The 128,008-nt window shown below is 44.0% G+C and overlaps 8 protein-coding genes across 17 annotated transcripts in view; 5 read left to right on the top strand and 3 right to left on the bottom strand.

Moving 5' to 3' along the window:
* Nucleotides 1–6,936: 6,936 nt before the first annotated feature.
* On the bottom strand, nt 6,937–23,700 carry cdk16 (cyclin dependent kinase 16). 2 transcript variants are annotated; one of them, XM_085780740.1, is made up of 17 exons: nt 23,539–23,700; nt 19,342–19,536; nt 19,032–19,181; nt 18,824–18,942; nt 14,611–14,739; nt 14,121–14,177; nt 13,585–13,699; nt 12,658–12,752; nt 12,502–12,564; nt 12,200–12,323; nt 11,334–11,454; nt 11,085–11,182; nt 8,475–8,580; nt 8,320–8,362; nt 8,129–8,219; nt 7,972–8,046; nt 6,937–7,843 (listed from the first exon to the last, which is right to left on the bottom strand). In XM_085780740.1, exons 2-17 carry the CDS (start codon nt 19,463–19,465, stop codon nt 7,806–7,808), a joined length of 1,548 nt encoding a protein of 515 aa, XP_085636866.1. In that variant the 5' UTR covers nt 19,466–19,536; nt 23,539–23,700; the 3' UTR covers nt 6,937–7,805. The 2 variants fall into 2 exon arrangements, with proteins under 2 accessions (XP_085636866.1, XP_085636867.1); XM_085780741.1 differs by having other exon boundaries at nt 7,388–7,860; nt 23,539–23,562.
* Nucleotides 23,701–24,440: 740 nt separating this feature from the next.
* comta (catechol-O-methyltransferase a) lies at nt 24,441–28,192 on the top strand. Of its 4 annotated transcripts, none has more exons than XM_085783049.1 (6): nt 24,441–24,549; nt 25,697–25,858; nt 26,041–26,146; nt 26,226–26,419; nt 27,561–27,692; nt 27,774–28,192. In XM_085783049.1, the coding sequence occupies exons 2-6, from the start codon at nt 25,697–25,699 to the stop codon at nt 27,993–27,995; spliced, it is 816 nt and encodes a 271-aa protein (XP_085639175.1). In that variant the 5' UTR covers nt 24,441–24,549; the 3' UTR covers nt 27,996–28,192. The 4 variants fall into 4 exon arrangements, with proteins under 4 accessions (XP_085639175.1, XP_085639174.1, XP_085639176.1 ...); XM_085783048.1 differs by having other exon boundaries at nt 26,029–26,146; nt 27,774–28,175; XM_085783051.1 differs by having other exon boundaries at nt 24,458–24,549; nt 25,697–25,800; nt 26,029–26,146; nt 27,774–28,185.
* A 1,415-nt stretch (nt 28,193–29,607) lies between these two features.
* abt1 (activator of basal transcription 1) lies at nt 29,608–32,092 on the bottom strand. 2 transcript variants are annotated; one of them, XM_085780735.1, is made up of 5 exons: nt 31,996–32,092; nt 31,695–31,956; nt 30,744–30,919; nt 30,147–30,332; nt 29,608–30,014 (listed from the first exon to the last, which is right to left on the bottom strand). In XM_085780735.1, exons 1-5 carry the CDS (start codon nt 32,059–32,061, stop codon nt 29,835–29,837), a joined length of 870 nt encoding a protein of 289 aa, XP_085636861.1. In that variant the 5' UTR covers nt 32,062–32,092; the 3' UTR covers nt 29,608–29,834. The 2 variants fall into 2 exon arrangements, with proteins under 2 accessions (XP_085636861.1, XP_085636860.1); XM_085780734.1 differs by having other exon boundaries at nt 31,695–32,061.
* Nucleotides 32,093–33,624: 1,532 nt separating this feature from the next.
* On the top strand, nt 33,625–40,827 carry rad51c (RAD51 paralog C). Its single transcript, XM_085780733.1, has 4 exons — nt 33,625–33,826; nt 39,138–39,363; nt 39,892–40,108; nt 40,192–40,827. Exons 1-4 carry the CDS (start codon nt 33,709–33,711, stop codon nt 40,687–40,689), a joined length of 1,059 nt encoding a protein of 352 aa, XP_085636859.1. The 5' UTR covers nt 33,625–33,708; the 3' UTR covers nt 40,690–40,827.
* A 2,809-nt stretch (nt 40,828–43,636) lies between these two features.
* Nucleotides 43,637–69,704, top strand: grm6a (glutamate receptor, metabotropic 6a). The gene is made up of 16 exons (XM_085780732.1): nt 43,637–43,834; nt 45,451–46,080; nt 47,954–48,170; nt 49,611–49,746; nt 49,843–49,997; nt 50,192–50,332; nt 51,183–51,383; nt 55,744–55,883; nt 56,050–56,172; nt 56,469–56,733; nt 61,331–61,566; nt 61,656–61,817; nt 61,925–62,074; nt 65,526–65,666; nt 65,780–65,905; nt 69,594–69,704. Exons 2-15 carry the CDS (start codon nt 45,496–45,498, stop codon nt 65,867–65,869), a joined length of 2,742 nt encoding a protein of 913 aa, XP_085636858.1. The 5' UTR covers nt 43,637–43,834; nt 45,451–45,495; the 3' UTR covers nt 65,870–65,905; nt 69,594–69,704.
* Nucleotides 69,705–75,169: 5,465 nt separating this feature from the next.
* Nucleotides 75,170–81,850, top strand: tsr2 (TSR2 ribosome maturation factor). 2 transcript variants are annotated; one of them, XM_085780731.1, is made up of 5 exons: nt 75,170–75,322; nt 77,318–77,408; nt 77,871–77,962; nt 78,095–78,253; nt 81,498–81,850. In XM_085780731.1, exons 1-5 carry the CDS (start codon nt 75,245–75,247, stop codon nt 81,606–81,608), a joined length of 531 nt encoding a protein of 176 aa, XP_085636857.1. In that variant the 5' UTR covers nt 75,170–75,244; the 3' UTR covers nt 81,609–81,850. The 2 variants fall into 2 exon arrangements, with proteins under 2 accessions (XP_085636857.1, XP_085636856.1); XM_085780730.1 differs by having other exon boundaries at nt 81,495–81,850.
* A 4,369-nt stretch (nt 81,851–86,219) lies between these two features.
* myt1a (myelin transcription factor 1a) lies at nt 86,220–112,620 on the top strand. 3 transcript variants are annotated; one of them, XM_085780729.1, is made up of 24 exons: nt 86,220–86,447; nt 87,587–87,671; nt 88,246–88,300; nt 88,406–88,448; nt 88,545–88,610; nt 89,345–89,571; nt 92,130–92,311; nt 92,348–93,290; nt 96,338–96,457; nt 96,763–96,853; nt 97,573–97,686; nt 97,770–97,987; nt 98,291–98,493; nt 99,150–99,365; nt 99,443–99,591; nt 100,634–100,696; nt 101,224–101,292; nt 102,244–102,306; nt 102,432–102,515; nt 105,353–105,574; nt 108,078–108,169; nt 108,312–108,415; nt 108,512–108,655; nt 111,617–112,620. In XM_085780729.1, the coding sequence occupies exons 3-24, from the start codon at nt 88,246–88,248 to the stop codon at nt 111,758–111,760; spliced, it is 3,612 nt and encodes a 1,203-aa protein (XP_085636855.1). In that variant the 5' UTR covers nt 86,220–86,447; nt 87,587–87,671; the 3' UTR covers nt 111,761–112,620. The 3 variants fall into 3 exon arrangements, with proteins under 3 accessions (XP_085636855.1, XP_085636853.1, XP_085636854.1); XM_085780727.1 differs by having other exon boundaries at nt 92,130–93,290; XM_085780728.1 differs by lacking the exon at nt 86,220–86,447 and adding an exon at nt 86,905–86,924 and having other exon boundaries at nt 92,130–93,290.
* Nucleotides 112,621–113,805: 1,185 nt separating this feature from the next.
* The window catches only part of asxl1 (ASXL transcriptional regulator 1), a 19,622-nt gene continuing 5,419 nt past the window's right edge, over nt 113,806–128,008 (bottom strand). The window contains exons 2-10 of one of the 2 annotated variants that reach the window (XM_085780742.1): nt 122,502–122,703; nt 122,219–122,388; nt 122,043–122,127; nt 121,792–121,958; nt 121,036–121,132; nt 120,750–120,855; nt 119,247–119,681; nt 118,601–119,162; nt 113,806–116,827 (exon numbers count right to left, since the gene is read on the bottom strand). In XM_085780742.1, the coding sequence (XP_085636868.1) occupies nt 114,272–116,827; nt 118,601–119,162; nt 119,247–119,681; nt 120,750–120,855; nt 121,036–121,132; nt 121,792–121,958; nt 122,043–122,127; nt 122,219–122,388; nt 122,502–122,703 (4,380 nt within the window). In that variant the 3' untranslated portion in view covers nt 113,806–114,271. Of the gene's footprint in view, nt 116,828–118,600; nt 119,682–120,749; nt 120,856–121,035; nt 121,133–121,791; nt 121,959–122,042; nt 122,128–122,218; nt 122,389–122,501; nt 122,704–128,008 lie in introns of both variants that reach the window. The other variant, XM_085780743.1, reaches the window with a different exon arrangement.

The raw sequence follows: 128,008 nt of genomic DNA, 5'->3' as shown, positions 1-128,008 counted from the left end.
AGACACTTAGTGAGACGCAGGAGGACTCCAGTCAGGAAGCACCCCACAGTACTGGAGACCTCTCAGCATCTGTTCCACCCCAAAGTCAAAGGAGGGACTCTCCTAACACTACCCCAGGGACCCAACCTATGAGAGAGAGGGTGAAATGGCCCCCAGCAAATGACAACACAGCATGGAACAACCTAGACCAGGACCTCGATGGAGTTCTAGAGTCCACATTGGCAGGAACAGTGGAAAGGAAAATCGACAGTATGACAGCATTCATCCTCACCATGGCCAGAGAGCGCTTTGGCATAGAGGAGAAGAGACACCGCAGCGGAACTCCCGGTATACGACCTAACAGGAGAGCAAGAGAAATCATGCAGTTGAGAAGGGAAATCAAGACTCTCACCAAACGGTACAAGCAAGCTAGTTCAGAAGAAAAGGAGGGCATAAAAGAGCTGACCACGGAGCTGCGAGGACAGCTGCACAGACTGAGGAAAGCTGAAAGGTCTCGGAGGTTGAGAAAGGAGAAGGAGGCCAAGCGAGCTCAGTTCATCAAGGACCCATACAGGTTCACCAAAACCCTGTTGGGCGAAGCAAGATCTGGGAGACTCACTAGCCCCAAAGCAGCTGTGGAGGAGCACCTCAAAGAGAGCCACAGTGATACGCTTAGGGACCAAGCCTTGGTTGTACACCCAAGGATTGGAGGAAGCGTAGCTCCTGAGGACGAGCTTGACATCAGAGAGCCAACGTGGAGAGAAGTCCAGGACATTGTACAGAAAGCCCGGTCATCATCTGCCCCAGGACCAAGTTCTATACCCTATAAGGTATATAAAAGATGTCCGATGCTTCTCCGCAGGTTATGGAAACTGTTGCGGAAGATATGGGCGAAAGGCATAATTCCATCATCCTGGAAGAGAGCAGAAGGGTGCTTTGTACCTAAGGAAGTGGACTCGTCGGAAATCAGCCAGTTCCGGACCATTTCTCTCCTGAGCGTTGAATGCAAGATATTTTTCTCTGTCCTGGCAAGGAGGCTGGCCGCTTACATGGTGAAGAACAAGTACGTCGATACATCAGTCCAGAAAGGCGGTATCCCAGGCTTCTCGGGGTGTCTGGAACACACAGGCATCCTCAGTCAGCTGATCCGGGAGGCCAAGGAGACGAAGGACAACTTAACAGTTGTCTGGCTCGACTTGGCCAACGCATATGGATCAATCCCTCATGACCTTATCGACGTAGCTATGGAACACTACCATATCCCCCACCACATCAGGGGAATGATCACCAACTACTTTGGAGGATTCAAGCTACGGTTCCAAACCGCCCATTTCACAACCCAGTGGCAGGTTCTGGAAAAGGGGATCATCACGGGCTGTACAATCTCCCCCATCTTGTTCGTAATGGGAATGAACCTGCTCATAACAGCTGCAGGGAAGGAATCCAGAGGGCCAAAAATGGAGTCTGGCATCCGTCAACCTCCAATAAGAGGCTTTATGGATGACCTCACCATAACAACCTCAACCCATGTACAAGCAAGGTGGATTTTGAAAGCACTCGAGGATGTGGCAACATGGGCTCGAATGACGTTCAAACCGAAGAAGTCAAGAAGTATGGTGATCAGGAATGGTAAAGTAACAGGCAAGTTTCAGCTACAAGTCCAAGGGGAGGCTATACCATCGATTGAGGAAAATCCAATCAAGTGTCTTGGCAAATGGTACGATTCATCCCTCAATGACAGAAGCAGTGTCTCCATGACAGAGAAGCAGGCTGAGGATTGGCTAAGGAAGATCGAGAGCTCAGGCCTACCAGGAAAGTTCAAGGCCTGGCTCTTCCAGCATGGACTACTACCAAGACTTCTGTGGCTACTGACGATTTATGAAGTGGCGATGACAACAGTGGAAGGAATCGAGAGGAGAGTGAACAAACACCTCCGCAGATGGCTTGGTATTCCACCAAGCTTCACGTCAGTAGGGCTGTACATCAGGTCCGGTCATTTACAACTACCCCTATCATCAGTGGTCGAAGAGTTTAAGGTAGCAAAGTGCAGGGCTGTAATGATGTACAGAGTCTCCACCAATGAGAAAGTCCGGGGAGCAGGCGTCACCACAAGATCTGGACGAAAATGGGCAGCAGACACTTCAGTCGCACAGGCAGAAAGCCTGCTGAAGTTGAAGGATATCATCGGGAACCAGTGCTTGGGGCGGCAGGGACTTGGCTCCACCCACTTTCAACAGTGGGGGAAAGCAGATCCTAGGCAGAGGAGAGAGATGATCCAAGCCGAGGTCCGGCAGCGTGAGGAGGAAGGGAGAAGGGCCAGGGCTGTGGAGCTTGGATCACAAGGAGCCTGGACGAGGTGGGACCTACCAAAGCGGAAGATCACCTGGCCTGAACTCTGGAGACTGGAGCCTTTCCGCATCTCTTTCCTGCTCCGGTCAGTGTACGACACTCTTCCAACACCAACAAACCTGCACAGGTGGGGAATGAGGGAGGACCCACTGTGCAGGCTATGTGGAGAAAGAGGAACAATGGCGCACATCCTGGCTGGGTGCAAGACTGCTCTTAGCCAGGGGAGGTACCGCTGGCGCCACGACAAGGTCCTCAGAGCACTGGCCGACATCTTGGAGCAGGAGAGACGGAAAAAGCGCCAAGTCCATGTGAGACCGACACCATCTATCCAGTTCATCAGGGCGGGGGAAAGACCATCATCCTCCAAGAAGACCAAGAAGGGCCTCCTGCAGACGGCACCATCATGGGAGATGAGGGTGGACCTGGGAAAGAAATTACATTTTCCCCAGGTTGTCCAAACCTCCCTGAGGCCCGACATCGTCATCTGGTCTGAGGAGGCCAAGAAGATCATCCTGATTGAACTGACGGTCCCTTGGGAGGACGGATGTGTTGAGGCCTCAGAGAGAAAAGCCACAAAGTACCAGGACCTGGTTCAACAATGCAGGGACAAAGGATGGCAGGCCTGGCTATTCCCAGTCGAGGTTGGGTGCAGGGGCTTCCCTGCACAGTCCGTGTGGAAGACACTCACGGTTCTGGGGATAGCAGGAAGGGAGAGGAAGACAGCCGCCCGTAGGTTGGGGGAGGCAGCTGAGAGAGCCTCTTGCTGGGTTTGGAGTAGGAGGGAGGAGTTAAGCTGGGGGCCAGGAGAAGATGGGCAGTGACTGGCCATCACTGCCGACCCGCCAACTGGAGGGCGTTGTGGTTGAGGGTTGAAACGCCCAATGACAGTTGGACGCCACCTGATGACATCTTCTCCTGGCTGAAAGCTGCAGTCATGTTTCAAGTGACTGAAGGAGGTGGCAGTTGGTTGTATTGAATAGTTGTTGAAACATTTATTTTTCACCAAACAAGTCAGTGCAACAGCAGGTATACACTACTCACAAAGTTAGGGATATCTGGCTTTCAGGTGAAAAGCTAAAATGCATTCTAACCTTCACCTTAACAGGTAAACTTCATGTGACCTCCAACGTTTTGAATGCATATTCTGTTCAATGTTTTAGTAATTTTTGCACAAGTTGCTGTTCTCTGACAAGGAGCTTGACAGCAAAATTCACAACAGGTTTTTGATCCACGAATCAACCAATAAATGTCCTGGTAAAATGTGTTCTAGTGGGTGAGAATATGTTTATAAAATGTGTCTAATAGGTGAAAAGTGCTTAAGGTTCTGCACCCAAAGGGTTTAAATAAATGGGTTCAGGGCACTGAGGATTTGCTTCAGACAATAAGGTTTAGTGTTTTAGCAATTGAGAAAAACTGTAAGTCATTGATAAATCAATTACTGATACTGTATTGATCAGTTATATGACCTTCATTATAACATTGTGGCTTCTGTTTATCTTCCTGCATCTCACCAAAAACTATTTTACACATTTACAACATTTTTCTGTAGTAAAAATGTAAATAAACCAAGACAATAAATGAATTATTGCTTTAGATTTGTGCCAACTGTTGTCACATACCTGATCAACAATATATCAAGAACAGTATTTTTAATTCAAGGCTATACCCCACTTGCTCTTACACAAACAACTTATGTTTGAGTTTATTAAAGACACAACCAGCATGGAGAATAAATAAAGAATTTTAATGTACATTTATATACTGTAAATGTATCCAGAATACATGTAGTAAACATAATTGTACACAGTAACAGGATATACTTTAACGTCCATACTTTGACTGATATTTCAAGTGTGCAGATCAGTTATAGCATCAGATACGCTGCACTGCTTTGTGGAAGATGGAAGAATATTCAAAGAATAAACAGCATAGAAGTTATCTGGAAGAATCCCATCATGCAGTGCAGTATATTGCAGAGAACTTTGGTATGTTATTAACCAAAACAAAGCATGTTAGTTAATTTACAAAATCAGAGAAAACAGCATCTGGATCCATGTGGATGTCAAATACATTCCCTCACAGGTCATTAGTCTGATCCCAAACAAGTTTCTGCTTCTTTTTGGATGGTGTTATTTATTCTGACTGAAAGGAAAGCAGATTTAGGGTTTGACCCTTACACTCTAGACTGTATTTTTATAATAGATCTTTACATTCTGGAGTCTGTGTTGATACAAGTATTACATTGACACCAACATCCAAATATGCAGAATATGCACTGATATTGAAAAGCTTTAGTTTATGGACACTAAAGAGCATGTGTAACAGATGAGAAAGTCAGTTGCGTGACAGCTGCCTATTTAACCCGGAGACTCAGACTGAAGTTGTACTCGTTTCACAGTAACTGCTGGTTTTAACTCTTTAGTGTCCGTAGTGACAGTCACGGACCAGGAGTCAAGCCTGTTGACCTGTGAGGTGTTCACATGTTGAGTTTCCATCAGATATGACCAACCTGCACGTGAACCAGGTCTACTGACAGGTCTGGATCCTACAGGTGACCCCTCAGGAGAAGGCTGATCACTTTTAGATCTTAATGCTGTTTTCTCTGCAGTTCGAACAGCAGCTGAAGAACAACACGACACTGCAGCGTGCAGATTAAAAACTCTGATCATCTCTAATAATCAATAACTCTGTACACATTATTATTGTAAACTCAGTCAAGTTTAAACTACTGACCACATCAACAGTTTGTAGTTACATTCAACAGTCATTCATTGAACAAACACTCTGCATAAACATGTGTGAAGCTTCACTGTGGCTGTGGAGTGTCTGTTTGATTCACAGAAACACAGAAACACTCCAAACTCAGATTTACTGCCAGCTCTCCCATTTGGACTTGTTCCGTCACTTTGAATGTCAGTGGATTTTAATCGAAATGTTTTCATGATGAGCAACAGAAACATCATTTAAAACACAATCTTTAAATAACAGACTGAAATTACTACACAAACACTGCAACATTCTCTTCTTTCTGTAAGATATTCAACACTTTGGGTATTTAATTGTATTTTCATTCTGTTTATTTGTCATTTTAGATTTGTAGAGATTCTGCTGATCAGCATTAAGTTGATCCACTGAAATTCAGGAAGACAATAAAATATAAATGCGTTCTCTTCATATATTTTATATTTCTAACCCCTCACATACAAACATGTACATATTGTGACATTTGTACAGCAGATTCAAGTCCCAGATTCCTCTGAGCCAAACACATTGGTATTGGTAACTCTCTGATCTGATCACACATAATTGTCCTTTGATCAATACTTTTCTATTACTAATGTTTCCTCAAAAATCACAACAGCAACATTTTCTTAAAAAACAAAATCCTTTAAACTCTTAAAAAAATGTAGTCTGAAGAAAATCTACCTGAAGGTGATGTACTGCGGATAAGCCCCGCCCACTTATACCTGGACCTTAAGGCCCCCACATACTGGGGCATACTGTGCGCCAGAAATCGCTCTGCTGTGCGCGCCACGTACTGTGAGCAGCGTGGACTCCGCGTGCACTGTCCGCCGACGTTTGAGGTTTCATAGTCGAGCGTAAAAATTGAGCTTTGTGCGGACAGGTCCGGTAGACGTCCACTTGGGGTCCGCCTCAAGTACGCCCAAGTATGTGGGGGCCTTTTGAGAAGTGAGGTCAAAACTTCATGAGTCTCTCAAGTAGTTTAAAATGTTTGTGTTTGTCTCCATGGAGTCAAAACCTCTTCAGCTTTAAATAAAGTTGCAAAAAGCAGTTTGTTTGTTTGTTGTGTTAGAGTTTGGGTCTAAACTGAAAGGGTGAAGGAAATCTCTTCAAACATCTGTAATTTCCAATGAAATCATCACAGATGTGACAGAAAAAATGACTGTTGGCAGTTGTCAGCAAGCTGTTGGCTATATTATGGCTGTTGGCTAACTGTTGGCCAATTTTTGGCTGACAGTCGGCTTGTTGACGGCTGTCGTTCCCGGCTAACTGTCGGCTGAATGATGACCGACTGTCGTCTAAATAATGGCTGTCGGCTAACTGTCGGCTGACTGTCTTGGCTCATCTTTGAAGTAAAACCTGTGGCTATGAGGAAAGCTTTGTGAAGCTCTGACCCGAAGCGTTGAGTCGGACTGTGCAAGGACAAACAGAAAACTACTCATGTTCATTTCAATTATGCCAGCCAATCAGAGCCCTGCACTGTCCTTTGGCCCATCATGTTGTTTGCTGATGAGAGGGCAGTGATGTCACTGAGACCCTGCTGACATCTCATTGATCTCAGTGAGAAAAATAACTTATCAACCAACAATAGTAATAAAAACATTAAATTAATTTAAACTGCTGCCCTGACTCGCAGCAGTTTACTGAAGATGTATGGTATTACTGTGTAATATTTACAGTATTACTGTATTTTTACAGTATTTGTATTTATATTAACAGTATTGCAGTATACAGACTGAGTGTGTGACACATGCAGTAACCAGTTTCATACTTTCAGAATAAGAGTCTAACCTGTTTTCTGCAGATTTCAGTTTGAACAGTCTGTTTTTGACAACACTGTATGTAATGGTAGATACTGTATTGTTGTTGTTTTTTACTGTAATATGGCAGAAACACCAATTGTTAAGTTCCTCAAACTTTGCGAGCTACATCTTAAAAACGTTCTTCATCAGCATTTAATGTAAAACTAATTTATTTAAAATGGAACCTACTCTTTCCGTTACTGCAGATATTAACACTTCTGTCTGCAACACTTCCTGTCTGACCTGTAAATTTAATAATTCATTAGGGATTTCACTAGTTACAAACCTGTTTCTTTTTAACACAAAAGTGTATCACTTGTGACATCATCAGTCCCAATGATTGTGATGCCATTTTGCTGTAAATTGCTTTTTTAAATCAGCGATGTTTCTTTGTTAAAGTGAAACAGGGTTAACTGAGCTTCAGACACTGCAGGTGTTCAAACAGGTGACACACCTGACTGATTCAAGGTGTTTCTATGACAACAAATTCTCATCATATAATTCCGCTTTCCCAGGATCCTTTCAAAAGTCCCATCATCATTATCATCAACAACAACCTTTATTTATCCAGGCAAAAGTGCTAAGAAAACATTCTTATTGAAGCAACAGCCTGGTAGGAAGTCTTTAAAGTTGTAAATCTGTGCAGTGAAAATGGAAGACGCCTGTTCAATAAGCTTTAAATTATTCACTCTTGTCTTCATCTCTTCATGTACTGAGGTGAGGCTCTATACTGTTCTGTGATTGATTATTGTGTCTCTAGGTTTCTTCTTCTTCTCTTGTTAGTGTTTACCTCCTATTCCCCAGCAGCATTTCCATCTCCAGAAAAAAATCATAATTTCCTGTCCTTTCAGTTTCCCTTTGTCAGACTCCACCTGCAGATGCAAAGATCCCAGCCTCTGTGAGAACATCAGCACAGACTCGGCCCTGAGGCTGTCAGAAGAGCAGGCTCCTTCTCCTGGATGGACTGTTTGCTGAGAAGAAAGAAAAACTGGATTTTAATTAACAAGGTGAGAAACGTTTATTTAAATGTAACTTTTCCACGTGGAGCTGTTCTGTTACCTGTATTCTGTGTGTGTGTGTATGTGTGCGTGTGTGTTACCTGTGTCAGGTGTTGCTGTCGGTTTTGTTGCTTCTTTCTCCAGCTGGATCTCCGGCAGACTGAAGATGGACGTCGCTGAAACAACAATCACAAGATCATTGTGTGACGCTGTTGTACACAGTGACAGCACATAACTCAAAGGTTGTGTTAGACTTACTGTCGGGAAGTGACATCACTCTGTTCCCAAGGTTACTGAAGTAACGATGATTCAGCGACTCCATTGCAGAGATCCTCTTCTTCCCTTCAAACTACAGTTCAAAGTTTGAATTAAAACTTTATCATCAACTTCTTACAGTATTTTATTTTTTAGATACGATGTCACCTCCTGTTTGTGACACGTTTACTGACCTGGAGGAACTTTGACAACAGCTCCACTCCTTCAGTGCTGAGCCTGAACAACACACATGTCATGCACACATACACACACAGTTATTTGGTGCATTATTGGATGGACACATCAATAATGCATAGGCTACATTTTATATCTGTGTGTAGCACTGTACCTGGGGGTGTGGTTGCTCAGTCTCTCTGCTCTGTATTGAGGGTAATTGTATGTCACAAACTCCTCATTAGAACTGATCCCAGGCCAGCTCTGCTCTGTCGGAGTACCTGCACAAAAACACATCAAATACAAATAAAAATAACACATCAGTTATATAAATACATCACATCCACATCCTCTGCATATTCGACTTTGGTGTGAAATTTATGGAAAATGTAAAACGTTCATACTGCAGTGATATTATATGATGAAAGTAGGACATTTAAGTAAAAGTATGGAATGGTAATGTATTGAAACAAAAGTAAACAATGGTGGTGTGTTATAAACTGTTTTCTTGTCTGTAACAACATCTATGTCACGTCTGTCCGTCCTGGGTGAGGGATCCCTCCTCTGTTGCTCACCCTGAGGTTTCTCCATGGAGTTTTTCCTCAGTGGATGTGAGCATAGATATATATACGTAGATGCCGCATTCGGGCTTGTTTGGAATGTCTCACGGCCGCCATCTTGAGGAGTCAGAGGGTTTGACAGTCAGAGGGTTTGACAGTTGTGAATCTGGCAAAATGCCAAACTTTTGTGCCGCGTACGGATGTTCCCATGAAAGACAGTTGTGAATCTGGCAAAATGCCAAACTTTTGTGCCGCGTACGGATGTTCCCATGAAAGAAACGCCAAAAGGAAGAGACATGGAATAACTTTTCTCAAGTAATAAGTTGTTTTATATTATATAACTGTTATGAACTTGTTGAATTTGATGTAGGTAAGTTATCTGACATAAATGAAACTAACGTAACGTATCATAGGGTGGGATATGTGTTACATTTAGTGCATATACCGGTAGTTAATATATTAATAGTTTGTTATTTTGTTGCCTGTATGTGTAGGCTAATAGGCTTATCAGCTGTTTCCCCCGGCTGTGAGTTTGTGGTTGCCATGGTGGTGAGGCCGGCGAGTGAATGTAAACCACTGTAGGCTACCTATATAATTGTGCTAGGCCATATTAAATCAGTTTCATGGCACTGACATTAACCCTAACTGCTAACGTGAGTTATGTACCTGAATTGTAGTATTTATATTAAAACGGCTTGAAAATCGGTTGAAAATTCAGTAATAGACCTCTGCCTCTGTAGACTACAGTAAGTAAAAGTTAGACACCTCCTGCTCAAGATGGCCGCGGCGGCGACAATCCGTTCCAATGGGCAGCAGCGTCAGAGGCGGCATCTACGTATATATATCTATGGGATGTGAGGGTCTAAGGACAGAGGATGTTGTTATGATGCCATGTGAAGCCCTTTGAGACAAACCGGTGGTAAAAATGGGCTATACAAATAAAATGGCCTTGCCTTAAGTTGGTGGGTATACCACAACGAAAAATGTCAATGTGTCAATAAGTTGTCATGTGACCAAAGGATGACTGCTGATGACACTCTGAGAATATCCTGTTTGAAGCCTTGCAGTGGCCAGGTACTGTTGATGGACTGTTATACAGGTGTGGTCTTGGTTTCATTATGTCAGAATATGAACAGCCTGTTGAAGAGGACTGTTTCAATACAACCTGCCATTGAAGCAGAACATCTAGTGATGGATTCATGGATCAGACACTTGTTGGGATGTTTGTGGTTAAAGCAGAAGTAAGCGGAATGTTTGTGTTAATATAAGTCTTAAATAGTTCTATCTTCCGACGGAAATCACTTATATCCACAAGTTTCCGAACGTCATCTATGGTCAAAACTGGCTTCCGGTTTGCCGGTTTGGTGGAATTTTACGTTTACGTTTCCATGGTTTTCAGGCATTGTCATAGTTGCGGTAAACGCATGGATCTATTAACGCTGGCTTTTAACACAGATGTCAATTTGTGTGATATCCACTGTTAAAAGCTGCTGTGATGATCCATGCGTTTTACAGATTTTCATTGGGGGGGGGAAAAAAAAAATCCATGCATTTACCGCGGCTACTGAAACCATGGAAACGTAAACATAACATTCCAAAACCGGCAAAACAGGCTACGTTTTTGACGTTCGGAAAAAGGTGGATAGAGTGTTTGGTCTGAAACACGGGTCTGTCAGTCACTATGCTCTGCTGTAAGCAGAGGAGAAAACTTTCCTTGTATCCTACAACCTTTATCCGATGAGGAGAGAGAACGGCATAAAGGGGCGGTCCTCTCTGTGTGTGCAGCCAAGGGATGCGCGTGAATGTGGTGACGTAGGGACGAGGGCGGGGACTGCTAACTCCATCTGCTGACAGGAAGTTAGCCAAAACCACCGGATCACTTACTTCTGCTTTAATCACCTTGTTAGATATATAGGCAAGGCAAGGCAATTTTATTTGTATAGCCCGTTTTTACAAACAGTTTGTCTCAAAGGGCTTTACATGGCATCACAACAACATCCTCTGTTAGACCCTCACATCCACTGAGGAAAGACATAGAGAGATAACAGCAACAGTTGGACATGTGCATTCAAAAGTTTAGAGAAGGTCAAATGAATTAATTGATTTAATTTTTCATCTGAAAGCACGATATGCCTAACTTTCTGTGAGAAGTGTCAAACACTCATATACAAACACACTACACACTGCCTCCATGACCAAAAATGGAGAAGTTGACTGGTTCTCACCAAGCAGTTTGAAGATGAAGTGAAGTTCCTCCTCCACAGTGGAACCAGGAAACAGAGGCCGACCTGTCGCCATCTCATAAAAGATACAACCAACACCCCTACAGACAGACAGACAGACAGACAGACAGACAGACAGAGAGGCAGAAGAAACTCAATAGCTGATCATAGTATCTCAGTCACCCTTTGTAGTAGCAGTGCCCGTAGTACTAGAGTGTACTGCAGTGGTACTGCTGTAGTAACAGTACTGACCACATGTCGATGTGAGTGGAGTAGTCGGTGCTGCCCAGCAGGATGTCCGGTGGTCGGTACCACAGCGTCACCACCTCATTAGAGTACGTCTTAGTTGGGATGGACTTTGCTCGAGCCAAACCTGAAACACATTCAGTATGACTGAGTGACATCATCAGTACCTCAGTGACATCATTATGTAACATTCAAAAAATTATACAAACTGAAAAATGATTCCACAACAAACAGATATTATGGGTAAATGAAAGCCCACCGGTCCTGCTCTGCTCCCACCCTGGGGGTCTCGGCCCTCAACCGGCCGGAGGTTAGAGTTTTGGTTACAACACTACTACCCCCCCCCCCCCCCCCCTTATTTATTTATTTAGTCTTCTCTTTTTCTCTCATTCTCTCTTTCGTCAATACTGACTACTGTCTTCTCTCCTGGTCCAAATATCTCACACAGAAACCAATCACACACACACGCGCACACACACACAAAAGAAAAAATCTAAGATCACCTTTTTCTGTTTTCGTTTTGTTCTTCTTTTCTCTCTGTTCGTCTTGTTTGTTCTGTGCTGTTGTTGTTTGTTAATCTCCTTTGTTGCACCCCTGTATTATTTGATTATGTGTTCTCACTATATAAATAATATTTTTTTCCACTGACCCAAAAATCTTTTTCTAAAATTCCACCAGATAAAAACACTTGCAGCAAGAACATAAGATACAATGGAGCTTATTCACATCCAACTCAACTCCAAAGTCAGGCCTGCTCAGTCTCATCATTAGAACTGTGTGGTGTTTGTGTTGTTATGAGTTGCACTGACAGATCCTTCACATTTGCCTTCATGTGGAAATGACGAACCTGAACCTGAACAGGACGGACTCACCAAAGTCTGCCAGTTTGAGCTCCCCCCGCTCGTTGATCAGCAGGTTTTGCGGTTTCAGGTCTCGATGGAGAACTTTTCTGCGGTGACAGTATGATAAACCTCGCAGCAACTGGAAGAGAAAGAGCTGAGGAGAGAAAAAAAAACAGTCCAGTTCAGAGACGGGAAAATTGTAATCCTGACAAACAGAAAATAGGAGATGATCTGAGAGGAGAGATGATCTGTGGTGTGATGATGAGGTGATGCGGTGTGTTCATCAGCAACATCAGTAGATGATAGAGCGACTGAAAGCCAAGCTTCCTCACTTTGACGTTGTGAACATGGATCACGTTTCCGCAGTCATCCAGGTACTGTTTCAGATCTTTGTCCTGAAACACACAGAAGACACACACATTTACCCACCATTACACACTCCATACACAAAGTAGTGTGTGCGTGCGTCTGACGTGTGTGTATCTCACCAGATACTCAAACACCAACGTGAGAGACTTCTGCGTGTGGATGATGTCATGGAGTGTGACGATGTTGGCGTGTTTCAGATCCTTCAACAGAGACACTGAGAGAGAAAACACAGGTGAATTGAGTACTCAGTAGTACTGATACTGCAGTAATGATAGTTAGTTAGTTAGTTGCAACCTATAACTTCATGAAGGAGACTGAGGCTGTAAAGTTACATCACAAGATTTTGGTAATGAGGTACAATCTGAACCATGATGATGATCTGAACATAACCACATTTGCTTTTAACTTATGAGCCATCCAGAACTCCCAGGTCTTCAGACAGAGACCTTTTATTAAGTCAGACCTGAAACTCAAGGCGCAGCAGCTTTTTATTATTAGACCCACCACTGTGGAACAGCCTTCCTGAAGACCTGAGAGCAGCTGCCAATGTGGACATCTTTAAAAGCACATTAGATTTTACTTATAGGTTTCTCTATTTTTCCTATCCTTTTATTTCTCTGTTTTAATTGGTTTAGTTTTTAGTCTGCTTAGCCAATTTATTGTATAATTTTAGTTATTTTGATCATGTCCGTGCACTAATGCTAACTTTTTAGTTCCTTTTATTTATTTGGTTTTATCCAGTCTCTGGTGTTTCCTCACAGCAAATTGTTGAGAGTAAGATAGCGCTTCAGTTGCCTTTTTTCAAGTACTTATGCATGTGTAATATGTGAGAGAAAGTGTGTGTGTCTTTTGCTTTGTTTTGTTTGATTTTATGGTGTAAAGCACTTTGCACTGTGCAGCACTGTGTCACTTTTAATTTGTATGAAAAAAAAGCTCTACAAATAAAGTCTCATTGATTAAAAACCTGTTGCAGGTATTAGACCAACTGAGCCAGTAAAGGAAACTCTCAACTCAGAGTCCACCTCAATTCCACAGTGCTGTAGTACCTTCTCTGATTGCAGTACATGGAGCTCCTTCTTCATGTTCCAGTCGAATTTCCTTCAGAGCCACAAGGTTTTCAGTCAGTTTGCTGCGACCTTTATACACTGTAGCATAGGTCCCCTTCAGACAGATGAGGTAGGTGAGAAAGAAAGGTTAGAGATGCAGACATATGAGAGAGGGACAGGTGAGAAAACAAACAGTTGATGGGATCAGGAGAACCACTGGGCCACAAGTTACAAAACTCATCTCTCTCAACGAGAAACATAGGAGTTGGTTATTGATTCTGAGGAGCCACGCTGCTGCTGTGGAGTGGGTGAGCAGCACCACAGATCTGAGTGTCTACATCACACTCTGCTTCAGTGGTCAGGACAGCCCAGCAGGGTCTCTGCTCCATCCTCATGCTAAACCTCCTTTTACTGAGGCACCAATGAAGCATCCAGACCCCCATCCATTGTCAGAACAAACAATTAAAAACTTCACTGAACTTCTGGAGATGAAAACAAACAAATATCATCATGCTGACAAGCCGTTGGGTCCTCACCTCTCCCAGTTTGTCCAGTTTGATGTAGGTCTCCAGTTTACCGAAACCAATCTCTGACTGCAGAAACACAGAGAGAGAGAGACCGTCACATTTCCAACCACTGTACTTCTGCTACTTTTTAATTTTGCTTCAGATATCAACAATTTTCATACAATTATTGATCAGTTTGTTTCAATAATGATCCAGGAGACCAGGAAAGTTAAAATGGAAGAAAATGAAGGCCTTTCGTGTTCCAGAGGCTTTTTGTCAGCTGCATTTTGCTGCAGATGTGCCTCTCCAGATTGTAATGATGATGATTAAGCCACGCCCCCTTGTACCACTAAATATAGACTTATATGGAGTTCCTTGTACCCAGGTCAGCTTTAGCAAATCTGACCTCTTTGGTTTAGAATCAAAATACCTCAGGGTTAGAACTCTAACAATCAACATGTTGAGTATCAGAAACACAATAAAACATACTGTAGAATCGAGTAGAAGCAGGCAGACATACCAGAGATACCCTACGCAGCCTCCTGCTGATTGGCTGCTCAAACAGAGCCGGCCCAATCAGATTAAACTTCTCCAGGTAATCATCAGGAAGACGAATGTCAGCCGGCAGCGAGAGACGCTTATTTATGTCCTGAAACACGACAGGAGACAGTCAGACATACAGGACACAGACAGGAAACAACCAAACAGATAGTAAACAGTGAAATATGTAGAGGAACATATATAGAGGACGACAGGATGGCCAGATGGCGGCTTAACACAACCTTATTGAAGAACGAGTCTTTCAGGAGACAATCTGAGGAAAAATGTACAGAACTTATACAGCTCAATAGGGGATCAGTGAGTGATCCTAAGATTCTCTGGGATGCCACGAAGGGATTTGTCCAAACAATGTTATTTTATTTTTTTCCAATCAAAAAAGAGATAGTCTTCAGAAATTGCAGCAACTCAAATCTAAATATGCAGAATTGGATCACATATTGCAAAATAGTTATTCCAATAGCATAGCCATATAACGAGAGACAGTTAAAAACGAAATAAATTCCTTAGATAGAGCTCAGTCAGAATTTCTCATGCACAGAGTAAGACAGAAATATTACTTCCATGGATCTAGACCTAGTCATCTGTTAGCTATGAAAATTCGATCTAGCGATCTGTTTGCTGACATTCCAACCATTAAATCTAAAGATTGGATGTTGGTAACAGAACCCAAGCAAATAAACTTGGTATTTCAATAATTTTATGCTCAGCTCTATAAAGCTAAAGTAGTGTAATAAATCCACATGTGATACTTTCATCAATAATCTAGAATTACCCTGCTTGTCTGAAAAAGAAGCTAAGAGATTGGTGGAACCTATCCACCTTTTTCCGAACGTCAAAAACGTAAGCCAGTTTTGCTCTTCCGGTGGAATTTTATGTTTACGTGGTTTCGGTAGTTGCGGTAAATGCACAGATTTTTTTTTTCTCTCAATGAAAATCTGTAAAACACATGGATCATCACACTAGCTTTTAACAATGGATATCACACAAATTGACATCCATGTTAAAAGCCAGCGTTAATAGATCCATGCGTTTACCGCAACTATGACAACGACTGAAAACCATGGAAACATAACATACAATTCCACCAAAACCGGCTTCAAAACTTGTGGATATCATTAGAAGAATTAGAACAAGCTGTGAAAGAGATGCAGGTAGGAAAGTCACCTGGAAAAGACGGGATTCCTCCTGAATTTATCTTAACATTCTGGGATATTCTTGGTCCTTTTCTTTTAGATATGATACATTATTCTATAGTAAAGAGGTCATTTTCTAGGAATATTAATATTGCTTTAATATCCCTATTATTAAAAAAAGACAAGGACGCAACGGAATGTAGCAATTATAGACCTCTTTCATTACTGAAGTACTTGCCCGCAGACTACAGGTTTATATGACTACACTAGTTCACTGCGATCAAACAAGTTTTATTAAATCCCACCTGGCTAGTGACAATGTTAGACGACTGCTACATATTGTGGATTCAGTGGGCAATAGTAATTCAGCAGTGTTGTCTCTGGATGCAATGAAAGCATTTGACCGCTTAGAGTGGTCCTACCTATGGTCTGCACTAGAGAAAATGGGATAGGTGAGGGCTTTATATCAATGATTAAAGTCTTCTTATCTAATCCATCTGCAATGGTTCTGACAGGGAAAAAATGCTCGTCTTTATTTGATGTTTCCAGGTCATCAAGACAGGGCTGTCCACTGAGTCCACTTTTATTTGCTCTGTCACTTGAGCCACTGGCCCAAGCAGTGCGCCAAGCAGATAATATCCGTCCAATCTCAATTCATGATACCCAACATTCTATATATTTATATGCTGACGATATATTACTGTTTTTGGAGGATATAACTAATTCCATCCCTCCATTGATTTCTATCTTTGATTATTCTGGTAGTATATATCTGGTTTTAAGATCAACTGGCAGAAATCAGCGCTGCTACCACTATTACCAAATAATGCTGGTGTAGTGTAGCCTCGTAAACCAGCCGCTCCTGGAAATGCATTTCATTTCATTTCTGAGGGAGAGTCTGGCCTCATTCCCGTTGTAAGCGTTTGGGGTGGGCAGGAGTTGGGCGGGAGTAGTAGCGTTGACAGACAACCCCATTCAGCCAATCAGCAAGTTGGTGTAGTGACGGGGCTTTGCACCAGTCGGTTCCTGATTGGCCAACGTGCTGTGTCAATCACAGCGGCGACGCTGATTGGCTCGGCCTTCTGAGGGTTTCAGGCCAAACGCTTACAACGGGGATGAGGCCAGACTCTCCCTCAGAAATGAAATGAATTGCATTTCTGGGAGAGGCTGGTTTACGAGGCTAGGTGTAGTGACCAATATACTCATATTCCCATTACCGGTAGTCCAGCACTTCACATATCTTGGGATAGAGATATATGCTTCTCTTAAATCTATTGTAAAGAACAACTTTATGGGTGTCTTTAAGAAAATCACGTATGATTTTGGACAGATGGAAGACTACCAAATTCATTGCACGCTCGTAAAGCTATTATCAAGATGAATGTGCTATACCGAGAGTTAATTTTGTAAGTTCTATGATACCGCTTGCTCCCCCAGCGGGAAGCTGGGAAAAATTACACAAAGATATCAACAGATTTATCTGGAGGGGCAAGAGGCTTCGTCTGAAAACTCCAACAATCCAGTGAAATAGACGGGACGGAGGGTTGTCTTTGCCCAACTTTAAATTTTACTCTTGGGCTTTTACCCTTCGCTCACTTACTGTTTGGTTTAATCCCACAGCCAATATTTCGTGGCACCCATTAGAAGAAAATATAGTGCATCCTTGGTCTCTCAGAGAAGTTATTTTATCTAACTTACCAACCAAAAGTTAAAATTTGGCCCAATTATATTTCACTTGATCTCAATCTGGCGTTGTGTGGAAAAGCTATGTAACATTACAACGCAATGGCATTCAAACACCCCAATTTTTAATAATTTCAATCTACAAATTGGGGGTACACCCATCCAATTCCCACAATGGGGAGATTGGGACTCATTCATCTCCCTAGTGATATCTATGATGGAAATGGCCTGCGCACATTTCAACACATTAAATCTAGTTTTAATTTACAGAACACATCTTTCTTTTTTACTTACAGATTAGAGCCACACTTAAGGCACAAGGATTACCAAGTGATGCCAAGTTATTTGAACATCCCTTGACTGAGTAAATAGATAAATTAAAAACAAGGGGTGTGGTCTCTGCTATATATCAATATATTTTAAAGAAATCATATAAGCCTTTAAATTTAGATGCCGTATGGATAGGGACATATCAGATTGGGATCCAAACTTTGACTGGAATGATGTATGGACTAACGTTATCTCATCTTCCAGGAACCCAGATCACCAATTTATTCATGATCAATTTGTGCACAGAACTTATCTTCCACCCTGCAAACTCCTGGAAAATCCTGGATAGCTCATCATGTACTTCATGTTCACAGAATAAGCCAGGGACTTTCATGCATATGGTCTGGGAATGCAAACCTGCCACCGAATTTTAGCAGCAGGTTGCAACAAACACTTATATTAAATAATCTATCCGCAATCAATTTACCACAGTGTCAAAAACAAAATTTACTACTTGCTGGCCTAACAGCAACAAAAAAGATAATTGCAATAAGATGGAAACCACCACACACGCTTAACATCTCTCATTGGTATTTGACTTTTCTTGATATTATCTAAATGTTAACATTTCCATGTTTCCCACATTCTGTGTCATAAACTATAAACTGTCTTCTTGTGTAACAACATCTATTGCACGTCTGTCCGTCCTGGGTGAGGGATCCCTCCTCTGTTGCTCACCCTGAGGTTTCTCCAATTTTTCCCTGTTAAAAGGGTTTTCCATGGAGTTTTTCCTCAGTCGATGTGAGAGTCTAAGGACAGAGGATGTTGTTGCGATGCCATGTAAAGCCCTTTGAGACAAACTGTTTGTAAAAACGGGCTATACAAATAAAATTGCCTTGCCTTGCCTATTTGGAAATATCTACAGCCCGAATTCATAATGCAAAGCAACAAAATATCTTATCTTGGCACATGGCAGGATTGCTGGACTAGACAATTGGGAGGCAGAGAGACAGAGAACAGTCAGAGTGGTAGGTGTGTAGACAGGTGATCGTGTGTGTGTGTGTGTGTGTGTGTGTGTGTGTGTACCTCAGTAGAGATCTTCTTGTTCCTCAGTCTGACTCTAACTGGACTCTGGACGTCATCTGAGGAAGAAGCTGGATCACTTTCTCCATCTGAACTCATCTTCACATCTTCATGGACGATCTCTGAAAACACACACACAGTGATAAACAACAGGGAACTTCATCTTACTATTCTATTAGTATTTGTAGACAGGCATTTGTGGTCCTTGTACCCAGTCTGTTGGTGTGGTTCAGGTAGGAGCTCAGGCTGCGTCCCAGGCCTCGGGGTTTCCTCAGTGAGCTGCTGTACGACTGGAGGAGAGACTGAACAGAAGAAGAAGAACCTCGAACCTTCAAACCACCAGAGGAACGAAGAGACACCTCTGAGTGAAGAAGAAGAACAACAAGAAGAAGGTGAAGATCATCAAGTCATCAGTGCTGATCTTTCAGGCTTTAAACTCAACTTTACTGACAGTGCAGGAAAAAAAAAAGTCTCCTGTGATGTTCCTGCTGATCGCACCTGTGTGTGTGTGAGTGAGTTACCTGAGTCACTGTGTGATGTCACTTCCTGGTTGATGGTGTCACTCAGCGTCCTCTCCCCTCCCCCGGCCCCTCCCCTTCCCAGAGTAAGTGACAGCTGCCGTTTGATTTTCCTCATCCTCTCCATGAGTGGGGGCCGGGGGGGCAGAGGGGGGCGTGACGCTGAGGGAGGCGGGGCAGCCAGCCTGGATTCCACACCTAGATATAACAAAGGAAATAAAACGCCAAATGTCAAAGTGTCCACTATGTCAGGGCCTGTCCCAATATGCACACTCAATCACACTTACACACTTGGGCACTTGGCGTGTGCGTTCATGGGCTTAGTGTCAGTGCGCAAGTGTGTCCCGTTTCTCCAACGACCGGAAGTGCAGCGCACTTGATTTGCACTTTACCCACACTTAAAGTAAGACCGCATCCGAGCGGTATTTGGCCAAGTATAAATCCCACAATGCACCACGGTGAAGTCCGCCGTCACCGGGAGCCACAAGCCTCGTTTAGGAATACAACTGAATTAATTTCAATAAAATGAAATTAACTTTCTATCTCAGAATTATGACTGTCATATTTTGTATTCATCATGCTCTGTTCATGTTTTTATTTTTTTGTTTTTCTTGTTTGTTTTATTTACTTACATAGTTGGGCTTATACATTTATGATTTGAATCTTGCGCATAGACACTTTTGGAGTAGATGAGACTGTGATCCAGCAGCACTGTTTATTAAAACTGTTGCTGTGCTGTGTGTGTGTGTGTCGTAGTGGCACAGGCTGCACTTGTCAAGTTTGTCCTGATTGCTTTTAAATCTCCCCCCACACGCTTGGCCACTTAATCCATGCTTGCACACTATATGTAAATATACGTTCCGCCGGCAAAACGCCACCAAAGTGTGTGCGTAACCAAGCGCACTGAGCCAAGTGTGGAGAAATGGGACAGGCCCTCAGAGTCTGGGGGGCTTCTGTTGATGTGATTCATTATTTAAGGGATAGTTCAACATTTTGGCAAATTGGCCCATTGCCATAATCCCTATAGTTTTAGCACTAAGTTTGTTACCTTTAATTGTCGTTGCAAGCTATTTTTAGAACGGTGGAGCAGAGCCACGAGCTGCTCAGAGCTACGCTACGGAGCCTACGGAGGCTAGGTAGCCTGACGTGCACCTCCAAAAAAGGTCGCTTCGACGCGTCGCGACGCGAACCACAAGGACTGTGATTGGTCCGCTCAGAACGTCAGTGTGGTAATTCACCCGCTCAGCCTCGACTGGTCAGACAGACCACCTCCGCAAACGTCTTCTCCGTCACCTGCGCTTTAACATTTGCAATAAAAGCGTTTGTTTTTCAGTTGCCATTGTTTACTGTGACCGGAAGCAACGCGTTCCCTCGACGCAGAACTTCGAATGCTCAACGACGGCGTCGGGTCTACGCCATAGGTACGCCGTCACCGCGACGCAGAAGCATAAACCAGCCTTTAGGCTCTCTATACTGGTACCGGTAGGCAATATTTTTTTTCGTAGGATAGGTCTGGGAAAGTCCCGCCTTCCCCGCCTCTGATTGGCTGGATGAGCTCTCCTTCGATTGACGTCATCTCACAACAGTACTGTAGTAAATTAAAATACACACCAACTGAAGATCTAGGTGCAATCAGATGCCATGGCGTAGCGGTTTGCATTTTCGCCTGCGGTGTGGTGAATCCGAGTTCGATCCCCGCTGGTTTCACATTCCGAAAAATTTAGTTTTTAAATTTATATTCCAAGTTTACATTTTGAGTTTGAGAGAAGTGTAATTGTGTTTAGTAAAAAGACCAGGTAGAGTGTAGACAGGCCAGATAAGTAGAGAGAGTCCAGGTAGATCTAGGCACTTATCACACTTTGCCGACAGCCTGCGTTTCACAGCCGTTTAAAAGCCGTTTCACAGCCAAAACAAACAACCAATCAGGCGAAAGTCCATCTAGCCAATCAGAGTCAAAAATGGAGCCCATCTAGCCAATCAGAGGCGGGAACGGCGGGAAAGGCGGGACTTTCCCGGACCTATCCTACGAAAAAAAATGTCGCTACCGGTAGAGGGGGCGGGGCAAGCAGTGGTTCATTTGCATTTAAAGGGACAGGCACTGAAACCAGCCGTTCTGAACAGGGCTGTTTAGAGAGGATGAAAAGAGCTGTGATGTTTGATCCTTGGGGGATTTTGACCAAAGCATGTCACAGACATGTCTTTAAGACACCTGGGAACTATTTTAATCTGTGGAAAAGGGGCAGAATATGTCTCCTTTAATAAAGTTGCGTTAAGAGGCGACCAACACACACTGCAGCTGTTTGCTCTATCCACCTCTCCACAGTTAGCACTGACTCCCCACACACGAGGCCCATCACAGGGATCCATCATCACCACCCAGCTGCAACACAGACCCACTGTTTGATCATGTGACTTAAAATGCTGCGATCTGTTCCCCCTCTCTGTGAAATAACAAGTGGACAACAACAGTCTTCATTCCTCTGGTTTAGCCCCCAAACCATAAAACCAAGGTCAGCTGCTGGCTAAATACATACGAACATTTATTTGTGTTACCTAGTGTGTGTGTGCAGTTGTTTTATTTACTTTATCAACCACTGTGGTGCCTCTCTCTGCTGATTCATTTCACTGTGTCCCCTCACACGCACCCACAGAGCTCACAGTGGTGGTGATGACGATGATGATGATTATGATGATGGATGCTGAAAAACGGTAAATCTTAAGCTTGCCTGTCCTGAACTGAAAGCCTCAGGTAGAACTGTGCTCTCATCTCATCTCATCTCATCTGTTGGACTTTATCAATCCAATGACCACGGACAATAACCCATCTCAGTACCTGTCCCATCTCCAACACAAATAGTTGAAAGCTGGGAACATTTGTAGCAAAGAGACACTGCTGTTCCTGCCTGGGACTGATGAGGCTGTTTACCAAGAAGGCTGCTGCATCATCGGAGCATCTCTATGGATTAGAGGATTTATTTTAGCAAAAATGTATTTGTAATTAAAAAACGGATCGATGGGCCATCTGAAGTGATTAATGGGCCAGAGTTGGTCCATAGTACACAGTGTACTACATGTGAGTAATTGTACAGTGTATTGCAAGTGAATATAGATTGTACACAGTGTTTACATCTAGTATAAGGTATAATCAGTGTATTATGTGTGAGTATATTGATTGAACACAGTGTACTATATCTGAGTATAGTGTGTACATGGTGTATTACAGGGTGTAGGCAGTACACTACATGTGAGTAAAGTGAAGGAAGAAGAGAAGAGGTGAATGATGGATCCATTCATGGAAACATTCAAATCAAACAGAACACTTACTGAACACTAGCAGAGTGCATCTAATAATAATAATAATAAATTCTGACACATCTGACACAAGGCTGTCGAGCTGACATGTAACACCTGACAGATAAGCTATCATTACATCACATCACGGTTTACCTTTACATTAATTAGGAAGGCTAACGTTACATGACTGTGTCAGTATAAGCCCCAGATAACAGCAGCTAACAGTTAGCAACAGCTAACAACAGCTAACAGGATGTTTATGTTAACCTGACGGTTCTTTCTGGTACTGTGTGTGTGTGTTCTGCATTATCCGGTACTGTCTACGTTCTGCGTTCTCTAGTCCTCTAGGTTCTGTGTCCTCTCTCTCTCTCTCTCTCTGGTGCTGTCTATGTCCTGTGGTTTGTGTCCTCTCCCTGGTACTATGTTCTCTTTGTGGCACGGGCTATGTTCTGTGCTCTCTGGTACTGCCTGTGTTTCCTCTGTGCTACTGTAAATGTTCCGTGTCCTTTCTCTGGTGCTGTCTATGTTCTGTGTTGTCTGGTACTGCCTGTGTTCTGTGGTATCTCTGTGGTACCGTCTATGATCTGTGGCCTCTCTCTGGTTCCGTCTGTGTGTTGTCTTTCTGGTACTGTCTCTTCATGTTTTGTGTCTTCTCTCTGGCACTTTCTCTCTGGTACTGCCTAGGTTCTGCATTCTGTCTGTGGTACTGTCTACGTTCGGTGTGTATTTTCTCTACATGTTAATGTACTGGTGTGTGAGGAGGGACCCGTCTATTTGCTTCAGTGAATGTCCTCAGTCAGTGTGTTATAAATACCAGCGGAGGCAGTCGCCCCGTTAACGGCTCCGTCAGTCTTTAGTAAAAACGGTTTCCCGATCACGCGGGGCTCGGCAGTAAGGCTTACTCACCGGGAAGGTTTGTCCCGGTCGGTCCCGGGTTGTCTTTGGCTCGGTTCAGTCTGACAGGTTTCTGGGTTTTCCTGGCTCCCAGTAATCTGCAGCCATGTTGCTGCTCCGCTCAGATCCGCTAACTCCGGTGCGTCCTGAGGTAGACATCAACCGCACCGTCCTGACGTCACTGCACGGCACCCCCGGCACGTGCCCTCCATTGGTCCTCGATTTATTTTTAATTAAAAAATGTACACACCATGTAAAAGAGTTACTCAAAAAAAATCTCCATCGGAAACAACTAAATTCCAAAATGTCGTTAAAATTAAATCTTTACATTACAGAAATTTGAACAGTGGTTGAAAAAGAAAAGAAAAAACTTCACAGGAGGAGAACTGTATCCGGCCTAAATTTAGTGTAGGAACCCACACTTTATTCAAATTTCAACCCACAAACATTTCATTACAGAGACCCTGCAAAGAGACACTGTTGACCACTGAGAGACAGTGGTTCAGCTGCTCTGTCCCTCTTCCTCTCCTGTCTGCTCCAGAGCTGGGCCCAGATGCTAGAGCAGTCCTCTATGAGGTTTAGCTACAAGTGAAGTGCTGGACAGCTCCTGGGCCAGCATCAGCAGGGAGGGGCCTCCGGTGCAGGTACCAGGACCACAGGTCTTGTTGCCTCTCATTCTGAGTCAGGGTCAATAAACCACATGGACTTGTTGATTGCATGGTGTTTTTACTTTGGCTGATTGGGGTGAAGTGTTGTACACTCCATAGAGCCACCCAAGGGTGGAGAGAAACAGACAGACAGGTCCTTTAGAAAGAGAGACAGTCCAGCGGATTAAGAGGCTGATTGGCTGAAACAGGGATTAAAATGAGCTGCTGATCAGCACTTCACTGGACTTCAGATTTACAAGGATATCGGGTTAACTCAGTGGCAAAATACAACAGACAGACAGACAGACAGGACTGAAGAGGAAGGACAAGAGGAAGAGCACTACAGAGGAAACAAAGACCAACACATCAAGAGCTGGTACTGACACAGTCACACTACAGCTGGTACTGAATGCAACATGAACTAAGGATTATAGATGATAATTAGAAGCGGGCAAAATCCACATATTTATTAGTAGAGTTACAGCACAGATCCTTGAGGTCAAATAGTTCTCCAAGTGAAAGTTGTTTAGTTTCATTTTTACTTGACAGATGTAAAAAAAATAATAATAATAAATAAAAACTGCAGAATAAAAAAGTAGCCTACATTTTGATGTCAACGTATTGTTGTATTATTCCACAGTACGTAATGACTCTGTCAGCAATCTGACTGTATAATCTGTGGATAATATAACTGTAGAAAATGACACAAAGACATCAAACACCAAAGGAATCTTTCTTCATTTCTAAACCATTTGAAAGGAGCTTCAGATCAGACCAAGGTCTCTGGTGAAGAATCTTCTTGTTTTCCTCAATCCTGTGGTGAGCACAGTGTGGTCTATCACATTTTAAAATATCCTCTGATTGAAAGCCTTGCTTCCAAGTAAGAGTAAGTCACAGAAATATAGTGGAGGTAAAAACAAAACAAAAATCAACTGTTGGAGCCATAATGTAATTTTCATGTTTGACCACTAGGTGGGGCATGACTACAGGAAAAGCATTTTGGTAAGACACAGGTGATGAGCAGCAGCTGTCTTTGTCTTTGACTGTTGTCAGTGTGACAGTGTTTGAACCAACAGAAACATTTAAAAATATTTTTTAAAAACCTTGCCTGTGAAGACCTGTGGACTGGACTGTGTTTGACCTGTGCTCAGGTGAAACAGCATTCAAAGCAATCATCGTAGGCTACTGAACCCTGGACACTGGATACTGTCTTGCACCGAACACGTGTCCCAACAAGTTCTCCCTGTTAGCTCTCAGTGGAAAAACAAATGTATTAGTGCTTAAAGGAAAAGACTGCACATCTACATTTGTCTTCAATGTAGTGGAGTGAAACGTCAAGAACAGATGCTTGAAAGCTACAGTAACACAGGACTCAAGTAACTCTACAACTGTGTGGATACTAATTATTTATCCAGATAATAATTGTTACAGATCATTTACATCAACGTGTGTGTGCTTCTTCCTGAAGTCAGTCTCTGCTTCTGTTGACAGTTCTGATGTGAGTGTGTCTCTCTGTCTCTCAGATGTCTGTGCTCACAGTGTCGGTGGTCCTGGTTGGTCTGTACATTGTGTGTCGTTGTGTAATTCCCTGGTTGGTTCAGTCTAACTCCACTCTAGCTCTGCTGTGGTACGACTTCCTGTTGGAGATGACCCTTGACTTTCTGACACGAAAAACACGTCCTCAGGTGACCTCTGAATAGTGTTGACCTAATTTGTCCCTCTGTCCCTCTCTGGCTGTCTGATCTGTGTCTCTCTATGACCTGTCTGTCTCTCTGATGTGTCCCTCTGTCTGTGGGACCTGTCTCGCTGACACCTGTCCCTCTCCTCCTTGCTGTCTGACCTGTCTGTCTCTCAGCGCCTCCTGCAGGCCGTCATTATAAATGCAGTCAGAGGAGATCCAGACAGTGTCATTAGAGCCATTGACCACTTCTGTAAACACTCAGAGTGGGCGATGAACGTAGGAGACGAGAAAGGTACACACACACACACACACTAACAAATATGTATATGGATGTGTGTATTCTGTTAACCACATGTCATTCTGTCTCCCAGGAGCCATCTTGGATTCAATTGTCATGGAGACATCTCCATCCACTGTGCTGGAGTTGGGGACGTACTGTGGTTACTCTGCTGTCCGCATCGCCAGGCTGTTGTCCCCAGCAACAAGGCTGATCAGTGTGGAGATGAACCCCGAGTATGTCTGCGTGGCACGACAGGTCGTCCATCATGCAGGCATGCAGGACAAGGTCAGAGGTCAGGGGTCATCACTCTCTAAATAAACCTAACCCTAACAAACATGATCCAGGAATTAGCCAGAACCACAGCATCAAACGGGAAGCAATGAGGACACATGAAAAAGTTGTAGTCAATGAGGACATAGAGTCATGTCGGCTTGTAGGTCCAGTGTGTTGAATGGGGGTAAAACCGTGATATCTAGTGTTCAGATTCCAGTCATTCACTCGCTCACACTCACCCCTCCTGTTGGCAAAATGACGGTGGCCTTTCCACGACTGGGAGTATTTCAGGAGCATGGAGCGATGAAGTGAAGATCTAAACCATTTTACCATATGTCTGCTGTTTCCTCCTCCTTCTTTCCACGAAACACGCTCTCTGGCTGGCTGGATTTTCAGTTCAGGCTGCCGTACAAACATGGCGGAGCAAGATGGTGACACCATGTGTATATATAGAGAGCCTAAGCGGAAGCAGGAAGTAACGGTCACCATGGGACCTCAACTCTGAAAAACTATCCATGCAAGTGAACGGGACTGAAAGTTTTATTTCGTGATCCGTTTGAATGAGAAAAAAATATGACCTCTACTGTTTAAAACATCACGGTTCATGAAGAGAAATCAGCAGTTTATCGTAAAACTATTGTAGAATAAAATTCGGAAGAATCTGTAACCAAAAAGACTACAGGTCGCGTAGGTGACGTCACACACCAAATGCCGCCCTTTCCCGTGTCATTTTTTGTGGGACACCAGATCTGTAGTCCGTAGAGCGTTGTCACACAAAATACATTCTGCCGTTGCCGTTTTACGATAAACTGCTTTTTTCCCCGGATGAAACGTGATGTTTTAAACAGGCAGAGGTCATATTTTTTTCTCATGGCACAATTCAATCGGATCACGAAATAAAACTTTCAGTCCCGTTCACTTGCATGGATAGTTTTTCAGAGTTGAGGTCCCATGGCGACATTACTTCCTGCTTCCGCTTAGGCTCTCTATAAAAGAAGAATTATAAGGCTACAAAACCAAACAAATTTTATTTTATAGCGATTATACACAAATATATTCATGGTAGTATATTCAGATTTTGTTAATAACCAATTATTACACACTGCACCTTTAAAGGGACCCTCGTAGAACCTTACTGATGTCACTCTCACAGGTGTGTATTCTGGAAGGCCAGTCAGCTGACCTCATTCCCAAGATGGCCGAGACGTTTGGGATCCAGACGTTTGACTTTGTTTTCCTTGACCACTGGAAGGACAGCTATCTGCCGGACATCAGATTGCTGGAGGTAATGACCTCTAACCTCTGGCCCCTTGGCCCACTATATGTACTGACCTTTGACCTTTAACCCCTAACCCCACCTTTGCAGGACTGCAATCTTCTGGCCCGGGGGTCGGTGGTCCTGGCTGATAATGTGGTTTGTCCAGGAGCTCCAGACTATGTGAACTACATCAGATCCAACCAGAATTACAGGAGCAGGTTCTACCAAGCTCACCTTGAATACACCAGGGTCCTGGATGGACTAGAGAGGTCCGAGTACCTGGGGCACGGACATGGTGCCAAACAGGTAGATGAGGAGAGAGACAGATAGAGACAGACAAAAAATAAACTATTTATATCTTGAATTTATATAAGGATAAAGTCCAGCTGCAGTATGAACATACTGACTGTTGTCAGGAAGAGAAACAAAATAAACTCTGTGCTAAATGTTGAGTGAGTCTGTTTGAAGTATCACAGATGACCTGATTCTATTATCTCTCCATGTGTTAGTGACAGCTACTCTGTGCTCTGATTTGAATTGAACAAAAGTACATTTATCAGATTGTAATTGATATTTTGATATGTTTGATAGTTACTTATCATCAGTGAGTGTTAATAACACTGCACCTTACGATAAAGGTATCTGATCTGTCATGCCAATAAAGTTTATTTAAATCCGATAAACACTTCTTCAAAGGCTCATAGATTTTGGGAACAGTGCTTGTGATCTGACAGACCTGGGTCATGCTGCACATTTAAAAAAAGAAAGAAAAGAAAAAAGGGGGGGATGCTTTGGTGTGCTTAAATTATCAAGGTCTCACCAAAGCCTGTTTCCACAAGTGTCTACAAACTCTGCCTGCTGGGCTGCTTCCAGCCATGTTCTCATTCATTATCTTCTTCTGCCATGGGAGTCCAAGGCATTCTCCTGGAACTGCTTGGTACAAAGTTTTGAAAATTGTCGCAATGAGTGAGGACTCTCCCATGATCCTTTTCACCAAGCATCACGACTTTTCCCTAACACACAACATTTTAGGCAAATCCGCCTATCACCATAATCCCTGTAGTCATAGCAGTGGGTTCATTACTTTTAATCAGCGGTGCATGTTGTTTTGAGATCAGCGGGGCAGAGACGTGAGCTGCTCAAAGAACACAATGGAGCTGAATGGTACAGGTCCTCCTATTCCATTCTATTATATTCTAAATTCCCTCATCACTCAATACAAATACACAATCAAACAACTACAAAACGCTCTGGTGGACAAGTTGTGACCTGCACATTCACCACGCTATGAGATAATCATGTAACATTATGAGACAGAGTTGTTTTTCGAGGTAAACGGATAACCAGTACTACATTCCAGACAGTGCTTCTGGGCGGAGTGATTAAGTGCAAGTACTTCTTGCTTTATGTGTCATAATGTTACATAATTATTCATGATTATTTCATAGCGTGACGAATGTGCAGGTCACAACTTGTCCACCAGAGTGTTTTGTAGTTGTTGGATTGTGTATTTGATGAGTTCAATAAGGGACAGGGGACATGTACTGTTCACCTCTGTTGTGTTCACTGAGCAGCTCACGTCTCTGCCCCGCTGATCTCAAAACAACATGCACCGATAATTAAATGGTAAATGTACTTGCACCTATATAGCGCTTTTCTAGTTTCTTGGACCACTCAAAGTGCTTTACACTGTAGGTCACAATCACCCTTCACACACACATTCATACAGCGCTAGGCACAGCGCAGGAAACTAACCATTCACACACAAAGGTATTTAACCTACTGCTATGACTATAGGATTATGGCAAAAGGCAAATTTGCCAAAATGTTGAGCTATCCCTTTGGATAAAATACAGGTCATCAGCTGGTTTCACTCGAATATATTGATGATCATTGATGATAAAGATGATCACACACTGACCAGTGAGTTGGGAAAGGTCAGTAAAAAGTCAAGGGGTTTTATTACAGAAAACATACAAGTTCTAATGAGTTTGTTCACTACAGATTTTTCATATCAAATAAATTGAAGAAAATCTGCTCAAAGGCTCCTCCCCCCAGCTCAAAAGGCCTGTGAATGGCTGGTGAATCGGTTGTTTGAGCATAGTTCATCACAATATCTACTTTCTGTTTCTATAGTCCTGTCCAACAGTCAGTTGGCTGTCTCTGCTGTCACTCTGACTGTTTGGAGTTGAAAATCTTAGCCAGCAGGGAGACATTTGATTGGCTCTTTTGCTGTATGAGGCGGGCCTTGTCCTGGTGTTTCTTGGCAACCGTGTCTTTCTTCCTCTTCTTCATCTGGATCTCCTCTTCTGTCTGACGCTGAGTGAAATCCCACGTCTTCTCGTCCACCTGATGGAGACACGCATGTTTTACAACCAACATAAGCACATATGTTTCACAGGTGTGTTTTGATTCTGACTTTACACGTGCTGAAGCTGCAGACAGATTCAGGTGAGAGGATGTGGGAGGTTTAGAGTTTACCTGTTGTCCATCTCTCTGTCTCTTCTTCTTCAGTTTATCCATGTGAGCGCTCTTCTCCACATTGTTCAGGTAAAAGTTTGTTTCTCTCTTTGCTTGAGAAACTTCGGTCCTGAGCCTCTGCTGCAGAACCGTCTGCTCATAGGCCAGTCGCTCACTCAGGTGAGTCCACTGGAACCTGTGCAGGTACTACAGACGGACAGACAGGCAGATTTAGTGTGACAGTGATTTAAAGTGGTCTGTCTGTCTGTCCTTCTTCAAGGATGATGTCACATGTTGCCGGGTGGGGTAACACTTTACTTGAATAGGTATTCATAAAATTGACATAAAACTGTCATAACCATGACAAAACAGCTGTCATAAACATCAATGAATACTTATGACAGCTGTCGTTAAGTGTCATTTGGTAAGTTATGTCACTTTGATGCAAAGTTGACATTGTTTGAGATGTCCTTGTTATGAGAACTTGACATAATTTTTAAAGTTTGGCAATTAGGTCTGCTATGACAGTTTAAATTGTCTTTATGTCAAGTTATGACAGTGTTATGTCAATCTTATGAATACCTATTCAAGTAAAGTGTTACCCCGGGGGGACTGTACCTTGATGCTCCAGAGGTCCGAGAAGAAGCGTTGGCGTTTCTTGGTTCCCATCGGTGTGTTGTGGAGAGATGCCGCCACTCTCTTCGCCACTCGCTTATCTCTGAACTCCACCCATCCTTCAGTGAAGTCACACCTCCTCAGACCGGACTTCTTCTTCCTCAGCCTCACCTGCTGGTCTGAGGGAGGAGAGAGGAAACTGTGAAACTCCTTGGGGCAGATAAATATATCAGTGGCCCTGTCCCAATATGCACACTCGATCACACTTACACACTTGGGCGCTTGGCGTGTGCGTTCATGGGCTTAGTGTCAGTGCGCAAGTGTGTCCCGTTTCTCCAACGACTGAAAGTGCAGCGCGCTTGATTTGCACTTTACCCACACTTAAAGTAAGACCGCATCCGAGCGGTATTTGGCCAAGTATAAATCCCACAATGCACCACGGTGAAGTCCGCCGTCACCAGGAGCCACAAGCCACATTTAGGAAATGTGATTGAATTAATCTCAATAAAATGAAATTAACTTTCTATCTCAGAATTATGACTTTTTAATGTCATATTTTATATTCATCATGCTCTGTTCATGTTTTTATTTTTTTCGTTTTTCTTGTTTGTTTTATTTACTTACGGAATTGGGCTTACACATTTGGATACCTTTTGGAGTAGATGAGACTGTGATCCAGCAGCACTGTTTATTAAAGCTGTTGCTGTGCTATGTGTGTGTGTGTGTGTGTCGTAGTTGTGCTAGTGTGCGCAATGGCACAGGCTGCACTTGTCAAGTGTGTCCTTTTAAATCCCCCCCCACACGCTTGGCCACCATGCTTGCACACTATATGCAAATATACGTTCCGCCAGCAAAACGTCACCAAAGTGTGTGGTAACCAAGCGCACTGAGCCAAGTGTGGAGAAATGGGACAGAGTTAGTGTATCAGTGTGTGAATGTGTGTACACTTTTTACCTTCAGGTTGTAGAAATACTCGTCCAATCTCTCCGTACACCGACAGCATGTTCCTCAGGTGTTTGGGGCGGAGCCTCGGAGGAATGTGACCCAGGTAGATGATTCCTGGAACACATTTCCGGTCTGAACAGGAAGTCACCCCAACACCTTTCTGTTTGGTCGTCTTCTTCCTCCCATCAGCATCTTCATCATCACCACTGTCTGTAGCTGTTCCCTCCTCCTCTTCCTGCTCCTCATCCTCCTCTTCCTGCTCTTCATCCTCCTCTTCCTGCTCCTCCTCCTCCTCCTCCTGCTCCTCAACCTCCTCCTCCTCTGCCTCTCCTTGGGCTGCAGTCTTCATCTCCTCCTCGTCCTCTCTTTTCTCCATCTCCCTGCTCTTTGATCATTGAACAGAAACAGAGGAAACAAACTGAAGACATAGCAACAGAAGCATATGCCTGCCATATGAACCCGGACTAGATCTGAGTCTAGACCTGAATCCAGACAGAGTCTGACTTATGTCTTTCCTCCAGTTCAGTAAATAGATGTCAGATGAGTGTGTTTCTCTGAAGTGACTCAGATGATCAACACAGCACAGTCACAGGTATGGCTCTATCACTCTGCTTCTCTGTCTGTCCCAGTCACCTGTCTTTAGACTCAGTCCCAGTACCAGAGTCTCTGTCTTAGCCTTTATTCCAGACTCAATCCCTGTCCCCGAGTCAGTCCCAGGCCCAGATTCGGTCACAGTTCTACACGGTGTGCCTGTCCCAGTCTCAGTCCCAGTCTCTGTCTCAGTCCCAGAAGCTGAAGGTTTCATTGTGTTTTGAGGGCAGCGTCAGAGCTCACATGATGGATTTAGTAGATAAGTAGAAAGTGAAACTTAGCTGTGAAAGACTCAGACATCAGCTGCAGCAAGTTGTCTGTTGACTGACATTATTTGACGCTTAAAGTCTTTAGTTGGAATATAAAGGTGAGTAAAGAACATCAAAACAGCACTGACACTGACTCTGAATGAGTCCTTTCTTGTGTGCACTGTTAACGTCAACAAATGAAGCCTCACCAATACACAACCACAACTGACTAGTGTCTCACAATAACTTCAGATAAAGTATCCGTACTGACTTCTGATCTACTTCGTCATCATCGCTTCAGCAATTCCTTTTTTCCCGCCATATAAGGCCGTGACTAAAAGAATAGGAAATAAAAGCTCACCTCCAGTTTCACGTGGCGGCGTCGCGTCCAAATGACGACACGAAGCGACAAAACGAAAATCAGCTGATACACATCTTCAGCGCCTTCAAAATAAAACTTAGCTGAAATTAATTCATTCTTCTAGTGAAACGTTATCTCTCTATATACTGAGGCGCGTTTGCTTTTAGTTACTATTAAAATACAAAGTTATTGTATTCTATTGATTTGCAGGTTCTTTTCTATGATAACCCCAAATAAACATTTTCTTGTAGCCTAACTCTTTTCATTATATTACCATAGAGTAGGTAGGCTACGAACAAAGCAAAATTATCACTGCTGCTGCTTCTATCTAATACAACACAGAACAGGAAACTTTGTCATATTATTTCAACAGCAGGCAGGACTGAAATAGTGTCACAACACTAAGTTGAAGTTGTAAGCGACAATGTACTTATTCAACCAGAAAAATCTGACTTAATCATTTTTTAATCTTATATTTTAAAATTTCAGACTGCACAGCATTAAAAACGAGCATTAGAGTTATTGAGTGCTACAATTAAAGTTGAATGTCTTTAATTTTAGCACATTTTAAGCACATAATAGCACCGACTGAATGACTCATTACTAACATAACTTTATCAAAAGATAAATCATGAACTGAAATTACAAATCCATTGGATTGGATCTCGCGGCTATACAAAATTGAACAAAATTAAAGTCTTACTTTGAAAAGTAAAACCGGAAGTGCAGTCGGCTTGATTTGCTCTGTAGTGAAGGGCATTCTGGGATACCGGTCATGGCGCTATGTTTAGAAAGTGTTAGCGGATAGCAGGTAGGAGTGAAAATGCAGAGGGCGGTCTCCAGTTTGTCTCTCAGTTCCAGTGTCAGGTTCAAACTGGTCGGCGCTGGTTTCCAGTTCACCTCAGACCTGCTGCACCTTAAAGCGACACAACTCACCACAGGTAAAAGTCGTTTTTAGCCGCTGTTCCATCGAACTGCATGTCAAAATAAGTTCGGTTTTAATCTCCACAGGACTCCAGTCTAACTACTGCGTTTTAGTTTTCGGACACAAACAACTTTAAAGCAGAAGTAAGCGGAATGTTTGTGTTAATATAAGTCTTAAATAGTTATATCTTCCGACAGCAATATATAGAGTGTTTGGTCTGTCAGTCACTCTGCTCTGCTGTAAGCCGAGGAGAAAACTTTCCTTGTATCCTACAACCTTTATCCAATGAGGAGAGAGAACGGCATAAAGGGGCGGTCCTCTCTGTGTGTGTGCAGCCCAAGGGGGCAGTTGTCGGTCTGAGAAGTGAAGCTCACTTCCGCGTTCAAAAAACTGCAATCCCCCCGGCTTCCTCTGGGGGCTGGTGTCAGAAGGGAGCATTCTCCATAGCCCCCCATGTTAAAATTGCTGACTTTACATCCTCAATAAACATGTTAACTCTTTCGCGACCACACTAATTCCTCAGCACATCCGCTCAGGACCACATGTTTTTGGCTATTTGTTTACCTTTTATCTCACGTCGAACCGAACTCTGTACATCACCTAGAAACAAACGGTCTTCACGTGGTTGAAGAGTGACTTTCCAACGTCCACCTCGAAAAAACGGCGAGTTTTTCCGCCGTTTCGTTCGTGAGTACGAAGTAGAAGAAGAGAGCTGGGTTTCTCCAAAAACGGAGCTCCCGCTCTAGTTTCAGAGAAAAACGCACTTTTGTGTCAAGTGGCAATCGGCTCATTTCACCGGTACTCTGCAGTGTGGCATGTCTCCCAAATCATTTCTACGGCTAAATAAGTATTTTTGTAGGCAAATCTACATCCAGTGGGGGGCGCTAACGTTACACAAATGGGTCGAATGACACAATACTCAAATGACATTGCTGAAGTGCAAGATCGAGAAACACAACAATACCAACAGCCAACAAAACGGCAAGTTTATTTGGAGATCAAATACATGAATGAATGAATGAACAAACAAACAAATAAATAAATAAATAAAAATATATACTCTCTCTCTATCTATATAAATAAATAAATAAATAAATAAATAGCTACATAGCCTGTGCAAAAATAAAATAAATAGAGTACAAAACTGGGTGTAGCCTGTAACTATCATCTCATGTAGCTTTATGTAGCAACCATATAATTATGCAACACAACACCTCCTACACATAGTTTTCCCTGCTGTGATAGGCTGTATAGCATTCCACAGGATGGAGAGGAACATTGCAGGCCTTACAGTGGAACCTTGTTTCTTTTCGCTGCCCTCTCCTATCACAGACTCTGCATCTGCGGGTGGGATTTTTTCTTCTGGGTGTGGGTGGGAACTTCACCAGCTCGTGCCCAGCAATGCGTGCTTCCAGCCTGCTTGTAGGATCCCTACGAGCCATCTGCTCTGCCCTCTGCCTCGCAGGCTGCGCCACCTCATCCTCATCTGCCACACCACCCACCTGTTGTTACGATGCCATGTAAAGCCCTTTGAGACAAACTGTTTGTAAAAACGGGCTATACAAATAAAATTGCCTTGCCTTGCCTTGCCTCCTCCTGAGGGCTGGTCCAAGCCTCGATCACGCTTGTGATGAATGACATGAGTACCTTGTATTTCCCCCCAGGATGCTTTGATCTGTAAATGACAAAGGCGTTGAAAACACATATTTGAAATAAATAAAACACAAACTTCCTCGTCCATTTTGCACCCCTCCTAGTGAATGGGTAGTACCCAATGTTCTGGTCTAGGCGGTCTACACCGTTCATGTTGCAGTTATAATCAATAACACAGGAAGGCTTTTGAACCAGAAGCCGCTGCCCTCCCCTTTGCCAAATGTGAATGGACTCTTTTGTATCCCTGTGCATGGTGGAAATCATTTTAACTATTTTTTTTATCTCTCCAGGCTAGCACCATCACCCTGTCATTGCACCTTGCCACTGTCTCACCCAACTTCAGCTCAGAGTTAGTTATATTCTCAATAATGTCTGGTCCGCCTCTGCTTTTTCTCAATGTACCACAGGTGTGAGTTTTCAACCTCAACAGTTCCTCACTTAGACCTACTGAATTGTACAGATTATCCATGTATAATTTGTATCCATGGTCTGCCAGCTGATCTAATAGGGCTACAACTGTCTCACCCAGCGCTCCTGAAACCCCGCAGTATGGCCTCATGTTGTAGCAGTATCCCGTCTCAGAATCACACAAAATGTATGACTTGATTCCATACTTCACTGGCTTCATTGGGTTGTAGACCCGAAAGGCCAGGCGTCCCCTCCACAAAAGCATCCCTTCATCTATAGCAATGTTCTGAGCCGGCTGATACAATTCCTTAAATTTGGACAGAACCAAATCTAATACAGGGCGTACTTTGTGCAGCTTGTCTTGTGTGTTAGGGTTGCTGTTGTCACTGAAGTGCATGAAGCGCATGATAAGCTCAAACCTTCTTCTAGACATGCGTTTACTAAATATGGGGGTTGACAGCAGTTCATCAGTGGACCAATACATTCTTAGGTTAGGTTTACGGATGATACCGGTAAGAAAGTGGAGCCCAAGAAAAACCTTCATTTCATGCACCGTGACAGGTTTCCATGACTTGATGTGGCTGTGAGGCATGTGTTGGGTTACCGAAGATATTGTTTGTTGTGCATAAATGATGGTCTGCTCAACAATACTCTCGAGGAGCTCAGGTGTGAAGAACAGCTCTACAAAGTCCACCGGCTCTTCAGACTGTAGTGCTGCCGCTGCTCCTTTGGGTCCCGGGGTTGCTGTGAAGGTGAAGTCTTCAGGCTGCCAACCATCTTCGTGCCATTTAGTAGCCCGGGCTTTCACAGAATGACTGCCTTGTCGCTTGCCACGGCCTCTTTGCATGCCACGTCCTGTAAATTACAGAAGTATCTAATTACACATCTTGCGTCTATGTTCTTTTTTCATATGCAGAAAAATATTTTGTCCTCACCTCTCTCTGTGTCAGGAGAAGGAGAGTGTGACTCCCCTGGGATACCCAAAGCTTCACTGCCCCCCCCCTGTTGTTGGGAGTGGAGCTGGGCGTCTCCCGACACTGCCATCCCCTCTTTGCAGTTCCTGCAAATTGTCACCCCCGCCATCATCAGATTTGGCACTGTCTGTGGATTAATCAGTGACAGATAGATGGATGTACAGAGAGAGAGAGAGAGAGAGAGAGAGAGAGAGAGAGAGACACACAGACAGACAGACAGACAGACTTCAGACCATGACAACTAGATCAGTCTTCACCTCAGAGGAAAAAGGGTAAATGTAGCTACCTGTTGCTGAGTCCAGGTTCATGGACACTGCCTGTGGCAGATCACGAGAGGACCCCTGGCCTCCAACTGTGGGAGATACATTGACAGAGAGAGACAGACAAAGGTTTCCCATCAATACAGAATATAGACTATATAATGTCTCCTATGTGGTAGTGTACAAAAAGTGCTTTTGTGGGCATAACATCAAGTGTCAAAAGTAGCCTACATGTAGGATAGGTAAATTAGAATCAATCAACTTTTCAGAGTCAGAAAAACTTACATTTAGCTACTAGGCTGGATAAGAATAAAACCACAAAGAGGAAAATCATTCATGTGGTAAATAATGTATGCTTGAATTCTTACCACGAGCAGAAACAGGCTTTGGTGGCAAATCCTCCTCAGACTGGGTGTCAGACGTCCCTGAGTGTGAAATCACACGATAAAATCAATTTACTACTAACAGTTAGTAGGCTACTAGGTCTCTGCAACTACCTACTACTACTACTCCTACTACTACTACTACTACTACTACTACTACTACTACTACTACTACTACTACTACTACTACTACTACTACTACTACTACTACTAATAATAATAATAATAATAATAATAATAATAATAATAATAATAATAATAATAATAACAACAACAACTTGGTTGCAATGATTTTTCCGGTAATTTTGATGGATAGGCTTAGGTTTATCTATGGAAATGTTGCTAACATTACCTGGTTGCCACTCCGATTCAGATTCCACTGCCGAAGTTGACTGTGACGATGCGGGGCTGTCAGCCTTTGAAGCTCCCGACATGAAAGGCACCTCCGCCTGCTCTTCATCCCCATCACCGTCAATTTCGTCGTCAGTCTCATTCAATAATTTGTGTTTGACAAGAAATTTTAACGATTCCTCCAACGTTCTCTGGTGAAAACGAGATTCCACCTTCTTCTTTTCTATTTTTCTTTGTCTTTTCCTTTTCATCGTACTATCACCACCAGAGAAACAACAATCACAAAACTCCGGAAATGGGAAGGAGCTGTCAAATCTAAATCTCATCTGATTTGAGGTAACCTGACCCTTTCATCCAATCCCGTACGATCACGAGCGGCGTTGACCACCAATTGCTGAGGGGGAGTTGCTGTTGCTGTTTATAAAGGCGGAGCTGCTTGTGTTGTAGCCGTGACTGTTAGGTTGTAGCGGACAGCCGTACAGCGCGTCCCCAGAGCAGCATTGAAGGAGACCGATTACTCCGACAAAACCAAGATCACACAGTTTATAAAAAACATTATGTTTTGATTGTAGTTTAAAACAGTTTTACATATCAGAGGACTACCATATTCACACACAGGGTACCTGAGAGTGTCTATTATCGTAATCTGTAATAAAACCGTTTTGACGAGCTAACTCGTCAATGGTCGTGAACGTTCGGCAGGCTGTGACGAGTTTTTAATGGTCGCGAAAGAGTTAAAAGCCTGGTGTCAGAATGTTTTTTGGTCTCAATCGATAGTTTCTACCCCCGCACACACCCTGAGGGGGGTGGATTTTTTTTTTAACTCTCCCGTTTTACTATTTTTAGGTTAAAACTCTGGCCAATTAGGGCATGGAAACATTGAGTGACAGGTCCGGAGCGGCTGCTTCGAGGCCAGTGGGCGGGTTCTCGGCCGGCCAATCCAACATGGCGCTGTTCAGGCCGCCATATTTGAGTCACAAAAACGACTCCCCAAAACCAATGGGTGACGTCACGGATGCTACGTCCATTCTTTTTACAGTCTATGGTGCAGCCAAGGGATGCGCCTGAATGTGGTGACGTAGGGACGAGGGCGGGGACTGCTAACTCCATCGGCTGACAAGAAGTTAGCTAAAACGACCGGATCGCTTACTTCTGCAACAACAACATGTCTTCATCTCCTGCCCTGTCCTTTCATTTCCATGTCTTCCACTGAAAACACTGACCTGTTCCTGTGGAGTCTGTAGTCTCTATTATGTGAGTCAATTGTGTAACGTGTTTGGTGATGTTTTGTGTTGCAGATGCCGGTCTGTCCCAGCAGGAGGCAGAGGAGGTGCTGCAGGCTGTGAACGGTGGAGGTGGAGTGTCAGGCCCCATGACGGCTCTGGAGCTCCTGCAGAAAGAGGAGGAGATGAGGAGCATCGTGACTTTCTCCTCTCAGCTGGACCATGCTCTCGGAGGAGGATTTCCACTTGGGAAAATAACAGAAATCTGTGGAGCTCCAGGAGTTGGAAAAACACAGCTGTGGTCAGACACACACACACACACACACACACACACTAAAAGAGGTTTTACCTGAAAAAAAAAAACACAGTTCCATTGTTCGCTATAATATCATTTTTTCCAGCCCTTCATAGTGCAGGAAAACACAGTTTTTATTTGGACCTGACCAACTGCTGATCGGCGGGCGCTAACCCTGGACGGAGGAATACGTGAGTTGGTTAGGTCCAAATAAAAACTGCGTTTTTCCTGCACTTTGAAGGGCTGGAAAAAATTATATTATAGTGAACAATGGAACTGTGTATTTTTTTTCACGTAAAACCTCTTTTAGGCCGCGAAAATAGGCTGTTTCTTTGGGTCTGTTCACAACACTGTATGTTGTAAATCTCTGGGCAGGACTATGGGCTGGCGTTGCTAACGGGAGGAGTGCAGAGAGTCTTCTACTGCAATTAAAGTACTTAGGGGCTATTTGTAGATCATACAACCCCACTTTAAAAAAATGCTACTATCCCTTTAATCTGACATCTGTGACCATGTGACCTATGTGTTGCTCAGCCTGCAGCTGGCGGTGGACGTCCAGGTCCCTCAGTGCTTCGGGGGGGTGGAGGGTCAGGTGCTCTACATTGACACTGAAGGCACCTTCGTGCTGCAGAGAGTGGTGGACATGGCCACTGCTGCCGTCAGACACTGCTCCTTATTGGTTGAAGATGATGAGCAGCGCGATGCCATGACGACCTTCACCGTGGAGACCATCCTGTCCAACATCTTCATGGTAATGATAACAGGTTGTCATGGTAGCTGAAGTCACACCCAGGTGTTTCTGAGAGTGAGTCTGATTGCCCATCTGACCCTCAGGTGCGTTGCCATGACTATGTGGAGCTGCTAGCTGAGCTTCATCTGCTGAATGACTTCCTGTCAGAGCATCCACAGACCCGCCTCCTGGTGATTGACAGCGTGGCGTTTCCGTTCAGACTGTTTGACGATTTGTCACAGAGGACACGCCTCCTCCATAGCCTTGCCCAGCAACTCATTACCATGGCTACCAGACACAGTCTCGCCGTGGTCATCACCAACCACATGACCACACGGCTGCGGGGCGGCCAATCGCTGCTGGTTCCTGCCCTTGGGGAGAGCTGGGGCCACGCCCCCACAATCAGGCTCCACCTAGAGTGGGAGGACTCACGAAGACTTGCAACCATTTTTAAATCTCCAAGTCACATGGACACCTCCGTCCAATACCAGATTACCCCTGATGGATTCAGGGATGTCGACCAATCAGAGCAGCCACAGAGCAAACGGCCCCGGACAGATGCCAGCCAATCAGCTGTCAGCCAGCCAGATACCCGCTGCTGAATGGTCACAGTGTTTGTGTATTGATCTTCAGTGAAGAATGTGTAGGATGAATGAAAAGAATCTTCTTTACTTTCTCAGCTGCACATGTGAACATAAACATACTTGAATTATTATTATATAATATTATATAATTGTAAAAATGTATAGTTAATTTAGATGAATGTGCACTCGCAGTGGTGTTACAGGTGCAGGTTCTGTGCATGGAAGTCTGCCTTCACCATTTCCAAAGGATCCAAACCTCAGTCTGACCTGGGATCAGTGGGGTCCAGGTCCTGGACTGTGATGATGAAGCTTTTGTTTTAGATGGAAAAATAAAAAATCCTGCATGAAACATGGACAGTTGTAGTGCTGTTTTTACTGTGTTGCCACTACACTTCAGCCTCCAGTGGCTGAAATCAGTATTACAACAACAAACTCATGGACTATTCCCTTGTTTGAGAAGATAACTAACTTGGCGCTGATGTGTGTGGATGGGTGAAGGGTGAAGTGGTCAGTGAGACTAGAACAGATCCTGTTCTATCTGAATCAGGTTTTTATTCTCTAATTCATCAGTTAACAACATGTCAGACTGTTTGTAAAACCTTCACACGCTCGGACCAGACACAAGTTCACTTCAGTCTGTTCACACATGACGAGACATAGTGTTCAACATGGAGTATGATGGGTTCAGGTGACTGAGGACACTGCTCATGTGGTGGTTCCAAGACAGAGGAGGGAGACTGAGGGAGCCTTGATTTTAATGCCCTGTAAAATGATGACCTACAAAAGTTATTAGAATTTAATCGTACTTCTGTTATCCAGCTGGCTCACTACTTCGAGGCCACACCAGAGTCGTGTGCTGGTTCAAGAAGTGGAACTGGGGGCAGAGGCTAAGCTCCTGTGGATCAGTCAAGACAGCAGCTGTAGATCCATCATCCACCCAGTCGATCTCATCTCTATAACCAGTCCAGCGTCAAACAGAGGAGGGGCCATCCAATATGCTGGTCATACATAATATGTAAATAAATGTATTGATAAATACATTTAACAATCTATAACAATGTCTTTATTTATGCATTAATTAATTAATTAATCCTTACATGATTTTTTCATACACCTCATGTTATTCTGAGCAGTGATGACAAAGAGTAAAAGCATCAACACTGTCAGGAATCCTGCCGGATTAAAGAATATTTGTTCAATTAAAATGAAGCTTTTACTAGATTACTAGATAAAACCAGGTAAAGTCTTTTTTTCCAGTGATCTGATTGGTCAGTGTCGCCAGGTTTTGATCTGATCATCTGAAGTTAACCTGAGTCGGAGCAGGTTAGGTCAGCATTGGTTACCATGGTTAAAACAAGTGAACCAGGCTAACAAGCAAACTACCATCACTGGATTGACAAGCCAGAGTTACATCAAATACTCTGATGACACTGTGATCATAGACACCACCAACTCACCAGGACAACTACAGACTGAGATGGACACTTTTGCAGGGTGGTGTAGGCAGAACTGCCTTGACCTCAACACCTCCAAAACAAAAGAACTGGTAATCGACTTCCGTAAAGCCCCCTCCACCACCCCCCCTCTGTCAGTCAACAACCAGCCAATCGAAAGGATCAATTCATACAGATATCTTGGGACCATAATCGACCATAAATTCACCTTTCATACAAACAGCGAAGCCATCTTTTCCAAGTGTCAGCAGCGTCTATTTTTTCTCAGTAAACTTCATAGACTTCAGGTTCATCAGTTAGTTTTAGTTGCTTTTTACAAATGTTTCATTGAATCAGTCATCACCTTCAACATAACAGCCTGGTTTGGTTCATTGTCCAACATACATCGCAATCCACTTAACAAAATCATAACCATGAGCAGTAAAATAATCGGACTGGCACAGGAACCACTTCACAGCATCTACAGCAGACAAGTTTTGTACCATCACATCATCAATCAGACTACTGAACAGCTGACTGTGCTAACTAGGGTGTGTGTGTGTGTGTGTGTGTGTGTGTGTGTGTGTGTGTGTGTGTGTGTGTGTGTGTGTGTGTGTGTGTGTGTGTGTGTGTGTGTGTGTGTGTGTGTGTGTGCGTGCGTGTGCGTCCTTCTCTCTTTTTAACATTTGTTTTGTATTTTTTAAAATCTTTTTAACATTTGTATTTATCTTGTTTAACTTGCACTGACACTTTTCCACAAATGAAGTTCCTAACGGAAAAATAAAGTCCTTTGAATTGAATTGAATAGAATTGAGAGTTAAACCTGAACTAAACTTAGTAAGGAGCTCCAGTCTTAATTTATTGACTCAACCTGGAAACTTGTTTATTGTTTATGATTTAGTGAATATTTACAGACTTCTATTCCCACCACAACAGATGCTGTTATCAACTCACAGAGGCAATTCTCTCTCTCTCTCTCTCTCTCTCTCTCTGTGTGTGTGTGTGTGTGTGTGTGTGTGTGTGTGTGTGTGAGAGAGAGAGAGAGAGAGAGAGAGAGAGAGAGAGAGAAGATCAAAGTGAGTTTAAACATCAGGTGTAACTACAGAACACCTGTTTAACACTCAAGTAGAGAGGCAGACAGGTTCAGAGACAGACAGGTAGCCTACCAGCTCAGGACTGATGAGTGATGACACCTCATCAGAGATCCTCTTTAACAGAGATGATCACCTCTGAATAACTAACTATAGTAATAAACTAAGATATGAGTCCTCACAGGGCGCGCGCGCACACACACACACACACACACACACACACACACACACACACACACACACACACACACACACACTAAACGTGATTGTCGTTAAACTGAACCGTGGTCCTCACAAAGATATATAGGCCTATCCAAACACACTCGCTGCACAATGTTAATGTGCATGTTTTAATTAGAGACAGAGAGAGAGTGAGAATTTGTGTGTGTGTGTGTGTGTGAGAGAGAGAGAGAGAGAGAGAGAGAGAGAGAGAGAGAGAGAGAGAGAGACAGGCAGCTCTTCAGTCCTGCGCTGATTGGAGGAGCAGGACGTGAACCGGAGCCCCACATGTAACGGACTGACCGGGAGCAGCAGCGGATACTTTACGGTGGTTTGACCGGAGCAGAGCGGCGGAGCTCTGAGCGGAGCTGGGCAGACCGAGGACCGTGATCCGACCGGGAGGAAACGGGTCCCGCTCCGGTAAGTTCCGCTCTACTTGTCTGTAAATGAATGAAGCGGGTTAAACAGCGAATTGCCTGACTGAAGCTCAGCGGCTTCATGTGAACTGAAGAGACTGTGTCCACTAATGAAACTGGAAGTGATCATTGAATATTCAGATGAATGAGGTCCAACAAACACCTCATGTCAGACAGATGATGTCTGATAACCAATCAATTCATTAGTCAACCAACAGGAGGCTATCAGTAAAGGTCTGTATCATCTGAATCTCTGGCTTTTGGACCTAATAATTTAAGACTTAAGACCATTCAAGCTGTTGAAGATGTTTGATACAAAACAAAAAAACCACAGCAACATGATGGTCCCTTGTAGCCCCCTCCCTCCCTCTCCAAGAAGCTCTACCTAAATGCAATTAAGTCTCTAAACTTTGTGCTTTCTATGGAGAAGATCAACGATGTCCATGTTAAGTCCTCCAATCTGTCTTTGCGATTTATGGGATTCTTTCCAGGTGGAGGTTATCAGTCAGTGTCATTATCCAGGCTTTTAAACAATGGTGCATCCTTATTTTTCTACTACAGCAGAAGAATAGGTTTCTTTTTACAGAGGAGCTGGTTTGCAAGCTCTGCCATTTTTTGCAGTCAACACAATATTTCACAATGTATGGCACTTACAGGCACCTAAAGAAACCCATCTTTGGCTGCCTATATTTCTCCTGAAGCTCCTGTAATGACACACATGTGTACCCAACACTAGTACTCGTTCCTTCCAGTGATGGAAAGCTCTGTCCATAGTTGGGAATGTTAAAATTTGCTGCTATCCATGTCATGAAGAATCTAGTACTGTCAATAACAGACAGCACCAGCCAAACATGTTAGCTAGTTTGTCTTGTTAAGTAACGCAGAATATCGTCTGCATACAATAGAATTTTGTTTGATGAATATTTAGTGTTATAACCCCTGTATTTCTGTGTATGAATGATTTGCGAGATACTCCAGTGCAAGCCTGACTAGTAAGGGACTAGGTGTACAGCTCTGCCTAGTGCCCCATAAGCCTGCAACTGATGTTAAATCTACGTCCAGACAGTGCAGGTGTGCCAATGGCAGCATGGAACTGAATGAAGGGGAACGCCACAAATCAGAAGAGATATCACCACAAAGAATTGGTCATAAAAAACATTTGAATCCTGAACTTGACAGAACATTTGACTGCGTCAGACACAGAGACTGAAGTTGAAGATCTGATACCTTAGATAGGATGATCGTACAAGGATTCATTGACAATAAATTGTATCAAACACAATCAGATATTAATCGAGCTAATTTAAAACACAACTCTCACATAAACATGCAATCTGTATCGCCCACCAAAGAAATCTGGTTTGGATCAGACAAATCAAGTTTAGTTGAGGATAATCAATTATCACACAGACCAGACACTTACAGCTGTGAGATTATCAATAAAAAACACAGATAATTCTTTGAAATCTGTAGAATAGATTATTTCAGCTTGATGCACTGAAGATAAACTTGATTGATTGATTGATTGATTGATTGATTGATTGATTGATTGATTGATTGATTGATTGATTGATTGATTGATTGATTGATTGATTGATTGATTGATTGATATCTCCTCAGGTGTTCACAGCAGGATGAAAACTCTCAGCTGAAAGTTACCTCAGTATGGCACCATCAGGCCCTGCCCCCTCCCCCCTCCCGGACTCTCTTTATTGCCATCACCGCGTGTTGCTCTGGATCGGACGAACACCCCATCACTTGTCCCTGTGGCCTCGCCTCTTGCTGTCTCTTTGGTTCTTTATTGGTGGAGAGGTGATCCAGGTGAGCGCCTCCCACCAGCACTTTCATCCCCACTCCATAAAGATACCTGGTGACATCACTCTGGGAGGGCTGTTCCCAATCCACTCTCGCGGCCCCCATGGGTTACCCTGCGGGGAGCTGAAGAAGGAGAAGGGGATCCATCGTATGGAGGCCATGCTGTATGCTCTGGACCAGATCAACAGTGACCCTGAACTGCTGCCCAACATCACTCTCGGGGCCCGGATCCTGGATACCTGCTCCAGAGACACCTACGCCCTGGAACAGTCTCTCACCTTTGTCCAGGCGCTGATCCAGAAAGACACATCCGACATCCGCTGCTCCAACGGAGAGCTGCCAATCATTCGCAAACCAGAGAGGGTGGTGGGTGTAATCGGAGCATCTGCCAGCTCTGTGTCCATCATGGTGGCTAATATCCTGCGTCTTTTTGAGGTAAAACACACCTGTAACTATATGTAATATAAGTAAGACACATCACTAAACAGGTAACATCCATGTAACATGTAGGTAACATACAGATAGTACACCTGTAAATATGCAGGTAGCACACAGGTAATACACAGGTAACACACCTGTAAATATACAGGTAACATGTAGATAAACGTGTGAATAATCATGGTCATGTAAAGTACCTTGGGTATTTTGAAAGGCGCTATATAAATACAAGTTATTATTATTATTATCATTATTAGGTAACACACAGGTAATACACCTTTGTACCTGCAGATGAGATACAGAGAGGTACACTGTTGACTGGTTAATAGAGGTTAACAGTGAGATTGGTTAACAGACAAGTAGGTGAACAGACAGACAGTTAACAGACAGACAGGTGAACAGACAGACAGCGAGTAGATGGAACAGTCTGGTTGGTGGATTAATGTTTTAAACAGACAGTTTTTGTCTGGATGACTGACTGTCTCTAATGAAAGCCTCTAATGACTGTGTGTGTGTGTGTGTGTGTGTGTGTGTGTGTGTGTGTGTGTGTGTGTGTGTGTGTGTGTGTGTGTGTGTGTGTGTGTGTGTGTGTGTGTGTGTGTGTGTGTGTGTGTGTGTGTGTGCGTGCGTGTGTGTGCGTGTGCGTGTGCGTGTGTGTGCGTGTGTGTGTGTGTTTTCGGCAGGTTATTCGATTATTATAACAGATGCATCAAGGGAATAGTTTTAAAAGTAAAATCTGATGACCGGTCACTTCCATTAATACAGGGAAAATCAATACAGGGACAGATCAATACAGTGATCTGCCATGTGGGTAGACACACATCAAGAGTAGTTTAGGTGATCAGTGCATTTATGTCATCATTACATGATCAATGCAGACACAGCAGAAACACATGTTGATCAGATCATAGAGATGGTCGTAGAGATCATAGAGACGCATTAACCATCAACACACAACAGCCACACAAAATCCATACAACAGCAACGCAACAATACAATACACAACAACTCACTCACCCACACACAAATCACTCTACAACCACATACCACCAAGCAACACCGCAACAGCCCCACAACGTTATCAGAGTCTCCATCAGGGTGCTTGTGTGTATGTCTCAGGAGGCAGAACCTGGTTTAGGTTCTATGATGAAGGGAGCAGCTCCACGTGGGCCACATGCAGGTTAGGGCCATGTGACGGCAGCAGCTATATGTACAACTGTAGCAGTAGTAGATGTATACTCCACTTCCTCTCAAACCAATCAGCAGCAGCTCACTGATCATGTGACACCATCATCAGTGTGGTGGTGGAAAGATGGAGAGAACCTCTGCCCCTTTGGGACAGACCCCGCCCACTCTATCACCTGCACACAGCTGACCAATCACTTAGTGAGGAGGCTGTGATGTCACAGCATCAGATATTCGGGTTTGTTTCGCTCCAGTGAAGCATCTCTCTGACAATGATGATGATGATGATGAAGATGACTGTGATAACAAGGTCTGCTTTTAGGAGCTTGTTAATGTGGAGTCCTTTATTAAGCTGCAGGCACACACACACACACACACACACACAGGATTAGCGTTGTGTAACAGCATGAATTTGTGTCACAGCTTCAATAAACTGAATAACAATCACATTAGCACACAAGACTGCGTGTGTGTGTGTGTGTTACTGTATGTGTATTATTATCCTTCTATCTTTACGAGGACCGCTGAGCACACAGGGCTGTTTCATACTAAAGACCTGAGTGTCCTCACAAAGATAGTGAGGTGTGTGTGTGTTTGTGTGTTGATCTCTGTGTGTCTGTTTTCTTCTGGTCACAGTCTGTTAAACATATATTTTCTGATTATTGATTATTGTCCTGTCTCCCAGATCCCCCAGGTGAGCTATGCGTCCACAGCGCCAGAGCTTAGCGACAACAACAGATATGACTTCTTCTCTCGGGTGGTTCCTCCAGACTCGTACCAGGCTCAGACCATGCTGGACATCGTCAAAGCACTGGGCTGGAACTACGTCTCCACACTGGCCTCTGAAGGAAACTACGGAGAGAGCGGCGTTGACGCCTTCATGCAGATCTCCAGAGAGGCTGGTATGTTGGGGTTCTGGTCTTGTTTGGTCTGGTCTCCCTTGTAGTAGTTTAGTTTAGTTAGTTTAGTTTTTTATTTGCACATTATATAACCTGCATAAATAATGAAAATAGTAAAATTAAACATTGTACAGGAGAGGTAGAAGCCAAAAAAGGCTTATAAAAATACCTCCCCTATGTAAAAATCAACAACAACAACAGCGGTTGTCTTCATAGTAAGAAGATGATACAGAAATTCAAAACATAAGAAATAGAAAAGAAAGAAAGACAAATTAACATAGAAAAATGAAAGATACTGAATTAATAAAAAAAACTAGGGCCGGGACTTTAGCGCGTTAATTACGATTAATTAATTACACAAAAATTACCGCGTTAAAAAAATTACCGCATTTTAATCGCACTTATTTAAAAAAAAATATTTTTTTATTTTTTATTTTTTTTTCAAAATGTTTTTTTTTTTTTTTTTTCTCAAGTGTGTCTACGTGCGGTGCGCCCGCACGCGAGAGAGGCGGCAGTTTGAGAGGCTGACTGGCAGAGATGAGAGCTGGTGAAACGCTAGCATGGTTATTTAAAACACCATCTCTGATCTCTGCCTGCACATAGATACACAGAAACGGGCGCACGCTAAATGCGCTATATTGCGCTAATTTCTCAGCTGCAGCGCTATATCTATGACCTGTCACTGTCACAGGTGCATCTCATCTCATTATGATAGGGCTTCACCCTCAGAGCTGTCTGTCTTCAGACTGTCCTGAACATCACACAGGGACAACATGGAGCTGCCTGTGTGATTGGTTACTGAGTTTTATTAATGTTTACATCAGGCTGAGTTCAACAAATCAGTTTATGCTACTGTGATTTAAGTAGCCTAGTTAAATACTACAGTAATCATCATAGTGTATTGGAAGGAAAGACCATTTAATCTGTATGTATCAAATATCGATTAATGAATTAATCGATCATTTGCATCCCTAGTCTGTTGGTCTTGGTTAAGTACCACCTTGAATGCTTAAGCTTATGTATTCAGTCATTCAATGGTATACTAAAATCCATGTGGAAAAAAAATGCTTCTCACTGTTCTCAGGTCAAATATTTATATGCGATTAAAATGCGATTAATTGCGATTAATTAATTACAAAGACTCTGATTAATTTGATTAATTTTTTTAATCGAGTCCCAGCCCTAAAAAAAACAAAAACAAAACAGTTATAACAGTTGAAAAAAAAAATTAAATTAATTAAATTAAAGGTACAAATTGACAAATCCAGAAATGTTACAAATCTTAACTAAAAAATGATTTTTTTTCAGTTGTTTTTTGAACAGTAAAGAGAGTCTACTCTACACAGCTGCCAAGCCACAGTTGGAAAACACCCTCTCTCTCTCTCTCAGGTGGGCTGTTACCTGTCTCCGTCTCTCACATGAAATGTTACTTGTCCCTCTCAGGTGGGGTGTGTATCGCTCAGTCAGTGAAGATTCCTCGTGAGCCGACGGCCGGGTTGTTTGATAAGATCATCAGACGCCTGATGGAGACGAGTAACGCCAGAGGAGTGATCATCTTCGCCAACGAGGACGACATCAAGTACACATACAAACAAACTTACCTGAGATCAGAGATCATATCAAGCCAGGATTAATGATCTGACTGATCATGACTCCCCATCTGTTTTTCTGCTAGGCGCGTCCTTGAAGCAGCCCAGCGTGCTAACCTGACGGGTCACTTCCTGTTTGTGGGCTCAGACAGCTGGGGGGCAAAAAGTTCACCAATCTCAGAGTTGGAAGACGTGGCAGAGGGTGCAATCACCATCCTGCCAAAACGAGCATCGATAGATGGTGAAAACAACAACACACAAACATCATGATTGTGTACTGTGTGCGTTACTGTGTGTATCTGTATTTGTTACTGTGTATATATGTGTGTGTGTGCTGTTGTATGGAACTGAGTGTTTTTCTGTGTGTGCATTACTGAGGGTTCAGCGTGTATGTGTGTGTGTCACTGTGTGTCTTGTTGTGTGTGTGTTCTCCAGGTTTCGATCAGTACTTCATGTCTCGATCTCTGGAGAACAACCGCAGGAACATCTGGTTCAATGAGTTCTGGGAGGACGACTTCAGGTGTAAACTGACCCGACCTGGAATCAAGTTGGACCCTGACAAGAAGAAATGTACAGGTATCCTCCTGAGACCCCAGCTTCTTTCTGGTGTGCGTTTTTTTATTTCTCCTTGCTATCTGGGATAAGTAGGACCTAATAAGTACAATACCTAAAGTTTGTCTTTGTACAGGAAGTAGTTTTTGCAAAAAATGATGTCCTCATATGAGGACACTGGGATTATCACAACATTAAAATTTGCTGTTTGGGACCAGAAGGGCCCAATTTGTGTAAATTCAAAATTTCAGCTTTCTACAATAAGTAGTTCTCTCAAAAATCAGTGTCCTCATATGAGGACATTGGGTCAAAAAACAATTAATCCTACTGTACATAGAATACAGTGAATTATGGAAGTTCAAAGGGGTTTTATTCTGAAATGCCACATCAGATTGGCCTGATTTTTTCTGAGTGTCATCTTGAGGTTAAGTACTATCAGTCTGAAGTGGAACGGTCAAGTAATAACGAGTAGTTTTTAAGAAATATGAATCCTCCTGAGCCCCTGCGTCCTCATACGAGGACATTATTTTTGCCTCTTATGATAGTCCATTTTTAAAAACTTTGACCTATTAGCCACATTTAGGGACACTGCCATAGAATGCTCCGGCTGAAATTCCCGCCATTTTTCCCCCCCAAAGAAATTGGTGTAATTTGTGATATCACCACAAGATAGCACAGGCAGTCTCCCTAAATGTGGCTAATAGGTCAACGTTTTTAAAAATGGAGTATCATGGTGCCAAGAGGCAAAAATGTAATGTCCTCGTATGAGGACGCAGGGTCTCAGGAGCCACACTCTATGGGATGCGGTCTGCGTGTTGAGGGGGGGCAAGGTGATTAAATGGGATGTCATGTGACGTGGTGTGTGTCCCTGCAGGTGAAGAGAGAATTGGTCGGGACTCATCCTATGAGCAAGAGGGGAAGGTCCAGTTTGTGATTGATGCAGTGTATGCTGTTGCTCATGCTCTGCATAACATGCACCAGGATCTGTGCCCAGGAAACTCTGGAGTCTGCAGCGACATGGACCCTGTGGAGGGTCGCTCACTGCTCACCTACATCAGAGCAGTGAATTTTAATGGTGAGAAATCATTCCAAAAAATAAAAACATGCCTTAGAACAACTTCTGAGATGAAAACACCTCACCTGGAACAGGGAAACGTAGCCTCGTAAACCAGCCTCTCCGGGAAATGCATTTCATTTCATTTCTGAGGGAGAGTATGGCCTCATCCATGGCCTGAAACCCTCAGAAGGCCGAGCCAATCAGTGTCGCCGCTCAGATTTCTGTGATTGACACAGCACGTTGGCCAATCAGGGACCGACTGGTGCAAAGCCCCGTCACACTGACACTGACTGCAACTCTTACCACAACGAATATGGCGGAGCTATCTATCAGTAGCAGCCTAAAAACAGCAACAAGGGAAGTTCTTACTGAAATACCATCCGTTACAGCAATTAAACAAGAGCAAGAGTCGGTGCTTGTAGGTAAAGACGTTTTTGCTGTTCTTCCAACTGGATTCGGCAAAAGTTTGATATACCAACTTGTTGATTGGCCGAATGGGGTTGTCTGTCAACGCTACTACTCCCGCCCAGCTCCCGCCCAGCTCCCGCCCACCCCAAACGTTTACAGGGGGAATGAGGCCAGACTCTCCCTCAGAAATTAAATGAAATGCATTTCCGGGAGAGGCTGGTTTACGAGGCTAAGGGAAACGAGGGCCCCTCCCAAATATAGACCTGAGGGGAGAACCTCATCAGTTCTCCAGTTATAGTCGGATTAAGGCAATAATTCGGTTTTTTCAAGTGTCATGTAAACATACTGAGTGAGTATCTGGTGGTGAGGCTTTGATGAGTAGGACCTGGTGCTGTAGATCACTTTGATGCAGCTACCACGGTGTGGCTCCACCACCTGCTGAGTCAGGTCAGGGGTGTGGAGCTTGGTGTTCTCACCCTTTCAGTCGTAAGCTGGTTCCTGGGAAAGGGTGCAACAATGGGGAACAGATGTGGTTTAGGAGGTGGACCTACCAACTAGGTATAGTTGGATTTAGCTCAACTCACAGGACCAACTCTGGAAACTAATCACTGGACGGGTATGATGTTACTCTGGTGTTCTGATTGAGAGCATGTGGCCTCTTCCTAACACTGCCCCACTGATTCATAGTTTTACTGCTGGACTGGATTTCAACATGTGGATAGCAATGGACAAACCTGAAGGAGGAACAGTCTGATGTGAACCTGAGTGGTGTTTTGTCATACCTATTCCACATAAAACATGACATTGTAGCAAAAGGTGGGTCATAATGTACCTGGAACAAAAGAGCAAAAGATCATGGGATCAGTAGCTGCATGTCCTGGATAGCAGATGATCACCACTTTTTGCTGAGTTGGATCAGAGGGTGGAGACAGGACCGACCTGATCTGGATTAAGTCCCTGTCCACAAGATCCTCACCTGCCACCTTGGTAGATGCCAATAGTTAAAGGATAACTTTGTAGAAAAAAAAGGACCAAATCCAGACTTGCAGAGTTCCCCCTACAGTTTCAGAGTGCATGTTTTCACCCTAACCCTCCTCCCTCCCCCTATGGCCATGTGCATTTGTTTTCAATGAAGCCGGTGAGAAGGCAATCTGTGGAGTGATGTCTACCAAGGTGGGTAATATTAAAGCAGAAGTAAGTGATCCGGTGGTTTTGGCTAACTTCTTATCAGCCAATGGAGTTAGCAGTCCCTGCCCTCGTCCCTACGTCACCACATTCACGCGCATCCCTTGGCTGCACACACAGAGAGGACCGCCCCTTTATGCCGTTCTCTCTCCTCATTGGATAAAGGTTGTAGGATACAAGGAAAGTTTTCTCCTCGGCTTACAGCAGAGCAGAGTGACTGACAGACCCGTGTTTCGGACCAAACACTCTATATAAGTGATTGCTGTTGGAAGATATAACTATTTAAGACTTATATTAACAGAAATATTCCGCTTACTTCTGCTTTAACAAGAGATTACGGCTTACCGGGCGTGTTTGTGCCATTGTGCTGTAAAGCAGTCCATATTTCTCCCCAGACGAGATATGGGACGGAGGCGTTTATATTGCAAGGTTGGTTTTCGAAGGAAGTCAGAGAGCCTCCATTCTCACAACAAGTCATTTAGCCATCACAATTACTCCGAAGCTGTTTAATTACTGTAAGGTAACAAATCTTGCATAGTTCCTCTTTAATGAGTCCCAGGCACAGGAGACTCCTGAAGCAATTTGGTATTAGGAAGTCAGAAGAACTGCAGCCTCAGAGGTCATCAAAGCAAAACAACTCAACTAGTAATGGATCAGGGAGAAGGGCTTTCAATTATCCTCATGGCTTTGGTTCTGAACATTCATCAGTTGAGTCCAGAGGACTAAGGATATTTTTGGACAAGAAGCGCCTGACTGACACCTCTCCAACAGAAGGAAGTTATGGTAGCAGGTCATCAGGTTGGACAAAATTCTTTCTGATGACCCTAGACTTGCTGAACAGTCCTGGTTGACTCACAACTGTTTCCTGGAGGTCAGGAATTAGACTCCACTGGGCTGTTTTCTGTCACAGATTCAGTTTGTGGTCTTCATTAACAGGCTCTGTAGTGGTAGTCAAGGTGCAGAGAGTTCTGGTGTGGTTTCCTGTGGTTCTGTTGGTTTCAGTTTACAGTACAGTGAGAGGCAGCTGGACCAGAGTCTGGACCAGAGTCTGGACCACCCAGTCTGAGGTCCTGGGACACTGCTGGAAACTGGTGGAGGTTAAGGACTTCAGGTTTCTTAGGGTCTATTCACGATTGACAATTACATGGTGAGGACATCAAAAAGTAGATTGGTTCTGTGTTGGCAGTGATGTGGACCATTGGCTCAGAGATCCAGGACATAAAGCTGGAGGAGAACCACCATCAGGACAGACAAGAGCCATTCAGATTAGGATGAGGTTTTCAAAGACTTTCATAGCAGCAGAACAAGCTGTAGCAGCTTCATCTCATGAGACATCAAATCTATATTTTATAAAGATGAGAAGCTGCAGCAGCTGGGAGAGGGAGATGTTTTAATCTGTAAGTGCCGGGACTGCATGGTCTGTCCCTTTGCTTGTCTCTCTACATGAGACTTCGTCTTTGGCTGAATATTTAACCAGTACAGGAGACGTGTGTTTGTAGTTAGATGTTGCTGTAGTTAAGGAGTTTGACTAAAATGAGCACAAGGAGATCCGTTCTTTTCATTTCTGATTCAGTTCTGTTCTGGTCCAGTTCTACCCTGAATTTATTCTGGTTCACTTCTGTTTTGGTTCAGTCACATCCTGGTCTTCTTGTTTAGCTCTACACTGGTTTTATTTTGGGTTAGTCCAGTTGTGGTTCAGTTCTGTTCTGGCTCAGGTCTGAACAGAAGTGTTGGTCACAGCAGGTTTTTCTTTATTTAGACACAGAGATAATAAGTTAATGCACTTTACATGTTTCCTCTGAGGACTCAACGTGTTACTGTGTGTGTGTGTGTGTGTGTGTGTGTGTGTGTGTGTGTGTGTGTGTGTGTGTGTGTGTGTGTGTGTGTGTGTGTGTGTGTGTGTGTGTGTATGTATGTGAGAGAATGTTAATAATTAAAGTGAGTAGATGCTGAAGACTGAAAGAAGAAAACATCATCTAGAAGTTTTTATTCACATTAAAAAATTTGAGATAAAAAGTGTAGAAAAAGGTGTCACTGATGATCTTAAATTAGTCATGTTAAATAACATGAAGAAACAGATTATGTCTGTTCAGTTAATCATGACTCAAGCGTAACATGAAACTGATCATGAATGTAAAGCTCATGAAGCAGAAGCTTAATCCGTTTTGACTTTTATGTCACGTAGCTCAGATTGGATATGAAACAGCAGCAACTATTTTTTTCCTGTTTCCAGGTGTCAGTGGATGACAGGAAGGAAATGGGTGATTAAATCATCAGTATTTTCCCTTTATGTGAATGGAGGGGTGTCAAGATATGTGGGGATGGAGGAGCATGTGAGCTCATTTCCATGTGTTTCCATATTCTGACAAACTGTTTGTAAAAATGGGCTATACAAATAAAATTGCCTCGCCTTGCGATAGATAGATAGATAGATAGATAGATAGATAGATAGATAGATAGATAGATAGATAGATAGATAGATAGATAGATAGATAGATAGATAGATAGATAGATAGATAGATAGACTGATTGATTGATTGATTGATTGATTGATTGATTGATTGATTGATTGATTGATTGATTGATTGATTGATTGATTGATTGATTGATTGATGCCAAAGGAAATTCCACAGTGGCCAGCTGCTCTCCCACTCAATAAAAACATAAACACCATAGAATCACAAATAACAGTTGATAAATAATTTCCGTCTCCAGCTCCAAGGTGCTTCAGTGCACCATCAGGTGTCGTAGTGTATTTGTCAACCTGTCTGTCTGTCTCCAACAGGTAGTGCAGGTACCAGTGTTTTATTCAATGAGAATGGAGATGCTCCTGGTCGCTATGACATCTTCCAATTCCAGATGACCAATCACAGCCACCCTGGATACCATGTCATCGGTCAATGGACCAATAATCTGAGACTAAATGTATGAAGCTGATTGAAACATTACTTTTTTTGATTTTTAGACTGTGTCATTTTCTACCAGTCTCTCTCTCTCCCTCTCCCCCTCTCTCTCTCTCTCTCTCTCTCTCTCTCTCTCTGTCTGTACCTCTCTCTCCCTGAGCTTATCTCTGTACCTGTCTTTCCCACAGGTGGAGGATTTGCAGTGGTCTGGAGGAGACAGATCAGTTCCAGAGTCCATCTGTAGTTTTCCATGTGAACCAGGAGAAAGGAAGAAGATGGTGAAGGGTGTCCCCTGCTGCTGGCACTGTGAGGTAAGACATCACAATGGAAACACCTGACTTAAACCCAGAGACCAGCCGGAGTTTGGCTTTTTAAAGGGTCACTTGTTCTGGATTTGGATGGTGGTTTGGACAGTGGTTCAGATATTACTCTCTCACTCTCTGGGGCCCTGATGACAGGAGAGAGGGTAGGAGAGACCACTAAGATTCAGGTGTAAACCACATCATGGTCTGTGAGAGAGAGTGACATCATTACACCTGTCCTCATGATGTCATGGGACCATGTCATCTCTTATCTGTCTGTCTCTCCTGTCCTGACCTGTCTGCAGCTCTGTGATGGCTATCAGTATCAGCTGGATGAGTTCAACTGTGAGATGTGTCCGTCAGACATGCGCCCTACGCCCAACAGAACGGGCTGTCGTCCCACCCCCATCATCAAACTGGAGTGGAACTCCCCATGGGCCCTTGTTCCTGCCTCTCTCGCCATGCTTGGTATCCTAGCAACCAGTACTGTGGTGATCACCTTCATCCGCTTCAATGACACTCCCATTGTCAGGGCGTCAGGAAGGGAGCTCAGCTATGTACTACTGACAGGTGAGTTCCACAGACAGGTAAATAGGCTACTATTAATGGGGTGGGGGGTGCTCAGTCATGAGCAAGCACAAACTACACATAAACTTAAACCTGGATTAAACCAAGTTTAAACCTGATCTGAAAAAGATTTAGTCTGTCATCATGTTTGAACCAGGATTAAATTAGACTTAATACATACTCCAGATTTAAACCAACTTTTAATCAGACTTTATGAGACTTTAACCAGACTTACATCAAATTTGAGCCAAGATTAAACCAAAACCAAATTTAAACCAGGATGTTACAAGACTTAAAGGGATAGTTCAACATTTTGGTAAATTGGCCCATTGCCATAATCGCTATAGTCATAGCAGTAGGTTCGTTACCTTTAATTGTCGGTGTGAGCTATTTTTAGAACGGCGGAGCAGAGCCATGAGCTGCTCAGAGCTACGCTACGGAGGCTAATGGTATTTCTTGGTTTCCCTCATCAAACTCTTAAAATACACAATCCAACAACTCCACAACGCTCTGGTGGACAAGTTGTGAGCTGCACATTCACCACGCTATGAGATAATAACAGAACGTTACCAGACAGAGTTGTTTTAGAGGTAAATTCATGCAAAACCGCTGATGCACGTTGTGTTCAGGGACAGTTTTTCAGCAAGCAGTCTCTGTATTTACCTCGAAAACGGCTCAGTTTCGTAACGTTCTGTTATTATCTCATAGCGTGGTGAATGTGCAGGTCATAACTTGTCCACCAGAGCGTTGTGGAGTTGTTGGATTGTGTATTTGATGAGTTTGATGATTAAAGGTAATGAACCTATTTAGTGATTATGGCAATGGGCCAGTTTGCCAAAATGTTGAACTATCCCTTTAAAGGTAGGGTTGGAGATCCTATTTTGGAGCATTTTTTTTTACTAAACTGTTTGAAATCTTCTTCACAATCCGATTGCAGCCAATTAATTCAATGCTTTTTCACAAAAATGAAAAAAGTCACTCACCTGTGGGATGGACAATCCTGTAAAAACAGCATCCAATCATCTTTAACGTGATGTTGATGTCAATTGGATCATTATGTGTCAATCAAGCTGCCGTCTCTCCCCCCCTCGCTCCTCTGAGCGTACCGCTCTTCGTGCACTTCAACAAGTTACGACCACGGAAACGACAACGCCAGTGATACAATGTACCACACTGAAGTCTGGTAGGTGGTGATGTAGCTCTAAACTGGATGCTGGGTGGTTTATCATGACGTTCGGTGTTTTCTTTCACCTGAATGAGCCATGAGAAAAAGCTGGTGAAGAGTTAACGATGCTGCGCAGTGACACGTGACAGTATTGCGGAAAGCCACGTCGCTCACATTGGGTTTACATTGGGTGGCGCGGCGAGGGCGACACCTTCGCTGCTTCACCTTGATGTGAACCCAAGGGGGCAGTTGTCCATCTGAGAAGTGAAGCTCACTTCCGCGTTCAAAAAACTGCAATCCCCCCGGCTTCCTCTGGGGGCTGGTACCGGAAGGGAGCAACTCTCTATAGACCCCCATGTTAAAATAGCCGACTTTACGTCCTCAATAAACATGTTAAAAGCCTGGTACCATTCCGTTTTTTGGTCTCAACCGATAGTTTCTACCCCCGCACACACTCTGAGGGGGGTGAATTTTTTTTTTAACTCTACCGTTTTACTGTTATTAGGTTTATATTCTGGCCAATTAGGGCGCGGAAACGTTGAGTGACAGGTCCGGAGACCGCTGCTTCGAGGCCAGTGGGCGGGTTCTCGGCCGGTTGAAGTCAAATCCAACATGGCGCGGTTCAAACCCCCGTAGTAGCGGCACAAAACAGACTCACCAAAACCAATGGGTGACGTCACGGACGCTACGTCCATTCTTTTTACAGTCTATGTGTGAACCCAACACTGAACAAGCGCTGTGTGTTCCTGAGCTCTGGAGGCGTGGCTTCAGAGAGCAGTCTGAGGAAAGGGGGCTGGGACTTTTGACTTGTGTATTTTCAAAATGTGGCCTAATGGAACCATTTTTCCTGGATCTCCAACCCTACCTTTAAGTAAGACTAAGGGCGTTTTCACACCTGCAGTTGTTCCGATTCAGCAACTAAACCGATACAACTGTTGCGTTCTTTTTTCTGGGCCGTTTGTGTTCACATTGCATGATTCTAAAGCGGTACAGCGCTTTGCGCTGTGGAACAGCGCCATAGCAACGGCCCTAACAACACCCCATCAGCTGATCAGCAACAATGGCAACAATGAACCGCGGGCTGACCAAGGGGGCAGTTGTCGGTCTGAGAAGTGAAGCTCACTTCCGCGTTCAAAAAACTGCAATCCCCTCGGATTCCTCTGGGGGCTGGTGTCAGAAGGGAGCATTCCCCATAGACCCCCGTGTTAAAATCGCCGACTTTACATCCTCAGTAAACATGTTAAAAGCCTGGTGTCAGAACGTTTTTTCGTCTCAATCGATAGTTTCTACCCCCGCACACACTCTGAGGGGGGTGAATTTTTTTTTAACTCTACAGTTTTACTGTTATTAGGTTAAAATTCTGGCCAATCAGGGCGCGGAAACGTTGAGTGACAGGTCTGAGCAGCTCCGTGGACAGCTGCTTCGAGGCCAGTGGGCGGGAACTCGGCCGGCCAATCCAACATGGCGCTGTCCAGGCCGCCATATTTGAGTCACAAAAACGACTCCCCAAAACCAATGGGTGACGTCACGGACGCTACGTCCATTCTTTTTACAGTCTATGGGGCTGACTTGCAGTAGTGAGGAGGTTCAATTTCTTATTAATATTTGGGCAGACGAGTAGCCTATTTAGTTGAAGTTCAATTAAAAAAAATGCCCAAGCTGACTGGTTTATGGCTGGGGCGAGACCTTGAAGTATGCCTATAATGTGCTATAGCTACAAATGTAGTCTAATAGGCTACATTATTATTTATTATTATTATTATTATTATTATTATTAGCTAGTGACCAAGCGTGCTGTCCGCTGTCTCAGTGCTGACACGTGAATGAATGACAGAGCGTGTCACTGCCCGTGAGAGAGAGAGAGACAGAGAGAGAGAGAGAGACAGGGAGGGGGGTGGTCAGGTTGTGTTGGTCAAGCTGTGTTTTCAGTTTCAGGTGTCATAGTTATGTCAGATGAATTGTCCTCTAACACAGCCATTCTCAACCTTGGGGTCCCTCCCGACCCCAGTTGATGTGGCTGGAGGGGGCGAATGAACGACATGTTTCTTGGCATGCATTGCTGACCTGGGCATTGTTTCTTAATAAATTAGAAAAACTTTTCTTGTCATTCCCCTTTTCCGTGCATGGTTGAAGGAGATTGGCTTGCATCCACGCTCCACTCGCTCCTGCGCCGACAGGTCCTCGCATGTCATATAAACCAGCCCGGGTGTGTGGACACCGCATCAACTCGCCACCCGCATCTATTTAAACTCCGTCGCTTTGTTTTGTTCTTTTGCCCTGATGAAAACCTCCAGGTCGGAATATTGGCCATGGAGACAAAACTACAGCAGCCAATTATTTTCAGTGCAGGGATCAAGAACTAAAAAGGCAAAAAAAAAAACCCACCGCGGACAGCGCTGCGCTTTATCCATCATGCGTTCACACCGGCGTGTGTGTGTTTGTGTGTTGGGGCGGGGGGTCGCGGACAGCAGTGCATGTGAAATTGGGGGTCGCGACTCAAAAAGGTTGAGAACCACTGCTCTAACACACCCTACAGTTTGACTCTTTTTTTCTTCTAGTAAACGGGCACCGTAGCATGACTAGTTATAGGGGTTGTTTGCGGAGCTCTGCCCGGTGCTGATCGCCGCGGGTCAGCTTGGAAAGGCTGGTGGACTCATGGCTTGAGTTTGCGTCTTTCTTTTCTTTTGGCCACCGGCTTTCCTGTTTTAAGGCCAAGACGACACGCTGCTGATGCTCCATTATGTTTTTGGGGCAGTTGCCCGTGGTCCTCCTCCTCCGGTTGCCAGGTAACCAGTCAATTTGTTCCGATACATGTGTCGGTTGCGTTCTCACTACAAACGAACCGCTCCAGGGCTCGGATGGAAACGAGCCGAGACCGCCTCTCCCAAGCGATCTCGGCCCGCTTGTTTTGTTCCGCATCGAGCGCGATTGCTGTGTTCACATCTGACCAAACGAACCGATATATGACGTAAACGCTCCCTGTTTCGGAACAAATGGTCAGGTGTGAAAGCGCCCTTAAAGGTGATAGCTACAAGTTTAATTCCTCCTGGCCAGTAGGTGTAGAACTCACACTGCCTGCTCTCGCTCCAACCTTCTGTTTTACTAGTTGCCAGTCACAGCAGTAGACACGTGACATCAACATTCTAATGCTGTTGCCACAGAGATCATTCCATGCCGACGTTGCCAACGTAACCATATAATATTTATATATTTTATTTCGGACCCGCCAAAATTTATTAAACAATTATTTATATACTATTAAAAAAAAATTCAGTAAAATTAATACTTTTATTCTGCACCCCTCTAGACATTCTGTGGATGCATCATTTTTGAAAAATGTATCCTTTTGATGAAAAAGTTGTAACCTTTAAACCACAATCAAATCAGACATTAACCAGATGAACCATTATCACCTTCAATTCTCTCTGGCTACAGGTATCTTCCTGATCTACCTTATCACCTTTCTGATGATTGCGGAGCCAGGTGCGGTGGTTTGTGCATTCCGGCGCCTGCTTCTGGGCCTTGGCACGGCCATCTCCTACTCTGCCATGTTGACCAAAACCAATCGCATCTACCGCATCTTCGAACAGGGCAAGAAGTCAGTGACTCCACCCAAATTCATCAGCCCCACCTCCCAACTTCTCATCACCTTCACCCTCATCTCTGTCCAGGTGAGTAAACAGGTGTCACATGACCTCCTATTACTGACTGCAGCAACTCATCACATGACTCAGGTCCATCTCTCCATGTGTGGCATCAGGTCCTTGGTGTGTTTGTGTGGTTTGGCGTCATCCCCCCTCACACCACCATTGATTATGAGGAGCAACATCCCCCAAACCCCGACCTGGCCCGAGGGATCCTGAAGTGTGATATGTCTGACATGTCAATTATTTGCTGCCTCAGCTACAGCATTGTGCTCATGGTAATGTATTGATCCCATACTCCCATACTGGTGATGAAAAGTATGAAAAGTTGTAGAGGCTTGTACTGTCTGTGCTGCTTGGAAACCTATGCTGTTTCTGTTGCTAGGTGACATGTACGGTGTATGCGGTGAAGAGTCGTGGTGTCCCGGAGACCTTTAATGAGGCAAAGCCAATCGGTTTCACTATGTACACCACCTGTATTGTCTGGCTCGCCTTTGTACCAATCTTCTTCGGTACCGCCCAGTCCACTGAGAAGGTAAGAGCCAGTCCAAAACCTGGGGAGACAGAGACAGACTGGATCAAGTGTTGAGTCAAGGTTTTGCAGACTTGTGTTTTTTGGTCCTCAATGCATTGTTGACAGTCGAAACACAGGACACAACAAAATGTTTTTAATTTCACCTTTATTTATTCAGGGAAGGTCAATTGAGAGTGAGCTCTCTTTTTCAATGATGCCCTGATTACAAAAACACACAATCATACAATATACAAATACAATAAAAATCATAATCCACAATTACATTCAGGCTGTACAACATTTGATAGTAAGTTCTTAAAGCTATCTAAAGAAATAAGATGATCCAGTTTCAGACAGTTTTGTAGGTTATTGCACTTTTGAGGGGCATAGAACTGAAAGTCTTCCCTAATTCTGTCCTGATACTAGGGGTTTGTAAAACCAAGGTATCCTGCGAACGAGTGTGCAAGTTTTTGTTTTTTTTAACAAGTGTGTTTATTAATTTTTTTCAGAATAAATATTCACACTACAACAAGTAAAATACAGGTGCAGAACAAAACTGTCACAATAAGGCTCATCTTAAATGATACACACATCACAGGGCAGTAGCATGTGTTATTTACACAGTCCAAAATATAAATAATCCATCATCTCTCTTGGAGAAAAGCATTTCAAATAAAAAATAAAAGGAGCGGAAAACAAAGAAACAAACAGACGTATAATAAATACATGGTAATTTTGTTTGTTGATGGCTTACATACAGGGGGAACATGCCTCCAATGCTTTCCTCCCCTCCAAGAACACCAGAAAAGATATCCACATACTGTCAAAGATTAGATATTTAGCCTTTAACGTGAAGGTGAGTTTTTCCAGTGCCAGCGAGTCTGATAGTCCTGCAAGCCAGACACTAATATTTGGTTTAGTAGTGGATTTCCATGACTTTGCTAAAATGCAAAAAGTAATCATAGATTTATTTGCCTTGTTAAGGTTAAGGTTTATCGGAAAAATACCAAGAATACAAAGTTTGGGGTCTGATATTAGTTTTATACCTGTAACCTGCAAAATCATATCCATCACCTCACTCCAAAAGGCCTGAATTAGTGGGCAGTCCCATAGGCAATGGTATAGTGTGCCCTCTCTACCACACTTGTAGCACGTGTCAGGGTTATTGGGGTTGAATTTATTTAGTTGAGTTTGTGTTACATATATTCTCATTATCCACTTGTACTGAAGTAGTTTAAAATGGGTATTTATTGTTTGTATTTGAGATTTTAAGCAAATCTTTTGCCAGTCCTCGGTGGAAATTACTGAATTTAAATCCTCACACCATGCTAATCTTTTCCTATCTGAGGAAACTTTTGAACCTTCCATGATTGATGCATAGAAGCTTGAAGTCAATCCCTTCTTAGGGTGTTGATTTGTTGCTATTTCTTCTATAGGGCTAAGTGTAGGTAGAGATAAAGACTTCTGTAACTTAAATATATACAGTAGCTTCTTATTTGCAAGTGAGATTAAGCTGGTAATATAAACAAGTAAAATTTCAAGTAAGGCTTTGTAAATAAAAACCATGCAATGTTGTTCCCTCCTTACACTTAAGGATGGCCATCCAACCCTGTTATAAAGAACACAGTGATGGGTTGGGAACACATCTCCAGTAATAAAACGAAGAGCAGAATGATAACGTGCATCAAGGGGTTTCAATGTAGAGGGAGCGGCATGCATGTAAATGACATCACCGTAATCGAGTGCAAAAAAAATGTGCAACAAATATTCTGCCAGCCAGGTACTGAATGGGTGCCTCCATGTGGCAACCGTAAGACATCCCAACAGTCACAATTACATGCAGACTTTTTGCTACTTGACCACTAAACATTTTTGTAATTGCTGTGAAAGAATGTAAAGAGGGTGCTTTATTTCTATCTTTCAAGTTGAGTTGCAATTTTACAAACTCCAGTTTATAAGCAGAGCAGCTGACAATGTTACAGAGTCCCATTATCACACTGCAAAAGTGTTTTTTTTTTTTTTGCCAAATATCAACAAACTAATAAAAAATACCTTTATTTTGTTGTTGGGATGAAATTCAATATTTCATTTGAACTGAAAATGTGATGTGTGAAAACAGCTGTTGAGTCTTATGACATACGCGCCAAACAGAACACTATCTCCTGAGTGAATGAGCTGCATGTGAACACAGAACATGACAGTTGCAGTACGAACATGGTGAATCAGAGTTGTGAAAAGTTTAGTAGTCCTGTGAGGGAAAATAAATCAGCAGTTCTCAGTGGGTCGGTTCAGTGTGAGTTCAGGTACGAGAGAAACACAACAGCAGAATTAGACACAAAGTGCAGCCATTTCCAGGCAGAATGGAACAGATGGATTATACAGATTATAATCCAACACAGGATGTCATTATAGAATAATAACTTTGTTAAAACCATAGTTACAAAGAGCTTCAACAACCAAATACAAAGAGACAACAAAGCCAAAAATAACACAAAGAGTGAGACAGCAGCATCAAATTTAACCAAGGATGCAAAGAAAAGAAAAGAATGAGCAGATTCATCTTCACATGTCTGATTTACCTTTTTATATTAGTTTAATTAGTTTATAGTTCATTTACTATCAGTTTACAGATCATCTAATGTCAGTTTATAGATCAGATAAATAAATATCATAATTGAATATTAGTATTAGTTACTTCAATCAGCTGTTCATCTTATAGAATCTCTGGAGGTGGGTGAAGATGTTTCACCTCCCATGTGAAGGTTGCCTTGAAAGCAGAAGCTTGTTCACCCTGAGGACGAAACAACAGGAAATACAGAGGGAACAGCAGTTCAGTGTTCAGGACAAGGAATCCCAGAAAGAAGTAATAACTAAAATTAGAAGTAAAATCATGGGAAATCCTCCTCCTGCTTCTCTGTGATAACATTCAGTTTTCTTTCCTCATTTCTTCTGTTGAGGAGCAGAACACACAATAAAATATAAGCTGTTTTCTTTTCTATCTGAGGAAGACAGAACAAACACAGAGCTGCGGGAGGATTAACACTCCAAGTGTGTGTGAAGGTTTTTACAGCAATGTAAGAAATGTAGGAGTTCTGCTATTGTCAAATGGCTTAGCACACACAGAAACACACTTGAATCCTTATAATAAAGAAATACAATAGAACCAGGCAGCACTGTTTGTGTCTTTGTGTTTGTTGTGCAGACAGGTGACATATGGAAACTCATATTCCACAAATAATCACCACTTAATCATCTGAACAGCAAAGGCAGAACCTGAGACTCAATGTAAGAACCTAATCTCCACCAAGAGAACATGTTAAGATTCACATGTGCTCTTGGTGGAGATTAGGTTCTTGTTGTCCTGAGGAAATTCTCCTGCTGGTTTGAGTGCAGCACGAGGCTGTTCTGTAAATGTGAACAAGGTTCTATGTGCAGAGTGTTATTCCTCACTGTGTCTTCTCTGTCTCTACAGATGTTTATCCAGACAGCCACTCTGACCATCTCCATGTCTCTCAGTGCATCTGTCTCTCTTGGGATGCTCTATATGCCGAAGGTTTATGTCATCATTTTCCATCCTGAACAGAACGTCCAGAAGAGGAAGAGGAGCTTCAAGGTCTCAGCTTCATTGTGTTACCTGTTGGTTGCTGTGTTGTATACTGTATGTTGTGTTGCCCGGCCTGCATTACTGTGTTTATCTACAATGACTGTCTTCCCTGTGTGTTGCAGGCTGTTGCCCAGGCTGCCAGAGAGTCTCAGAAATCGGTGGGCGAGAAGCAAAACGGAGAGACCAAGATTGTACCTGACAGATCGCAGTAATGCTTCATAAATACTAAGAAATCCTACAAACTGAAGGTATTGAAATGCCACAGTAGCCTATGCACTGACAAATACAGATAAAAACACACAAAGTAAAACACAAAACGAAAAACATTTACTACATATACACAAATAACAAATCTATGTTTAATGTTTCACCACTTTGGCCCAGACTGAAACATTTCAACAACTGTTTAAAAAAAAAAAAAAAAAAAAACTATGGTGATCATCTGTGACTTCATTAGACTAACATCTCTTCATGACATACAATATATATGACCACATAACGGACATTTCCATCCGCCTCATCTGTATGCTGTTAACTCTCAACAACATCAATTAGAACCTTGTTGTATGTGCTTATCTGGTCAGTAGGCGAGGTTCTGTCTTTAGATGATCTGAAGGTGAGAGTGTCCTCATATGACTGGTAGACAAAGTTATGTCCTCAAATTATCAGTAGGTGTTCTTATGGTGTTATGGCTGGTATGGTGAGCTAATGTCCTCATATGGTCAGTAGGTGGGGTTATGTCCTCGTATATGTTCAGTAGGTGAGATGATGTCCTAAAAGGGCTGGTAGGTGTAGTCAAGTCCTGTTCAGTTGTTGAGCTAATGTCCTCATGTGGTCAGTAGGTGGGGTTAGGTCCTTGTATGTTTAGTAGGTGAGGTTCTCATCATAAATGCTTAATAAGCAGGGTTTTGTCCTTATATGGTAAGTAGGCAGGGTTACATCCTTATATGGTCAGTAGGTGAGGTTACATCCTTACATGGTCAGTAGGTGAGGTTACATCCTCATATGGTCAGTAGGTGAGGTTACATCCTCATATGGTCAGTAGGTGAGGTTACATCCTTACATGGTCAGTAGGTGAGGTTACATCCTTATATGGTCAGTAGGTGAGGTTACATCCTTATATGGTCAGTAGGTTCCATCCTTATATGGTCAGTAGGTGAGGTTACATCCTTATATGGTCAGTAGGTTACATCCTTATATGGTCAGTTGGTGAGGTTACATCCTTATATGGTCAGTAGGTGAGGTTACATCCTTAAATGGTCAGTAGGTTACATCCTTATATGGTCAGTAGGTTACATCCTTATATGGTCAGTAGGTGAGGTTATATCCTTATATGGTCAGTACTGTAGGTTACATCCTTATATGGTCAGTAGGTGAGGTTACATCCTATGGTCAGTAGGTGAGGTTACATCCTTATATGGTCAGTAGGCAGAGATCTTTACATGTTCTGTGGGTGGAGCTAAAATGAACAGGATGAAATGAATCCTGACTTGTGGAAGCTGTTGTAGATATTTATAGAGACTTTGATGAATATTTCAGCTGCTGTTTAATGATTCATGTTGATGTTCAGTGTAGTTGCTCTGTGTGCGCCGGAGCAAGGCATTATCGCTGCAGGTTGGTGGTTCAATTATTTGTAGAATAAAATAAACTGTGTCCCAGACACAAATGGAGTAAGGAACTTGCAATTTAGAATATCTTCTGCTCTACTTGCTTTCTTTTAACATTTTTTGTATTTCACCAAACACTTGGGGGTAAAGAAGCAACAGATAGTAGGATTCAAGGTGGAGGTGAACCATGGACAGCTTGTTTCTGTGCTGAGTTTGGACCTGTTGCAATATAATGTATGTATGTTGTAACAATGTATGTTGTTGACATACAGTCAAGTCAGACAAATATAGACAGGTATAGTTGGGAACAGTCAGGTGCAGTCTTGTACTTGGCCCCTCAGGGTTAAAACCAACATTGACACCATATTTCATTCCATTGCAAGGTAAGTCAATTGCAATCAAATATAGACGGATACAGTGCTGTCAGGTAAACTCTGTTGATACTGTCCAGAACCTTCAGTTACAGCTGTGTACTGCTGTATTGAAGTTACACTGTCTGAAGTTGTCTGTAGTTATTAGGGTCCGGGCAGCTAAGCTGCCGGGACACTATTGTATTCCTAGGAATTCTTCTTCTTCTTCTTCTTCTTCTTCTTCCTCCTCTTCTTCTTCTTTCTTCTTCCAAGGAAGTCATACTTCCCATGGGTGAAAACTCACCAAACTTCACAGAAACATCCAACCCCATGTCAGATTCACTCAACTCCAAGGACATGTGCCCCCCCCCTCCTAGGGGGGGCACAATAAGCGTTTAAATTTAAAAACTTAAAAAATTCCTACCAAACCAACGGTAGATGCTACAGTGTTGAAACTTCACCACAATGTAGCCTCAATACTGCTGAAACTTTTGTCCACTTAAACTCATTACAAATTATGAAGTCCATCACTCTGTTTTTTTCAATAACTGTAAAACTTTTAAAATGTATCTCCTCCTACAATTTTTGTTCAATTGTCACCAAACTTGCTACAGAGCATCTCCAGACTGTCCTCCACAAAACTTGTTTCTCGGATTTTTGATTAAGCAAAAATTGAGCCTACAGTGCATGAAAACGTTTGACTGTAAACAGTACTGTAAACGTATACCATCAAATTCTTGCTAAATACATTTTCAATCTTCCTGAAAAAAATGACAATATTCTGGAGTCATGGTTGATGAAGTTTAGCAAATATCAGAATTTTATCTCAAAAACTGAATTTTCTAGAACATTTTGAATTCTGCTCTCATGGGAACAACTGCAGTCAATGTGAGTGTGGAATTTATAAACATCATATTTTCTCTTATGAAGCAAAACACTTATCATTAAAAACAAATCACCAACATTTCCATGCTGTCAAGATGCAATTTATGTATTATCAGATTTTTGTTTAGATGACTGAATTATTGACATTTTGACCATTTCATCACAACAGCTGCCCGGGCACTGACTCCATGAGTGGATAAATGAAGCTACACAGCAGGTCTCACTAACAGCCAATTAGCTCAGCGAGTTAGGAGCTGGTTCTTGGTGTCAGAGATTGTGAGTTCGAGACCCAGCAAGGGTGATGATGATGATGATGACAGATCAAAATGTCACATGTCCTCAAGCTGTTTTGCTGTCTAGATGCAATTTATGTATTAACAGATTTTTGTTTAGATAATAGAATTTCTGACTTTTTGAAATCTGCCTTGACAACAGCTGCCCGGGCACTGACTCACCTGAGTGGATAAATGAAGCTACACAGCAGGTCTCACTAACAGCCAATTAGCTCAGCGAGTTAGGAGCTGGTTCTTGGTGTCAGAGATTGTGAGTTCGAGACCCAGCAAGGGAGATGATGATGATGATGATCCAAATAGCTTGGACTGGACCATGTGCGAAGGCTCCTAACATCTTAGAGTCACAGTAGATGTTTGACATATAGGCTACATATCATTATTTTACCTCAAAAACTGATTTTTCTTTTTACTGTGGTTTCAAATCTGCCTACACGACAGTGAATGGCTTACTCAATTTGTGAAGCCACTGTTGAACTGCCACTTGTCAAGTAGCTCAGTGCGATAGACAACGGTCTTTGGTTCCCGAGGTTGTGGGTTCAATCCTTAACTGATGCAAATTGAATAAGATCAACTGTCTTGTCTTCCTATTCTCCTGTTTGTTGCTCAGAATTGCCTAAATTTGCCCAAAAGTAGCCCGGAACCGACCCATTGCTGCGCAGCAGCTATAATCTAGTTAGTCTTGAATCTTAAATTACTGTATTACTATGTATTTTCTGCTAAATGTAAGTGAACCAGATCAAAGATTCTCTGAGCAAGGTACTGTGTGGAAGTACTACTGATGGTCTAATCCTCTGTTCTCAGGTTGCTGCTGACCAATCCCTGGACAGAGCCTGATGACATCATGATCAGGAAGATAAAATGGCAACATAAACACACACACACACACACACACACACACACACACACACACACACACACACACACACCTACACACCTACAACCAATTGTCCTTTCATCCTTTTCCATGATGTTTAACAGCTATTCATACTTGACCTCATGCAACTCCAAAAACTCTGAAAGACTTGATAGCTCGGTCATTTCACCTGTGAGTCAGAACTGAAGAAACCTCTTGGATGAGAGATGAAACATCTGTAAAGTATCTACAACCAGGTCCAGGTCTACAGATCCAGTTGCCCTCACTTAATCTCTTTTTGAATTCATCTAACTTCAACCAAACATCTCAAGACAAGCACATGATGAACCCTTACACATGTCTCATTAAAACACAGGAGAAAGTTATGAATGAAATAAACTTTGTATGTGCCGACACTTTAATACTGGTACTGGTAGTATTAACCAGCATGACAGTTTCATCAGATATAAATATAAAACCTTTTTTATGTTATTGGTTGAAATATACATTGGTATTGTTCTCTCTACTGACGTAAACCTGTGGACTTCCTGTCTGACATTCCAGTGCAAGAGTTTCATTAAGAAACATCATTAACACATTAAAAACTGAAGATGTGTGATTTTGGCCTGACATCTCCATCTTTAAAAAGGACCTATGCAAGGTTTTTTTTTACCTTAACTAAACAGGTTTGGAGTAATTGTGATGGTTAAATGACTTGCTATGGGGAGAATGGAGCTCTCTGCCTTCCACCTAGCGTCTCTTGGCCGAAAAACCAACCTTGCAAGAGCAGAGCCTCCGACCCGGTGTCCCAGCTCTCGTCTGAGTCTCGTTTGCGAGAAATATGGACTGCTTTATGGCATTGCGACGTAGTTAGGCCTGGTAATCTGTAATCTCTTGCTCAGGTTACCCACCTCAGTCACTCCATGGATTGTCTTCTGGCGGGCTTCATTAAAAACAAACGCACATGGCTGGGGGGAGGGAGGACGGTTAGCTGTGAGTTTTTACGACAGTGAAAATATGCACTCTGAAACTGTAGAGGGAGCTCCGTAGAGAAAAAAAGCAACCAGACTTTCACAGTTCCCCTTTAACTGGTGAAAGTTAACTGGATAAACTATAATTGATTAAACTGATCCACAGTCCAGTTTGTTTAGAGGAGATATCCTCCTGTGGACACCTGACTCACCCAGAGGGTTTGTTCATCCTGAGGTTCTCCATCTTCAAAAACTGTGAGACCAGAACTCTGGAACCTGACTGACTGGAACCTGTTCAGGAAAGTGTTCAGACTTGCATCTCTTTTAACAAACATTGGTCAGCAGGGAACAGCTGACTGTTAGGAGGAAATTGCTCTCCTGATCAGGTTGTTATGTTGATAGTTGTGTTGTGCCTCCCCAAAATGGCCCAGTGAGTGTGAGATCTACAGGTCTCCTTTAAGACACAGTACCAAGAGTTACCACTGACTGAGTGGAGGCACTGTATCACATCTGTTAATACATTGTTGGAGAAATACTAATTATTAGCTGTGTAGCATAGCCTAAATGCTAAAACAGGGCTAAGGTGTCCACTGTGTGCTGATGGTGAGTTGCCATTGGTTGGTTGCATTTACTCTTTGTTGCAACACAGTTGCTGGGGTTGTCAGGGAGGTTGAATTCATTCATTAGATGACAACTAAATGCAAGGGTTTGCAGGACAATATCCAAGACTGCACAACAGCCTTGCTGGTGAGCAACAGCAACAGCAGCAGTGACACTAGTAGGGGGCATCAGAGCCCCAAACAACACTTGCTCACTTGTTAAGTTAACTTTTCAAACTTTGGAGATGGTGGGAACCAGAACCTGAATCAGCTGGTGTGATCACATAGTCTGATCCAATCAGGAGTCTGACACAGCTTTCTGTGGGCAAGGTCTGACCACCCAATCACATCTCTTCAGGTGTGTTCAGATGTTCTTTTGTCAGAAGCAGGATATGCATTCCCCCTGTGCTGCAGCTGCATCACTAGCTACTTTTAAACCTGCTTATTTATTCATTCAATTATTCATTCATTCATGTTCAGTGTAGTTCAGACAGAATTTAATATTTCAGGCAGAGGAGCAGATGTGTGTCTGTATGGTCTTTGCAGCTGGATGCAGTTGGTCTAAACTGAAACTAAATATATATTCTGTGTCCAATCAGGCTACACTCTGTCAGTCATGTGACCCAAACCTTTCAATTCAGGATGAAGTGTCAAGTCAAATACAAACTGCAACTAGTGTGTGGTAGTTCAGTTGTTAGTAACAAATTGTTATTGTTATCATAATTATTTGCTTACACAACAAACAAATTGTCAGATCCTGATCCTGATCCTGATCCTGACCCCATCCCAATTTAGAAAGTTCAGTTTAAGTTTTTATTTATTTCTCTCTCTTTTTTTAAAAATCAGTTGAATTTTTTTTTTTTCCACTGGAAATCACCAACAAAACTCATGAAGTCATTTAGTGGTCAGCTGTTCTGAAGCTTTTGATCATTTGTAATAATCCTTGATTGATTTCTCTACGACTGGACAACTCCAACATGGGATACAACAGAAGGACAACAACAGAAGTGGTCTCTTTAAAGCATCCTCACAGAGACAGAAGAATCCCAGTCTGTGGTGTTTCTGCTGCTTTTCTCACAGGCAAATAGGCAGCTGCAATTCATCCTTTAATTTTCTGTCTGTGAGGAGACATCTCATGACTTAATACTTTGTGGACAAAGGTATGTGGACTGGACACCTCCTCTTTGGTGCAGTGCATCAGGTTTTACAGAGCTGACCTGGATATGTTGACTTTTTTCACCCTCTGCTCTCAGTGGCCCTCATTTATGAAACTTGCGTACACCAAAAAAATGGGTGTACACCAAATTCACCGCAAGGATCGGCATTTATTAATCTGAGCGTGAGCGTACGGTACGCACAAATCTCACGCCAGCTCTGACCAGGTGTACGCACATTTGGAACCAGCGTAGAACATGCAGGAAGGAGTGCTGCTGTGTCAGAACGATTATTAAACCATAGTCTAATAACGCAGCGATGTGGACCACATGTTGTTGTTGTTTATATTGATAAAAAGTTAAAAAGTAGCCAAAAAAGAGAAACGCTACAACCAAGTCCGTGTTGAAAATTTAACTCGACTTTTATTTTGAGCAACTGACATGAATTAAAAACCACGATGTGACAGATGCTCGTTAATCAGCTGTCTAAACAGAAACAGTCAATGACAGACAGACCTGTTATTGTTAGATCACACACACAAACTTCCAACATCTCCTGCACCAGAGCATGACCGGACGGCTCCTTAGTCTCTCTCTCTCTGCCGGACACCGGAGCCGGCGGGGGGGAGGGGGGGGGTGGGCTCCGCTACCTGTCCAGGTCCAGCTGATCTCCGCGGCGGAGTGTTGTTTTTTTTTTTCCCCAGTCACCGGGACCTGACAGCGGGAGATCGGGCCGGTGTTTCACATCCCTCCATCAGCCGAACCATGCCAGCGGTGCTGATGGTTATAAAGTCGCGTTCGCAGCAGTAATATGCCTATGATTTCTCCTCAGTCACTTGTGTTTAGTAAACTGCAGGAGCATTTCATGAGATCGCTGGGTTTCCTGACGTGGTCGGTGACACGTGCGTCTGCAGCCTCCATCCATCGGGATGACGCTTATCAATCACAAAAACTATTAATCTATCAATGTCCAGATATTTAATGTTGCCGCCCTCTCCCTGTTCAACGCGGTAACGCCAGTAAAGTCCCTCTTCTTGGCCGTCTTCCGTGTCTCCATGTCGTAAAAGGGGCAGGGCGACGCCTCTAAAGCAGGAATATATTGGGGCGTGACATTTAAATGACGCTCGTTTTCAGCCGCCGGATTCATCACCACCACGCCGGTTCTACGCCGAAATCAGCAGCGTACACACTTTTAGTAAATCACACGTGACACTTGCCGTACACTGATATTTACACCAGAATCTACACCAGATCCTGCGCAAGTTTGATAAATGAGGGCCAGTGTGAGGAGGATCGGTTTAACTGAGACTGATTGTGAGTCTTGGGTGATTCATTCCAATGACATTCTGAGAAGCTAGAAAATAACAATATATCATCCCCCTTTTTACATTTTTTTTCTTGTATAAGATTGATTACAGTTAGGCTAGTGTAACCATTGTCTGCATGGTCAAAGGGGGTTCAGTAACAATGCATCTCCATTGCAATAATAAATCATTTATGAATATTATGTTTTGTATTATCAATATCATTGCAGTTTTTAAAGCAGTACTTAAAGGAGCATTATCGCAAATACAGCAGTAATAGCATAAAATAAGCTGAAATATGCAAAAGATAGGTCAGGGGGAGCCATAACTAAATTTACAAAAAAAAATCGCCAACAGTATAGTGTCCGTGGGGCAAATGCAGAATTTGTCTTTGTTATGATCCAAGCCGGCCCGGCGCTTGCTGCGTTCGATTGCACTCGGAACTCGCAAATCCGACCTCTGAACCGGAAAAATGCAACAGTAAATTGTAATGTAGCAGTGTTAGGCTGCTTACAGTCACTGAATCGCTCGGTAGAACACTTTCTCTCCACATCCCTGTGTCTTTCTTCAGCTGTCCTCTCAGCGTTATTAAGCAGAAAGTTGCAGTTGCTGTTGTTGCCGTTGTTGTGGTTGTGCGCGACTTACTGTGCGTTCACACCAAAACGGAGGAAGGAGGGGGGGGGGGGACTAAACGAGGCTGCTCTCTCTCTCTGACAGCTGCCCACTTGTTTATATCTGATATGCTCCGCCTGGCTCCATCTAGTCGCCGAATTAAGAATTTGGATTTGCGATAATGCTCCTTTAAGAACTTTCAATTTTGGTTGAGTTTGGCGGCGCCAGTGGCCCAAAGCGGTAGTGTTTTGCCTGAAGGAAGACTCCATTTCCCATGGCACCAGCACGTAGCGCCGTAAACATCCTGATCTCCCAGTGCATGGAAATTAACAGACTACATCCAAACTAAGTTTCTGTTTCCAGCGGATCATTTCACAGTAAACACATACACAATCCGACGGAAAGGTGCCGCATTGCCTGCTCCCTCCTCGTCGTGACTCGTGAAAGTGAAACTTAAGTGAGAGCCGGGTTCCTGCCATGCTCCTCAAAGCTGCTTAGTGCCAGAGAAGGCGATACAGACCCTCAGGCCATGACAGAGGTGTCATTCAACCTGTTTTAAGTCGATGTACCATCACAAAAGTTGTGAAAATATTATATGAAGGTTGAAAAGTTCCTTAGTGTTGCTTTAATGGGTTGAGCTGTCAAATTAGAAACGCAAATATTTTTAAACTAGCTACTGAGCAAAAAACGATCTTGCACGATGTAGCCTATTCAGTTGAAATATGGTTCTACAACTCACCTAAAGATAACTAAAGAGTTTTGTCAAGTCCTCTTCCGCCTTATCATAAAATCAAGATTTTATGTTTATTTCGTGATAACAAAGACGATTATCACAATACAATAAAGGCAAGCTCAGGTTTTTTTCTGGCCTGACCATTGCGTTTAGATCAAGATTGTTTGTTTCTGTCTGATCCGGTTCCTGCTTCGTAAGTCGACTGCTTCCGTCTGTCACATCCAACATGGCGGCCTCCGCAGCTTCACGTGAGGTCTTCACGGAGGGAGTGAGAGCCGTTCTCCAGACCTGGCCCGTCTTACAGGTAACTGTCCGCATAGGTAACAGGCAGACAGACAGACAGACACTTGATATATCAGACAGGCAGGTGACAGACAGACGGTCAGTGCGGCGCCGACGGTCCGAAGCTAGCAGGGTAAAGCTAACAGGCTAACAGAAGCTTCACTAAACTCAGACCAATACATCCATGACTTAGACCCACTATAGATAGATAGATAGATAGATAGATAGATAGATAGATAGATAGATAGATAGATAAATAGATAGATAGGCTTAATTAAAGGCACACATCCCAAAGAGAGGGCCATGAAAATAAAACACATAGGCTACAAGATAGAAACATTAGTAATCTACAATCATAAACAAAACATGAGAACAAAAAGGAAACCTCAATACGAGACTAGACCATTAGGTAGGTATAGAGGCTTTTAAGCCATTGTATCCTAGGCTGGAGGAGTATCTGATACAGCTTCTCACCGGGTTATGTATACTGCTATGATGACATACGATTGGTTCCGTCTAGTGTCGCTTGGAGCAGTCTGTGAATGTCATCATTAACAGTGTTAGAGCGTCATCTACTGGAAACAAGGTGAAAGAATAGGCCACACTGAAAGTCAACATATAATGTTTATTGTCAAGTGCGTTTATGGTGTCTATCTGCTTGTCATGGACTCGGGAGTGAGGCAAGACACGAAAAAAATGTTGGCGTATCCCTTTAAACCTCATATTTTATATATGTTGTCTTGAGGCTTTGTTTACTTCTACATCTGATCAGTTTGACCTGTTATCACATAACTAGGCCTATGTATTTTCTCTATTAACTGAACTTATGTGAATATGTTCATCACACTCTGTTGAATCCTGTGTGTTTTTTGTTTTTTTTCACTTACCGAGTTGGGCTTACATATTTGTGACTTGAATCTTGCGCATAGAGACACGTTAGGAGTAGATGAGACTGTGATCCAGCAGCACTGTTTATTAAAACTGTTGAAAATATAAGCAGACACTCCTGATGGACTCTGTTCAAAGCTTGGACATCACATAATGAATTACAAACCTGGCTGGTTCAGGTTTGTACCAGTTGCTCATGCAGAGCGCTTCAGCTCTGTTGACAAGAAGATACCGACCTTCAAACAACTAATCCTCACTCTAACCTTCTAGATGTTCATGCAAAATATGTTTGGAGAAAAGGTGTCGGAGTTGTGTTAGTGTGCACATTGCACAATGGCTCAGATGACAGGCTGCACTTGTCAAGTAGGCTATGTCCTGATTGCTTCTGAATCGGCCACTTAATACATGCTGCACACTGTATGTAAATGTAGGTTCCACCAGCCAAACGTCACCAGAGTGTGTGTGTAACCAAGCGCACTCAGCCAAGTGTGTAAAGACATGGGCCTGTCCCATTTCTCCACACGTGCACACGCACTTTGGCTCTTGTCTGACCCTTACAGATTTGAATGTAACGTGCTGCAGCGCCAGACAAAGCCATCCAGAGTTATTTAACACTTAACCAGCGTGAACCACTTCAGATCACTGCTACACAGCACAAACATGAAGCCAAATGCACCTAGTTTGAATCCAGTTTAAATCCAGTTTGAATTCCGGTCAAATGCAGTTTGAATCCAGTTTAAAAACCAGTTTAACTCTAATACCTGCCTGTGTTCACATACACATCTGTCTGTCTGCTCACATTATCTGCTCACTTGAATGCCTGTTTGCCAAATAAGGGTCGGCAAGATGAGCAATTCAGAAATATCTCAAACAGATGTTTTAACAGCATGCATCAGATTGTCTGTCCATCTGTGTTTACATTAAAGGGATAGTTGAGGTTTTTTTTGAAGTGGGGTTGTATGAGATACAAATGGCCCCCAATAATGTCTAACGTGTGGCTAAGTGGGGGAGAGCAGAGAGGTGTGTACTCCAGATATTATACCTAGGAGCCATTTGTACCTCATACAACCCCACTTAAAAAAAAAACCCTCAACTATCCCTTTAACATCTGTCTGTCTGTCTCCCTCAGATTGCTGTGGATAACGGGTTTGGGGGAGTGTACGGGCAGCAGAAAGCTGAATGGATGGTGGATGTTGTTCAGCAGTATTTCCATGACAACGGTAGGTAACTATGTTAACATGTCAGTTGACAGTCTGTGTCTCTGGGAATTAGTCAGATGGACTGTGTTCGGCAGGTGTTTACTGTGTTTGTTTATTTATGGATCGATCAGCCGATCTCCAGAGCTGCAACTAACCATCGTTCTGATTAGACAGCAGTCTGCAGGTGATTAATTCATTATTGCTTTCTAAAACAGGTCAAAGCCCTAGGGGTATTTCTCTGTTAACTCAGAGCAGTAAAAAGTAAAAACACTTCAGCAGGTCATTCACGTGTGTGTGTGTGTGTGTGTGTGTGTGTGTGTGTGTGTGTGTGTGTGTGTGTGTGTGTGTGTGTGTGTGTGTGTGTGTGTGTGTGTGTGTGTGTGTGTGTGTGTGTGTGTGTGTGTGTGTGTGTGTGTGTGTGTGTGTGTGTGTGTGTGTGTGTGTGTGTGTGTGTGTGCGTGCGTGCGTGCGTGCGGTGATCAGCTGACCTGCAGCAGTATGAGGTTGAGGACTTCATCTCTGACCTGATGGATCAGGAGTTTGACACAGTGGTGGATGATGGGAGTTTACCTCAGGTACACACTAACAGTAACACACATACACATCGTTTCTCGAACCCTCGGGGAAACACATATTGACTTACTGCAGAACCAGATGCTCCACTTGTGTCCAGGTGTGACTGTTAACCCGACTCCACCTGTCTGCAGGTGTCCGGCAGGCTGCTGCAGATGTTCACTCAGTGGCGGCAGGGGGCGCTGCAGCCGCTCCAGCACACCATCGACAGTCTGACCCAGAAGAAGAGTCAGAGGGCAAAGGTCACAGCTCCACCCACAGAGTCTGATGAAGAAAGTGACAGTGAAACACAGGTGAGTGCCACCTGTAAGGTAAATAGCTCTGATTGGACAGTTAAAGGACAATTCCAGGCAAATTCAACTCGGGGGTGTATTTTCCTAACATTTTAGGTCTAGAAGAAGGAATCTGAAGATTTTCAGTTTAATCGCTCCTGTTTTGCGGTGGTTGTGTCTGTCCCCGCATCGCCACGGCAGCAATGAATGGGAGCAGATGCAAGTTCCGCTGTTTAGGCTGTTTACATCCCTCAAAGCCGCAATTTTTTTTCCACAGACAGCGTCAGATGGCTACTCAAACATGCACCGAGAAGTTTATTTACTTCAAGCAAGCCGACATGTTTGTAAAACTAGATCTCAGGCATGAAAATCACTTACCTTTCGGCAAAATTTGCCGTTTTGAAACCAAAATACACTGCTCAAAAAAATAAAGGGAACACTTAAACAACACATCTCCGATCTCAATTAATGAAATACTGCAGTTGAAAATCATTATTCAATATATTGTAGAGTGCGTTGAGAACAAAATAACATAAAAATTATCAATGTAAATCAAAATTATCATCCCATGGAGATCTGGATTTAGAACCATACTCAAAATTAAAGTGGAAAATCACATTGCAGGCTGCTCCAACATCAACGAAAATTCCTCCAGACAAGTCCAAATGAGGCTCAGTAGTGTGTGTGTGGCCTCCACGTGCCTGTATGACCTCCCTACAACACCTGGGCATGCTTCTGATGAGGCGGCGGATGTTCTCCTGACGGATCGCCTCCCAGACTTGGATTAAAGCATCAGCCAACTCCTGGACAGTCTGCGGAGCAACGTGGCGTTGGTGGATGGAACGAGACAAGATGTCCCAGATGTGCTCAATTGGATTCAGGTCTGGGGAACAGGCAGGCCAGTCCATAGCATCAATACCTTCATCATGGAGGAACTGGTGACACCCTTCAGCCACATGAGGCCTGGCATTGTCATGCATTAGAAGGAACCCAGGGCCCACTGCACCAGCATATGGTCTCACAATGGGTCTGAGGATCTCATCCCGGTACCTAGTGGCAGTCAGGGAACCTCTGGCTCGCACATGGAGGAAGAAATGCCTCCCCACACCATTACTGACCCACCACCACCAAACCGGTCATGCTGGAGGATGTTTCAGGCAGCATAACCTTCTCCACGGCGTCTCCAGACTCTGTCACGTCTGTCACATGTGCTCAGTGTGAACCTGCTCTCATCTGTGAAGAGCACAGGGAACCACTGGCCAATCTGCCAATATTGGTGTTTTCTGGCAAATGCCAATTGCCCTGCACGGTGTCGGGCTGGAAGAACAGGCCTCACTTGTGGACGTCGGGCCCTCATACCACCCTTGTGGAGTCTGTTTCGGACAGTTTGAGCAGAAACATGCACATTAGTGGCCCGCTGGAGGTGGTTTTGCAGAGCTCTGGCAGTGCTCCTCCTGTTCCTTCTTGCACAGAGGAGGAGGTAGTGGTCCTGCTGCTGGCTTGTTGCCCTCCTACGGCCCCCTCCACGTCCCCTGGTGTACTGGCCTGTCTCCTGGTATCTCCTCCATGCTCTGGACTCTGTGCTGACAGACACAGCAAACCTTCTTGCCACAGCTCGCATTGATGTGCCATCTTGGATGAGCTGCACAATCTGAGCAACTTCTGTTGGTTGTAGACACCGCCTCATGCTACTGTACCTCTAGGGAACACTAGAGAACACTAACAAAATTCGAAAGTGACCAAAACATCAGCCAGAATATTTTTTGGGGGGGGGGGTGTCAAGTGGCAAGTGATCGGGATTTGGAGGTATAGATTATGAGAGCCTTGAATTGAGAAGAGTGAGTGAGTGAACAGATAAAGAGCAAATTAACGGAACGATATTGCGTTGATGAAAAAAAAAAAAGCAGAGTCAATTTGTGGCTTGGTCTTGATTCTGTGGTGCTGCACCACCATAGACTGTATATAAAAGAGTGCACCACACGTTGGTATCGTGACAACACTAATAATGTTATATAGCATGTGACCATACTTTATTATAAACTCATACTGTCTTGTAGTTCTGCTTGAATTTCTTCTCAAAATGCATCAGATTAATGCTTTCAAATATGAAATATTCAAAATTTTCTTACGGGGGACCATGCCCCCGGACCCCTTTAGAGGGGTCAGATCCTTCTCACCTTTTTCACCCATGACCCGTTTTCATGTCTGAGATCTAATTCAAAGTCTCCTGGAGTCTCACGCGAGACCCAAGTTGCCGTGCTTGGTGTGTTGACGTGCAGTGGGAAAGCTACCGTTTGTGTCATAAACACAGGAATATCAACTCTTGACTTGCTTCAAGTAAGCATTTTTTAGTCGCCACCTGACGCTGTCTGTGGAAAAAAATGTACACTTGAAGGAAAAAAATGTACACTTGAAGCAAGTCAAGAGTTGATATTCCTGTGTTTATGACACAAACGGTAGCTCCGACTGCACCTGAACGCACCGAGCATGGCAACTTGGGTCTCACGCGAGACTCCGGGAGACTTTGAATTAGATCGAGTTTTACAAACATGTCGGCTTGCTTGAAGTAAATAAACTTCTCGGTGCATGTTTGAGTAGCAGAGTACTAGTGACTGTGGAAAAAAATTGTGGCTTTGAGGGATGTAAACAGCCTAAGCAGCAGAACTTGCATCCACATTCATTGCTGCCGTGGCGATGCGGGGACAGACCGGGACAGACACAACTACCGCAAAACAGGAGCAATTAAACTGAAAATCTTCAGATTCCTTCTTTTAGACCTAAAATGTTAGGAAAATACACCCCCGAGTTGAATTTGCCTGGAATTCTCCTTTAACACACTGCTGAGCCCAAGAAGAACGATCTAAACATTGGTTATAATATATTATCATTGATGAACTGGTCACCTGGTTGATAACAGGCTCCTATAACAGAAGCTGCTGTTTGTTGGGATATGTTGTTGTAAATCACTGCTTCCAACCTTTTCCAGGCCATGTTCCACATCTGATCCCAGAACCTTCTAGCTGCACATTGTAGAACCTTTAGGACTAAAAACTTCTTCATAGTGTATATCCCACCTACTGACAGGTGCTACTGTAACAAAATAATCAACGTTATTCACTTCACCAGTCAGTGGTGCTCACACGATGCCTGATCAGTGTGTATATCAAACACACACTGTATCTACTGTGTGTAACAGTGATGAGGTCCAGCAGACAGAACGTGACAGTGAGGATGAGCTGTGATCAAGTGTCTCTGTTCTCAGCAGATGGAGTGTGAGTCATCCAGTCCATCAGTCAGCAGGACACACCCCCATCCTCCTCCTCCTCCCTCTCAGGATGAAGAGGACGGCTGGACGGTGGTCAGGAAGAAGAAGTGAACAGGAGGATGAAGGGCAGTATGAACTGTTGAACTCAGAGACTGAAGCAGCTGACCTTTGACCTTCAGGATGAGAGTGTGTGACCCGCTGGAGCAGATCTACGTCAGTCTGAGATCCTGCCGGGTCCACCCGGTCTGCTTGGTCTCATCTGAACCTGATGTTTGGATCATGTGTGAACCTGAAGGACAGAGTCTTCAGACCAGAGCCACTCTGGTTTTTTATATTAAAACTCTTTAAGATACTGTGTCCTGTATGATGTCATCATACCCTACCTGAGCACACCTATTACACTGTTACATCATACTGTTCATATTTTTACTCTACACATCCCAGAAAACAACTGAAATTTTAAACTTACTATTCTCTGACATTGTTATGACACTGTAAATTGACATTTTTACAACTGAACATACTATTGACTGTAAAACTTAATAAAAATACGAAGGTTTTATGACATAGACTTACCATACATTACATTTTTAAAGTATATTTTTTTGGCTTTTTTGCCTTTATTTGATAGCACAGTGAGATAGACAGGAAAGGGGGAGGCAGAGAGAGGGGGAATGACATGCAGGAAAGGTCTGCCCGACACGGGACTCGAACCGGGGATGCCTGCGTTGAGGACTGTAGCCTCTACATGGGGCGCCACGCACCGCCCCGATACATTACATTTTTAATGACTATGTTATGACAGTTTTATGACTTAATAAACTGACATTTTGTGACACAATATTTTTACATTTTTTCCTATAATGTTTTTATTAGGCCTTCATGTTATAAAATGACATTTTATGATAATAATACAATTTATTGATATAGCACCTTTCAAAACAAATGTTACAAAGTGTTGTACAACAAAGCGTCAACCAATAAAATGACAACCAAAACAATTAAATAAAATCAGGAAAGGAGTGATTTAAAACATAACATTGATGAAGCTGACCTAGCAGCTTCATCAAAAGCCCTGGGGCCCGGGCTGAGAATGCTTTGACCTTTGTCGTCAGTTGGGACCCAGGGACAGCTAAAATCTCTTTATCTGAGGATCTCAGAGTACAAGCAGAAGTGTGAAAAGATACAAGGTCTGTGATAATACAGGATTAAGACTGTTGAGTGCTTTAAAAGGAATCAATAAGATCTTAAAATCAATTCTTAAACCTACTGGTAGCCAGTACAGGGAGGCTAAAACAGGCATGATGTGCTCATGTTTCTTAGTTCTAGTTACAGTTTTTCTCAATCGCTTTGGTGCTTTTCTCAGATCAGAATGAAAATTCTCAAACTATTAGTTCAACCTCCACAACATTTAGTCATTTGTTCACATCATAGTAGCAGTTTCTCGTTCCTCTGAACAATTTGCAAATGTTTTTGGACATGTATCAGTTGCTCCATCCTATCTGAAAGAACTCCTTATTCCTTACTGTCCTACCAGAGCACTCCGCTCCCAGAATGCAGGTCTGTTAGTGACTCCTAGTATCTCTAAAAACAGACTGGGAGGTAGAGCCTTCAGTTACCAGGCTCCTTTACTGTGGAACCAGCTCTCTCCATGGGTCAAAGAGGCAGACACTCTAACTACATTTAAGTCTAGACTTAAGACCTTCCTTTATGACAGGGCTTTTAGTTAGGGCTGGTTCAGGTAGCTCTGAACCATTTTATAACTACACTGCTATAGGCTTAGACTGCTAGGGACACATCTGGTTACACAGAGCCCTCTCCTCTCCTCTCCTCGCCTCTCCTCCCCAATTTTTCCCTGTTAAAAGGGTTTTCTATGGAGTTTTTCCTCAGTGGATGTGAGGGTCTAAGGGCAGAGGATGTTGTTATGATGCCATGTAAAGCCCTTTGAGACAAACTGTTTGTAAAAATGGGCTATACAAATAAAATTGCCTTGCCTTTCATACAATTCTCTGCTGTTTTATAACATTATCATTTGCTTATGTCATGTCAGTCAAAATTAACTATACTTATGAATGCTGAATAGTCGTTCCCTATAAAACTAATAGTCCTCATTTCATTGCTTGAGTCATTACATACAAAATTGTTGAACTAGTTGTCAAAATCTGTCAAACAAATTTTAAATGTTGGGAGAACCACTGTGAATTCAGTTATTCAAACATTTCAGGGAGAACAGGTAAGTATAGTATTAGACAGTAATTCAGCACTAAACAATCTGCACTGCACTGCTGTCATTGTGTCAGGCCTTACAGTGTGAGCTACAGTGGGACAAGAACTTTTTACTTTTTACATTTAAACTCACAGCTTTACAGTACAGATTTACTGTATTGTAGTGTGTTACAGCAACCTACTTACAGTAAAGATCTGCCATATTTACAGTATTGTGCTACAGTAATATGGGTTGATGCAGTACTGTACATTACTGTAATTTTACTCTGCACCACATGGGATTAAAGACAACCTCACGGAGCTGGGAGAGACTGAGCCCTTTACTCTGCAACAAGAGGAAGCCATTTGTGCAATGGTGATTGCAAACAATGACATAATATAATATAAGGTTGAGAGACAAAGCAACGATGACAATACCTTTGGGAATATTTTTCTTTTGCACAACGCTGTGAACAAAATAGAATTACAAAGAGCATATGCAGTAAAAATGTGAAACATACAGTACGTAGTCAGTATCAGTTACTTCACTAGAGTAATGTGTAACTTTTCTGTAATTTTCACATGGCCGTACAAGTAGTGTATACTGCTGCCTTGAGCATTTTCAGGTAGTGTCACCAAGACCTGATTTTTCTGCATTAGAAAACACTTAGAGAATAAACTGTCATAATGAAAACATGACAAAGCCATTTTGTGTCAGGACTTCTCATTTTGATGACACTGACAGTTTCACTGACATGAATACTTGCTTTTGAGGGATGAACTATCCATTTTGAGCAAGTGACACGCTTTTGCAGGTTATCCAGTAGGTTTGCAGTTTGTACTAATTGTTTTGAGAAATGCACTAACTGTTGTGCAAATGTTAATAGTGATGTGAGAAAAGCACCAAAGCGATTGAGAAAAACTGTAACCATGTGGGATTCCTAAATGTTAACATTTTATTTAGGCCACTTCTTTAGACAATAAATCATTTGCAAATGAAACAAAAGCCCTCTGCTTTGGAGAGGGATTTTTTTTTTTGGGGGGGGGGGGTGATTTTCACAGGCCCTCTACCAACTTTTACATTGATCACACAGAAGCAAAATTTCACATAATTTGAAACGGGTTAATCCAACTAAGTCCCTCTTGTCTTAAAAAGGCTGGTGTGATCTGCCAGTTTGGATTTAAAAAAAAAAGATATTCTTTCAAAACGTGTGTCCTTCACAATATTCCTACTGAAAATGACTTTGAGACTAAAACGAATAAAAGAGAGAAATAGGACAACCCTCGCTTTATCCCGTGTCTATTAAAAGCATTGAAATGAGTAACTGAACTATTTAGCCTATATCTCTGTAAAACATACAATGTTGACAAAAATCATTACCAAAACTAAAAGCCTTGAGGGACTGCAGATGGAATTTGTGCTCAATAGTGTCAATGACTTTCTAAGTCAAAGTCCAAAGAACAAAAGAAGTGCCTTTGATATAACTGCATAATCCAACAAAATGTAAATCGTATTATAACTGACATGTCGGTTGTTCATAAATCCTGTTTTGGGTCGGGTCCTTATGTGCTTGTGTTTCACCGCAGGACAGTGTGTGAGTTGTCCTCTTCCAGCTTCCTACTTACTATAGGGGAGACCGGGGTTGGTTGGCTACAGGAGTTGGTTGGCACACACAAACCAACCCCAACATGCAGTATACATATATTAAATGTGATTAAACATAATTTCATACGATTCAGTGCACCGAGTGCAAGAAATTGGCACATGACTTATGCAGTGAAATGGGCCACAAAGCCTACATATGCCAATACTGTAATTCCAGTGATTCTATATAGACCTTAATATAAATAATCTGCATCCACCCCACACAGCAAATCTAAAACACAGTGAGATGGAAATATATAAAAATACAAAGAGGTGATATGCTATAAGAATAAATTCTATGTTCATTGATTATTTTTGCTTAAAAAAAAAAAAAAGCTCAAATCATTTACTCTTTGATGTTCTGTGTACGTGTTATCTTGTTTGTGGCCTTAAATGCCCTGTTTTAGTGTTATACGTGCAAATATATGCATGTATATACATGCTATCTTCTTAAATTTGAATATATTAGAATTAAATTTCCAATTTATTATTATATTGGTTGCTTCATCCATTCATTTTTACATTGTGCCAACCAACCCCATGAAGTGTGCCAACCAACCCCGTGTCGGGCTGGTTGGCACAAGTGCGCAGTATGATTTTATTCATACATTGATTTTAGAATATAGCTGTGGACATTGAAATGTGTTTAGTTAAAGCTGAGACCTTAACCTTTCATTTAATGCTGGTTTGAATATTCTCGCATAAATGATGCCAGAGTGCTATGGCAAAGAGTGAAAAGTGTGCCAACCAACCCGGGTCTCCCCTACTTCCTACTGCCACCACCTCCAGCAGCCCCCCCCCCCCCCCCCCCCCCGGCCCGGGCCCCTCCTGCAGCTCTCCTGCGCTCCTGCAGGAGGCAGTGCAGCGGGGCTTCTGTCCATGGTGCTGAAGATCCGGCCGGACCTGTCCGAGGTGCTGAACAAGGCTGAGGGGTGCTGGGCTCAGTCTGCCGCCGCCGTGACACCGCCTCGGACCCTCTGTTGTCGTGTGGAGGTGGACTGTGGTCGTGGTCATCGTGCTGTGTAGCGTTGAACGTGTGTGTGTGGAGCCGGAGCCGGAGCCGGAGCCGTCTGAGCGGAGGGGGAGGGGAGGGCAGGAAGGTAAGGCTTTATGTCTGACAAAGAGCACGGAGCTCCGCTGCTGTCGGTGGAACGTTAACGTTAATGTTAGAGCTGGGCCGCTGCCTGCAGGCCTCACGGTGGCTCACACCGGACCGCTTTCTCCACTCAGCTCGTGGCCTTATCAGCGCGGTTTGGATCCTTACATATCGGTCAAACGTGTCAGGCTTTAACCCGATATTATTGGGACTCGTTCTTTCTGGCCCCTACAATGGCGGCCCGGTGTCGACACGGTCAGGTTAGTGAAATGATGAACCGACGAGCGGAAGGTTGACGGACGGTGCTCGTCTTTTCTGTGTTTGTCAGTGTAGAGAGGAGGAGGAAGGAAGGAGGAAGGCCTCGCTGGTGCACGGCCTACATCCCGTCACTCCGTGCCTCATAGGCCTAACTTACTCCATGTTGGTTTTGTGTTCATTTTCTGCCCGGTGAAACGGAGCAGTTTAAAGTGAGGCCGAGCAGGTAAACAGAGATGTGCTGCTGCTGCTGCTGCTGCTGCTGCTGCGGCCTGAGCTGAGCTGCACCACAACAAACCTTGTGTTTACTACAGCTACATTATATTATTATAAATCATATAGCTTTTTTTTTTGTTGTCTTGTCTAACCCTTCAATAAGTTGTTGTTGTTATTGTTGTGTGTTTTTTTTTTTTTGTCTTTGTATGTTTTTGTTGTTCTCCACTTGTCATGCATCACTTAATAAAATAAAAATTATTATTATATACAGAGCTGTATTATTATTATTATTATTATTATTAACATTGTTGTTTGTTGTTTTTGTTTTTTAAAATCTTAATTCTGTCTTAAATTCTCCATTAGACCCATAGGAAAATACTAGAAAAAACACTTAACCCTGTAGTAACAATAATATTTTCACATGGCTGGGCCCTGACAGTCTCCTCTCTAGATTTGTGTTCTTTTAATTTAGTTCCTATGAGTAAAGCCTCAGCGATACAGGGGCCTACATCTCCCACAATGCAACCATCAGAAGCTTTTTGACCCTCCCTACTTCATAAATGTCCACATCTCTCATACTGCTTTATGTCCCTGGATGGTAACGCAGAGGAACAGACTTGATGATTGTAAACGTTCATTTTTTTTTCATTCTGTTTTGTGTTTCATCAACAGAAAATGAGTTCAAAGACTAGAAACTGACTCAGCAGTGGACCAAGGCAGAGCCATTCGACCACAGAGGACACGCCTTAGAATTAAAGTACATCTATCTATCTATCTATCTATCTATCTATCTATCTATCTATCTATCTATCTATCTATCTATCTATCTATCTGTCTATCTGTCTGTCTGTCTGTCTGTCTGTCTGTCTGTCTGTCTGTCTATCGTTCTATTGTTCTATCTATCTATCTATCTATCTATCTATCTATCTATCTATCTATCTATCTATCTATCTATCTATCTATCTATCTATCTATCTATCTATCTATCTGTCTGTCTGTCTGTCTGTCTGTCTGTCTGTCTGTCTATCGTTCTATTGTTCTATCTATCTATCTATCTGTCTGTCTGTCTGTCTGTCTATCTATCTATTGTTCTATCTATCTATCTATCTATCTATCTATCTATCTATCTATCTATCTATCTATCTATCTATCTATCTATCTATCTATCTATCTATCTATCTATCTATCTATCTATCTATCTATCGCTCTATTGTTCTATCGTTCTATCTATCGTTCTATCGCTCTATCGTTCCATCTATTTATCTATCTATTTATCTATCTATCGTTCTATCGTTCTATCTATCTAATATCTGTCTGTTCTCTTTATTTAGATGAGTCAGGACGTTACAGAGACACGAACACGCACCCGCTCCAAAGGCATCCGGGGTCAGCACACACACACACACACACACACACACACACACACACAGATAGCTCTGGTATGACTTTCACTTTTGCGTTTGATGATTTCTCCTCCTGTTTCACTCTCAGTGTCATCAGAACCTGTGGGACAGGAGATGAAGCAGGACTTGAGGTAGGTGATGTGATGTCTCTGCAGAACACTCTCAGTGTGTATACAGCGGGGCTAGTGTGTATAAAGTGTGTGTTTGTGTGTTTACTGCACCTGCAGCAGCTGTCCCACTCCCGGATGTGATGGCAAAGGCCACGTCAGTGGAAGGTACTCACGACACAGAAGGTAGGATTCACTCTGCACAACAGCTAGTTAGTTCATTAGCGTGAACACACAGCAAAGACCTCATCATGTGCCGCCCAAAAGCAAGATCACAATCAGAATTTCTGTGAAAACAACTATATTTACAGTAATGTGGACTTTAATGACAGAATGATGCAGTGTATAACTGCACATTCATTATTTCATCTGTAAAATAACTGTCACCAAACAGAGATCATGTTTACTGTAGGAACCCCCATGCAATATCTCACAGTTGCACCATAGTTCCATTGATCTTTGTTTAGTTCATTGTATTCTATGTTTGTGTGTAGAATACAAACAAAATGAAGCAAAACCTTTTAGCAGAAGCTAACTGGAGTCAGGAGATATCACAGCTGTAGTCCACTCAGTGGGACCAGAGTGGAGATGGTTGCTTAGAGACACTTTGGCTTATAAAAGAAAACACTCAAACATCTGATGAGCACGATGCTGAAAGGAGCTCGTTAACATCTCTGTTCATGTTTAATCCCTGTGATCAACAAAGACAACTTGATACATGATACTAAGTTGAGCAGACTGAGTTTCCTCTACTTGTGACTGAGGTGAAGGTCAGACCAGGTCACAGTGAAGCCACTCTGGTGTCCAGAAGTATCTGTTCCAGCTCACAGTGAAAAGATCTCTGGAAAAACAAACACAAACTATCAACTGTGGTGCTTTATGGACATTAGCATTACAGTAACCCACCCTGCTCTCCTCAGTGTACTGGGATGTCCCATCGTGAAGAAGAGGAAGCTTGAGGAGGCCGAGGCCGAGGCTGAGGAGAACCAGTCTGCTCCTAAGAGGAGGAACCAGCCTGCCAAACAGGTCACCGATGATGGCTTCACTGCAGACAGTGACGCAGCAGAGGAGGATGAGGAGCAGAAAGAGGAGGAGGAAGAGGAGGAGAAGAAAAACAAAACAAAGAGCGGATCAGAGTCAGTACAAGGTGAGTGAAACAAAACCAGGACAGTACAGAGACCACAGACAACTAATCAGAGGTCTAGGCAAAGGTAAGGTCAGGGAACTAACAACACTGGAGGACATGCTGAGACACTGGACACTCAGGACAAAGACCAGCAGACAACAATGAGACAATCTGGGCAGGGAGTGAGGATCTGATCTGAGGTACATGAAACAACAATAAAACAAGAAATACACCAATCTTAAAATATAAAGAAAACCTGACCCATAGGAAGGCGTATGGTGAACCTAATTGTTATAGCACAACTGTTTTTCTAAGGTCAGTCAAAGATGAAAGTTAAAGATAAAAATTATTTTAATATTTGATTTTCTTTTTTAAGTATATTTTTGGGGCTTTTTGTCTTTAATTGATAACATAGTTGAGAGAGACAGGAAACGGGAAGGCAGAGAGAGGGGGAATGACATGCAGCAAAGGGCCACCAGATTTGGGATTCGAACCGGGGCCGGCGGCAGTGAGGACTGTAGCCTCTGTATACTATTTGCTATTTCAGTGGTCTGAGTCACAGCAGCACCAGCTGCTCTGTGACACTTTCAGTGGTTTTGTGCGCTCAATACAAACACCAGCATCTTAACATGCTAACAACAACAACTATGGTAATATGCTCATGCTCAGCTGGTAATATTACTGTAAAGGGATAGTTCAACATTTTGGCAAATTCGCCCATTGCCATTATCCCTATAGTCTTAGCAGTAGGTTTGTTACCTTTAATTGTCGGTGCAAGCTATTTTTTGATCGGTGGGGCAGAGAAGCTGCTCAGAGCTACACTATGGAGGTATATGATATTTCCAGGTCTCCCTCATCAAACTCATCAAATACACAATCCAACAACTCCTCCATGCTCCCTCCATCAACTCTATTTAACATTTCCATGTTTTTCACATTCTGTGTTATAAACTGTTTTCTTGCCTTGCCTTGACAAAACACTCTGGTGGACAAGTTGTGACCTGCACATTCACCACACTATGGAAAAATAACGTATAATTATAGCTGCTGTGTAGCAATGGTCGGGGCCGGGCAATTTTTTTATAGACAAAATTAGGCAAAGTGAAAGTTGCAAAGCTGTAGCACATATGGTTGATCTGTTATGAATTTATTTTCAAAGTTTTGACATTTAGATGCTGTAACGCCACCATCAGGACTATTGTGTTGTGTTACTAGTTGAGGACATCTGGACAAAAGTTTCAGTAGTATTGGGGTGAAAGTTGCAAAACTGTAGCATGTACTGTTGGTTTGGTTGAAATTTTCAAAGTTTTTAAATTTAAACGCTTATTGTGCCCGGGGGGCACATGTCCTTGGAGTTGAGTAAATCTGGCATGGGGATGAACATTTCTGTGAAGTTTTTTTCACTGATTATGCATGGGAAGTAGGACTTCCTAGGAAGAAGAAAGAAGAAAGAAGAGGAAAACAATAGGGTCCTGGCAGCTGATGCTGCCCGGCCCCTAATTATGTAACATTACGACACACGAAACAAATACTCGGAACTACTTGCACTTCTGAAGTCACTCTGCTGAGCAGCCATGTATGGGATGTAGTTCCGGTTACGTATTTGCCTCAAAAACAACTCTGTCGTAACGTTCCATTACCTCCTCATAGTGTGGTGAATGTGCAGGTCACAACTTGTCCACCAGAGCGTTGTGGAGTTGTTGGATTGTGTATTTGATGAGTTTGATGAGGGAAACCTGGAAATATCATATGCCTCTGTAGCGTTAGCTGAGCAGCTTGTATCTCTGCCCAGCTGATCAAAAAACAATTTGCACCAACAATTAAAGGTAACGAACCTACTGCTATGACTATAAGGATTATGGCAATGGGCCAATTTGCCAAAATGTTGAACTATCCCTTTAACCACCAAGTCAAGTCCATGGTTATTTACACAGCGCTGATTCACAACAGAGGCTCAAGGTACTTTAAAAACAGAGAGGGTCTGGGCCTTCTATACAAATTTTCCCTGTTAAAAGGGTTTTCCCTGGAATTTTTCCTCAGTGGATGTGAGGGTCTAAGGACAGAGGATGTTGTTATGATGCCGTGTAGCGTGGTGAATGTGCAGGTCACAACTTGTCCACCAGAGCGTTTTGGAGTTGTTGGATTGTGTATTTGATGAGTTTGATGAGGGAAACCAAGAAATCCCATGAGCCTCCGTATCCACTGTTCTAAAAACAGCTTGCACCGACAATTAAAGGTAACGAACCTACTGCTATGACTATAGGGATTATGGCAATGGGCCAATTTGCCAAAATGTTGAACTATCCCTTTAATGTTCTGCAAGAGAAAAATCATATATGTACTTACATCAACTTAAACAGATTAGAATGTTGTACTAGTATATTGTGGTGTCATGCAAATCCTAGCCAGTTAGCCAGTTGTTGTACAGATGCAAAGTCATTCTCCACCATTTTCGAAAAAGGATGGTGTGTCACAGGAGGAGAGAGGACCAGAGTGGATCAGCACACTCCAGGTCAGGGTGTTGCCACGGGTCCAGTCACTATTTTCTGTCAACTTTCATTTTCACTTTGACTCCACAGCGGTCTGCTCACCAGAGACAGCAGAGGACAAGGACGCAGCAGAGACGGCAGCTCGTCCTTCACCTCAAGATGACAAGGACAAGACCAACCATGAGGAAACTGCTGAGGAAGTGAAGGAGGACGAACTCACCGACCATCACCAACAGGAGGAAACAGAAGCCCAGGAGGAAGAGGAGGAGGAGGTGGAGGAGGAGGAGGAGGAGGAGGAGGAGGAGGAGGAGGCTGAGCTAGTGATACAGGACCAGCCATCAGACAAACCTGAGGAAGACGAGGGGGTTACAGAGCTGAAAGAGACAAAAGAAGAAGAGGAGGAGGAGGAGGAGGAGGAAGAAGACAAGGAGGAGGAAAAGCAGCAAGAAAGACAGGAGGATACTGTGGAGGAGCGGGAGGTGGAAAGACAGATGATCAGCCAAGAAAACTCTGATCACCAGTACTCCAGTGGCGATTACAACCACCAGGCCAAAGAGAAGCAGAGAAAGAGGGAGGAGCAAGAGGAGGAGGACGAGGAGGAGGAGGAGGAAGAGGAGGAGGAGGGAGAGGAAGAAGATGAGGGAGAAGAGAGGGAGGTCCACCAAGACGTGGATACTCCTTACACTATGAGTCCTCGCATTCAGGGATCAGAAGCTGAGGTGTCACTCAGGGAAGAGAAGGTCAACACCCCCATGACTGAGGAAGAGGAGGAGGATGAAGAGCAGGAGGAGAGGGAGGAGGAGGAGGAGGAGGAGGAGGAGGAAGAAGAAGATCAGAGGCAGGGTAAGGAAGCAGGAGAGGTAGTGGAGGAGGAGGAGGAGGAGGAGGAGAACCGAGACTTCGGCAAAGCCTCCCCAGCCACGGTGGTGATAGAGGTCCACTCTGAGGAGGATGATGACGAGGAAGACGAGGAGGAGGAGGAAGAGGAGGAGGAGGAGGAAGAGGACGAGGAAGAGGAAGGAGACGAGCAGGACCGCGTCTCCGAAGGCTCGGGAGTCACAGACGACTCGGAGAACTGGGACATGACGCGGGGGAACCTGGGGCTGCTGGAGCAGGCCATCGCCCTGAAGGCGGAGGAGGTGAAGGGAGGGCAGGAGGTCCGGAGCTCCCCGGAGTACCAACCATACGGCTCCTCCAGTAAGAGCTCTGAGCACGCCGCCGTGGCCCGACGCACCGCCCACTACAGTAAAGGTAACTACCCAGCATGCACCAGCTGAGGAGGAGCCCCTCCGGAAAAAAGCATCTCATCACTTATTAAACCAAATTTAAAGGGATAGTTCACTCAAAATTCAAATTGCACTCATTATCTACTCCCCCTCATGTCGACTAAGGGCTGGGAGAAGTTTCAGAGTCCTCCGTGGCTTCTCTGAGTTACAGGGGGTCTCGGCGTAGCAGTGCATGTCCATATAACGGTTGCAAATGGATACCAACTGTCTTCGTAACAAAAAGACACACCAAAAAACATCCAAATACCTCCATGCTGCTCGTATGTAATGTCCGTCTTGCTCCTCTTCCCAGTTCGTCAAATTTGGACGAACTGGGAAGATGACAGACCCTGGTTCGTCCAAATTTGACGAACCGGGAAGAGGAGCTTCGAGAAGCTTCCGCTACAAACACACTTGAAATATAGACTTATTAAATTTTTTTCGAGACAATTTCGCATTTCGGGGCTTCAATACAAGAGGTATTTGGATAAGCCGGTGCATATTCTCATTTGCCCAGGTCATAGTATTTCAAAGGAGGTTAAATTGAAAGCAACTGGACTTAGTTATTTGTCTAGGAAGACGTTTCACCTCTCATCCAAGAGGCTTCATCAGTTCATGTACGCAACTGACCAGGCTGGGACTGGTCCTGTACATGAACTGATGAAGCCTCTTGGATGAGAGGTGAAACGTCTTCCTAGACAAATAACTAAGTCCAGTTGCTTTCGATTTAACCTCCTTTGAAAGAGGTATTTGGATGTTTTTTGGTGTGTCTTTTTGTTACGAAGACAGTTGGTATCCATTTGCAACCGTCATATGGACATGCACTGCTACGCCGAGACCCCCTGTAACTCAGAGAAACCACGGAGGACTCTGAAACTTCTCCCAGCCCTTAGTCCACATGAGGGTGAGTAGATAATGAGTGCAATTTCAATGTTGGGTGGACTATCCCTTTAAGTCTCTTTAAAAAAACTCACCTTTATAAATTTTTAAACCCTTAGATCAGGGGTCTCCAACCTTTTCCCCTCTGAGCTACTTTCACATAATTAAAATGACTGAGAGCTGCTCATGTTTTGGAACATTCATTCTTTACATTTGTAAAACAAAACTGTGTTTCCCACTCTTCGTGAAAAAAGTCTGTTTTGTAGCCTCTGTCATCCTGATAGCTGAAATAATTACTGTCAGGTATTGCTCCCCCTCTATTAAATATGAAAGGAGGCTGAAAATCACAGGACATGTCTGTTCTGATGATCCAAGTTAGAGGTCCTGAAATGTGTGTTTCTCTTCTATAATACATATGCTACATCTGGGGACGGAGTTGGAGTTAGATGGACAGGGAACCAGGATTTGACACAACACTTACAAGCACTTTTCAGATTGTAACTTCTTAGATTTTACTTTTGATTTTTTCTTTGGTTCTGTTGTTGTTTGCTTCATTATTGTTCTCTTTTTGTGTATTTATTTTATCTGTAGAAGGACCTTGTAACTTTGTTAATTAAGGTGCATATAATTAAAATATGTCATTATATTATTATTATTATTATAAGTATTGAAACTAGAATCAGTTTGATCAATACCTGACAGATAGACACATCTCACAGATCTCTCTGTTACAGGAACTGGTCATATTTCAGATGTTCAGTTTTTGTTATTTGTATTCATTAATCATTCATTTGTTATTTTTAAAGGAAAAAATGACAACCAGCTAGAAAGACACATGCCTTATGATAGAGCTGTAGATACTAATAGCTGATCCACAGCTGAGTTTAGCTGACCAGATGTTTACAGCTCAGTCAGACAACTCTGAACTGAGAACAAATCATTTATTGAGCGTAAGCATGGCAAGCACAGCATAGCACAGGTATCCTTGAGCATGGCTGCAGCAGGTTTGGCGTCTCAGTTATTCCTTCTGTGAATGATCCGCTGCCGGACATTACAGGGAATGAAGCAGACACCTGCAGGGGATCATAGAGACAGAGCCCACAGGTGGATGCTGGGGAGGAGGTGGGTTTGCAAAACCTCATAAGCAGCAGGAGCAGCAGCAGCAGCAGCAGCAGCAGTGAGATGTAAGCAGCAGCAGAGCAGCAGCAGTGGCAGCATAACCAGGGATGAGCAGGTAAACTGGAGAGTTTAAAGGTATAGTAGCATTTTTTTAAAGTGGGGTTGTATGATCTACAAATAGCCCCTAAGTACTTTAATTGCAGTAGAAGACTCTCTGCACTCCTCCCGTTAGCAACGCCAGCCCATAGTCCTGCCCAGAGATTTACAACATATATTGTTGTGAATGGACCCAAAGAAACGGCCTATTTTCGCAGCCTAAAAGAGGTTTTACCTGAAAAAAAATACACAGTTCCATTGTTTGCTATAATATAATTTTTTCCAGCCCTTCAAATTGCAGGAAAAACGCAGTTTTTATTTGGAGCTAACCAACTGCTGATCGGCGGGCGCTAACCCTGGGCGGAGGGATACGTGAGTTGGTTAGGTCCAAATAAAAACTGTGTTTTTCCTGCACTTTGAAGGGCTGGAAAAAATATATTATAGCGAACAATGGAACTGTGTATTTTTTTTCAGGTAAAACCTCTTTTAGGCCGCAAAAATAGGCCGTTTCTTTGAGTCCATTCACAACAATGTATGTTGTAAATCTCTGGGCAGGACTATGGGCTGGCGTTGCTAACGGGAGGAGTGCAGAGAGTCTTCTATTGCAATTAAAGTACTTAGGGGCTATTTGTAGATCATACAACCCCGCTTTAAAAAAAATGCTACTATCCCTTTAAATAAGTAGTTTTAATAGTTGGATGAGGAAAGCATGTGACTGATCAGCTGATCAGGATAGGCGCAGCTTGAGTCGTCGGCCTGAATGAGCTGCGCAGGCTTCGCATTATTTATTATTCTTTGGAAAACCACTGATCTACACCGTCCACACCAGTCCAGTCATCTTTGTGTTAGGATAGGGGCTTCCTCGTTCCTTGTTCTTACTTACTGATGTGTTTTCATCTCTTCTCTCTCTCCATCTCAATCACACCCTCCTGTATTCAGAGAAGAAGGAAGTCAAGTGTCCTACCCCGGGGTGTGACGGGACGGGTCATGTGACCGGTCTGTACCCTCACCATCGCAGCCTGTCTGGATGTCCTCACAAAGACCGGATCCCTCCAGAGAGTGAGTACCCCGTTGGTAGATGGACGGACTCTCCTGAGCAGCTCCTGTCCCCATGAAGCCTCCTGAGCTCTGACACTAACTCTCTGTTTAGTGAGATGTTTAACAGCTTTGAGAGTAAAAGGTCTGCTTAGGTCTTGTTTCTATTTTTTCTTCCATCATTATTTCTACTGGTTCTACTTTAGAAACAACTAATACCACTACTGTCATTAATATTACTGCTTTTTCAGCTACTGCTTCTTTCCACTATGGGTGATATGAACCCATCAGTGAACTAAAGTCACTGACCTGAGTCTGTCTGTCTGTAGTCCTGGCCATGCATGAGAACGTCCTGAAGTGTCCGACTCCTGGCTGCACAGGCCAAGGTCACGTCAACAGCAACCGCAACACACACCGCAGGTCATTATAACACCCAAGGACACACACAAACACGCACAACAAAAAAAACTTGAAATTCTTAAAGGGATAGTTCAACATTTTGGCAAATTGGCCCATTGCCATAATCCCATAGTCAGAGTCAAAGGTTCGTTACCTTTAATTGTCGGTGCAAGCTGTTTTTAGAACAGTGGAGCAGAGCCGTGAGCTGTTCAGAGCTACGCTACGGAGGCTCATGGGATTTCTTGGTTTCCCAGAGTTGTTTTCGAGGTAAATTGATGCAAAACCGCTGATGTGTCGGGAGAAGTTCTTTGGCAAGCAGTCTCTGTATTGTCTGGTAACGTTGTGTTATTATCTCATAGCGTGGTGAATGTGCAGGTCACAACTTGTCCACCAGAGCGTTGTGGAGTTGTTGGATTGTGTATTTGATGAGTTTGATGAGGGAAACCAAGAAATCCCATGAGCCTCCGTAGCGTAGCTCTGAGCAGCTCACGGCTCTGCTCCGCCGTTCTAAAAACAGCTTGCACCGACAATTAAAGTTAACGAACCTACTGCTATTATGGCAATGGGCCAATTTGCCAAAATGTTGAACTATCCCTTTAATCAGAGACAAACATAAGAGATGAACCAACCTCATCTAATACCACTAACACATACTTACACTGTCTGCAGACCTCTATACATATTCAAACCTGTCTGTCTGAATGTTGATGTCTTCATCTTGGCCGTCTCCCTCCTCTCAGTCTGTCCGGCTGTCCCATCGCAGCAGCTAATAAACTCAACAAGACCCAGGACAAGCAGGTTCACCTCCAGCCCTCAGCCAGTGAACCTTCCTCCAACTCTGATAGAGTGCTCAGGTCAGACATGATTGTGCTTTTTCTTCTTGTTTTGAACCCGTTGGGCTGCATGGATCAAACCTGACTCATGGCTGTTTCTCCAGGCCCATGTGTTTTGTGAAACAGCTGGAGATCCCTCAGTACGGCAGCTACCGACCCAACACGGTGACCACCACACCGCGAGCTAACCTGGCCAAGGAGCTGGAGAAATACTCCAAGGTGTCGTTTGACTATGCAAGCTTTGATGTCCAGGTGTTTGGAAAGCGTATGCTGATCCCAAAGACGCCCAGCACTGCTGAAACATCACCCAAAGCCTTCAAAAGTAAGAGACACATCATTCATCCCCTTCTTCTACTGTTATAAACCTGTCTCCTGCATCATCCAGTGAAGAGCATAAAAATATGATCTTCATTGGTATGATTATTCACATATAAAACGCAGAAGCATTTGATTTAATAACAACTGCACATATATAAATATTATACATAAATAAAAAGTCAAACCCTCTCTCCACCAGGCTCTGATCATCAGCTTCCAGGTAAACACAGGCATGATTCCTCTGGTATGCAAAGATACAAACTGTTCCTGTTCCTGTTCCTATAACCTCCCTGCTCCTCCCCCACAGCTAAATCATTCCCTAAGGCCTCCTCCCCCAAGCACAGCGTGTCTGGAGGATTCTCCAAGAGCTCCTCATCCTCCAGTGGTTATGACTACAGCCAAGACGCAGAGGCAGCCCACATGGCAGCCACAGCTATCCTCAACCTGTCCACCCGCTGCTGGGAGAGACCAGAGAGCCTCAGCACCAAGCCCCGGGAGCCCTGCACCAAGGTACACACACACACACACACACACACACACAGATGGACAGAGTACTCGACCCCAGTACTTGAGTAAGAGTACAAATACTACTGGTCAAAATTTACTGCGTTACAAGTAAAAGTAGCACAGTCTACATGTTACTTGAGTACTTGCTTTTAAAGGTACTTAAGTATCCAAAAGTAAGAGTAAATTTCTTATTTTTCACATCAATGAATTACTATAATTTTTTCTAAATGAATTTAAGGACATTTTAACTCTTGTTTCTCAGAATGAACTCTTTGAAACCAGCTGCACTGATGTGCTGCTTTTAGGGGTTAGGGTTTCCTTCTTTGACAAACACAGCTTGTGTTCAATAGGATTTTAGAAAAAAAAAAAAGAGCAGACCTGAAAGTAACGAGTACTTTTCAGCCTTCCTAGAAATTAACTCAAGTAAAAGTAAAAATATTTGTCTTGGAAATGTATTCAAGTAAGAGTAATAAGTACCAAAGAAATCTAATACTCAAGTAAAGTACAAATCCTCTGGATATGTACTTAAGTACAGTACTCAAGTAAATTTACTCCGTTACTGTCCACCACTGCACACACACACACACACACACACACACACACACACACACACACACACACACACACACACACTCACCGTCTCTGTCTGAACTCTGTAGGAGTCGGACATCGAGGTGGATGAAAACGGCACCTTGGACCTCAGCATGAAGAAGACTAAGAGGGAGGGCATGCAGTCTCCAGAGCCTTCATCATCCTCGTCTTCATCCTCCCAACACGTTGGAGCCACTTTGTCTCAGGGCCACACTCAGCCAGAGTGGGAGGGGCCACTGGACTTCACCAAGCCCAGTGGAGTCAAGGAGGAGGACCACGAGGAGGTAAAGTCCACAACCAGACCAGGAGGTCCAGTGATGATGATGATGATAATGATGCCATCATGCTCACCTTTGTTCAGGTGGAGAACGCGGCCCCCTCCTACACCTCGTCTGACGGGGAGGAGGAGGACCAGGAGAACCTGGAGGACAGGAAGTACCCCGGCGAGGTCACCACCAGCAGCTTCAAGGTCAAGTTTCAGCCCAAAGACAGCAAAAAAGAGGTTCTGGTGTAAGTCCCACCCTTCACACTGAGACACCACGCTTCCACTACTCCTCTCACTCCGTCAGCTCATCACTGTAAAACATACGGCCCGCGGGTCAAAACCGGCCCGCCAGAGGGTGTAATCTGGCCCGCCGCATGATTTTGCCAAGTGTGAAAATCACATAGAAGCCAGGAGAGACAAAACATTGTTGAAATTGCAAAAGTATTGTTCTCAAAAAAAAGTAGGTTAAAGGGACAACGAGGAGTTTTGGAAAAGCGAAGTGTTTTCACACTACATTTATGAGCCTCCGCGCACCGTGAAATTGTTTGACCGGCGCAAGACAGACTCATGTTTTCATTCATCAAGAATTAAAGTCAGAGGTTCGAAGACGATCACATACCGTCGTAGTTCCTACCATAAACGGCGATTCGGCAGCGTTATTCTCATGACTCGCCGCAAAATCGAAAGTAAGGAAATGCTGGTCGGCTCGACCAGCATTTCCGCCACCACTAATAATAACAAAATAACAATAGAGACAAAACAATATATTTATTGAAAATGGGCCCATTAACAAGTGTGGGTAGCGTAGATTCATCCACATTAATATGAGACTTTTTTATTGTCGCGGAATTTTTCGTTCTGCCAATGGAGAAACTCCTCGTTGTCCCTTTAATAATAATAATAATGGTTTACATTAATATAGCGCTTTTCTATTGATACCCGATACCCAAAGTGCGTACAGAAACCATTATTTATCATAACAAGGAGTAAAACAAAGGGAATATTTATAGTTCTCCTCATTTATAGGTTATTATGCTGTTATTTGACTGGTCCAGCCCACTTGAGATCACACTGCGCTCTGTGAGGCCCCTGAACTAAAATGAGTCTGACAGCCCTGCTGTAGAACCATGAAACAGCGTTCAGATGGACTGAGTCACCCATCAGTCAGAATAATAAACAGTGATCTCTTTGTAAATATTGTAAACAGTGTGACACACAGGGACAAAAACAGCATTACAAGCCTGATATGAAGTTGTATTTGATATGAGCACCATGTCCTGCTCCTAGATGTCCCACCCCCGGCTGTGACGGCAGTGGACACATCACTGGAAACTACGCATCACATCGAAGGTGAGGGCTGCTCTCAGGACTTGGAGATGAGGAGTTTTCAGACTGTGGTCAAACCACGTCCCCCTCCCCCCTGTCAGCCCCTGTTGCCCACTGTTCCCCATCTTACCCCTGTTACCCCCAGTTACCTCCAGCTGTCAGCCTGTTACTCCCTGTTATCCCATGTTTTCCCCTGTTACCTCAGACACACACATATTCATTCTTTATATTTTTTCCACTATTTCTTTTCTGTAGAGATCAGCCCTGGCTCTGTAGTCCAGTTCTGTCCTGGCTCTGTAGTCCAGATCTGTCCTGGCTCTGTAGTCCAGTTCTGTCCTGGCTCTGTAGTCCAGTTCTGTCCTGGCTCTGTAGCCATGTTCAGGCTCTGGTTCTGTAGTGCATTATTGTCCTGGCTCTGCAATCAGTTCAGGTTCTGTAGTCAGTTCAGGTCCTGGCTCTGTAGTCCAGTTCAAGTTCTTGCTCCTTGGTCTAGTTCAGGTTCAGGTCTCTGGTTTCCTGACGGTCTCTCTCTCTCTCTCTGTATCTTCCAGTCTGTCTGGCTGTCCTCTTGCTGATAAATCACTTCGGACCCTCATGGCTGCCCACACAGCTGAACTGAAGTATGTCTGCCTCTGTCTCTGTCTTCTCATGTTCAGCTCTGTCCCTGCTCTGCTCCCACACACTACAAACACTACTACAGCCTTTATATCTAGCCTCTTATACAGCTTTCTGTTCATCAGCCCTGATACGGTACAAATAAATATGTTCTTTGATTACAGATCAGGTCTAGGTTCTATATTTATACTGTTAAAGTATCAAAGCTGCAGTCCACAGAGAAGCCTGTATTCAGAAACTGAGCCATCAGGACGTCTGTGACTTTGTGATGTCACAACAAACCAGTCACTGCTCTCAGCCCCGCCCCAAGCCCCGCCCACCCGGACCCTACAGGATTTGGTTTTACCTGAAATCTGCTCTATTTTTATTTGATCACTCAGAAACAGGGGGCGACTCAGAGCCTCCTCTCCTCTGATTGGTTCACTGACCTGTTGAGCTCCAGAGAGAAGTCTGAGAGATGAGACTTAAAACAAAAACATATCTGCTCATGGATCAACACTTCAAATAAATCACAACAGAAGTGTGAAATATGGGACCTTTTAGAGATTATTATCATTATAATTTTGCCAGGTTTCACAATTCTGGTTTTCAATTACTTTTATTTTGACAGTTTTTGTATCATTTAAGATTAACATCATGTAAATTTAGACACTTATATGAATGTGTAATTTTAGATCTTCAGCTTGTATCGGGACAGTCATGTTCTGGTCGATTTGTTATTATGATTCATAAAACTCAACAGATTGGAAACGGTGAAATATTGTATTGTATTGTACTGTATTACTTCCTGTTGCTGGGTTCTTCATGAGAACATCCAGCTGTTTGCAAAGAGCCCTGCTGCAGTGTGGCAGCATGATGTCCCAGGGTGGACACGGTGTCCACATACTCAGTGTATACAGGTTAAGGTTAGAGAAGCTGGTTTCAGCCTGGAGATTGACAGAGTGTCTGTGCCTCAGGTGTCCAACTCCGGGCTGTGACGGATCAGGACACATCACCGGGAACTATGCTTCACATAGAAGGTAGGAGCTCTCCTCCTCCTCCTCCTCCTCCTCCTCCTCCTCTTCCTCCTCCACCTCTGCCTGCTCCACCATCACCCTCTGTGCTGATAGATGCTGTGTCTCACCTCTCTGTCCCTCTCTGTCAGTCTGTCTGGGTGTCCCAGAGCCAAGAAGAGCGGGACCAAATCAGTGCCCACCAAGGACGACAAGGAGGACTCAGAGCTGCTGAGGTGAGCAACAGGAGCTGGAAGACAGATTGTCTCATATAGACTGAAAATATTCAATGGCATCAATATGAATGTTCATCCACAACCTTAAAGGGATAGTTCAACATTTTGGCAAATTCTCCTATTGCCATAACCCCTATAGTCACAGCAGTAGGTTCATTACCTTTAATTATCGGAGAGGAGAGGAGAGGAGAGGAGAGGAGAGGAGAGGAGAGGAGAGGAGAGGAGAGGGCTCTGTTTAACCAGATGTGTCCCCCAGCAGTCTAAGCCTACAGCAGCGTAGCTATAAAATGGTTCAGAGCTACCTGAACCAGCCCTAACTAAAAGCCCTGTCATAAAGGAAGGTCTTAAGTCTAGACTTAAATGTAGTTAGAGTGTCTGCCTCTTTGACCCATGGAGAGAGCTGGTTCCACAGTAAAGGAGCCCGGTAACTGAAGGCTCTACCTCCCAGTCTGTTTCTAGGGATACTGGGAGTCACTAATGGCGCATTTCCACTAGCACGGCTCGGCTCGATACGGCTCGGCGCGGCGCGGCGCGGCGCGGCTCGGTTTGGTTGCGTTTCCATTACAACTGAGTATCACTAGTGCCGCCGTGACGTCATTTACACGGCGCCGAGCAACGCTCTAAACTCTGTAAATATATAACTTTAGCAACATTTGAAACATTTTCAGGCGAGAAAGTAGTCGTTTAGATCCCCAACGTGTTGAAAATCTGACAAAATACCAGCTGTTTATAATTTTGTTTCGACGAAGTCGGCGTCACTAAAGCTAGCCGTAGTGAGCAACGCACTTCCGGTTATTTTCACAAAATAAAATACCCGTTGCCTTTTATCATAAGGAAAGCCATTACGATAGAATTGGTGCTTTTACTTTGTAATCAGGAAGTGAACCTACCCTTGCTGTAGCTAGCTTTAAACCGCCGTTTTGACTGCTCTCGTCCCGTTAACGGCATTTAACCGTTCAATATGCCTTACCGGAGAGTCTTGCCAGCTCTGAGATAGGCCTGGTTCATTGTAAAACATTTATTTATTGATGTAAATGTGGTGTTTTCTGTGCGTACAGACCCCAAGGCAGTGCTGCTCTTCTGTCTAACCACAAACAAACTTCTGCTACAGCCACAATTGTTAGATGTCATCAATGAGACCAACATTTATCCCCTAAAAAGAGTTTAACCAGCCGGTGGTAAACCTCTAAAAGCCATCGGGTAAGTTAATTAGCGGTCGTTTTCTCCCCGGGGTGACGACCGTAGGCTGGCCGGCGGAGCACGTCAGGAGCCGGGCTGCTGCCTCTATGATGTCGCGGTCGCTGCTCGGACCTGGAGCTTCACTTCTCCCAAAAACATCGGGGCAAACTTCTAAACAGCCGTCGTTTGGATAAACTAACCGCACATTGGGGATCTAAACAGTTACTTTCTTGCATGAAAAAATATTAAAACTTAATAAAGTCACATAATAACAGGCTTCAGCAGGAACATTTCTGTTGTCGGTTGTCGCGCGGCTATGACGCTTCCAGTGACAACACTCATCGGCCAATCAGTGGAAGGCAGTCGGCTGACGTCATGTTGTAGTAACGCTTCGGCTGCTTGGAACCAGGGCTGAGGTGATACCAAAAGTGTACCTGGTTGCAGGTACTGCGTGCTAGTGGAAACAAAAAAAAACAAATAGCACGCCGAGCCGAGCCGAAGCGCGCTAGTGGAAACGCGCCATAACAGACCTGCATTCTGGGAGCGGAGTGCTCTGGTAGGACTGTAAGGAATGATTAGTTCTTTCAAGACTATCTAAAAACGACGATCTAAAAACAGCTTGCACTGACAATTAAAGGTAATGAACCTACTGCTGTGACTATAGAGATTATGGTGATAGGGACTATCCCTTTAAGCTCCAACCAAATATATTTGTATTTCCTATACAAGAGCATTTCAGTGTAATAACAAAACAGCTCATATCCTGTATTATATTTAAAGCAGAAGTAAGCGATCCGGTGGTTTTGGCTAACTTCCTGTCAGCAGATGGAGTTAGCAGTCCCCACCCTCGTCCCTACGTCACCACATTCACGCGCATCCCTTGGCTGCACACACAGAGAGGACCGCCCCTTTATGCCGTTCTCTCTCCTCATTGGATAAAGGTTGTAGGATACAAGGAAAGTTTTCTCCTCGGCTTACAGCAGAGCAGAGTGACTAACTATGCGTTCACACCAAAAGCTTCCAAAGCGTCAAAAACGCCGGAAGTCAATTCATTTTCAATGAGAGCCCGGCGACACTGAGCGTCCAAAGCGTCAACAGGCGTTGCCGCGCTTCCAAAGCGTCCAAAGCTTCCAAAGCGTCACCAGATGAGAAGTTGAGCCAGGTTTAACTTTAGGGTAATTAGCTATGACGCGGTTAAGCGGCAACCGGCGGCAGCCTGTCAGAATAGAGATGTCCGTCGGTTGCCTTTTTTTTCTTTTTTTTGTATTTCGGCTCCCCAATGACCAGCGCGATCGAACTTTGACGTCAGTCACGTGACGAGCGGCTGGAAATATTTGCCGTTTTGGGAGCTGTCTTGTCTGACGCCCACCCTCGAGCGTTTTTGACGCTTTGGAAGCTTTTGGTGTGAACGCACAGTAACAGACCCGTGTTTCAGACCAAACACTCTGTATAAGTGAATGCTGTCGGAAGATAGAACTATTTAACACAAACATTCCGCTTACTTCTGCTTTAATCCTATTATTAGAACTTTTCTGGGATGTTTAGAAGTGGCTTAAATTCTGAACCCGGAGGACCAAATCTGGTGTCTGGGGTCCATCTGTTGCTCCTCCTCCTCTCTCTCTCCATCAGTGAGTCAAACCAGTGTTTCCTGTCTCCAGGTGTCCTGTCCCGGGCTGCGACAGTCTGGGCCACATCAGTGGGAAGTACGCCACTCATCGCAGTGCCTACGGCTGTCCGCTGGCAGCACGTCGGCAGAAGGAGGGTCTTCTCAACGGAACCCCCTTCTCCTGGAAGGCCTTCAAGACCGAGGGCCCCACCTGCCCCACGCCGGGCTGCGACGGCTCCGGCCACGCCAACGGCAGCTTCCTGACTCACCGCAGGTATCAGAGCAGAGAGCAACTCAGTTCACAGCCGTATCTCACAGTACATTCATTAAAGGGATAGTTCACCCAAAATTCAAATTGCACTCATTATCTACTCACCCTCATGTGGACTAAGGGCTGGGAGAAGTTTCAGAGTCCTCCGTGGCTTCTCTGAGTTACAGGGGGTCTCGGCGTAGCAGTGCATGTCCATAGCATACCATGTCCAAAAAGACACACCAAAAAACATCCAAATACCTCCATGCTGCTCGTATGTAATGTCTGTCTGGTATTGAAGCCCCAAAATGTGAAATTGTTCCGAAAAAAATTAAATAAGTCTATGTTTCAAGCTTGTTTTGTAACGGAAGCTCCTCTTCCTGGTCTGTCCAAATTGGACGAACCGGGAAGACCACAAGACGGACATTACATACGAGCAGCATGGAGGTATTTGGATGTTTTTTGGTGTGTCTTTTTGTCTCTGAAACTTCTCCCAGCCCTTAGTCCACATGAGGGTGAGTAGATAATGAGCAATTTGAATTTTGGGTGAACTGTTCTTTTTAGTGTATCATTAAGCCCCCCGCCCCCCATAAACAATCCCCCCCAAGGTGTGACTGCACAGACTTGACTGTAACCGTTGAGCTTCAGTGGTTCATCAGGTCAGAGCTGGAGGTGAATGAGCACTTATCCTTATTTCTATAGTTTCCCCTGGAAGACGCCCAGTTGACTCTTCACAAGTCAGTCCTAGTCCATTCATTTGTGATTGGTTCAGACAGATGCAGCTCATCTCCTTCGGTAGTCGTTAAGTGCTAAAATCAAAGGCAACTGGACATTTCATCTCTCTAAAAGGCTTCTTCAGTTCTAAAAAAAACATTTCCCGGGACTCTCACAGCAGGCTTTGTGACTGTGAGACATCCACAAAACCCAGGTCTCCCCCAGGTCTAGACTCAGGTGGACTGGATAGAGAGACTGGAGGAGGTCATCACAGGAAATGTGAGATCTACTGTAGCAAGATCTGATTGGTTACTGAACACCTGGAGTCAGCTGATGATGATGAGTGGGTGCAGACTTCCTGTTAGAGTTTGTCTAAACCAGAGATGGACAGAGTACTCGACCCCAGTACTTGAGTAAGAGTACAAATACTACTGGTCAAAATTTACTCCGTTACAAGTAAAAGTAGCTCAGTCGACATGTTACTCAAGTAAGAGTAAAAAAGTACTTACTTTTAAAGGTACTTAAGTATCCAAAAGTACATGCTTTTAAATTTACTTTAAAGGAGACATATTATGCTTATTTCTGCTTCTTGACATGGTACCTTGATGTCTAAAAGTAGTGTTAGTAACATGCTTTGGTCAGAAAAGCCAAAAGATTGAGCACAGCTGGGTTCTCTACACACCAGTTTCACAGCCCTGCTCTAAACGGTCAGTTTAGAACCTTCGCTCTGGTAGCTGAGGTAACCATGGGAGCGAGGGCTTGAATGTTCACATCACCCGGCTTGAAATTAAAAACGGCTTGTTAAGAGACATAATTTCTTACGATGGCAGTTTACAAAATATTGACGTAGTTGTCAAGACTGATGTTTAAGGGGTGAGGAGGCACTCCGGATACGCAAATACACATACTAAAGCAATGAAAAAGTGAGTTTTGCATAATATGTCCCCTTTAAAGGGACAACGAGGAGTTTTGGAAAAGCTAAGTGTTTTCACACTACATTTATGAGCCTCCGCGCACCGTGAAATTCTTTGACCGATATATTTATCGAAAATGGGCCCATTAACAAGTGTGAGTAACGTAGATTCATCCACATTAATATGAGACTTTTTTATTGTTGCGGAATTTTTCGTTCTGCCGATGGAGAAAACTCCTTGTTGTCCCTTTAAGTAAAAATAAAAGTAAGAGTAAATTTCTTATTTTTCACATCAATGAATTACTATAATTTTTTCTAAATGAATTTAAGGACCTTTTAACTCTTGTTTCTGAGAATGAACTCTTTGAAACCAGCTGCACTGATGTGCTGCTTTTAGGGGTTAGGGTTTCCTTCTTTGACAAACACAGCTTGTGTCCAATAGGATTTTAGAAAAAAAAACAAAAAACAAAAAGAGCAGACCTGAAAGTACAGCCTTCCTAGAAATTAACTCGAGTGAAAGTAAAAATATTTGTCGTGGAAATGTATTCAAGTAAGAGTAATAAGTACCAAAGAAATCTAATACTCAAGTAAAGTACAAATCCTCTGGATATGTACTTAAGTACAGTACTCAAGTAAATTTACTCCGTTACTGTCCACCACTGGTCTAAACATTAAAAAAGTGCAACACTCACATTTTGTTATATCTGATGCAATATGTAACAACTTATTACAAAATGTGGCAAAGCTTATTACATATTGCGTTCAAGAATTTTATTATAAAATGTGGCAGATTAATACAAAATGTGGTGTTATTACATCATGAGGTACACATTTATTACATTATTACATAATGTGGTGTTACAGTCTTTGACAGTGATAGTGATGAGCTGCTCCTCTCAGTCTGTCAGGTTGCCCCAGAGCGTCGGCCAACAAGAAGAGAGCCAAGTTGCCTGGAGACGAGTACATCACCGCAAAGTTCAGAGCCAGCGACGGTAAGAGACATGTCTGCTCACGTACACACCCAGGCCTTCATGGTTGCTAGGGACAACATCACAGTAAATGCAAAGACTCAGAGACGTAATAGGATCAGCTAGCGGTGTTGACTCTTGTGTTTTGCCGTGCGCGTTCACACAGTTTTGGACAACGATGAGGACATCAAGCAGCTCAACAAGGAGATCAACGAGCTGAGCGAGTCCAACTCAGAGATGGAGACCGACATGATGAACCTGCACACTCAGGTGAGCTCAGTCGGCCAGCTCGGTGCACGGAGAGGAGAGGAGGCCCATCCAGCAGACGCTGCCTGTTCTGAACCGCTGCGTCTGTTTGGCCTTTAGATCACTTCAATGGAGAAGAACCTGAAGAGCATGGAGGAGGAGAACAAGCAGATCGAGGAGAGGAACGAGGCTTTGTTCCTTGAGTTGTCCGGTCTGAGTCAGGCCCTGATCCGCAGCCTGGCCAACATCCGCCTGCCCACCATGGTGAGTCTACCCCACCCCCACTCCTACACACCTGGAATATCACTGGAATCTTCCTATTTCCTGGAGGCTTCACCTCTAGGACAATGGTTCTTAAAGTGGGGTCGAGAGGCTTCGGAGGGGGGGGTTCTTGAAATTTTACCTCTCTTAATATTACACCACCAGTTTTTTTGAGAAATTTGAACCACTTTTTTAATTATTATTTATTTATCTGTTTATTTTGGGGGGGAATTTTACCACTTTTTCTAGATTTTTTTTTTTTTTTTTTACTTTTTTGAGAAATTTTACCAGTTTCTTCTAGAATTTTTTAACAACTTTTTTTTTTAGGAATCTTTTTTTTTTTTTGAGGATTTTTACCACTAATTCACACCATTGGCCCTAATTTGAACATACATACATTGACTTAAAAAAGTAGCGTTCTTCAGTCTCAGAACAAATATTTGTGTATTTCTGGTGTTTGCTTCAAAATGTTGTCCAATGGGGTTCCGTGGTCTAATTTCTGTCAATTTAGGGGTCCTTGATTTAAAACAGTTTGAAAACCACTGCTCTAGAGGGGGTTGCTGTTGGGTTTAGCTCTTGTACATGCATGATGCTTGGATCTATTTCCTTCACTTGTCCACAGTTTCAACACAGTGAATCTCACACTCAGCATTTACTCAGCTCTGTTAATCAGACCCTCCTTCAGAGAAGAATCCAATCCAAATTAAAGGGATAGTAGCATTTATTTTGAAGTGGGGCTGTATGATCTACAAATAGCCCCTAAGTACTTTAATTGCAGTAGAAGATTCTCTACACCCCTCCCGTTAGCAACGCCAGCCCATAGCCCTGCCCAGAGATTTACAACATACAGTGTTGTGAACAGACCCAAAGAAACGGCCTATTTTCGCAGCCTAAAAGAGGTTTTACGTGGAAAAAAAATACACAGTTCCATTGTTTGCTATAATATAATTTTTTCCAGCCCTTCAAAGTGCAGGAAAAAACGCAGTTTTTATTTGGACCTAACCAACTGCTGATCGGCGGGCGCTAACCCTGGGCTGGAGGGATACGTGAGTTGGCTAACCAACTCACGTATCCCTCCGGCCCAAAATTATATTATAGCGAACAATGGAACTGTGTATTTTTTTACATAATAAACGAAAATAGGCCGTTTTGGGTCTGTTCACAACACTGTATGTTGTAAATCTCTGGGCAGGGCTATGGGCTGGCGTTGCTAACGGGAGGAGTGTGGAGAGTCTTCTACTGCAATTAAAGTACTTAGGGGCTATTTGTAGATCATACAACCCCACTTTAAAAAAATGCTACTATCCTTTTAAAACAAAAGTGAAAAACGCAAAAGAGTCTATTTTGTTCCTTTTGTTCCCTTCATGACTTAGCCTGTGATCCTCAGGCAGGAATCTGATGACTGTTTCCACTGCACCATTAAAGCCGACTGTGGAAGAGCTGGGGGTTTCACTCTCTCGTTGTGTAGAGTCATTTCCTTTTACAGTACTGTTAACTGTAAATACCAGTCTTTAATTGAGCCCCACTCAAGGACAGAGCTAAAACATGCATCTGTTGACACACACAACCAGTCAGACATTACTGACTAGAAGGTGATTTCAGTGTGGTCCTTGCATCCTGCCTTGTGTGGTGTCCTCTGATTGAGAAGACTGAGGCAGCAGCTTCTTCTCACCAGAGCAGAGGTGGAGATGTTGCTGTGACTCACTCAGGTTGTTGTTTTGGTGAGAGGGAGAACAGGTGGTGCATGGCCCGGCCAGCAGGGGGCGCTGTGTCACTGACAGGGGCCATTCTCTCTGTTCCAGCCAATGATGTGAACATCATTAAAAGACTGTCACTTTCAGGAAAAAGAGTTATATAGAGTCACTTTAAAAACTAAAGGAGACAGATGTTTAATGTTTACCTGCTTCATTTCATCTTTGTGTTTTTATACCTTGTTGTCCTTGCAAATCGTGACGCACTTTTTTTTTACTTCCACTTTGATTCACAAAATTTACTTTACATGTCAGTAGCGCGCAAGTGTCCCCCCACCCACCCAATGTTACCCACCCAGTGTTACCCTTACAAACAAAGTACCGACAAATTTATATGAAATGAAAAAAAGTGATTAAATGAAATATATAATATATATATATATAATGTATAAACATATATATATATATATATATATATATATATATATATATATATATATATATATACACACTTATATGCATATATATGCAATTTTCTTTAATTATAAGAATAAAGTAACTAAATAATAATTAAAAGAAAAAAATTAAAATGTTCCTAAATCATTTATCCATGTAACTGTGTCAAAATTACACATATACAAATCAACACACACATGTACATACATAGAGCAAGAGAGAATCCACAGTAGCAAAAGTAAAGCTGTTCAATAGGAATAGCCTCTTGTATTAATCTAGTGGAATACATTTGATTTTCAAGCTGTGATATGAGAGGCCCCCAGTGTTAATTTCTCGGTGGATCCACGGAGAGCGAATTTGACCTTTTCTAATTTCAGAAATGTCATCAGGTCTTTAAGCAAGGATTCATTTGAAGGGGGCGAAGGATCTTTTCACTTTAAAAGAATTTGACGACGAGCAGCCAGGGATGCAAAGGAAATGACATTCTCTTGTATTGAATTCATCTTCATTTCTTTTCCTGGAGTGTCAAAAACAGCTACGTATTTGTGGTGATGGCTCGATGTTCAACTGCAGTGCATCTGATAGGAATGTGAAAATGATGCACTTTCTAACACAGTGGGGCTATACAAATGGAGTATTATTATCACACATACAGTAAGAGGAAGAAAAAGTACAAAAAAAGTAAATGTACAGTAAAACATAATCAGTAAGACAGATATATTTGGAGGGTCCTCACAGAAACACTGCTCCTCTGTTCTTCCTTGAGTCCACTAGACAGAAATACCTTGTGTGTGTGTGTGTGTCTGTGTGTGTTCAGCAGGAGCCGCTGTCCGAGCAGAACTTCGACAGCTACGTGGACACCCTGACCCACATGTTTACGAACAAAGACTGCTATCAGAACCCAGAGAACCGGGCCCTGCTGGAGTCCATCAATCAGGCCGTGAAGGGCATCGAGGTGTGACCGGGGCGTCGACAGCCACACCGCTTTCTTTCCATATATTTAGATACTGTATGTAATTAATTCTTCTCATTTGGAACTTTGTCATCTGTTGTTTGCGTTTGTTTCCTGTTTGCATGTTGCGTTACGATGGTGTGAGTGTGAAGAGACGGGGGCGTGGATCAAACTGCCACTGTGCACACACAGAGCAGTGACCAGATTAGTTAGTGAACATATCCCATTACACAATAATGTTGATAGTATCTATAAGAGCATAGTGATGTTGCACCTCCAGGACTAGTTTGTAGATTCATTCTTACAATTGCTGTGTAACTATTTAAGTCCTTTACAAATGTTGGTTTAATAACAACTTATTTAATCATGTCTGCGGTATTATTTTCATGTTGGCTTATTTATGAAACATTATCTATTTATTCCGTTTTTACTTATTTAATTAATTTATTTGAAAATGCTACCTGAGAAGATTTTAACCAGTACCCAAGAGAAGGTGATTGTTTCCTCTGCACTGTTGAACAAAGAGGAAATATTTTAAGATATCAACTATGAATTGTTTTATAAATCTTATTATTTATTTAAAATACAGGATCTTTTTAAGTGCAAATATTTTGTAACTGAAAGTTTTTAATAATTTTCTAAAATATTTTTTGGTGCTTATGTTTATATGATTTTCCTTTTTATTTCCACAAACTATTTTCAGTACATTGCAATACACTGTGAATATTGAGCTGCACATATTTGTTATTTATTTGGTGATGAAGAACAAAGTGATGGTGAATATTTATTTTGTATCGTCTGTGTTAATGATGGCTGTGTCAGGATTAGTCTTTAAGTTGCTCTTGAAATAAAGGTTAACCCACAGTGCACGTGGACTCTGCTTTCACACACTCTGGGACTTTTCCACTCATTAGCTCACCCTTTCGTTGGCCTTGACAACATTTTTGAACTCGATATAAAAACACGAAACAAAGGGAAAGACACAATATGCTTCAAATTCAGGGAACAACTTCTTCAGTTTGACAACACATGAACTGTGAAACTCACAACCCAACAGAAGTGTCAATTCATAACAAATGAATGTGATAATGACGCACTAAACCAAACAAACTCACCTTATTTTCACCACAACACTGTTTGCTTAGCATTACTATCAGGCTGCCACTTACGGTACTGTGCCCAGAAACACTTCTGTCTAGTTTGTGCAGTGCATGTGTTTTCAAATGAATGATGTGGTTTTTCCCATTTGTGTCTTTGTTGCAGTGTGTTGAGGCCTCAGGGCCACTGTAGGTATATTATACACTTGTGATGTGAAAGGCTTCTGAGAGAAGACAGCGAATAGATGTCTGAACTCATCTGTTTAGTATATGATTATCTACATTGTTCTGTGATACAATGAATTGTGGATAAATTATTCCTTTTTAAAAGAAAAAAGAAAACAATGGCTGACTAAGGAACTGCTTTTAACCAAGCAGCATGTGTGTGTCTTTGGATGACATTTTACAAATTCAGCTTTGAGTATAACAAATACTCTGACATTGGAGCTGTCAGTGTTGCCATGGTAACACAGGTCTTAGAACTCAGTTAGCCTGTGGATAAGGTTTCTGGCTTTTAGTGAGTCAGTCTGTATTTTGGTGAAACAGTGTGACCTCCAATAGATTTCTCTCTTCTCACAACTTGGAAGAAGATAAGAAATATGTTTGTGAAAGCAGCTCCAGAAGCTCTGACGGTCTGCATCCGTTTCCTCATGGAGGATCAGAGGAAGACCACAGAAATGAAACACTACTGTGATAATAATATTAAACCACTGGTAGTTAGTGTGTTAGCTGCTTCAGTATCAACAATGGTGATGGTCGCCCTTGTGTTACATGGTACTGGACCAAAGTGGACTGTGATGTTGATGTGATGGTCAGGTGTCTGGTAGGAGGGGAAGGAGGGGAGGAGTTAGTGTCAGGTATTAATGATTCAAAAAGCCTTTGACCGCTCACTGATCATTTTATTTTCAGACTGGAGCTGAAGTGTAACCAAGTCAAACACAAACCAGTCAAACAAACTCATTTACTCATTTTAATGGTTAAAAAAATACTTCTTTGCGCAAAGAGACAACAAGTCCCCATCTGCCCAGGAGAGCAGACAGGGACCAAAACAAACATGGCCACCGAGTGATGAGAGGTGGAGCAAGATAAGATGAGGTAAATGTTTTTGAGGAGAGAAAACAAAAAAAAGGCACAATCTACAATCAATCATGCCCCAAATTCACAATAACAATAATAATAATAATAATAATAACAATAATAACAATAACAATATATCAGTACAACTAAAAAAACTGCAACAACAAAAAATACAGACCAGTTATATAATACAAGGCAAGTCCTGCCTGTCAGGCTCCTCCTGTGAGCTCCACTCCCATCAGGCATCTGTACACGGAGCCCCCCCAAGTCCTCCTGCTGATCCTGTACATACACTCACTCACACACTCACGCACGCACACACACACACACACACAAGTTCACCATGCTATCTGACCACCAGACATGACACGCAGAGTTTGGAGGGCCCGATGCAGTCGTCATGGCAGAAGGCACCGCAGCCTTGGCACATGATCATGGCTTTGAGGCGGCACGAGCACTTGAGCGCCACCTCCTCCGTCGTCCCGTCGGTGAAGGCCTGGATGCTGAGGGTGGTCTGGCCGAGGGCCGGGTGGGGGTGCAGCTGGAGCACGCCGTCCGCCATGCTCCGCGAGAAGCCGCCATTGTCCATCACCGACACGTTGGCCGTGTAGCTCACGGCGCTGACGCCCCCGCCCTGCTTGGGCAGCTTCCCGTACAGCTGGAAGGGAAGGGAGGAGGAGGGGGAGGGAGAGGAGGAGGTGGAGGGGGAGCCGGAGGAGTAGGGAGCCTTGATGTGCTCCTTTTTTGCCATCCTGGCTAAAGTCATCTCCATGTTGAGGAGCCCCTCCATGGCCCCCCCACTCAGGTAGCTGTCTACTGAGCTCACAGGCTCCTTTTTGGTAACGCTCATGGGCATGATGGGGGAGGATTTGGTGAGAGCCTGGCAGGAGGGGCGCGCTGCCACTTCATTCTTTATGGTGAGTGAGATCTGCTGTTGGTGGGTGTGGGAGAGCTGAGACTGGGGGGTGCGCCAGTTGATCTTAATAGTGGGCAACACCTCCGTGGGACAGGTGTCTGCGTGGGGAGGAGACGGGCCGTGGGGCATGGTCCGATGGGCCGGCTGGGGCCGATCCGTAGTGGCCCCGGGTGAAGGCTGGGGGCCACGGGACTCTTTGATCACGGCGGACTCCACAGAGGTCTGAGAGCCGAGGTCGGCCTTACTCCTGGAGGACAGCGAGCTGGTGGAGGAGGAGGGGGGCAGGGAGGTGATGACGGGCACGGCCCCGGGGTGCTGCTGGGCCTGGTACTGCGGCACGGCCGGCGCCTCCATCAGACAGGAGGCCGGGCGGCCGCTTGGAGACTTGGTGTGGATCTGAGAGGCCGGATTCAGTTCTGGACTAGGAGACTGGGCCGGAGCCTCGGGCCTGTGGCAGGGTCCCGGGGTCCTGGCCGGCTGTGGTCTGGGGTGGGGTCCTGGCAGTCGGCTGATCTCCAGCCTGCTGGCAGAGTGTGAGGGGAGAACCTTCTCCAGTGGCAGGCTGCCCTGCAGCAGCTGGGTCACTAGAGGGTTGTTGGCCTCCACACTGGACACGGGTCTGGCAGAGCCGGCCAGTCTCTTGGAGCCGGCCGAGGCCTTCAAGCCTCCACGACACTCGTCCTCAGCAGAGCCCTGTCTGGAGGCTGGACTGTCCTCTACAGGCTCCGTTTTGACCCCGTCGTGGGCGTCCTTCAGCCCCTGTGTGTGAGGTGTGGGGTGAAACTGGTGGTCCAGAGGATGGGGGCGGCTCTGCAGACTGTTGGGGAAGCAAGGCTGGATGACGGTCTGACCTTGGCGGCTGGACACGTGGGCCTGGATGACCGGCTGCTGGTTCTGAGGAGAAGGGCTGCAGATGACCAACTGGCTGTTTCTCTTAGCGCTCAGGGGGGGGCCCCAGTCCTGGTCCGGCTGCTGCTGCTCGTCATCCTGGCTCTCGTTCTCGCAGTCTGAGGCGGTTTCCGTGGAGTCGCTGTGGGTCCCTCCCTCGTCATCTTTGTCTGCTCCAGAAGGGCCCCGGTGGTGAGGAGAGGCTGCAGCCAGGTGCCGTCTGTCTGTGGAGTGATAGTGTATCTCCTGAGGCTCCACGTGGTGGGAGCCGTGCTGGATGACGCCTCCTTGTCCCACCTCCTTACCTGCTTCCTTGGAGCTAGCCAGCGTCTGAATAACGTCCACACCCTGAGCCCCAAACCTGGGGAGGGAATCAGGGATGGAGGTCAGAGCCAGTGAGGGTTTTTTAGAGCCCTGGTCTGCCCTCTCTGGGGGGGCGGCCACAGACTCTGGGACCTGGTCCTGCCTGGTGGGCTGGGGGGCCACAGACTCAGCTGCAGCGTCAGGCTCTGGCGAGTCGGTGAGCTTGTCAGTGGGACCATGGGAGGGGCTCTGGACACCGGTTGATGTTGTCTCTAGTTCCTCTCCAGACTCTGGCCGCCCCGATGCCTCCTCTTGACGGGGGTTGGGGGTCTCCGAGGAGACAGAAGTTGAGGTAGTGGACAGGGAGGGGGAGGGCTGAGGCGTGGGGTCTACACTGAGAAGCAGTAGTTGTGTTCCAGACGAATTAGCGCTTGAAGGCGATCCCTGCTCCTCCATCCCACCATCCCCCCTGCTGCTTCCTCCTCCTCCTCCTCCTCCGGGCTCGATAGGTCCTGGATGTTCTCGTGCTCTTCTTCCACTGCTGCTATCCGGTAGCCCAGCAGCAGGCCGCAGCCGGCCCCCGCTCGGCCCCGGCCCGTCGCCAGAGGCTGCAACAGCAGCAGCGGCCTCGCGCTGGGCCCGGGCTTGCTGGGCGCGGGCTTTGATGTCGGCCAAGGTGCGTGCGCCCCCCGTCCCCGACCGCCGCGAGCCCTCCCCGGGCGGCACGATGCGGGGGCAGATCTGGTAGGTGGGGTGGCCCTTGACCCAGGGAGGTTTGATTCTGGACAGTTGAATCTGGGACAGAGACAAAGGAACAGTGAAAAAACGTTGCCTGTTCAGAAATGTAAAAAGATGTTATTGGGGTTAGTTAAAGGGATAGTTTAACATTTTGCCAAATTTGCCTATTGCCATAATCCCTATAGTCATAGCAGTAGGTTCATTACCTTTAATTGTTAGTGCAAGCTGTTTTTAGAACGGCGGAGCAGAGACGTGAGCTGCTCAGCTAAAGCTACGGAGGCTAATGGTATTTCCACGATTAGATCGGCGGGGCAGAGATGTGAGCTCTGCATGGCGTGCGTTATTTCTGGGTTTCCCTCATAAAACTAAATACACAATCCAACAACTCCAAAACACTCTGGTGGACAAGTTGTGACCTGCACATTCACCACACTAACGTATAATTATGTAACATTACAACACATGAAGCAAATACTCTGAACTACTTTTCGCTTTTTAAGGCTGTCTTTACACTGCATAGTTCAAGTGGCCCAATTCCGATTTTTTCCCTCTCAAGTGGCTCAGATCGGATCTGTAACATGAATGTGTAAACGGGACAAATGCGCATGGAATCAGATATTGTCAGATCAGATTCAGCCCCCTGTCATATGTGGAAATAACTCAGATACAAATCGGATATCTGCCAATGTGTCTGCAGTCTAAACAGACAGATCGGATCTTTCCTGGCAATGCGTGTCATACGTCATCAATGATAATATTAATTCACGTGCTCACGCGTCTCACTGAACCTCTGTAGCCCGTGATTGACACGTGGGGCTGAGCTGGACTACTGTGGCCAGCTGTGGCCAGCTGTGGTCACTGTCACAGGAGTTACAGTGTTTCATTTTTGTGGTGTCTGCGCGTCTGTTTTTTCCCCCTCACTAGTTCTTGTTTTCATATACAGTAGGCCTAATATCAATTTATATGCAGATCGAGGGCAGGAGTGTGAAAAGGGAGCGCGCGATAAACACCAGATTTCACGTTTTCCTACCGAAACGAAAACTGAACTGAGCCGATAAGAAATCAAGAGAGGAAAAACAATACACATTTGTGTCCCAAGAGGCTTTGTCCCGTCCTCACTACGTGAGCGACCGAGGATCGAATGGTGGCACAACTGTCACCGTCACTGTCAGCTGCTCATCTCACAGCAGCTCCGCTCCACGCAGTCACTTCACCAACTTCATTTAGTAAGGACAGACGTTCACCTCGTAAGTGACGTGTTGGATATAAACTCTGAGCACCAGACTCACCTTCGTTTAAAAATATTATGGAATCATAATCTCCTGTATTAAAAAAAAAATCACTAGTTTATTTCCAGCGGGTTGTTTCATGCAAGCACAGCAGGTGTAAATGCAGATATCAGATCTGGGTCACTTCTGATACAACATGTAAATAGACAGTCAAAAAAATCAGATATAGGCAACAAATCAGAATTGGGCATCAAGGCCTGCAGTGTAAAGACAGCAAAGTCACTCTGCTGAGAAGCCGTGTCTGGGATGTAGTTCCTGCTAAGCATTTGCCTCAAAATAACTCTGTCTTGTAACGTTCCATTATTATCTCATAGCGTGGTGAATGTGCAGGTCACAACTTGTCCATGAGTGTTTTGGAGTTGTTGGATTGTGTATTTGATGAGTTTGATGATGCCCCGCCGATCTAAAAACAGCTTGCACCGACAATTAAAGGTAATGAACCTAATCCTAAAACTATAGGGATTATGGCAATAGGAGAATTTGCCAAAATGTTGAAATATCCCTTTAATGGTCTGTGCAGGTTAGTGCAGTGCAGTCTTACCCTGATAGGCGGCACCTTGGGTTCTTCTGTTGTCGGCTGCGGCTTCTCCGAACGGACACTGTCAATTGTGGTACGAAAGGACTGACGGTCGTCGAGCCGCGGCCTCTTTTCGGAGAAGCTGGAGAAGGCCTGAGTCTCCTCTGGCCTCCTCTTCTGCTCCTTGAGCTGGGCGCTGGGGGCAGGGGTGCTGGCTGGGCTGGCTGAGGGGCTGCTCTCGCGGCTGCTGGTGGCGGTGCCTCCAGTGACGGACGTGACCACGGAGGCCGTGTCATCCAGGGGATCGGCCGCCACCGCCGCACTGGAGGATGCTGAGGATGAGGAAGATGAGTCCAGGCCGGCGGCAAACGCTCCTTGTCTATCAGAGGGCGAGGAAGGTGAGGAGGCAGGTGAAGAAGCAGATGAGACAGAGGAGGAGGATGATGATGAAGGTGAGGAGGTGGAGGTGAGGACAGGTGCAGCCTCCTCTGGGAGCAGGCGAGCTGTGACCTCGGGCTCTTCGTTCGCACTGGTGGACGCTGGACTGGGACTGGGACTGGGGGTGGGGGTGGGGGTTGGAGTCGGGGTAGGAGTGGGGGTTGGAGTGGGAGTGGGAGTAGGAGTAGGAGTGCGAGTGGGAGTAGGAGTGGGAGTGGGAGTGGGAGTAGAGGCTGGTAAGGTGAGTGGCTCTGGGTCTGGAGAGTCCTTGGGCTCCATGGAGGCGCTCTCAGCTGGGAGCTCCACGCCACACTCAGCCTGCAGCACCACCTCGCCTTGGACCACCGTACCGTCCGACTCAGGAGAGCCCACAGAGACCGCCGAGATGTCGGCGGCGGTGCCGGCCTCGGCCGCCTCCGCAGCCGCCTCCGCAGCCTGCAGGGCCGGAGCCGGAGCCGGGGCCTTGCAGAGGGTCCTACGGGCCCTGCGCCGCAGGTCGGCGCGCGTGCGTCTCCTCATCCTGCCGTCCCTCCTCCGCCGGCCCACGCTGCGTCTCTTGGGGGTTCCGTTGGCCACCACTGCCACGTCACTGTCGAGCACACTGGCTCCAACTTCACTGGCTTCGCTCATGGTGAGCTTCAGAGACTCCTCTCGTGTCAGACCGGACCTGCAGACACACAACCTCAGTTCAACACATGGTGGAGATAGAGACAACAGAAAGGCTGACACTTTTGCTGTGGTATAATACAGTGTGCTCAGTAGGTGGGTGTGTAGGAATACAGTAGCTGAACTAGCCTCGCATCACCAGGCTCTTGATACAGAGAGAAGAGCCTGGTTTCCGTTCACTCTGAATTTTGTCTGGATTCTGGTTCCGGTCTCGAGAGCGGATCCAGAATTTACCAAATTCACCAAAGTAAAAGTGTTCACCAAAATAAAACTTTAAATTCTGGCGCACCATTGATTTCTGTCTCCGGTTTTGAAACATTTTATTCATTTAAGCATGCTACATGGTGAGCATCACACATTTATCTCTCTTCCACCCCACCGCCCCAAACTTTAGCGAAAATATGCATTTACAAACTACAGGTATAATGTGCAAAACTAGGATCAATTGCCTATTGCGCATCCATCAAATTCCGCATCCTGTCTCTCTCGCCCTGGTTCTGGTTGCTTACCATAACTACTAAGCTGAGCATTAAAAAAAAAAAGTAGTGCTGTTTTCATGGGAAGATTAAAGGGATAGTTCAACATTTTGGCAAATTCTCCTATCACCATAATCCCTATAGTTTTAGGAGTAGGTTCATTACCTTTAATGGTTGGTGCAAGCTGTCTTAAGATCGGTGGGGCAGAGACGTGAGCTGCTCAGCTAACTCAACGGAGGCTCATGGTATTTCCAAATTTCCCTCATCAAACGAAATACACAATCCAACAACTCCAAAACACTCTTGTGTCTAAAAACAGCTTGAACCGACAATTAACGGTAGTGAACCTACTGCTATGACTATAGGGATTATGGCAATAGGAGAATTTGCCAAAATCTATCTAAAACTATCCCTTTAAAGGCTGAGAATAATCTATATAAAAAGATTTTTGGTGCATCTCTGCTGGTCAGCTCTCAAAACTGGGAGCACACTGATCAGACTCTACCGCTGCTAACATAACCAACTATGTCAAAAAAGCCAAACTATCCATTTAACAAAGTTCAGTTCAGATATGGATAAATGTCTGTTCTTACTTTTGCCCGTGGTATTCTTCAAAAAACTTTTCCTTCCAGGCCTCCACTTTCTTCTCTTTCTCCATCTCCTGTCGAAAACGCACCTGCATCTCGTGGGTGAACTCACCTGCACATATCAAACACATGAGAAGGTTAAAGAAAGAGGCTCAACAAGCTGGAGGAACATCATCTAAAACTGGGTTATTTCCAGTGTTTCCAGTGCATTTGCTGGGGCTGTTTCATTGACAACATTGATCACTTTTTGCTTCACTACTTCCTTCATTCAGAGATCTCAGTAAATCTTTACCTTCAGCCAGCCTCTCTTTCCAGCTCTGCGAGGCGTGGGTGAAGAACTCATTGTTGAGAGCTGAGCTGCTCAGTCTGGCCATCCCATCAGGTCCAATCTGCACAGAGAGATCATGATGTACAAACAGCAGGTGAACAGTCAACACATCTGCTTCACATGATTGTAAAGAACAGAACAAGGTCTGTATTTCCTGACATTTAGCTGAGCATCAAATTTCATTCATGAAAAATATAAAGGATACATTTTTTATTTTAAAATTACCTATTCTATTTACTCAACTTTATTGTTCAAATTCGTATCTCTTCATTCTGGTTGAGCTCAATACCCGTCAGATTCAAATGGAGTTTGTTTGGTATGCTTTGCCTATTATTATGACCGTGTATGCGAATGTGTGTGTACATATTGTACGTACATATTATTTGTCAATGTGACTGCAAAAGCCAGATTTCCCCTTGGGGACAATGAAGTTCATCTGACCTATATAGGAGCTGAAAAAAAAAGAATCACTAGCACTGACCAATTGCTTCTAATGTAAAAATTTTGAGCTACAGTTTACTTAAGTGAATGTAATAGATGCAGATGTTTTCATTTCACTGTACTGTATGTACAGTGACAAAGCAGTCATTCATTCATTCATTCATTCAAGTCAATGGTCCATGGTGTTGACTCCTGAATTACTGCAGTCTGAGTTGAGTTACAGTTGATCAGGCTGGGACATGTGAGCTGAGGAGAAACTGAGGGCAGAGAACCACACACCTGACGGTCCACCTCTGGCAGCAGCTGCAGCAGCTGCTGCTGAGAGTGTGTAGGAAAGGCTGAGAAGGTCCGCACGTTGATGAGGGCTCTAATGTTGGTGTTGACCAGGATGGAGCCTGGTGTCTCAAAGTCTACATCCACCCCTCCTCGACTCCTCTTCATGGGACCTGCCACAGTAAAGAGTTTCAAGGTTTGAGTGGAGGTTCAGCCTGATACTGAACGTTCAGGTCTGTGACTGTGCTGTTCTTTACCTGAGGGGACGTGTTCCCCGTTCACTTTTAGAGGGGTGAGGACCACACGAGGCATCATCACTGCTTTCTTCCTCTGCCTCCCTGACTGTAACACACATAATGTGATGGACAGTTAGTGACTAATGACTGAACTTCATTAAGACAATTACCCTTAATTCTGTAACAAAACTAAGAACCTGTCTGGAGCGGCTCAGTCTGGTCTGGGCGTGTTGAGTGTGCTGGGTCTGCTGTGTGTCTGTGCGTCCCTGTTGTCCTGCTGCCCTGCTGAGGCGGGTCTGTGGCTGGGAGCTGGTGGTCTGCTGCTCTGTGGAGCAGGAGGCGCTGGATGAGCTTTCATCCACCGAGGCTTCAGATCAGGGAGAAAACACACTTAAGAGGAGCACTCAGGGGACAGAGGATAAGGCTCGTGTTCCTGATGCTATCTCTGACCAACACTTGTCACAAATTCTGCATCGTTACCATCATTGTCTCCACTGGCAGCAGCAGTGGTCTCAGTGGAGTCACAGCTCTCCTGCTCCGTGGCCTCGGACGGGCCCACGGGGACCACAGCCGAACCTGCTGTGGCGCCGCTGCTGCTAGAAGCTGAATGGGCGGTGCTACCCGCCGCTTCGGCCGCTGTCTCCGACTCTGAAGTAGTCTTTGTCCACTGGAGGGCGTTTTTCTACAGAGTGAACAGTAATGAGTTAGCGTGTAGGAAAAATGTTCTCCGCATGTGTGACATTCATCAGATCAGACCTGCAAACTCCAGAGAGTAAAAAAGGTGACAAGGTCCGAAAAACCAAACCAATCCCCCCCCCCCCGGGAGAAAATTTTTGTGATTTTAATATGCAAGTTATGCTTTTTGGAGCGTTCCCAGTTAAACAGAGAGCAAATCTCTCATTAAAAAGACAGCTTTGAGAGAATAAGTACACCTCAATGAGGTGGGGTCAGCTGCAGAAAATGTTCACTTTATTTGACTAAAAATTATGCATCAGTTTGGATGACCACATGACCTGTGGCTTTCAGCTTTCTATGATTATATTTAGCCTACTGTTTACAGCTGAGAATATCAGGTATTGTCCCCCCTCCATTAAATACAGTGCTGTGAAAAAGTATTTGCCCCCTTCCTGATTTCTTACTTTTTTGCAGATTTGTCACACAATGTTTTTATTTATTTGTATAATATTTTGATGGGGCAGCCATCTTGGGAAGGTTTTCACCACTGTTCCAAGCTTTCTCCATTAGTGGATAAAGGCTCTCACCATGGATCACTGGAGCCTGGATGTGACGAGTGAAATTGAACCAGCTTTCCAAAAAAAATAAAAAGGTTTATCAAAGTTAGTTCATGATTTCACAAGAGGGGGCAATTACTTTTTCACATAGGATCAGGTAGGTTTGCATAGCTTTTTTCCCCTTAATAAATGAAATCATAATTTAAAAAGTGCATTTTATATTTACCTACTTCGGTCATCTTTGTTTAGGCTATTAAAAGTTGTTTGATGACTAATAACAAGTTTGAGTAAGAAATCAGGAAGGGGAAAATACTTTTTCACAGCATTGTATGTAGCCTGGGGGTTGAAAATCACAGCACATAAAATGAGTGTGTATCACGTCTTTCCACATACGTTCTTCCTTCGCCTTTCAAACGGAGCAGAACCGGTCTGACAGAACACCAGCGGTAGAAGCAGGTATGGAGCTGTGTGCCGCGAATGTGCATGAAAAAACAAGCACGGCGAATGTGCGGCGCGCCGCGTGCATAACTCGCGCCTACATTGAAAGTATGTGAGCAAAAGACGCTACAGCTGAATGGCCCCGATGCACACACACACGCTTATCCAAGGCGCCTGTCATCATAGTTTTCTGCGTTCCACCGATACATCAGATAACTTCCCGCGTGTCGTTTCAAAATAAAAGCTGTCCGATATGTTTATCAAGACTCTATCACCCCCCCCCTTTGAAAAACTCCCCGGTTCTGCACGATTCACGTAAACGACCCAGTTGACCAGAAAAACGGCGATTATAGCCGAAAGGTGACTAGTTTGCAGGTATGATCAGATAGTTGATGCATCAAATCCACAGCTCCACAGAAACAACCAACACAATGTCACTGACAATGTTTAATCTACAGTGTTTTTATACCTTAGCAATTACAACCTGAGTGTCTTTATGTTTTTTGATAACAAGTAGGGATGCACATTCTGAATATTTTTTTAAACTGTTAAACTAATAGGATTAAAATGCTCTGAGTGTCTGTGACTAGGCTCATGGGTGTGGTAGTGGGGGAAAAGGAGACCTGGCTACCCAGTAGGGAGAGGGCCCATCCAAATCCTGAAATTATTTCTTTTTTGTGTGTGATGTTTTTATTTTGAATGAATTGGACCCTCCAATTAAAGGGATAGTTCACCCAAAATTTCACTCATTATCTACTCCCCCTCATGTGGACTAAGGGCTGGGAGAAGTTTCAGAGTCCTCCATGCCTTCTCTGAGTTACAGCGGGGCTCCGTGCAGCACTGCATGTCCATATGACGGTTGCGAACAGGGCTCAATTCTTCGTCCAAAAAGACACACCAAAGCACTGCTCTTCCTGGTCCGTCCAAATCTCACACGATGTGCGCCGATTTGGACGGACCAGGAAGAGCAGTGCTGGGAGCTTCACCTACAAACAAGCTTAAAATATAGACTTATTTAATTTTTTCGGAACAGTTTCTCATGTTGGGGCTTCAATACAAGAGGGACATTACAGACGAGCACTATGGAGGTATTTGGATGTTTTTTGGTGTGTCTTTTTGAACGAAGAAAATTGAGCCCCATTCGCTACCGTCATATGGACATGCAGTGCTGCACGGAGCCCCGCTGTAACTCAGAGAAGGCACGGAGGACTCTGAAACTTCTCCCAGCCCTTAGTCCACATGAGGGTGAGTAGATAAGGGTGAGTAGATAATGAGTGAAACTTGAATTTTGGGTGTCATAATTTATTTAAAATATATTGATAACATCAACTGAGAGAATGAACTCTGTGTCACAGTTCTCCCAACATATTGGACAATCTGGGGGCCCCCTCTTGAAGGCACAAAATGGTTTAGTCCGCCCATAGACAGCGGCGGGCGAAAAGTGAAACGTGAGTGAGCCCAGATTGAATGACCTGGAGGCTAACTGTCCTCATGCTGACCAAAAAACAGAAATAGGGGTATCGTTTGCCGAAAATCTGTCCCGACAGCGTTCCTGTTAGAGCTTAGATCGGGACCAAAAAAGGCCCGACCCTATACTGAGCCCGTGCACGTTGTGTCCAAGCCCGGCCAGACATGTTAACTGTAATTATGAGCCCGAGCCCGATTTAAACCTGACATTTTTTTTAAATTCGTGGGCTGATAAAATTGGGCGGCGGCGCTGTCCAGGGTCCTCAGTCATGCAGCACATCTCTGCCAGCAGCTGCTGCACCCTCCACACCTCCCACTTTCCATCAAACGTGTTCAAACTTAACTCTCCTGACTTTATTTTTTTCCTTATATTCTCAAACTCCATGTTGCTCGGCTGCTGCTGCACCAGCAGACCGGTGATGCGTGCAGTCAGTGTGTGCGCGCCGCTGCTGCACGTGAAGGAGACGTGATGCTTTTTTTAAACTTTGTGCAACATGGCACACTTTTGTTACATACAGTGTTGGGTATAGTTACTTTGGAAAGTAGTTAGTTAGGTTACAACGTTACCATCAATTAGTTACGTTACAGCGTTACCTATGAATAAAAGTAACGCGTTAGAGTACTCATGCGTTACTAAAAATGAAAAGCATTTTGCAGCGCGCCTCGCACATGCTGCAACAACTGACAGACAGCCTCTTTTAAATGCACCGAGTCCTGACGAATAACATCAGTCATCCAACCAAATTAACTCTACAGGATAACATTAACAGGAAAGACAGTCAAATATGCCACATAGGGGTTTCACACTGCTCGATCTGTCTGTCAGTTTGAACGGAGGACTCAACGTGTGGAGAGGAGGGAGGCTGGCGAGACGTGAACTTCCTGCCTTGTGTGTAATAAAAGTTAAAAATGCGGTTAAATGTACTGCTATCACACTGCTGCTACGGCAGCTATGGAGTAGAGATCCGGGGCTGGACCGGGGGAGAACTGAGCGGCCGCTCGCCGAGAGGGCGCTGCTGAAAGCGGCCAAGCGCTGAGAGCGGCCAAGCGCTGAGAGCCGGGCTGAGCTGTTGCTGCTGGAGAAGCAGGTCCGTACGTGGAGCTGATCTATGGGCCCTTAAATTGGAAGTGGATTTTTTGCGGTTGACAGAAGGTCATCACCAACGCAGTGTGCATTTTACCGTTATGTTCTTGTCCTTTTCGCTGGTGAATTGAAACACACACACGTAGGTCAGCAGGGCACAGACGCATCACAGCGCTGCGCCTCGGCTGACACATCCGCAGGTTGCACAGTAGTCTAGCCGTTCTGTCTGACAAAAAGCAGGCTGCAGTCGGGATTTTCTTTTCCTTATCCGGAGAAAAGTAACGGATTACTTTTTTTTAAAAAAAACTAAGTTACTGATTACTCAACGCACGAAACTAACGCGTTACGTTACGCGTTACACGAAAAAAGTAATTCAAGTACTGGTTACATCAGGGATGCAAACGGGTCAGGACCAAAAAAGAGAGGAATTTCCCGGGGGGGGGGGGGGCTCACCATTAACAAATAAGTACATTACAATATCACAGGAAAGTCCATTTCCAGTAGTTCAACCCCAACCAAGTATTGAGTGCATATAGATGGACATAGTTTTCAGAAGGCCAACATTTCTATATTAAAAATGCTTAAAAAAAAAAAATTCCTTTGCAATATTTCCATTTTGGAGATACTGATTTTTAGGTCTTCACTGAATGTTAGTCATAATTATTATTATTAAAATAATAGACATGTCTACATTATATATATATGTCCATTACACACTCAGTGTGGACATATATATAATGTGTTAGTTTCACTTTTTGAATTGAACACATTCTACATCGCAGATTCGCGGAGGCAACGTCTTTAAGGCTTCCTTCACCTCTGAAACGGGGCAGAGCTCCGTGGGAAACACCTGCCTGACACAGCAACGTAGGGAACCGTGCATGTCTGTGGAGCTGTGCGCCGCGGACATGCACGGGGGGAAAACGGCGTCGCCGTCGCACCAACTGCACGCGGATACGCGCCGCTTTAATGAGCGCGCATGTCGCGTCTATATTGGAGGTCGGCTGTTATCAGTGTAATCAGAGGCAACCATGAATGAGTTCGCCTCAGGTTCACGTGATTGTCACTGTCAGCCTGTTAGAAAAACACTTTACTGACCCCAGCTGAGACACTGAGACCCCCCCCCCCCTCCTCCCCAAAACAAAAACTCTTCGGATCTGAACGATTCACACAAGTCACCTAATTGGTCATGAAAAAAGCGAGTTTCGCTTTTCGGCGCACTGTTTGCATCCCTGTTACATATAGGCTTACTTTTCGAAAAATAAATAATTAAATAAAAATATTGCTGATTATGGCCCTCTGACATTAAGAGTGTACAGGGCCCAGAATTTGGTGCTACGCCCCTGACTAGGCTTGTGCCACTAGGCAACCTGATCCTCCATCCTGAGAGGATGATCGACAATGTTTTGTGTTTTTTTTGCTGTTATAAAACACACACACACAGCTACAGCTGTGCAGCGCCACATCCACTGTGCTCTGGCTCAGCTGATTGGTGTTCAGATGGTTAGAAGGTTAGATCTTCACATTTTTGAAGATCTAACCTCCATCCGGGGTCTGTAGGTTGACCTACTAACCTCTGACCTGGATGATATCATCTCTGAGTGCTGTGCAGTGCGGCTTGTTTACCTGAAAATTGCTACTGCCAATACTATGGTTCGTTTCTGAGTGTTTCCGACTTGTCAGAACAAAATGAGCAGCTGGATGAAGTTCAGCTTCCACAGGCTTCCTCTCCTCAACCTGGACTCATTAAAGCTCTGGCTAGTTGC

The sequence above is a fragment of the Trachurus japonicus genome, chromosome 7 (assembly GCF_045865225.1).
Source record: "Trachurus japonicus isolate A0001 chromosome 7, Traja_1.0".
Taxonomy (NCBI): Eukaryota; Metazoa; Chordata; class Actinopteri; order Carangiformes; family Carangidae; genus Trachurus; species Trachurus japonicus.
Note: the sequence above shows the minus strand (reverse complement) of the source record. Positions and strands in the feature narration are given on the sequence as shown.

What these genes read in the sequence shown, in the direction of transcription:
- grm6a (XM_085780732.1), top strand. Translation starts at nt 45,496, where the DNA reads ATGGCACCATCAGGCCCTGCCCCCTCCCCCCTCCCGGACTCTCTTTAT. An exon ending in CCTGCTGCTGGCACTGTGAG is followed by an intron (nt 56,173 to 56,468) that starts GTAAGACATCAC and finishes ACCTGTCTGCAG; the next exon opens with CTCTGTGATGGCTATCAGTA. An exon ending in AGAGGAAGAGGAGCTTCAAG is followed by an intron (nt 65,667 to 65,779) that starts GTCTCAGCTTCA and finishes TGTGTGTTGCAG; the next exon opens with GCTGTTGCCCAGGCTGCCAG.
- rad51c (XM_085780733.1), top strand. Translation starts at nt 33,709, where the DNA reads ATGCAGAGGGCGGTCTCCAGTTTGTCTCTCAGTTCCAGTGTCAGGTTC. An exon ending in AGCGACACAACTCACCACAG is followed by an intron (nt 33,827 to 39,137) that starts GTAAAAGTCGTT and finishes TTTGTGTTGCAG; the next exon opens with ATGCCGGTCTGTCCCAGCAG. An exon ending in TCCTGTCCAACATCTTCATG is followed by an intron (nt 40,109 to 40,191) that starts GTAATGATAACA and finishes TCTGACCCTCAG; the next exon opens with GTGCGTTGCCATGACTATGT.
- cdk16 (XM_085780741.1), bottom strand. Translation starts at nt 19,465, where the DNA reads ATGGAGAGGATGAGGAAAATCAAACGGCAGCTGTCACTTACTCTGGGA. An exon ending in ACAAGAAGATCTCTACTGAG is followed by an intron (nt 14,740 to 18,823) that starts GTACACACACAC and finishes GTCGTGTTTCAG; the next exon opens with GACATAAATAAGCGTCTCTC. An exon ending in TCCACTCACATCGACATGTG is followed by an intron (nt 11,183 to 11,333) that starts GTCAGTACTGTT and finishes GTCTGTCTGTAG; the next exon opens with GGGTGTTGGTTGTATCTTTT.
- myt1a (XM_085780727.1), top strand. Translation starts at nt 88,246, where the DNA reads ATGAGTCAGGACGTTACAGAGACACGAACACGCACCCGCTCCAAAGGC. An exon ending in CCGCTCCAAAGGCATCCGGG is followed by an intron (nt 88,301 to 88,405) that starts GTCAGCACACAC and finishes TTTCACTCTCAG; the next exon opens with TGTCATCAGAACCTGTGGGA. An exon ending in AACTCTGATAGAGTGCTCAG is followed by an intron (nt 97,687 to 97,769) that starts GTCAGACATGAT and finishes CTGTTTCTCCAG; the next exon opens with GCCCATGTGTTTTGTGAAAC.
- abt1 (XM_085780734.1), bottom strand. Translation starts at nt 32,061, where the DNA reads ATGGAGAAAAGAGAGGACGAGGAGGAGATGAAGACTGCAGCCCAAGGA. An exon ending in CGGACCTCTGGAGCATCAAG is followed by an intron (nt 30,333 to 30,743) that starts GTACAGTCCCCC and finishes GTCCGTCTGTAG; the next exon opens with TACCTGCACAGGTTCCAGTG. An exon ending in GACAGAGAGATGGACAACAG is followed by an intron (nt 30,015 to 30,146) that starts GTAAACTCTAAA and finishes TGTCTCCATCAG; the next exon opens with GTGGACGAGAAGACGTGGGA.
- tsr2 (XM_085780730.1), top strand. Translation starts at nt 75,245, where the DNA reads ATGGCGGCCTCCGCAGCTTCACGTGAGGTCTTCACGGAGGGAGTGAGA. An exon ending in AGACCTGGCCCGTCTTACAG is followed by an intron (nt 75,323 to 77,317) that starts GTAACTGTCCGC and finishes TGTCTCCCTCAG; the next exon opens with ATTGCTGTGGATAACGGGTT. An exon ending in AAAGTGACAGTGAAACACAG is followed by an intron (nt 78,254 to 81,494) that starts GTGAGTGCCACC and finishes CTCTGTTCTCAG; the next exon opens with CAGATGGAGTGTGAGTCATC.
- comta (XM_085783048.1), top strand. Translation starts at nt 25,697, where the DNA reads ATGTCTGTGCTCACAGTGTCGGTGGTCCTGGTTGGTCTGTACATTGTG. An exon ending in CACGAAAAACACGTCCTCAG is followed by an intron (nt 25,859 to 26,028) that starts GTGACCTCTGAA and finishes TCTGTCTCTCAG; the next exon opens with CGCCTCCTGCAGGCCGTCAT. An exon ending in CGGACATCAGATTGCTGGAG is followed by an intron (nt 27,693 to 27,773) that starts GTAATGACCTCT and finishes CCACCTTTGCAG; the next exon opens with GACTGCAATCTTCTGGCCCG.